Raw genomic sequence first — 144,179 nt, forward strand, 5'->3', positions numbered from 1 at the left:
AGTACAGGATTGATATGGGTTTTAGCACAGTATTGATATGGGTTTTAGTGCAGGATTAATACTGGTTTTAGTACAGGATTAATATGGGTTTTAGTACAGTATTGATATGGGTTTTAGTACAGGATTGATACTGGTTTTAGTACAGGATTGATACTGGTTTTAGTACAGGATTGATACGGGTTTTAGTACAGTATTGATATGGGTTTTAGTACAGGATTGATATGGGTTTTAGTACAGGATTGATATTGATTTTAGTACAGTATTGATATTGATTTTAAGTACAGTATTGATATGGGTTTTAGTACAGTATTGATACGGGTTTTAGTACAGGATTGATACTGGTTTTAGTACAGGATTGATACGGGTTTTAGCACAGTATTGATATGGGTTTTAGTACAGGATTGATATGGGTTTTAGTACAGTATTGATATTGATTTTAAGTACAGTATTGATATTGGATGATATTCGTTTTCGGGACCGGCCAGATGGAACATAAGAACATAAGAAATAGGAGCAGGAGTCGGCCATTTGGTCCCTCAAGCCTGCTCCGCCATTTAATAATATCATGGCTGATCTGATCATGGACTCAGCTCCACTTCCCTGCCCGCTTCCCATAACCCTTTATTCCCTTATTGCTCAAAAATCAGTCTAGCTCTGCCTTAAATATATTCAATGACCCAGCCTCCACAGCTCCCTGGGGCAGATAATTCCATAGGGGCATTACATTTGCGGTTTTCCAATCCACTGGGACTGCCCCAGAATTTTGGTAGATTACAACCAATGCATCCACTATTTCTGCTGCCACTTCTTTTAAGATCCTAGGATATAAGCCATCAGGTCCAGGGGACTTGTCCGCCTTTAGTCCCATTATTTTACCAAGTACTACTTCTTTAGTGTTAGTGAGTGTATTAAGTTCCTCCCTCCCAACAGCCCCTTGATTATCCACTATTGGGATGTTTTTAGTTTCTTCTACCGTCAGCGATATAAAATATTTGCTCAACGTCTCTGCTATTTCCCTGTTCTCCATTCTTAATTCCCCAGTCTTATACTGTAGGGGACTATAGAGACTTTTCCATTCCTGTTCTTGCCTGTATTCATCTTCAACATTGTGACTGAATTAACTTAAATAGCCATTTGTGGTAGTGTATTGTATATTTTAATAACCCTTTGTGTGTAAAATAACCTTCTAAAATGTCTTATTTTTGAGAGGCACTCAGAATGTTATTGTAGTGCTCACTCGAAGCTTGGTGCACTCCTTTGCTGCAAAGCACTTTACCGATGTAGCAATTCTAAGCAATTAAATTAAGAGGTAAAATGGGGAGATGGAGTTGAGCTGTTGCCAAGGTGGAATGGGATGAGATAAATGTTGTGAACAGGTTGCATCGCACTTTTTTCATTGCTCTGGAAATGCACTCAGGCAATTTTAACTCCGTCAGCCGGCTTGCTGCCCACAGCACTATTGCTACTCTGGGCCCCACAGGAAGCCAGTGTGTTCAGAACTCCTCAGGCCCCATTGTCGTCCCCTGGCCAGAAATCTACCACGGGAAACCCGCTCAGGCCACCAATTAAAATTGCCGTCAGACCTACGTTGGGCGGAGTCCTTGTCCCTGGCTCTGTGTAAGAGGTTAAAATTCAGAACGATAGCTTCTGCTAGCCTTCTGGCTGGTCAGTGACCGATTGAGGGGTGGGGGGAAGTGTATAACCTGGAAGGTGGGGGGATGTGATGCATATAACCCGTGGGGGGGGGGGGGTTAAACTTGGGGGGGCGGGGGAAAGGAGCATATAACTGGGGGATGGGGGGAAAGGTATAACTCGGGGAGTGGGGTGGGTGAGTGTATAACCCGGAGGGGTGGGGGTTTAAACTTGGGAGGCGGGGGGGAGAGAATGTGTAACTGGGGGAGGGGGGTGTTAAACTCGGAGGGGGGGAGGAAGAGAGTGTATATCCGGGGGTGGGGTGGGAGGGGTATGTATATAACCCGGGAGGGGAGGGGGTGGGGGCCAATCTATTGATGCTACTTTTAGAAGTGGGATCTGAGATGTACAGAGTCCCACCAAGAAATAACACCTCTGGTGACTTTGGAAAGGAGTAGATTCTAACTTTTAAAGGTGACATAAATGGATCCCGCCCCTCCGGTTATCCACTCTGGGGGAAGAATTCGTGCTGGCCATTAGCACCAGTAGGTGTGCTAATGTGGCGTTGAGAGCTGTAATGACAGCTCCTGTCGAATCTAGTGCTGCATGCCAAATCCGGATCCTCATAACGTTGCCAATAACAGCGATCGCCGGGGACTTCAATGCCATGGAGATCGTGATATCAGTGAATGTATAATGCTCACTGAACTCCCGATCTGCCAAATTGCTTCTCGCCACTTACCTCCCCGCCTGGAGTTAACAACGACTGGGAGAGCTGGCGTGCAGCACCAGGAAGCCGGCTCCAGTGACATTATTTAAAGGGATCATTAGTAATCACTCGTAGCTGACAGGTTAGTGAAGTTTCAGTGATCTGTGTTAGTTCCTGATACTGCAACAGTTTTATTTAGTGATTTGAAAGTTCTGTGGTATCAGGAGTGTTGGTGGCAAGTAGAAAAGTGCAAAATCTATTCTTGAAAAAGTCAGTCTACAGCACTTGCTAAAAGTCATGTGGGCTGTACTGGCAGTCCACCTCGGCCTCCAGGATCTACGGCGGAGAGAGCGGACGCAACCTGGAAGATGGGAACATGTGTGCAGAGGTAGGAGGAGGAAGGAGATTTGGAGGAAGAAGATGAGGAGGAAGAAGTTGAGGAGGAAGAAGACGAGGGACAGGAGGGAGGGAGGGAGCAGGCAGCCGGACAATCGGGTTTCCGGACGGGTGATCCGTGACTGGTTCATCAGACTCTGATTTGAATGAATGAAACCTCAGATCCTCGATGCTCACCACATGCCCATCATCACGTCCCTGTCACACGCCATGTCACTGTGATCTCCTGGGCACAAAGGTGAAATGAGAGAGACCACAAAATATTCCAAACTCTATTAATAAATTTATGCTTAAGCATATCACACATACCACGTGCATTCTAATAACTATTGACCTTTGTGCCTGCCATAGTTGAATACCTGTAATTTTGTGCAAGGTGTGAGTGTTGGTAGATTGAGATTGTTGATGGGTGAGTGCTGGGGATATGGTGCATTGAGCAGTGTGTGAAGCTTGTGTTACAGATGGTGGTATGTAGCATTTGCTGAAGCCTTTACTCACCCTGACCACCCATGTGAGCTTGTTAAAGTTATTCCTGCACTGGGTGTGGGTTCTGAGGACCACAGAGCTTCCCGTGACATGGTGTGCCACCTCCCTCCCCACAGAGCTGCCCGTGATGTGGTGTGCCACCTCCCTCCTCATAGTCCGGCAGACTTGTAGCGAGGGCTTCCTGCCAGTTGCCGGGTACAGGACCGCCCGCCTTCTCCCCACTGCTAAAACCAAGGCCTCCAAAGCTTCCTCGGAAAACCCTGGGTCGGTGATGTGCCGTCAGGATTTGTAAATAAGTGCTCCTTCTCCTTGACCTTCCTATGCTGTTGAGGCAGCTGCACAGCCAGCAATGCTCGGAATTAGGTGCTGCAGCATCAATCAACCTCTCCTTTAAGCAGTGAACAAAGCCTATAGCAATCATTACTTGGGTTTAGACTACACCTGATATTGGTCCACCTTTAGTGTAACGCCAGTGAGCTTGGGTTTTTGGACTAGATTTATGGCTCCAATGATTTAATGAAGAATGAGGACGAATTTTGCGTGCAGTCCAGACGATTTTCTCCTGCATTAATTCACCATTTTTAGTCTAACCACTGCCCATTCCTTGGCTATAACAAATGTCTAGCCCAGTGTTCCTTTGGATCAAATCTTTATTCTCAGGATAATTTGAACATTAAAATAGCTTTAAAGGATCACCCCCAGTAACCGGAAACTTTCTACTATGGGTCTTAGAGAAAATCACAGGTTGGAGTTGTGCAATTCCCTGATCTTCCCAACATGCATGACTGCACCAGCATCAACCAGCAGTGCAGGTAATCAAACATACCTGGTTACAGGCAGCACAGGTAATAAGAACATAAGAAATAGGAACAGGAGTAGGCGATACGGCCCCTCGAGCCTGCTCCGCCATTCAATAAGATCATGGCTGATCTGATCATGGACTCAGCTCCACTTCCCTGCCCACTCCCATAACCCGTTATCCCCTTATCATTTAAGAAACTGTCTATTTCTGTCTTAAATTTATTCAATGTCCCAGCTTCCACAGCTCTCTGAGGCAGCGAATACCACAGATTTACAACCTTCTGAGAGAAGAAATTTCTCCTCGTCTCCGTTTTAAATGGGCGGCCCCTTATTCTAAGATCATGCCCTCTAGTTCTAGTCTCCCCCATCAGTGGAAACATCCTCTCTGCATCCACCTTGTCAAGCCCCCTCATAATCTTATAAGTTTCCATAAGATCACCTCTCATTCTTCTGAATTCCAATGAGTAGAGGCCCAACCTACTCAACCTTTCCTCATAAGTCAATCCCCTCATCTCCAGAATCAACCGAGTGAACCTTCTCTGAACTGCCTCCAAAGCAAGTATATCCTTTCGTAAATATGGAAACCAAAACTGCACGCAGTATTCCAGGTGTGGCCTCACCAATACTTTATATAGCTGTAGCAAGACTTCTCTGCTTTTATACTCCATCCCCTTTGCAATAAAGGCCAAGATACCATTGGCCTTCCTGATCACTTGCTGTACCTGCATACTATCCTTTCGTGATTCATGCACAAGTACCCCCAGGTCCCGCTGTACTGCAGCACTTTGCAATCTTTCTCCATTTAAATAATAACTTGCTCTTTGATTTTTTCAAAAACACCTGGTTACAGGCAGCTCTCGCTCAGTGCAGAACTCCCCATTCTCTAACTCTCTGACAATTATCTGCTGGCATATTGTGTTATGTTTTGCCTGAATTAGTAAATTAATAAGACTGGTTCTAATATAAAATTAAGTTTAATCCTAGAAATTACAACACAGATGCAGCTCCTTAGGCCTATTGTAACTTGATAAAGTGCAACATCCCCACCAGCACCTGGGAATCCCTGGCCCAAGTCCGCCCTAAGTGGAGGAAGAGCATCCGGGAGGGCACTGAGCACCTCGAGTCTTGTCGCCGAGAGCATGCAGAAAACAAGCGCAGGCAGCGGAAGGAGCGTGCGGCAAACCAGACTCCCCACCCACCCCTTCCTTCAACCACTGTCTGTCCCACCTGTGACAGAGACTGTAACTCCTGTGTTGGACTGTTCAGTCACCTGAGAACTCACTTTTAGAGTGGAAGCAAGTCTTCCTCGATTTCGAGGGACTGCCTAAGATGATGATGATTGTAACTCTGTTCATGCTATCCCTACAACCAGCGCTCTCTAGTCTCTGATTCCATTCCTATCTATCTAGTCATAGCCAGAGAATCACCTGCAATGGCTTCTCTTCCTGCTCCCGCTCTGTTATCTCTGGACTCCCCCAAGGATCTATCCTTGGCCTCTCTTATTTTTCATCTACATGCTGCCCCTCGGCGACATCATCTGAAAACACAGCGTCAGGATTCACATGTATGCTGACAGCACCCAGCTCTACCTCATCACCACCTCCCTTGACCCCTCCAATGTTTCTTGTGCAACATCCAGTTCTGGATGAGAAGAAATGTCCACCTATTAAATATTGAGAAGAACAAAGCCATTTCTTTGGTCCCCGCCACAAACTCCATTCCCTCGCCACCAATTTCAACCCTTTCTGTGACGGCTGAGCAGGTGGTTTGCAACCTCGGCATCGACTTGACCTCGAGCTGAGCTTTCCATCCCATACCCTCTGCATCACCAAGGCCAACTACTTCCAGTTCCATAGAAGTGTTTGACTCCACCCCTTCCTCGGCTTATCTGCTGCTCATCCATGCCTTTGTTAGCTCTAGACTCGACTATTCTGATGCTCTTCTGGCCGGCCTCCCACCTTGCACCCTCTGTAAACTTGAGCTCAAGCAAAACTTGGCTGCCCGTATCCTAACTCGCATTAAGTGCTCGCTGACCTGGGTTGGCTCCCTGTCTGGCAATGCCTTGATTTAAAATTTTCTATTTTGTTTTCAAACCCCTCCATGGCCTCGCCCCCTCCCTCTCTCTGGAACCTCCTCCAGCCCCACAACCCTCTGAGATGTCTGTGCTCCTCCAATTCTGGCCTCTTGCACATCCCTGATTTCCATCACTCCACCATTGGCAGCCGTGCTTTCTGTGGCCGAGGCCCTAAGCTCTCGAATTCCCTCCCTAACCCTTTCCGCCCCTCTACCTCTCTCTCCTCCTTTAAGATGCTCCTTAAAGCCTACCCGGGTCACCTGTCCTAAATATTATATGACTCAGTGTCAAATTTTGATTGATAACTCTCCTGTGAAATGCCTTGGGAGGTTTTACTACATTAAAGGCGCTATATAAATGCAAGTTGTTGCAATTGTTGTGACCTAAGCAATATCTTGTACAAAATCACCATCATTTATTTGCCCCAGTGTATAAGATCGAGAATCCCATTTGCCTTTTTCGATTGCTCAAACTGCTAATATGCCTGTAATTTCAATAACTGTTTACGGAACATTTATTACTTTCTTAAAACAGGTGCCCAGTGATTCTTCCGAGCCACTGACTGTCAAACAGCCAGTTCAGTCCGTCCGAACTACACAGCGCACACAGACACCGCCCCAGACCAGCTGCCTGGGGAGAGGCAAAATGGCAAAATGTCTGACTCCAGATGAAATGACTTCGAAAGATTACTACTTTGATTCTTATGCTCATTTTGGCATCCATGAGGTAAAGACTCATCTCTTGCTGTAATGGTGAACATTTACGGTGCCTGGTTACGGTGACCATTGTGTGAAAGTTCACAAAGGTCATCCATGATTTCATTTCAAGCACATATTTTATGCCGTTTGCTTCATAATGTGTTGAGGTGAGAGCAATTATTTTTAATTTGGTGGAAAGCCAAATCTAATTTTCCACTCAGACATGTAATTGTTATCCATTATTAAACATAGTTTATAATCAGTGTTTAATCTCCAGTAAAGAATGCTAAAAGCACCAGGTGATAATGAAATTTCCCTCTCATTGATCAGCCCGGTGCCATTAACCAGCCCGGTGCTGCTAGCTAACCAGCCCTGTGTCATTAACCATCCCAGCGCCGCTAGCTAACCAGCCCTGTGTTACTAACCATCCCAGCGCCGCTAGCTAACCAGCCCTGCACCGCTAGCTAACTAGTCTTGTGTCACTAACTAGTCCTGTGTCACTAACCAGACCAGCGCCACTAGCTAACCAGTCCTGAGTCACTAACCAGTCCTGTTTCACTAACCAGCCCAGTGCTGCTAGCTAACCAGTCCTGTGTCACTATCAAGTTCAAAAATACAAGACCATATCTGCAGAAAGTACAGGGGAAATATGCATCTGATTGTCTGCTAATTGTACATTCACCTCAGACAATATTATTTTAACTCATCCCCCTATCAGTTGTAATGGTAGTGTTATATTGCCGTAACTGGTCACCTGGTAGAAGTTCTTTTGTTCAACGACATTAGTCATCAAGTTATTTTAAAAGCTTTCACCAATAAACAGGTAGGTTTTCCAGCTTTCAACAGCCTCTCACTTACAAGATTGTCTCAACATTGGAATAATTAGTTTCCGTGCAAACACCTATATCGGTCGGTAGGTCAATAGTTCATTGACAAGTTTGTCGGAGGTCGGTGTGATGAAGCAGGGCTTTCGTCAGAGTTAATCTAAATGTAACAATTGCAATTTTAAGCAGTGGATATTTTCCTGAGAGATCTTTCTGTCTTTAAAACAAATTTTCAGGGGTATAAAATGCACTTTATGTTAATATATAACTATTTATACGGTGAACACATTTTGGAAAAAGATGAGCATTGATCAGTTTTGATCGACGTGTTGTCTTCATTCCCATTGCAAACAAAAAATGAAAGCTTGATTCACCGAACCCTTAAAAACTGCTGTAAGTTTTGTTTTTGTGTAACGTTAGCTTTCTGTCTGTTTGCAATGTTGTTGAGTCTTGAATGAATTAAAAAAAATCTGAAGCCTTGTTGGATCCCTTTTAGCTCGGTGTACGGAACAGCCAGTTATCTGTTGCAGTGCAGATTGTGAATGTAGGGAGCTGTGTCCTGCTTAAGTCACACGGGCTGAAATTGCCCCGTTCTGGAAGACCCATGGCTGCCGCGCGGGTCGGTGCGGACTGGCCTCTCGAAGTGCCATCATTTTGAACATTGTTCTCCTTCAGTTTTTGTAGGTGACCAACTCGCCCGTTTTCCCGCCGCGTCGTGCACGCACAGACCCCTTCCTGAAATTGCCCCGCGGGAAATTGTCCCCGGGAGTGGCCCCGCCGCCGGTTGGTGCCACTGGCAGCATTTGCTGTCGGTACCCTTTCTGTGGCTGGGCGACCCGGCCACCATTAAAGGGGAGGTGCCGCTGCCGGTGACTCCATTTTAGTTTTTATTGTCGGCCAACTGCCAGGTCAGGCTGACAATTAGGCCCGCAGTCCTCCAGTCCTCCAGTATCACGCCTGTAGCCAGAGAGGACAGGAAAATGATGGTCAGAGCCTCTGCTATTTCCTCTCTTGTTCAATAGCCTGGGATACATTTCATCTGGGCCTGGGGATTTATCCACTTTCAAAGATGCTAAATCTCTTTATACTTCCCCTTTCACTATGTTTATTTCATCTAATATTTCACACTCCTCCCTGATTGCAATGTCTGCATCGCCCCGCTCTTTTGTGAAAACAGATGCAAAGTATTCATTAAGAACCATACCCATGTCTTCTGCCTCCACACACAGATTACCTTTGTGGTCTCTAAAAGGCCCTACCCTTTCTTTAGTTATCCTCTTGCTCTTAATGTATTTATAAAATATCTCTGGGTTTTCCTTGATTTTACTTGCCAATATTTTTTCATGCCCTCTCTTTGTTTCCTAATTTCCTTCCTAATTTCAGCCCTGCACTTTCTATACCCCTCTAAACTTTTTGCAATATTGTGCCCTTGGTATCTGTCATAAGCCTCCTTTTTTTTCTTTATCTTACCCTGTATGCCCCTTGACATCCATGGGGCTCTAGATTTGTTAGTCCCACCCTTTTTCTTTAAGGTAACATATTTGCTCTGAACCCTCACTATCTCCTTCGTGAATGCCTCCCATTGCTCCGATACGGATTTACCTTCAAGTAGCTTTTTCCTGTCCACTATGGCTAAATCACATCTCAGCTTAGTAAAATTGGCTTTTCCCCAATTGAGAATGTTTATTCCTGGTCTTTGTCCTTTTCCATAACTACTCTAAAACTAACTGGATTATGATCACGACCACCAAAATGCACTCCCATTGCTATATCTTCCAGCTGCCTAGCTTCATTCCATAAAACTAAGTCCAGAACCATCCCTTCTCTTGTTGGGCTTGCTACATACTGGCTGACAAAGTTTTCCTGAATGCACTTTAAGAATTCTGCACCCTCTATATATTTCACACTAATTTTGTCCCAGTTAATATTAGGGTAGTTGAAATCCCCTACTATTACTGCCCTATAGTTTGTGTACTTCTCAGAAATTGGCCTACATATTTGCTCTTCTATCTCCCTCTCACTGTTTGCGGATCTATAGTACACTTTTTTGTTCCTCCGTTCAACCCATATGGCCTCGTTTGATGACCCCTCTAACTCTTTTGAGTTTACCTGCAAAACATAAAACATTAAGACCATGCCACCCGACCTGGGTGACACAGCAGACATTTTCAAGGCCCCTTTTTTTTTAAATTTATTTTTTTTTGTTTTTTTTGGGGCGCTAAAATCAAATTTTTCCAGTGCCCCCTATAAAAGGGGAGGGGGACACTAAAAGCACCGGCAATGAAAACAAATTAAACTTTAAAACGTAAAATCAAATTAAAATTTGGTTGCCGGGCGTGATGATGCACTCCAGTCCCTCCGGTGCCCACCTCTCGCGGAAGGCCGCGAGCGTACCTGATGACCCCTCTAACATATCATCCCTCCTCACAGCTGTAATTGTTTTTTTTAATCAATATTGCAACCCCCCCCTCCTTTTTTACCCCCTTCTCTATCCCGTCTGAAAACCCTGTAACCAGGAACGTTGAGCTACCATACCTGCCCTTCTTTCAGCCATGTCTCAGTAATAGCTATAATATCGTACTCCCGAGTGTCTATCTGTGGTCTCAGCTCCTCTGCCTTATTCCCTAGACTCCTTGCATTGAAGTATATACCATTTAGCACAGCCAAACTGCCTTGTTGTCTATTTTCTAACCTTTGTTTCCTCTGTCTTCCAAATTCACTTACTAATTTTGTGCCTTCCATTTCCAGCTTTCAGAACATAAAAACATAAGAAATAAGTGCAGGAGTCGGTCATTTGGCCCCTCCAGACTGCTCCGCTATTCAATAAGATCATGAATGATCTGATCCTAGCCTCAACTCCACTTCCCTGCCTGCTCCCTATAACCCTTGACTCCCTTACCTTTCAAAAATCTGTCTATCTCCACTTTAAATATATTCAAAGACCCAGCCTCCAGAGCTATCTTTGGATAGATAATTCCAAAGATTCACGACCCTCTGAGAGAAGAAATTCCTCCTCATTTCTGATTTAAATGGGCGACCCCTTATTCTGAAACTATGCCCCCAAAGTGCTTTGCTTCTCTCCGTTCTGAATCTACTCGAAAGTTCCCATCCCTCTGCCAAGCTAAACTCTCCCCAACAGCACTAGCAACCCCTCCTGCGAGGATATTGGTCCCGGCTCTGTTGAGGTGCAACCTGTCCGGCTTGTACAGGTCTCACCTCCCCCAGAAACAGTCCCAATGCCTCAGGAATCTAAAGCCCTCCCTCCTGCACCATCTCTCCAGCCACGCATTTGTCTGTTCTATCCTCCTATTTCTGTATTCACTAGCACGTGGCACCGGGAGTAATCCAGAAATCACTACCTTTGAGGTCCTGCTTCTTAATTTCTCTCCTGGCTCACTAAACTCTGCCTGCAGGACCTCATCCCTCTTTCAACCTGTGTCATTGGTCCTGATATGGACCACGACCTCTGGCTGCTCACCCTGTCCCCTCAGAATATTCTGCAGCCGCTCGGTGACATCCTTAACCCTGGCACCAGGGAGGCAACATACCATCCTGGAGTCACGTCTGCGGCCGCAAAAACACCTGTCTGCTCCCCTAACTATCGAATCCCCTACCACTACTGCTCTTCAACTCTTCTCCCCCCACCCCCTATGTAGCTGAGCCACCTGTGGTGCCATAGGCTTGGCTCTGGCTGTACTCCCCAGGTGAATCATCGCCCCCACCAGTACTCAGAACTGAAAACCGGTTAGCGAGCGAGATGCACTCAGGGGATTCCTGCCCTGCCTGTCTGGTCCTCCCTGTGTCTGGCAGTCACCCATTCCCTCTCTGCCTGCACACTCTTTAGCTGCGGGATGACCACCTCCTGGAAGGGCCACTGTACAGCAAAATTCTAAAGGGTCAAAGTGTAATAAAAAGGCAAGCATGAAAGCTCGGTGCCTCAATGCGAGGAGTATTTGGAACCCAGGAGAGGGCTCTGAGCTAGTTAGAGTGGGTGAGAGCTCAGATGAACAGGACCCCAAGAAAGAATGCAAAAGGCAGGAGGCAACAGAGCAGAGTAGCACTGGGGTAAGTGTAAACCACAAGGTGATAGGAAGGGACAATATGTATGAATATAAAGGGGCTGCAGGAGGGGTCAAAACTAAAAATCATGGTTTAAAAACTAGTATTAAAACACTCTACCTAAACGCACGCAGCATTTGAAATAACGTAAATGAGTTGACGGCACAAATCATTACAAATGGGTATGATTTGGTGGCCATTACAGAAACGTGGTTGCAGGGTGGCCAAGACTGGGAATTAAACATACAGGGGTATCTGACAATTCGGAAAGATAGACAAGAAGGGAAAGGAGGTGGGGTAGCTCTGTTAATAAAGGATGATATCAGGGCACTTGTGAGAGATGATATTGGCTCTAATGAACAAAATGTTGAATCATTGTGGGTGGAGATTAGAGATAGTAAGGGGAAAAAGTCACTGGTGGGCATAGTTTATAGGCTCCCAAATAATAACTTCACGGTGGAGCGGACAATAATCAAGGGAATAATGGAGGCATGTGAAAAAGGAACAGCAGTAATCATGGGGGATTTTAACCTACATATTGATTGGTCAAATCAAATTGCACAGGGTAGCCTGGAGGAGGAATTCATAGAATGCATACGGGATTGTTTCTTAGAACAGTATGTTACAGAACCTACAAGGGAGCAAGCTATCTTAGATCTGGTCCTGTGTAATGAGACAGGAATAATAAACGATCTCCTTGTAAAAAATCCTCTCGGAATGAGTGATCACAGTATGGTTGAATTTGTAATACAGATTGAGGGTGAGGAAGTAGTGTCTCAAATGAGTGTACTATGCTTAAACAAAGGGGACTACAGTGGGATGAGGGCAGAGTTGGCTAAAGTAGACTGGAAACACAGACTAAATGGTGGCATAATTGAGGAACAGTGGAGGACTTTTAAGGAGCTCTTTCATAGAGCTCAACAAAAATATATTCCAGTGAAAAAGAAGGGCGGTGAGAAAAGGGATAACCAGCCATGGATAACCAAGGAAATAAAGGAGAATATCAAATTAAAAACCAATGCGTATAAGGTGGCCAAGGTTAGTGGGAAACTAGAAGATTGGGAAAATTTTAAACGACAGCAAAGAATGACTAAGAAAGCAATAAAGAAAGGAAAGATAGATTACGAAAGTAAACTTGCGCAAAACATAAAAACAGATAGCAAAAGCTTTTACCGATATATAAAAAGGAAAAGAGTGACTAAAGTTAATGTTGGTCCCTTAGAAGATGAGAAGGGGGATTTAATAATGGGAAATGTGGAAATGGCTGAGACCTTAAACAATTATTTTGCTTCGGTCTTCACAGTGGAAGACACAAAAACCATGCCAAAAATTGCTAGTCACGGGAATGTGGGAAGGGAGGACCTTGAGACAATCACTATCACTAGGGGGGTAGTGCTGGACAGGCTAATGGGACTCAAGGTAGACAAGTCCCCTGGTCCTGATGAAATGCATCCCAGGGTATTAATAGAGATGGCGGAAGTTATAGCAGATGCATTCGTTATAATCAACCAAAATTCTCTGGACTCTGGGGAGGTACCAGCGGATTGGAAAGCAGCTAATGTAACACCTCTGTTTAAAAAGGGGGGCAGACAAAAGGCAGGTAACTATAGGCTGGTTAGTTTAACATCTGTAGTGGGGAAAATGCTTGAAGCTATCATTAAGGAAGAAATAGCGGGACATCTAGCTAGGAATAGTGCAATCAAGCAGACGCAACATGGATTCATGAAGGGGAAATCATGTTTAACTAATTTACTGGAATTCTTTGAGGATATAATGAGCATGGTGGATAGAAGTGTACCGATGGATGTGGTGTATTTAGATTTCCAAAAGGCATTCGATAAGGTGCAACACAAAAGGTTACTGCAGAAGATAAAGGTACGCGGAGTCAGAGGAAATGTGTTAGCATGGATAGAGAATTGGCTGGCTAACAGAAAGCAGAGTATCGGGATAAATAGGTCCTTTTTGGGTTGGAAATCGGTGGTAAGTGGTGTGCCACAGGGATCGGTGCTGGGACCGCAACTGTTTACAATATACATAGATGACCTGGAAGAGGGGACAGAGTGTAGTGTAACAAAATTTGCAGATGACACAAAGATTAGTGGGAAAGTGGGTTGTGTAGAGGACACAGAGAGGCTGCAAAGAGATTTAGATAGGTTAAGCGAATGGGCTAAGGTTTGGCAGATGGAATACAATGTCGGAAAATGTGAGGTCATCCACCTTGGAAAATAAAACAGTAAAAGGGAATATTATTTGAATGGGGAGAAATTACAACATGCTGCGGTGCAGAGGGACCTGGGGATCCTTGTACATGAATTCCAAAGTTAGTTTGCAGGTGCAGCAGGTAATCAGGAAGGTGAATGGAATGTTGGCCTTCATTGCGAGAGGGATGGAGTACAAAAGCAGGGAGGTCCTGCTGCAACTGTACAGGGTATTGGTGAGGCCGCACCTGGAGTACTGCGTGCAGTTTTGGTCACCTTACTTAAGGAAGGATATATTAGCTTTGGAGGGGGTACAGAGACGATTCACTAGGCTGATTCCGGAGATGAGGGGGTTACCTTATGATGATAGATTGAGTAGACTATGTCTTTACTCGGAGTTCAGAAGGATGAGGGGTGATCGTATAGAAACATTTAAAATAATGAAAGGGATAGACAAGATAGAGGCAGAGAGGTTGTTTCCACTGGTCGGGGAGACTAGAACTAGGGGGCACAGCCTCAAAATACGGGGGAGCCAATTTAAAACTGAGTTGAGAAGGAATTTCTTCTCCCAGAGGGTTGTGAATCTGTGGAATTCTCTGCCCAAGGAAGCAGTTGAGGCTAGCTCATTGAATGTATTCAAATCACAGATAGATAGATTTTTAACCAATAAGGGAATTAAGAGTTATGGGGAGTGGGCGGGTAAGTGGAGCTGAGTCCACGTCCAGATCAGTCATGATCTTGTTGAATGGCGGAGCAGGCTCGAGGGGCTAGATGGCCTACTCCTGTTCCTAATTCTTATGTTCTTATGGAACGTACTATCCAGGAAGTTGTCAGCCTCGCGGATGCACCTCAGTGACTCCAGCCGCCGCTCAAGCTCCAAAACCCAGAGCTCAAGATGCTGTAGCTGGCGACACTTCCCGCACACATGGTCATCCAGGCCACAGGAAGCATCCAGGACTTCCCACATGGCACAGGATGTGCATTCCACAGGACTGACCTGCTCTGCCATGCCTCTGGTTATTTGATAATTAACTAAAGTTTTTAGTATACCCCTCTGCCCTAACTTCGAGAGAAGGAAAGACAACAGTGATACTCACCAACCAATCACCTACCACCTGTCCTGCGACGTCACTCCTTGATTATTTTTTTTGTTCTCTCTCCTCACACTCCCCACCCCCCCCCGCTCTCTCTCCCCGCTCCCCCCGCTCTCCCCACCCCCCCCGCTCTCTCTCCCCGCTCCCCCCACTCTCCCCACTCCCCCTGCTCCCCCCGCTCTCCCCGCTCCGCTCTCCCCGTTCCCCCCACTCACCCGCTACCCCCACTCCCCCCGCTCTCCCCGCTCACCCGCTCCCCCCGTTCCCCCCACTCACCTGCTCTCCCCACTGCCCCCGCTCTCTCTTCCCGCTCTCCCCACCCCCCCCCGCTCTCTCTCCCCACCCCCCCCGCTCTCTCTCCCCGCTCTCTCTCCCCACTCTCTCTCCCCGCTCTCCCCGCACGCTCCCCCCGCCCCCTGCTCTCCCCCCACTCCCCCCACACTCCCCCTGCTCTCCCCGCTCCCCCCCCGCGCTCCCCCCCCTTTCTCCCCGCTCCCCCCCGCTTACCCCGCTCCCCCCCGCTCTCCCCGTTCTTCCCACTCTCCCTGCTCCCCCCCCGCTCCCCCCCGCTCCACCCACTCCCACCCCGCTCACCCCCCGCTTCCCCCCACTCTCCCCACTGCCCCCGCTCTCCCCGCTCTCCCCGCTCTCCCCGTTCTCCCCACTCTCCCCGTTCTCCCCACTCTCCCCACTCTCCCCTCCCCCCCTCCCCACTCTCCCCTCCCCGTTCTCCCCACTTCCCCGCTCTCCCCACTCTCCCCACTCTCCCCTCCCCACTCTCCCCACTCTCCCTGCTCTCGCTGCTCTCCTTGGTCCCATATTTGACCCGAGGATGAGCTTCCAACCACACATCCTCTCCATTACAAGACCGACTACTTCATAATATCACCCTTCTCTGCCTGCCTCAGCTCAGCTGCTGCTGAAGCCCTCATCCATACCTTTGTTGCCTCTACACTTGACTATTTCAACGCACTCCTGGCCGGCCTCCCATCTACTACCCTCCATTAACTTAAGCTCATCCAAAACTCTGCTAACTTGCACCAAGTCCCGTTTGCCCATCACCCCTGTGCTTGCTGACCTACATTGGCTCCCAGTCCAGCAATCTTAAAATTCTCATCCTTGTTTGCAAACCCCTCCATGGCCTCGCCCCTCCCTATCTCTAATCTCCTCCAGCCCCACAACCCCTCGAGATATCTGTGCTCTTCCAATTCTGGCCTATTGAGCATCCCTGATAATTGCTCCACCATTGGCGGCCATGCCTTCAGCTGCCGAGGCTCTAAGCTCTGAAATTACCTCCCTAATCTCTCCATCTCTCTACCTCGCTCTTCTCCTTTAAGACGCTCGTTAAAACTTTCCTCTTTGACCAAGCTTTTGGTCGCCTGTGCTAATATCTCCTTATGTGATGCCCGCCAACACTCCTGTAATAAACACCCACTCCCACCCCCCCCACCGCCAACACTCTTCCCCCCCCCCCCAGTAATACTCCCCAATAAACACCTACCCCCCCCCGCCAACACTCCTCAATAAACACCCACTCCCCCGCACCAACACTCCCACACCCCACCAACACTCTCCAATAAACACCATTCCCCCCTCCAACACTCCCCCAATAAACACCCACTCCCCCCCCCAACACTCCCCAATAAACACCCACGGCCCCCCTCCTGCCCCCGCCAACACGCCCCAAATAAACACCCACTCCCCCCCGATTTCTCATCGAGTTCAGGGTTCATTTTAAGTTGACATTGTGGATCGGTGTGAGTTTGGAGCCATTTTGTTCACTAATGTATTTTACATGAATTGGAAATGTTCCATGAATTATTAATATTCACACTTGGATCCTGTGGCAATGGCCAGCTCTCAGTGTCTGCCTGCCTGTTCTCAACCTGCCCGCTAGATCGACAGTGAACCACTGCACTGCCCTATCCCCACTGTTTCATATTGTGAAATACAACTCTGCATGTGGCCCCAGACGGGAGAATGCCTCCCCGTATTCACGGACTCCATCATAACATAGAAACATAGGGCCCAAGTTTCCACACGATAAAAAACGAGTGCCCCTCCGAGCTGGGCGCCCGTTTATCGCGCTTAAAACGGCGCCGGAAAAAATACTCGCGATTCTGGAGCGCCCTGCAGCTCCTTGTCTGTTTAGCACGGCGCCCAGGGGGGCGGAGCCTACACTCGTGCCGATTTTGTAAGTGGGAGGGGGCGGGTACTATTTAAATTATTTTTTTTCCTGCCGGCAACGCTGCGCGTGCGCGTTGGAGCGTTCGCGCACGCGCAGTGTGAAGGAAACATTGGCACTCGGCCATTTTTGTAGTTCTTTGTAGCTGTTTAATTTTTGAACATTGCCATCTGCACATCAGCACTGAGAAGGCTGCAGGAAGCCTCAGAAAGTTGAGGCAGTCGTTTCCCGACCACCTCCCCCTTTTGCCGTCGGGAAATGGCTCCTCAATTTCTGAGGCTTCCTGCAGCCTTCTGTCTCCTTCCCTCCCTCCCGCCGTCTGGAACGGCTTCCCCCCCCTCCCCCCCCCATTGCGTTCGGTCGGTCAGGCCCGCACTCCCCCCCTCCCCCCGCCCGAACGGCTCCCTCCCCCCCCCCCCCCCCCCACTGCGTTCGGTCGGTCAGGCCCACACTCCCCCCCTCCCCCCGCCCGGAACGGCTCCCCCCCCACCCCCCTCCCCGCATTCGGCAACAGCTGCCTTGTTTTGTGAGGCTTGCTGCAGCATTCTCCCTGGCTGAAGCACTTTCACACAGGTAGGAAGATGGTTTATTTAATCTTTTCTTTGCTTATAAATGTTTATTCAGGTTGGATTTATTTGTATAATATTTGTATAAGTATAAATAAGGATTTATTGTAGAATTTAATGACTTCCCTTCCCCCCCCTCCCACCTCGTTCTGGACGCCTAATTTGTAACCTGCGCCTGATTTTTTAATGTGTAGAACAGGTTTTTTCAGTTCTACAAAAATCTTCACATGCTCCATTCTAAGTTAGTTTGGAGTACGTTTTCACTGTGGAAACTTTCAAATCAGGCGTCAGTGGCCGGACACGCCCCCTTTTGAAGAAAAAATTCTGTTCCAAAGTAGAACTGTTCTACCTGACTAGAACTGCAGAAAAAAAAATGTGGAGAATTGCGATTTCTAAGATAGTCCGTTCTCCACCAGTTGCTCCTAAAAATCAGGCGCAAATCATGTGGAAACTTGGGCCCATAGAAACATAGAAAATAGGTGCAGGAGCAGGCCATTCGGCCCTTCGAGCCTGCACCACCATTCAATATGATCATGGCTGATCATGCAACTTCAGTACCCCATTCCTGCCTTCTCTCCACATCCCTTGATCCCTTTAGCCGTAAGGGCCACATCTAACTCCCTTTTGAATATATCCAATGAACTGGACTCAACAACTTTCTATGGTAGAGAATTTCACAGGTTCACAATTCTCTGGGTGAAAAAGTTTCTCCCTCATCTCGATCCTATATGGCTTACCCCTTATCCTTAGACTGTGACCCCTGGTTCTGGCTTTCCCCAACATTGGGAACATTCTTCCTGCATCTAACCTGTCCAATCCCGCCAGAATTTTATATGTTTCTCTGAGATCCCCTCTCATTCTTCTAAATTCCAATGAATATAAGCCTAATCGATCCTGTCTTTCCTCATATGTCAGATCTGCCATCACTGGAATCAGTCTGGTGAACCTTCGCTGCACTCCCTCAATAGCAACAATAACGTGGCAGAAAAGCACAAGTAATGAATGGGCTGTTGATGTGTTTCGACCACAGGAGATGTTAAAAGATGAAATTCGAACCCTAACGTACAGGAGTTCCGTGTACCACAACAAACATGTGTTCAAGGACAAGACTGTGCTGGATGTGGGAAGTGGAACTGGGATTTTGGCGATGTTTGCAGCCAGAGCCGGAGCCAGGAAAGTGTTTGGGGTATGTCCCTCTGATTGTTCATGCATCTGTTGTCAAATTTCTTTAAAAATGTTTGTTGTGAATGAAACTGCAGTGTAAATGGCCTGCTTGGTACGGATCCGGACTTCTTTCTCTGGTTCCTGTCTATGCTGTTAGACAGAGGCAAGGCTGGGCTGGTGATTGTTATATATGCAGACTATAGATATACTCCCTGTGTAGTCACTGTAGAGTTGCATAAGATGGAGACTTGTTACCTGATGTACTATGAATAAGGTTTACACTGTGTATATACTATGCTGGCACCACTAGAGGGTGCAACTGGTGGAGACATGAGGGTCACCTGCATAGGTGTGCAGGGCCCAGTATAAAAGGCTGCTCACCATGCTTGTGCCTCACTCTGGAGTTATGAATAAAGGACCAAGGTCATTACAGTTTGAGTACAACACATTGCCTCGTGGAGTCATTCATAAGTGCATTACAGAATTAACAGTGATTGTAGAAATCAGCTGCTGGTTTCCACTCCTGGTTGCGATCCCACTTGCCTGGATGAGTGCAGCTCCAACAACATTCAAGAAGCTCGACACCATCCAGGACAAAGCGGCCCGCTTGATTGGCACCCCATCCACCGCCTTCAACATTCACTCCCTCCACCACCATCTGCAGGATGAACTGCAGCAACTCCCAAAGGCTTCTCCGGCAGCACCTCCCAAACCCGCGACCTATACCATCTAGAAGGACAAGGGCAGCAGGTGCATGGGAACACCACCACCTCCAAGTTCCCCTCCAAGTCATACACCATCCAGTGATGCCCACATCCCGGAACTAATAATTAACAAAAAAAGGACAGCATGTCACGCTTATTTTTGCATTTGTTTACACAAAGCCTGGCTCAAAATAGCCATTGACCATGATCGCAAGATCACACACGCCTGTTTATATCTGCTCTCCGAAAGAGCTGTCACCTTAGTCCCATTCCCAGTACTGTTTACATTATTTAAAAGCTTCCCCACTGTTCTTTGGGCATTTCATGTTTCTGAACTCCACCCTCCATCCTTTTAATGATCTTAAATTTATTCCCTCTACTTACCGATCCACTGACCTGTGGAAATAGTTTTTCCCAGTTAGCTTCATCAAAACCTTTTTGAATTGCAAACGCCGCAATCAGATCTATGTAATTAGAACATTTATGCGCAACGTTAATTCTAATACCTTGTGGAAATGTTAATGCATTAGAATAATTTGGCTGGAGTTGCAGAGGGTGTGGGTCTGTTTGGCATTTGAACATGGAATAGAATGGATTAAATCATTTTCCAAAGCAGCCTTCAAACAAAATCTGCTCATAGGCACGAAAATATTCTTTGACAATAAACAGAGAATTGTAAAAAAAAAATGGACTGTGCTAAATTAAAATGCAAAGGGATATTCCAGTGCTCAAAGCCCCTTACCTTCTGTGTTTTTAGATTGAATGTTCCAGTATCTCTGATTATTCAGAGAAGATCATCAAAGCAAACCACTTGGACAACAGTAAGTTTCACAAATGCAGTATGAAGTTGCAAATACTTACACGTTAATTAATTACCATGTTGTAATGACCAAAATAATTTCCAATTTTCTCACCTTGATCAGAAGATTAATTGGAGATTTTTATTCCCTTGCTAAATTAAATATTTCAAATATTGCATTCATTCATCAAATATTTTGCAAAGAGGAATAATGGTTTTTAAGTTTAAAAATAGAAAGAAGTTGAAAGATTTTTTGGCTCATCAAAGGAATAATTATGTAGTGATGAGCTGATTTATAATTTAGCTGTTGGTAACCATATTACTATCACCGTAAGGACTGGAGAAAATGCATTTTATATTTTGGCTAAATCCTACCTGTTTCCAATTAGTCAGAGATTTGCATGAACTATTTTACAGTAATCACAATATTTAATGGTAAAGTAGAGGAAGTTGAACTGCCCGTGGATAAAGTAGACATCATAATCAGTGAATGGATGGGCTACAGCTTGTTCTATGAATCAATGCTGAACACAGTAATCTTCGCACGGGATAAGTGGCTGGTAGGTGAACTGCTTCTTAAATTCCCCGCAAGGAAATGTTGCATTTTCATTCTATTCGATAAGTTGCTAAGCTTCTAAGTGAACAAGCTTCAATCCTCTTACTTTGTAAGTGCAAAAACAAAAGCAGAATATGAAAGCTTAACTGTTGAGTGTAATTCAGACTGGCAGCGTTATCAGATGTTATTGCTGTAGGATCTGTCGGGAATAAAACTTGATGTGACAGTTGAGCAGAGCAGTAAAAGTATGGACCGGATGCGTGTCGAATTCTGCTTTGTATGTGCTGTGCAAAATGTGATATTTTTATCATGTGAATAGATTACGAGACCCATTTCCCCCAACTTCACCAACAGAAACCTGGAGGGCTGATGTTCCCAGACCGAGCTACACTCTATATCGTAGCCATCGAGGATCGGCAGTACAAGGACTTCAAAATTCACTGTAAGATCATGTCTGAATGTTGCTTTCACATCTTCCTGTGTTTCATGATATGGTTTGAGGGCATGAACCTGGGCTTCCCTCAGTGCTGGCTAAGACAGCGAGCTGCTAATGTTCAGAGCTGGCTTGGCGATCCCTCCCCTTTCCATCTTAGTGGTGCTACCTGGCCCTGGGAGGCGTGGGGGAGTGGCCTAGGGTCACTTGCTTTTTCACCGGCCCTTTGGTTGGAACCTTTCCCAGTCGTACAGTTGAGATAGGGAACTCTGGAATGAGGGAGGTTTGAGCAAGAGAGCCTGCCATCCTACACAGGAACAAAGAACTTGCATTGATATTATGGCTTTCACCCCCTTTAACAATTCACACTGATGCCTCGGACCGATACTGACCCCCTCCCCCGACCGCTCCCCCCCCCACCCCCTGGTCCGACACTGACTGCACCGCCCCCCCCCCCCCCCCCGGTCCGACACTGACACTCCCCCCCCCGCCCCTGTCTGACACTGACCCCCCGGACTGATACTGACCCCCCCACCACCACCACCATGGGGCACTATCTCTGTATGTTGGTGTTTTCTCGCTTTACCTGCAACTTGTGTTAATTTTCTGCGTCTCCTTTTGTTTAGGGTGGGAAAACGTTTATGGTTTTGACATGACGTGTATCAGGAACGTTGCCATAAAGGAACCTCTAGTGGACATTGTGGATCCCAAACAAGTTGTGACCAATGCTTGTCTCATCAAGGTATGGGGGGCCGCTTTTATAATAATCAGTGTGGTTATGACAATGAGTGATTTGATGAAATGTAATACAGGGTAAGCAGTGTGATTATGACAATGAGTGATTTGATGAAATCTATTTGAGTGGTACCTATACTACATCAGGTCGGAATCAGGGAAACAAACTGGTGAAAGGTTTCCTGCCGCGCCTCAGCTGGAAAAGATCACCCGTTAACAACAGAGATAATAATCCAAGGGCCCAGAAATGCAGCCGTACAGCCCCCGGACTCTCGGTCCCCTCCGCTCCAATATGGCGGGCAGCAGGCCGCTTATTTCTGGCTGGATGTGCGCCACTGCCCATATTGGATCAGGTACTGACGGTAGGAGTGTGCAGAGGAGAGGTTAAATTATTCACATTAGGGTCTTGCGAATCTTGCAAGAGTTTTCAGTAAGAAGCACATGACCTACCCCTTCCACAGGCCGGGATTCTAACCCCACCCCGCCCCTCGCCCAGCGAGAATGGCATGTGGGAGGGGTTTAGCTGAGACCTGAGGTCACTCCCTTCCCGCCCGGCACGGTTTTACCTTCGCCGGGGCTCCCGCAACAGGCCAAGGTGGGAGGAGCCGGCTTGACCAGGAGAGGCCACGGTAAACTTTGTAAAATGCCTTTTGTCAGAACTCCTTGTGGGGCAGCAGGAGCAGGAGAGCACCCCCTCCTCCCCCCCATCCCCAGATCTCCTGCCCCCAGACCCTTCCAGACCCCCTGTCCCCGGATCTCCTGACCCCAGACCCTTCCAGACCCCCCAGACCCCTTGTCCTAGACCTCCTCCTCACCCCTTGTCCTCCCCTATTCCCCCATCCCCTTTCGACCCCCAATAATTTGGGGCCGACATGTCAATAAAGTGTTTGGTTTGATTTTGGAAGGAATGTAAGTGATATATGACATTGAGAAATAATTGAAAGGTTTGTCCATCCAGGAGGTGGATATCTACAATGTAAAGACTGAGGATCTGTCGTTTACTTCTACATTCTGTCTTCAAGTTCAGCGGAATGAATATATTCACGCTTTGGTCACATATTTTAACATCGAATTTACAAAGTGTCACAAGAAAACTGGATTTTCTACAGGTAATTTTTATCAACTATTATATTATACTTTCATCAAAGGACTTTGGAATCTAGAATACACCATTCAGGTAAACTATAACTTTTTTTTACATAGAATTATAGAATCTTACAGCATAGAAGGAAGCCATTCAGGCCCCGGTGCCTGTTCCAACTCTTTACACAGTATTACATGGGATATACGACACAGAAAGATGCCATTTGGTCCAACCAGTCCATGCCGTTGTTTATGCTTCACTTGAGCCTCCTCCCATCTTTCCTCATCTAACTCTATCAGTGTAACCCTCTATTTGTTTCTCCCTCATATGCTTGTCCAGCCTCCCCTTAAATGTATCGATACTATTCACTTCAGCCACTCCCTGTAGCAGCGAGTTCCACATTCTCACCACTCTCTGGGTAAAGAAGTTTCTTCTGAATTCCCTATTGGATTTCTTGGTGGCCTTATATTGATGGCCTCTGGTTTTGCTCTTCCCCACAAATGGAAACATTCTCTGCGTGTCTACTCTATCAAAAACTTTCATAATTTTAAAGACCTCTATTAGGTCACTCCTCAGCCTTCTCTTTTCAATAGAAAAGAGACCCAGCCTGTTCATCCTTTCCTGATATCCTCGCATTATTGGTATCATCCTTGTAAATCTTCTCTGCACCCTCTCTAGTGTCTTTATAACCTTTTTATGATTTTTTTTGTTTTATGTTCCTTGATAATTTAATTTCATAGCTCCTCTTTGTCTTCCTAATTGTTTTTTTGACTTAATCTCTTAATATTCTCCCTTATCATGCTCTCCCCTGCTGTCCATGTTCTTAATGTGTGCCTCGTTCCTTACCTTCAATTTTTCCAATATGTCTTTATTCATCCATGGAGTCTCATTAGTGTTTAGCTTGTTCTTGTTTTTTAGTGGAATGTATTTTTCCTGGACTATGTTGAATGCCGTTTTAAATGTTACCCATTGCTGTTCTCCATCATTGTTTGCCAATATCGTTATCCATTTTATTTTCCCAAGTTCTATTCTCAGCCCCATAAAATCGGATTTTCTCCAATCTATTACCCTGCTCTTCATCATACTTATGTCCTTCTCAATTATTATCGTAAAGCGTATTATAAGATGGTAATATTGTCCAGATGTTCCTCTACTTTTACTTCTCTTATCTGCACTGGTCCATAAGAACATAAGAAATAGGAGCAGGCGTCAGCCACTCGGCCCCTTGAGCCCGCTCCGCCATTCAATGAGATCATGGCTGATCTTCTACCTCAACTCCACTTTCCTGCACTATCCTCATATCCCTTGATTCCCCTATTATGCAAAAATCTATCGATCTCTGTCTTGAATATACTCAACCAATGAGCCTCCACAGCCCTCTGGGATAGAGAATTCCAGAAATTCACCACCTTCTGAGTGAAGAAGTTTCTCCTCACCTCAGTCCTAAATGGCCGACCCCTTATTCTGAGGCTGCGACCCCTGGTACTAGACTCCTCAGCCAGAGGAAACTTCCTCCCTGCATCTACCGTGTCAAGCACTGTAAGAATTTTGTACGACTGCCCCAGAGTCCAGTGAATTTTGGTAGATTACAACCAATGCATGCACTATCTCTGCAGCCATCTCTTTTAAGACCCCATGATGTGAGCCATCAAGTCCAGCGTACTTGTCCGCCTTTAGTCCCATTATTTTACTAGTACTACTTCAATAACGATTGTATTAAGTTCCTCCCTCCCTATAGCCCCTCGATTATCCACTATTGGGATGTTTTTAGTGTCTTCTACCTTGTTCAAAGTCTCTGCCATTTCCCTGTTCATTATTAATTCCCCAGTCTCATCCTCTAGGGGACCAACATTTACTTTAGTCATTATTTTCATTTTTATGTACCTGTTGAAACTCTTACTATCTGTTTTTATATTTTGTGCTAGTTTACTTTCATCATCTATCTTCCCCCTCTTTATCTCTTTATTATTTTTTTAGTCGTTCTCTGCTGGCTTTTAAAAGTTTCCCAATCCTAGAACATAAGAATATAAGAAATAGGAACAGGAGTAGGCCATACGGCCTCTCGAGCCTGCTCCGCCATTCAATAAGATCATGGCTGGTCTGATCATGGACTCAGCTCCACTTCCCTGCCCGCTCCCCATAACCTCTTATCCCCTTATCGTTTAAGAAACTGTCTATTTCTGTCTTAGATTTATTAAATGTCCCAGCTTCCACAGCTCTCTAAGGCAGCGAATTCCACAGATTTACACCCTCTGAGAGAAGAAATTTCTCCTCATCTAAGATCGTGCCTTTTAGTTCCAGTCTCCCCCATCAGTGGAAACATCCTCTCTGTATCCACCTTGTCAAGCCCCCTCATAATCTTATACGTTTCGATTAGATCACCTCTCATTCTTCTGAATTCCAATGAGTAGAGGTCCAACCTACTCAACCTTTCCTCATAAGTCAACCCCCTCATCCCCAGAATCAACCTAGTGAACCTTCTCTGAACTGCCCCCAAAGCAAGTATATCCTTTCGTAAATATGGAAACCAAAACTGCACGCAGTATTCCAGGTGTGGCCTCACCAATACCTTACTTAGCTGAAGGAAGACTTCCCTGCTTTTATACTCTATCCCCTTTGCAATAAAGGCCAAGACACCATTGGCCTTCCTGATCACTTGCTGTACCTGCACACTATCCTTTTGTGTTTCATGCACAAGTACCCCCAGGTCCCGCTGTACTGCGGCACTTTGCAATCTTTCTCCATTTAAATAATAACTTGCTCTTTGATTTTTCTGCCAAGCTGCATGACCTCACACTTTCCAACATTATACTCCATCTGCCAAATTTTTGCCCACTCACTTAGCCTATCTCCTTTTGTAGATTTTTCTGTCCTCACACATTGCTTTTCCTCCCATCTTTATATCATCAGCAAACTTGGCTACGTTATACTCAGTCCCTTCTTCCAATTCGTTAATATAGTTGATGTAAATAGTTGAGGTCCCATCACTGATCCCTGCAGCACCCCACTAGTTACTAGTTGTCAACCAGAGAATGAACCATTTATCCCGACTCTCTGTTCTCTGTTAGTTAGATTCCTCTGGCCTCCCACCAGTCTTGGTCACATTATATGCCCTTGTTTTCAATTTGATACCATCTCTTATTTCGCCACGGATGGTTATCCCTTCTCTTACAGTCTTCCTTTCTCATTGGAATATATTTTTGTTGTGAGTTATGAAATAGCTCCTTAAATTCCTGCCACTGCTAATCAACCGTCCCATACTTTCATCGATTTTCCCAGTCCACTTTAGCCAACTTTGCCTTCATACCTTTGTAGTCTCCATTATTTAAGCTTAGGACACTGGTTTAAGATCCAACTTTCTCACCCTCCAACTGAATTTGAAATTCAACCATGCTACGGTCACTCATTCCTAGAGGATCCTTTACTACGAGATAATTTATTAATCCTGTCTCATTACAATGTACCAGATCTAAGATAGCCTGCTCCCTGGTTCGTTCCGCAACGTACTGTTCAAGGAAACTATCCCGGATACACTTTATGAACTCTTCCTCAAGGCTACCCTGGCCAATTTGTTTTGTCCAATCAATATGAAGGTTAAAATCGCCCATGATTATTGCCATTCCTTTATTACAAGCTTCCATTATTTCTTGATTTATACTCCGTCCAACAGTGTAGCTCTAAGAACATTAGAAATAGGAGCAGAAGTAGACCATTTTGGCCCTCAAGCCTGCTCCACCATTTAATAAGATCATGGCTGATCTGATCAGAGACTCAGCTCCACTTCCCTGCCCGCTCCCATAACCCTTTATTCCCTTATCACTCAAAAATCTATCTATATCTGCCTTAAATATATTCAATGACCCAGCCTCCGCAGCTTTCTGGGGCAGAGAATTCCATAGATTTACAACCCTCTGAGAGAAGAAATTCCTTCTAATCTCAGTTTTATATGGGTTATAATTATACTGAGACTATGCCTCCTAGTTTTAGCTTCCCCTATGATTGGAAATACCCTCTCTGCATCCACCTTGTCGAGCCCCCTGATTATCCTATATGTTTCGATAAGATTACCTCTCATTCTTCTGAACTCCAATGAGTATAGGCTCAACCTATCTTCACAAGTCAACCCCCTCATCGCCAGAATCAACCTTCTCTGAACAGCCTCCAATGCAAGTATATCCTTCTTTAAATACGGAGACCAAAGCTGTACACAGTACTCAAGGTGTGGCCTCACCAATACCCTGTACAGTTGTAGCAGGATTTCTCTGTTTTTATATCCCATCCCCCTTGCAATAAATTTGCCTTCCTGATTACTTGCTGTAGCTGCATACTAATGTAAAGCTTGATAGTCACTCAAACCAACTTAGGATAAGATTGTGATTGTGATTGAAATCTTGCACTCAGTCACTGATCAACAGATGTTTTAAAAATAAGCATGTTAAAAGAAGGAAGAATGATTTGCATTTACATGTAGATTATTAGACTAATTTTTCCAAGACTGACCAATTAAAAAAATATAAACGCCGACTGCAATGGACAGGCAATTTCTTGATCAATGCTATCCCACTCATCAATAGAATGCCTTGGGAGTCGACATTTTACATTTTTGTTTCTGACCTGATTTGAGTAAATGTGCTGTAAGGATAGACTATGCATGTTTTCTCCGCGAATTATCCAAGGAGCTGAACCATAATAAAATATTTTGGAGACCGTTTGTAAGGTTGGTAATATCGTTGCTGACTGACATTCTTCTGCAGCTCCTGATGCTCCATACACACACTGGAAACAGACGGTGTTTTACTTAGAAGACTACCTGACAGTGAAACGGGGAGAAGAGATTTGTGGAACTATAGCAATGAATCCCAATGCAAAAAACAATGTAAGTCAAGTCCAACCACTTCGGTCCCAATGGGGAACTCGTCCCTTTTCAATGTGGTTGAACATGAATTTTAGTATTTAGTTCTGATGTTGAAGCAATGGTTAATCTCTTGGTTTATCTGCTTTTCATTATTATTCAGGAACTTGTCACCTCTGCCCAGGCTGGCCTGACTGGTGACTCCACTAAGTGATTCTCTATCCCATAAATAGGGCTGGCCAGTAAGTTGTCCTTGCGAAGGTGGTGGTGTGCCGCTGCAGTCTGTGCCATAATCCCAAATCCCGAGAACAATAAGGAAAAGTCTACCTAGTTACAAGTTTAAATTACATCGGATATATGGCACAGAAACAGGCCATTTGGTCCAAACAGTCCATACCAGCCATTATACTCCATTCGAGTCTCCTCCCGTCTTTCCTCATCTAAATCTATCAGCACAACCTTCTGTTTCCTTCTCCCTCATATGCTTGTCTAGCCTCCCCTTAAATGGATCGATACTATTTGCTTCAACCACTCCCTGTGGTAGTGAGTTCCACATTCTCACCACTCTCTGGGTAAAGAAGTTTCTTCTGAATTCCTTATTTGATTTCTTGGTGACTATCTTATATTGATCGCCTCTAGTTATGCTCTTCCCCACAAATGGAAACATTCTCTCTGTATCTACTTTATCAAAACCTTTCATAATTTTAAAGACCTCTATTAGGTCACCCCTCAGCTTTCTCTTTTTCAAGAGAAAAGAGACCCAGCCTGTTCATCCTTTCCTGATATGTACACTCTCGCATTTCTGGTGTCATCCTTGTAAATCTTCTCTGCCCCCTCTCCAGTGCTTCTATATCCTTTTTATAATATGGCGACCATAACTGTACGCAGTGCTCCAAGTGTGGTCTAACCAAGGTTTGATACAGGTTTAGCATAACTTCCCTACTTTTTAAATCTACCCCTCTAGAAATAAACCCTAGTGCTTGGTTTGCATTTTTAAATGGCCTTATTAACGTATGTCCAAATCTCCACTGTAGACTTGGCACTTGCCTTTTAATCTTTATTTGAATACAAAAACAAAGTGAAAACATTAAAAAATAAATTGTGCATTAACTCTCTTGCATCTAGCTCTGCCATCCCTGGATTTTGAGGCTGTCCCAGCGGATTGGAAAACCGCAAATGTAACACCCCTATTTAAAAAAGGAGGCAGACAGAAAGCAGGAAACTATAGACCAGTTAGCCTAACATCTGTCATTGGGAAAATGCTGAAGTCCATTAGCAGGATATTTTGAAAAGCATAATGCAGTCAAGCAGAGTCAGCATGGTTTTAAGAAAGGGAAATCATGTTTGGCAAATTTGCTGAAGTTCTTTGAGGATGTAATGAGCAGGGTGGATAAGGGAGAACCAGTGGATGTGGTGTATTTGGATTTCCAGAAGGCATTCGATAAGGTTCCACATAAAAGGTTACAAGATAAAAGCATAGTTAGCCAATCCTCTATCCAACAGAAAACAGAAATTCGGGATGAATGGGTAATTTTCCAGTTGGCAACCAGTGACTAGTGGGGTGTCACAGGGATCGGTGCTGGGGTCTCAACTATTTACAATCTATATTAATGACTTGGATGACGGGACTGAGTGTAATGTAGCCAAGTTTGCTGATGATACAAAGATGGGTGGGAAAGCATGTTGCGAGGAGGACACAAAAGAATCTGTAAAGAGATATAGACAGACTAAGTGAGTGGGCAAACATTTGGCAGATGGAGTATGATATGGGAAAGTGTGAGGTTATTAATTTGGCAGGAAAAATAAAAAAGCAAATGATTATTTAAATGGAGATTACAAAATGCTGCAGTACAGAGGGACCTGGGGGTCCTTGTGCATGAAACACAAAAAGTTAGTATGCAGGTACAGGAAGTAATCAGGAAGGCAAATGGAATGTTGGCCTTTATTGCAAAGGGATGGAGTATAAAAGCAGGGAAGTCCTGCTACAACTGTACAGGGTATTAGTGAGGCCACACCTGGAGTACTGCATACAGTTTTGGTATTTAAGGAGGGATATACTTGCATTGGAGGCAATTCAGAGAAGGTTCACGAGGTTGATTCCTGAGATGAGGGGGTTGACTTATGAAGAAAGATTGAGTAGGTTGGGTCTATACTCATTGGAGTTTAGAAGAAAGAGAAGTGATCTTATTGAAACATAAGATTCTGATGGGGCTCGACAAGGTAGATGCAGAGACGATGTTTCCACTCGTGGGGGAATCTAGAACTAGGGGGTGTGGTTAAGAATAAGGGATCACCCATTTAGAACTGAGATGAGGAGAAATTTCTTCGCTGAGAGTCATAAATCTGTGGAATTCTCTGCCTCAGAGAGCTGTGGAGGCTGGGTCATTGAATATATTTAAGGTGGAGATAGATTTTTGAAAGATATGGGAGTGAAGTGTTAGGGGAGCGGGCAGGGAAGTGGAGCTGAGCCCAAGATCAGTTCAGCCATGATCTTACTGGATGGTGGAGTAGGCTCGAGGGGCCAAATAGCCTTTCCTGCACCTATTTCCGGCGTTCCTGTGTCAGTGCCTTTGTCCTGACTATGTCCACTCTCTGCCGGCTATCGCCGTCTGTCCCAGGAGCCCTGCTCATCATCCTGTCCCAATCATTTCCTTTCCAAATGCTCCCTCTGTCTTTGCCAAAATCTCTTTGTCTTTCTTCACAACCTTGCAGCTATTTTTCTCATGGGCTTTGATGCTTCTCTTCTTTCTGACGCTGTTACTGTCTTTCCAAAGCCTCCCTTCCTAAACTCTGGAGAGGCCAAGTTTCAACTGCTGACATAATTCAGTCCTGAAGGATTACGGACTGGTGTAAATCTAGGCGGAACGGGAATGTAACAAGAGCACTCAATTCCTGGAGTCAAGTCGTTTTGAAAGCTATTCACAGCCCTGAGTGCAGTGACTTGGCCTTGTTTTGGGACCAGAAGGTTATGTGTGGGGGAACTTTACAGAGGTGCAGATAATTGAAGGAAGGTGCAGAATAGGGGATAAAAAATCTTTGCAACTTTTGGAAAGGCTAAAAGGAAACCTCAACCAATTGGCAGCCTTTGCAAGGCTGAAGAGGGAGAGAGCAATTGACAGTCAGAAATGAAGGAAATGGAAACTTAATATGGAGACAAGTGATGGAGCAGCCCACGCTGAGATTTTAACCCTCTGTTGACCATTCCGCTCACTGGGTGTTGGCTGCGGAAGCTCTCTACTTCTGGCTGTCTACTGTGAAGACAGGTCCTGGCCAGGTAGGCGTAATAACTGCAGCAGAAATAGTTGGTAACATCATCTCGATGGGTGTAGCATGGGTATTGGTCCCCTTGACAAGCCTTTCGTTAGCAGTCTAACTAAATCTGACGTCCTGTGACTGGGTGCTATTGAAGATCCTTCTGACATTACACTTAGCCGGGTATTGCAATACTGTACCTGTGGAAGTCTGTCACAACGTTGCCTGAGAACAGGAGCGTCTGTCACTGATCATGTGCCAAAGTGAGGTCTGTGCACCCCTGTCTGCAACTGACCCGCCTAATATCCCTACTCTGGTCCTGCTCTGCTTCTCAGAGCAAGGCGAGATGGGGATTCTCACTGGGGAAACTGACGGTGCATGTGGGGGAAATAAAGCAAGAGCTGGACAATGGGTCGTGGAAATGGCAACAGATTAAAAAAAACAGTTCAGGTGTGGCCTGAACTGACTTGCCTTTACTTTGTGGCCCCGTTTAAATTAACTTTCCAGTTCCAACAACCTAGGACACCTAATTCAGATGCACATCGCTAACACCATCGCCAAGTGCGCTGCATGAGCGAATGTTGGGATCCTCACTGCCATATTTCAGTATTGAATTGAAGTTTCCCCTACTTTAACCGAGTGCACCATGTGTCATGCAATGTGCGCTCTTTGCACCAGCCTACGACCATTTATGAAGCATAATGGTGATGCAGAGCTGGGTATCGAGTCCTGGCCAGTGTATAACCTTTCCCCGCACTCCCGCTGTGGTTGGTGGGACTGCACCTATAGGGCAACAGATCTTTGGTCTCACCAAGCTCCACCTCCCATTTCCAGAGAAATATTTTTCAGTAATGAAACATCACATCAGACAATTTTATGTCACATTTTCACACTTGTGTGAACTGCCGCTTTTAATACACCTGAGCTCGGGAGAGAGAACAAATCCCTGCAAATGGTGCCTTCCTGAATACATTTTGTACCTGTGCACTAGCTTTTAGTGATTTGTGTACCAAATCCATTTGCCCTTCCCTAGTCCCGAGTCTCTCACCATTAAGAAAAGATTCCAATTGTCTTTATCGGCTCACAGATGACCTATTTACGTAAAAATGAAAAATTTGCAGGACTATGGGGCAAGAGCAGGGGAGTGGGACTAATTGGGATAGCTCCTTCAAAGTGCCAACGCAAACACGATGAGCCGAATGGCCTCCTCCTGTGTTGTAACATTCTACGCTGTGGGCCTCCTTCTGTGCTGTATGAATCTCCCTGCTGTCGGCCACTGGAAAAGTCATCGCAAGAATCCTCCTCAATCATCATCTCCTTGTGACTGAAGAGCTCCTCCCAGAGTTGCAATGCAGATTCAGTCCACTAAGGGGAACAACGGACATAATCTTCACTGCGCAACAGCTACAAGAGAAATGCAGGGAACAGCACCAACCCTTGTACATAGCCTTCTTTGGCCTCATAAAGGCCTTTGACACTGTCAACCGTGAGGGACTATGGAGCGTCCTCCTCCGTTTTGGCTGCCTCCAAAAATTTATCACCATCCTCCGCCTGCTCCACGATGACATGCAAGCCGTGATCCTGACCAACGGATCCACCGCAGATCCAATCCACGTCCGGACCAGGGTCAAGCAGGGCTGCGTCATCGCACCAATACTCTTCTCGATCTTCCTCACTGCAATGCTTCATCTCCTTCTCAACAAGCTCCCTGCTGGAGTGGAACTAAACTATAGAACAAATGAGAACCTGTTCAACCTTCGTCGCCTCCAGGCTAGATCCAAGGTCGTCCCATTCTCTGTCGTCGAGCTACAGTACACGGACAACATTTGCGTCTGCGCTCACTGAGGCCAAACCCCAAGCCACTGTCAACACCTTCACTGAGGCATATGAAAGCATAGTCTTTACACTAAACATCCGTAAGACAAAGGTCCTCCACCAACCTGACCTCGCCTCACAGCACTGCCCCTCGCTCATCAAAATCCACGGCATGGCCTTGGACAACGTGAACCATTATCCATACCTCGAGAGTCTACTATCAGCAAGGGCGGATATCGACAACGAGGTCCAACACCGCCTCCAGTGCGCCAGCACAGCCTTCGGTCGCCTGAGGAAGAGAGTGTTTGAAGACCAGGACCTCAAATCTGGCACCAAGCTTATGGTCTACAGGGCAGTGGTGATACCCGTCCTCTTATATGGCTCAGAAATGTGGACCATATACAGTAGACACCTCAAAGCATTGGAGAAATAACACCAGCGCTGCCTCCACAAGATCCTGCAAATCCACTGGGAGGATAGACGCACCAATGTCACTCAGGCCAACATCCCCAGCATTGAAACACTGACCAAGCTTGACCTGCTCTGTTGGGCGGGCCACATTGTCCGCATGCCTGACATGAGACTCTCTAAGCAAGCGCTCTATTCGGAGCTCCAACACGGCAAGTGAGCCTGAGGTGGGTAGAGGAAACATTTCAAGGACAGCCTCAAAGCCTCCTTGATAAAGTGCAACATCCCCACTGGCACCTGAGAATCCCTGGCCCAAGACCACACAAAGTGGAGGAAGAGCATCCGGGAGGGCGCTGAGCACCTCGAGTCTCGTCGTCGAGAGAATGCAGAAGGCAAGCGCAGGCAGCAGAAGGAGTGTGCGGCAAACCAGACTCCCCACCCACCCTTTCCTTCAATCACTGTCTGCCCCACCTGTGACAGAGACTGTAATTCCTCCAATTTCGGGGGTCTGCCTATGATGATGATTCTGTGACCTCACACTTCCCCACATTGAACTGCATCTGCCAGTTTTGCCCACTCACTGAATCTGTCCATGTCCTTTGTAACTTTCTCTTCCCAGCTACACTACTTACTGCACCTCCTAAATTAGTGTCATCTGCAAACTTGGATATACAACTCTCTATTCCTTCATCCATATCAGTGTAAAGCTGAGGCCCCAGTACAGATCCCTGGGAACACCACTAGTCAAATCCCACCAATCAGAGCACATTCCCTCTAGCACTACTCTCTGTCTCCTAACTTCTAACCAATTTCTAACATATGTCACAAGGTTACCTTCAATTTTGTGCACTCTCATTTTTGCCAATAAGCTCTCGTGAGGAACCTTATCAAATGCCCTTTGAAAGTCCATATGGACAACACCTATAGACACTCCCTTATCCATCATGTTAGTGACCTCAAAAAATTCAGCTAGATTGGTCAGACATGGCCTCCCCATCCCAAACTCATGCTCTCTTTGTCCAAGTGCTCACTCACTCTGTCCCTGATGCCTGATGTTAAACTGAGGTCTGTACTTACCTGTTTTATCTCTCCCTCCCTTCTTAAATAATAGTGATGTTTGTAATTTTCCAATCTAAAAGCACAATTACTGAATCTAGAGAGCGTTGGAAAATTATGACTAACATCTGCAATTCCCTCATTGACTTCTTTCAATATCCTGGGTTGAAACTGTCAGCTTGTGGAGATTTGTCCCTCTTAAGTCCCATTATTTTCCCCATTGCCATTATTAAATCCTCCCCTCGATTTAATTTTTGGTTCTCTTGTACCACTGATACTTTTTCCTCTTCCTCTACTGTGAAGATGGATAAAAGTATTAATTTAACAAGTTTGCCATTTCTTTATTATCGATTACGGTATCACATGTGCCCGTCTTCAGCGGCCCACATTTCCTTTACCATTCGCTGTCCCTTAATATATTTATATAAACTTTTATTAATAGCCTGAATATTCCTTGCAAGTTTTCCGTCTTCCTTTTTGCAGCTCTTTGTCAAAAAAGAAAATAAAAAGCGAGGAAGTATTGAACCTTCGCTAAGCTGCTGTGATCAAGCAGCGAGTGGCAGTGACCCAGTAATAAATGTCCTGATTACTGGGAAGGAGTGAGAATCTGACATTGCTGAAAGTAAAACCATTAAAAGTAAACTTTTCGTAATTTTTTTTGTTGATTTCTTGCTGTTTATTAATAAGCACCAATTTTGAAATATTTTGCTATGGGGTTAATTAGATTGCAGCTGAAAATTTTACAAGCTGAGATAAACCTGGGCCTGGCTCAGGCTCCATGTGAGTTATGTGTGGTGCAGCAGGTAGCCTCGGCATATGGTGGGGGTGCAGAAATTAACTTGCTCAAATACGACCTTGAATTTTTGAATTGGGCCCAAGTTGCTGCTGGGATGCTCGTCCGCAACGGGAACACCTTGAGCCACAAATACAAGATAATATTGTGGCGATGACACAAAATGGCAAATCTAAACTCGGAGCATAAATGCTGGAAATACACAACAGATCTGTTGACATCTGGAGGGTGATACCCAACAGCGACTGCGCTCTTCGAGGTCAGCCACATACCGGCATCTAGTACCTGTAGTAGTTTCATTTCAGTTGGAGGGAATGAATTCAGTTTGTAATTCTGTAATAATGTAATTTCCATTATTGAAGATAAAGAATGTAAATTTGCTTTTATTGCAGCGGGATCTGGACTTTAGGCTGGATCTGGATTTCAGAGGCCAGTTGTGTGAAGCATCTCTATCTTATGAATACAAAATGCGTTAACTTACTCCATTGGAACAATTGCTTCTCAGACCTTCCCATCACAGCGAAGTGATTCTAAGATTATGAATATTAAGATATGAAATGTTACCGCTAACAGCAACCCTCCAACACAAGAATAAAACAATATTTCTGCCACTGGTTGGATACCAGTGCTCTCCATTGAACTGCTATTATTCACGGTCACTGGCACAAAGTGCTCCAGTAACTAGAAATGGAAGCTGTAACATTAGAATGAAAGATGTTATTTGTTTAAAAAACCCATTATTTGAAGCAGAAAGGTTCTCAGAATGAACGCGAGGATAAACCTGTTGGATATTAATGGCTGTTTCCCTCCTGCTTGTAAGAAGTGCTGAAATTATTTTTGCTAAAAATCTGTCAAGATAGCAATAGACTCTGTGTCCCGTGCAATATGAGAATTAAAATTCCATAATAGGGGAATTTTCACTAATTGCATTTCATGTGACAACAAATCTGCTGGAGAAGTGTGTGATTTGGAACAGTTCACTAACCAGCAACAACCTGGTTACAGGGCAGTCCATTTCCTCCATCAGTTGTTGCATTAAGTTGGTGATTAGAATCTAATTATTTTAAACTCTCAATGCCAGCTTACTTTACATTTTAAAGGGCAAAATGTTTATCTTAAGCATTTACTGAAACATTCTTCAGATTCTTATGTATAATTCATACAAATAATTTAAATTATTCAGTAACTGATTATTTGCAAGTTGTAAAAGTAGAATTTAATTTACTTTCAATGATCACAGTTGTGTAAATGAACACGGTGAAGGTACTTGTTGTTGATACTGGTAATACAAACAGTAAGGAATGGCAGCTCGTGTTGCTCTGTGACCCAGTATTGAATTCGGGATGAAAGTATTGTGTGTGTTCTCCTCTAGTATGGACGGCATGAAATAAAATATTTGCCAAACAGTTGGTGGGAATCTTTCTCATTAATGTTTGTTCTTTTACCACAGCATTAATCAAAGCATTTGTCATTTAATTTTTATTCAAAATGTTAAAAATTTACTTATGTGCTTTATAAAAATGCAATAAATTCATTTATTCATCAATTATACTGCAAATGCTCTTAACATTTTTCTTTATTGACATTGTATCTGACTATTGTACAAGTTCCCCTTAATTTCATCACCATCATCATAGGCAGTCACTCGGAATCGAGGAAGACTTGCATCCACTCTAAAAGTGAGTTCTCAGGTGACTGAATTACAGTCTCTGTCACAGGTGGGACAGTCGTTGGAGGAAAGGGTGGGTGGGGAGTCTGGTTTGCCGCACGCTCCTTCCGTTGCCTGCGCTTGTTTTCTGCACGCTCGCGGCGATGAGACTCGGTGCTCAGCGCCTTCCCGGATGCACTTCCTCCACTTAGGGCAATCTTTGGCCATGGACTCCCAGATGTCAGTGGGGATGTTGCACTTTATCAAGGAGGCTTTGAGGGTGTCCTTGAAACGTTTCCTCTGCCCATCTGGGTCTCCCCTGCCTTGTAGGAGTTCTGGATAGAACGCTTGCTTTGGGAGTCTCATGTGGGGCATGCGGACAATGTGGCCCATGTGTGGGATTTTGCTGTGCACAGATTGGCTGCTGCATTACAATAGTGACTACACTTCAAAAATAGTATTCAATGGCTGTAAAGCATTTTGGGAAGTACTGAGGCGATGAAAAGCGCTGTAGAAATGCAAGTCTTTCTTTATAAATATAAATGTCTGCATACATGCACATACGAACACCTATATAAACCTATGCTCACCTCCACAGACACACACAGCCCGCAGTGCACAGACACCCTGCAGAGACATACATCCTACACTGCACGGACAGCCCGCAGTGCACAGACAGCCCGCAGTGCACAGACAGCCCGCAGTGCACAGACAGCCCGCAGTGCACAGACAGCCCGCAGTGCACAGACAGCCCGCAGTGCACAGACACACACCCCATACACTCGTCTCCAGTGCTAAATTCTGAATGTGCTGGCTTTGGGCTGAAGCTGTAATCCAAGGCCTCACTTCGCTGCTCAGGTGGATGTAAAATATCTGCCGGCTGTATTTGAGGATGAGCAGGGAATTCTCCTGGTGCTCCAGCCAATATTCCTTCCTCAACTAATATTTGATTAATAATCTCATTTGCCATATGTGGGATCTTGCTGTGTTGGTGCTGCACTCCTGATTGTTTGTTTGATTTGATGCCGCTCAGGAATGCTGGTATAATCTGCATTGGCACAGGTTCCACTTGCTGGGGGGAGACCAGCTCTCTCTGTCCTAGTGACCAGGGAGTGAGGAATGATGCAGGGACCCCAAGACTACAACCAGAAAAATAATTGCCTTTCTATAGTACCTTTCACCATCTCACACTGTCCCAAAGCACTTCACAGCCAATGAAGTACTTATTAAAAAAGATGTGGTCACCACTTTTTTAAAAAATTCATTCATGGGATGTGGGCATCACCGGCAAGGCCAGCACTTAGTGCCTGTCCATAATTAGGGAGTCAGGAGGTGAGACACTGGCTGTGGAATACCCAGCTTCTGACCCGTTCTTGTAGCCATAGTATGTGTGTGGCTGGTCCAGTTAAGATCCTGGTCAATAGTGACTCCCAGGGTGTAGATGGTGAGGATTTGGCGATGGTAATGCCATTGAATGTCAAGGGACGGTGGTTAGACTCTCGCTTGTTCGAGATGGTCATTGCCTGGCACTTGTGTGGCGCAAATGTTACAAATGTAGGAAATGCTATTCGTTCCTCGACCGCTAATCCCCACTCTTTGCCCCGTCACCACAAACTCGAATAGCATCGATGAGACAAGCTGCAAAATCAAGCTGACCCTTTCCCACAGAGCTGTTTGACAACAGGGCCATTTATATTGAGCTGGAGATTGCATCTTCTGTGGAAACTGCATGTCCAGCTGACAACTCATCAAACACAGTACAAGAAGCTAACTTAGTAATGGGGTCAGTTTTAACAGCTCTTTAAAACTGTGCCCTTCTTGATAAATTCACTACAGAAATGAAGATAAAATATACAGAGCAGTTTAATTTTATTTTGGCGTACCGTGGTGAAAATCAAGCGATACAAATCCTAGCACAGAACGGTGTTGGAGGATTTTAAACAATGTGGGTGAGTCGATCAAACCTTGATGTTGCTGATAGACCAGTGATCCTTCATCTGCTGCACTCACTGATCCCAAACAAGGCCCTGTATTCGAACACCAAAGCAGGATTTGAACTAGAATGCAGTGCCAAAGGTGTGTTACTGAATGATCTAACACTAAGGTCACCAGGTCCTATTGAAGGACTTTTCACCGTCACTTTCTTCAATGCTCTCGGTCCCCTTTTCCTGCAGATTGCATCATTCCCACATCACTGCAACTTTACAAATCATTTTCTTGTCATTTACTTGTACAATGATTTTTTTAAAATTCGCCTCTCCCAAACTCCCGGTTATTTGCTTTGAAGCACAAGCTACAAGGCCGAAAGTGATTACTGAAACATTGAGAATTTACTATTATCAGTCACTTACACCAACACACTTTGTAAATATGGATACAAGAAGTTTGAAGAATAGAAGGCTCTCTCTCTCCCCCTCACAAAACAAAAATAAATAATGCTTCAGCGGCATGGAACTTACTAAACCGCTAAAGTTCTATTCTGCAGATAACGGAGATGTGTCAGAAATCCATCGTTAGACTGAAGACAACATCCTGAGCACCATGGTGGTAAAAGGCTATTTTAATGTTGGCACAAAGCAGAGATTTGCTGTAAAAGGGGTACAAAGGCCCAGTGACCACGATTTAAACATTATTTTAAAAATATGAAACACTGCACATGGCAGTAAATCACCCCATATTCTGACGTGATAACGTGCCAAGAAAAATGGTTTGAAAAGTGTCACCGACTGTGCTAAATGAATATAAACTCCTCTCGGTCAGGAGCTGCAAGTCCTCACTAACACGAGGGCCTGTACAAGCCAGATGGAGAAATCCGAGCAAAGCAGATTGATGCTGTAAACATATCAATCCCTTTAACATCACCCACAAAAAACAACCAAAATCCTCATTGTAAAAGTGTCAACGTTTGTTAAAAGTAAATAATCCAGTTAATTCTGCCATTAATAAGAATTCTAACCAGTCTATAAATAATTTTTGGTGTTGATTCTAACCTGTACAAAATCTGAGAATCTTTAAATAAGCTGAATTTCCTTAATCACGTCAAAAGCTCCTTTGGAAAAATCTTAAAGCTCGAGTGTATCATTTAAAGGTTTATTTGCAAAAGTCTGTCTTCCTCTTGGCTCGCTGATCATACCCCCTGCCATTGTGTTTTTTGTTCCATATTCACACAAAGAACACCAGGTTTATCATCTTTAAAAGCTGCACAACGTTTAAAAAAATAAAATTTGCAAGATCTTTTTGGCTGCGACAGAGATATACAGGATCCAGAAATGAACCCAGCAAAAGAGGAATGATTCAAAGTTTAACAGCTTGCTTCATGTGTGCAATAAATCGGCCGATGTGAAAGCTCCCTCTGTGCCCAGTCTGTAGCTGGCTGGTTAAACAGTCCCATAGAACTTTCTGCATAATCTGATAAAGAATTTAAAATGCAGAGAACCTCCAATCTTTTCAATTGCCTCACATTGCCTGAAGAATTCAACGGTAAAATGCCCAGCTGGTAACTTGGACTGAAGCTCCCTTTGTGTTTTTCATTCATACCGTCTCGAGCGCAGTAAACACAGACGAATGCTCAAAACTGCGCAGTGTGCTTCACTCAGTGACATCGAGACGCCTCTGGTGACCAGAAGTACATGCTCCTTATCTTACACAGCAAGTTTTCTGTTGGGGACAATGTTCCCCCAGCTCAACTGTCTTTTCCTTTTCCTCATCTTCCAGTTCCTTTAGAAGTCTAAACAAGCACATTAAATAAATGTTTAGTCACAATAAAAAGTGAGCTGAAAGTTACAAAAATGTCCCCACCCCCTTTTATAAATTTGGAAAATACAAGCAAGGAATTTTATATTCGAGCATTGTCCCATCAAGCCTTGTGCTTCACAAAGACAGCCATGAACGGCAACATAGAAAATGCTGCAAACACAAAGTAACTGGACAGGGAGCAGAGATGGTTAATGGATAACATCATTATCACAGGCGGACCCTCGAATGAGGATGACTTGCTTCCACAAGAGTTCACAGGTGTTTCAATGAAAGATCTGATGTTCCAGTCCTGAACTCCAATTGAGGGGGTGGAAGATGCCTGTGCGTGGATTGTTTTAATGTGTGGTGGCCATTGCACATCAGCGGGCTTGACAGAGCGAGGTCTTGGTCCAGTGGCAAAGATTAACCAGGACGACCGGAGACTTGCTCTGCTGCACGGACCTAATGCGCAGACATATCGCAGTGTGGGCTGGCCCGTGCTGCCCCTGGGCCCTCGGCTCTTCTGGGCCCCCGTACCTTCACCCACGATGTATCAGGGCCCGGTGCTCCAGCTCTATAGCCCCGACCTGCAGTGGTGTTCTCACAGAGGTCAGGATGGCCCACAATATTCCAGGGCCCGGCGATTAATATGGACATCAGGTTCATGGTGGGCTTTAATACCCTCTGTTAAGTAGCTCGTAACATTCACTATCTAATCTCACACATCAAGTATGATTGCGATACCAAAGGGTTGGCAGAGAGGAAGGAAAAATGAGAGAAAAATAATGATATACATTTAAATAACATGTCGATTAATTATCCAACATTTTTTTCTGTTATCAGTCTGTAAAGATCTGGGATGACTATCATTGCTGCTATTCATGTCCTGAGACAGATAGTTATCTAATATTTGTGCATTACAATTGATTTGGATGTTATTGCGATATATTCTTACATCACTAACAAACACACTCTGCAAGATGGCTCGTACACAGAAAACTGTCATCATGTGACTTTGCCACATGACCCTTTTATTATTTACATCAGTAGTTGCATTACCACAGTAGTTCACTAGCTGGAGCAGTGGTCCACTCGGGGAGCTCTATTACAATAATAATGATAATAATAATAGTAATAATAATGGATAACACAGCACAGAGGGAAGCCATTTGGCCCATTGAGTCTGCGCTGGTTAGTGTAAACCTTTATCTGAAACGGGAAGGCAAGAATGCTTCGTACTGGGATCAACTAAAGGGTGATTATTTGAAAAGCTTGCAACTTTGAGCATATAAAATATCATCTGTGATCCCCAGAAACAACAATAACAGAACAGAGAAAGTCTGTGACTCCTCGGTCACTGGCCCCTCAGTCCTCGGTCCCTGGTCCCTCACCCCTCTGTCCCTGGGCCCCTCGCCCATCAGTCCTTCGCCCATTGGTCGCTCGCCCCACCTCGCCCCTCGGAAAGGCAGTGTGGAGTCTCGTGTGGGCCCCTTGCTTAAGGGACGGAAGTAGTGGGTCACATGACTGGCACAGGGGTTTAAAGCAAAGCAAATGTCCTGTGAGATGTGAGCACTTGAACTGGACAGTGGTCAATCAGACATGGGGAGCCCGACTTCACGTGACGTTTATAACATTATTACAGATCCACGGGTGGCATTTTCTCCACAATAGGCTTTTGTTGTCAAACTAATGAAAATCTTTGCATTTTCCCTTTGCAGATAAATACACTCACTATATATCTATGTTCCTATCTATGCAATTGACTTTACACAGAGTGCCTGCCATTCTATCAGTGTTTTCTTTAAGGCAGTATACAGAGTTCTCACTATCCGTGCCTCATTTCCATCACTGGCAGCACTGACTATGGAAGGGGAGATCAGGCACGAGGTTGGTACCAAAGTTAATCTGTTCCTCCTCCCTAAACACCTGACTACCCTGTCTGATGCTTGCAATAGGATGAACATCGCTGACACTGGGAATGTCCCATGTTGTCTGCTCTATGCTAGGTGAATATTTCCAACACTATTTAATGTTAGCATTTTAATTAAGAGGGGGAAAATAGAGTACGAGAGGAAGCTTGCAGGGACCATAAAAACTGACTGCAAAAGCTTCCATATTTATGCAAAGAGAAAACGATTAGTGAAAACAAACATAGGTCCCTTGCAGTCGGATTCAGGTGAATTTAACATGGGGAACAAAGAACTGGCAGACCAATTGAAGAAATACTTCGGTTATGTCTTCATGAGGGAAGACACAAATAACCTTCCGAGTGTACTAGGGGACACTGGGTCTAGTGACAAGGAGGAACTAAAGGATATCCTTATTAGGTGGGAAATTGTGTTAGGGAAATTGATGGGATTGAAGGCCAATAAATCCCCGGGGCCTGATAGTCTGCATCCCAGAGTACTTAAGGAAGTGGCCCTAGAAATAGTGGATGCATTGGTGATCATTTTCCAACAGTCAATCGACTCGGGATCAGTTCCTATGGACTGGAGGGTAGCTAATGTAACACCACTTTTTAAAAAAGGAGGGAGAGAGAAAACGGGTAATTACAAACTGGTTGGCAGACAGGAAGCAGAGAGTTGGGATAAACGGGTCCTTTTCAGGTTAGCCTGACATCAGTAGTGGGGAAAATGTTGGAATCAATCATTATGAAATAGCAGCGCATTTGGAGAGCAGTGACAGGATCGGTCCAAGTCAGCATGGATTTATGAAAGGGAAATCATGCTTGACAAATCTTCTGGAATTTTTTTGAGGATGTAACTAGTAGAGTAGACAAGGGAGAACCAGTGGATGTGGTGTATTTGGACTTTCAAAAGGCTTTTAACAAGGTCCCACACAAGAGATTGGTGTGCAAAATCAAAGTGCATGGTATTGGGGGGTAATGTACTGACATGGATAGAGAACTGGTTGGCAGACAGGAAGCAGAGAGTTGGGATAAACGGGTCCTTTTCAGAATGGCAGGCAGTGACTCGTTGAGTGCCGCAGGGCTCAGTGCTGGGACCCCAGCTCTTCACAATATACATTAACGATTTAGATGAAGGAATTGAGTGTAATATCTCCAAGTTTGCAGATGACACTAAACTGGGTGGCGGTGTGAGCTGTGAGGAGGACGTTAAGAGGTTGCAGGGTGACTTGGACAGGTTAGGTGAGTGGGAAAAGGTGAGGTGCAACGAGACCTGGGTGTCATGGCTCATTAGTCATTGAAAGTTGGCATGCAGGTACAGCAGGCGGTGAAGGCGGCAAATGGTATGTTGGCCTTCATAGCTAGGGGATTTGAGTATAGGAGCAGGGAGATCTTACTGCAGTTGTGCAGGGCCTTGGTGAGGCCTCACCTGGAATATTGTGTTCAGTTTTGTTCTCCTAATCAGAGGAAGGACATTCTTGCTATTGAGGGAATGCAGCAAAGGTTCACCAGACTGATTCCAGGGATGGCTGGACTGTCATATGAGGAGAGACTGGATCAACTGGGCCTTTATTCACTGGAGTTTAGAAGGATGAGAGGGGATCTCATAGAAACGGATAAGATTCTGATGGGACTGGACAGGTTTGATGCGGGAAGAATGTTCCTGATGTTGGGGAAGTCCAGAACCAGGGGACACAGTCTTAGGATAAGGGGTAGGCCATTTAGAACTGAGATGAAGAGAAACTTCTTCACTCAGAGAGTTGTCAACCTGTGGAATTCCCTGTCGCGGAGAGTTGTTGATGCCAGTTCATTGGATATATTCAAGAGGGAGTTAGATATGGCTATTATGGCTAAGGGGATCAAGGGGTATGGAGAGAAAGCAGGAAAGGGGTACTGAGGGAATGATTAGCCATGATCTTATTGAATGTCGGTGCAGGCTCGAAGGGCTGAATGGCCTACTCCTGCATCTATTTTCTATGTTTCTATGTAAACACCAACAAGTGCATGAATAAGGTAGAGATCGGGGATCACCTGAATAAAAATATATATTTTTTTACTTTAAAATGTTTGGAGAGTTCAGGAGGGCCTGTGACATACGATAAATCTTCTCCCCCAAGTCACACGTACTTCCTGACTTGGAAGTATATTGGCATTTCTTCATCATTGCTGGGTCAAAATCCTGGAACTCCCTCCTTAACAGCACTGTGGGAGCATTTTCGCCACACGGACTGCAGCAGTTCACCAAAGTGGCTCACCACCACCTTCTCAAGGGCAATTAGGGACGGGCAATAAATGCCGGCCTTGCCAGCGACGCTCACATCCCAAGAACAAATTTTTAAAAGTCTTTAAAAATCATTGGCTTCTAACCCTACACTTTCTGATCAGTGAGATTCACAGGAATAATCCTTGGCCACAAAAGCCAATTGGAAAATCTAGACCATAATATTTTTAAACAATTCCAAGCTGGAATTACCTAAGTTTTTAAAAAACACACAGCATCAACACTAATGTGAGACGATAATATTGCATAAGATTAGGAGCAGGAGTGGGCCATTCAGCCCCTTGAGCCTGCTCTGCCATTCAATTCTTCACCATCAACTCCACTTCCCCCCCGCCTCCACCTGGCCGATCTCCATATCCCTCGATATTGGGACAGTATCTAATGTCCATGAAGTTTGTTATCAGCTCAGTCTGTGTTACTCTGCATTCGGACTGAGGTGGGAACAGAGTGTTAGTTCAGAACCAAAGTTTTGTTTTATGTTCTCAGCAGACAATATCACTGCATTGTGATAAAAACATCAAAAATGTTGTGAAATCATTAAAATATACAATCAATGACTTCAAATTACTCTTTCAGACTCCTGTTATCTTCTGATTCAATAATGCTACCTTACCTGGCCAAATGCAGCATGGGTTCAGTTATATTGACACCTGAGGAAGCACTGCATTCATAGAAAATCAAATTACATTCCTGTAAAAAGGGCAAAAGTATAATGAATCCACGTTAGATTTTTGTATCGTTAACTAAATGTGTACAGAATTCGTTATTCATGAAGGCAAGTGGTCCAAAGATAACGAAAGGTAATTAACATGAGGATTAGATTACAGAGACCAGAGGGAAAGCATTTAATAGACAGATGCAAAGGAACTTTCTATCTGAGTAAGAAGCGGACAAAAAGGCAAAGTCCAGACAGCCCTTTAAGCACAACACGAGTGGAAATATTTTGGGTGGAATCAGGAAACGGCAGAGGAGTTAAACAAATTCTTCACACAACATTGCTACACTGATCCCAGGTCGAGTCATTCTGTTCCGATACACAAACCGCTGACATTGTCGGAATCAGTAAAGCATAGTCAAAGAATTGTCAATGGCAGCACATTCGGGTCCAGATTTGGAACAGGATCCTCAAGAGAATGAGCAAAGGTGAGTGTCTGGTAAATATGCATCTGAAGGCAAGATCTGTAGGATAATGTATGCTATCCTGACAGAATTCTAAGAGCAGTTAACTTAATCTTTGGTGGGCAGTGCAGCAATGCCAGCAATTATCTGCTGAAAACACAAGCCAGAAGGAGCTGTCAAATCAACGCTTCACACTGCATCAATACACTGGGATTAAGAACATAAGAAACAGGTGCAGGAAGTTATGCTAAACCTGTATCGAGACTCGTTTAGACCACACTTGGAGTACTGTGTACAGTTCTGGTCGCCATAATATAAAAAGGATATAGAGGCACTGGAGAGGGTATAGAGAAGATTTGCGAGGGGATACCAGAAATGCGAGGGTATACATATCAGGAAAGGATGAACAGGCTGGGTCCCTTTTCTCTTGAAAAGAGAAGGCTGAGGGGGGACCTAATAGAGGTCTTTAAAATTATGAAAGGTTTTGATAGAATGGGTACAAAGAGAGTGTTTCCACTTGTGGGGAAGAGCATAACTAGAGGCCATCAATATAAGATCGTCACCGAGAAATCCAATAGGGAATTCAGGAGAAAATTCTTTACCCAAAGAGTGGTGAAAATGTGGCACTTGCTATGGAAATAAGATGTATTTAAGGGGAGGCTAGACAAGCATATGGGGGAGAAGGGAATAGAGGGTTATGCTGATAGATTTAGCTGAGGAAAGACGGGAGGAGGTTCGAGGGGAGCACAAATGCCCGCATGGACTGGTTGGGCCGAATGGCCTGTTTCTGGGCCGTATATCCTATGTAATCCGAGGAGTAGGCCATTCAGCCTCTTAAGCCTGCTCCGCCATTCAATAAGATCATGGCTGATCTTCGACCTCAACTCCACTTTCCCGCCCAATCCCCATATTCCTTAGTTTCCCCCTTGTTGTTCAAAAATCGATCGCTCTCTGTCTTGAATATACTCAACGACTGAGCATAGACAGCCATCTGGGGTAGAGAACTCCAAAGATTCACAAGCCTTTGAGTGAAGACATTTGCAGTCTCTTTGCATCCTCCTCACAACTTACTTTCCCACCTAGCTTTGTATCGTTAACAAACTTGGATATATTATATTTGGTCCCCTCATCCAAATCATTGACATAGACTGTGAATAGCTGAGACCTAAGCACCGATCCTTGCAGTACCCCACTAGTAAGCCTGCCAAACTGAAAATGACCAGTTTATTGATACTCCCTGCTTTCTGTCCATTAACCAATCCTCAATCCATGCTAATATATTACTCCAAATCCCATGAGCCCTAACTTTGTGTAATAACTTCGTGTGGCACCTTAGTGAAGCTTTTTGAAAATCCAAATGCACTACATCGACTGGTACCCCTTTAACTACCCTGCTAGTGACAACCTCAAAAATCTCTATCGATTTGTCAAACATGATTTCCCTTTCATAAATCAGTGTTGACTCCACCCAATCATATGATTTTCTAAGTGCCCTGTTACAATGTCGCTAATAATAGATTCTAGCATTTTCCCTACTCCCGATGTCAGGCTAACTGATCTATAGTTCTCTGTTTTTTATCTCCCTCCTTTCTTGAATAGCGGGCTTACATTTCCTGCCCTCCAGTCTGCGGGGACTGTTCTAGATGTATGGAATTCTGGAAAATCAAAACCCTGCATCTCTAATTTTCTGATTTATTCCCTGCTCAACATTACTGTTTGGGGGCCTATAAACAACTCCCACCAATGTTTTCTGCCACTTGTTGTTTCTTAGCTCCATCCAAACTGATTCCACTTCATTTTCCGAGCAAAGATCTTTTCTCTCTACTGTCTTTATCCCATCCTTTATTATCAGGGCTACCCCTATACAGCAGCCACTATCTCTGTAGCCACCTCCTTTAAAACCTAGGACGTAGACCATCAGGTCCAGGGGATTTGTCGGCTTTTAGTGCCATTAATTTCTCAAGTACTATTTCTGTACTGATACTAATTTCTTCCTCATTCTCACTGAACCCTTGGTTCCCCACTATTTCCAGAATATTTTTTGTGTCTTCTTCTTGAAGACCAATACAAAGTACTTGTTTAATGTCTCTGCCATTTCTTTATTAACCATTATATGTTCTCCTGTCTCTGCCTGTAAGGGATCCACATATACTTTCGTTAATCTCTTCCTTTTTACATACCTATAGAAGCTTTTTCAATCTATTTTTATGTATCTTGCTAGTTTACACATATTCTATTTTCTCTATCAATTTCTTGGTCCTCCTTTGCTGAATTCTAAAATCCTCAGGCTTGCTGCTCTTTTTGGCAACATTACAAGCCTCTTCCGTTAATCTAATACTATCCTTAACTTCTCGTTAGCCACGGTTGGACCACATTTTCCATGTTGTTCTTATTCTTTAAGGGAATATATATTCATTGCAGATTATCTCTTTAAATGCTAGCCATTGCCCATCTTCCATCACATCTTTTAATCTAGTTTCCCAACCAACCTTATCCAACTCGTCTCATATATACGTAGTCTGCTTTGTTCAGATTTAAGACTACTTTCAGGCTTAACTAAATCACTCTCAAGTTCAACATAACATTCTATCATATTATGATCACTGAGGGGCTCCTTTACTACAAGGTTATTAATTAATCCTGTCTCATTGCACAATATTAGATCTAAAATAGCCTGTTCCCTAGTTAGTTCTTTGACATACTGATCTAGAAAACTATCTTCTATGCATTACATGCACTCGTTCTCTGCACTATTACTGCAAATTTGGTTTGCCCAGTCTATATGTAGACTAAAGCCCCCGTGATTACTGTATTACCCTTGTTACATGTGCCTCTAATTTCCTGATTTATACTGTACCCTACATTACAGCTACTGTTTGGGGGCCTATAAACAACTCCCACCAGTGTTTTCTGCCCCTTACCATTTCTTAGTTCCACCCAAACTGATTCTACCTCTTGATTTTCCGAGCTAAGATCCTTTCCCTCTACTGTCTTTGTCCCATCCTCTATTATTAGGGATACCCGCTTCCCTTTCCATTTTGCCTATCTCTTCTAAAAGTCAAGTATTCTGGAATATTTTGTTCCCAACTTTGGTTACTCTGCTACCCATAATGGCTGTTAGATCAAACCCATTAATTTCTATCTGTGTTATTAATTCATCTATTTTGTTGCGAATGCATTCACGCATTCAGAAAAACTGCCTTCAGCTTGAACTTTTTTCTAACTTTCCCTGATGTCACCTTAAGTCACTGATGCCCTTTGATACTCTCTCTGTCCCTTCCTGACCACTCTGCTTATATTTACCCAGATCACTACTCTGCTCTACAGCCTTGACATTTCCCTGCCTGCTTTTGAATTTACTTTTTCCTGAATCCTCCCACCTAATGCCCTCCCTTTTATTAGTTTAAAGCCCTGTCTACTGCCCTAGTTATTCGATTCGCCAGGACACTGGTCCCAGTCTGGTTTAAGTGGAGCCTGTCCCAACAGAATAGCTCCCTCTTTCCCCATTACTGCCAGTGCCCCATGAAGCAAGACCCTGCCTCCCACACCACTCTTTGAGCCACGCATTTAACCTTTTAATCTGTTTGCCTCTATGCTAATTTGTCAATTAATTTTGGATTAGTAGAGGATGTAATAGATTAGTAGAGGAGGCCTTTCAGTGGATATAGATTTACTGGAATTTTCAGACGGAATTTGATAACTGCATTGGATGTTTTAAAGAAAGATAAAGTTGTTTGGGATTAAAATGGCTTTATTGGAGGAAGGAGCAACTGATCAATAGGAACCTGATCTGGGTTTTCATATGCTTTCTGACATTCCCCTTCATGTGACCGCAGTAATGTCAGGACGATGAGTGATGTGATTTGACATACTAGCTTCAGCTGCAGGATAACTATGCGGTAACGTGTCACATCAACCGTGTGTTTTCTGCACTTTGCTGGGGAAGGGGAGGAGTGCAAATGTTTTGCCTTCAGAGAATTACTGTCTCATTCCTTTCAAACACAATATTCAGAAAACAGATCTCGCTTTCTCAGAAAACGGCACAGAATGGGAAGCTGCAGATTCTTCACAAACCATCACACAGAAACTGTCCCGTCTGTTTTCAGTGGTGTCTTTGAAGGAAATTTATCAGGTGCTATTGTTAATGTTGTTTAAAAAAAAAATGGACCCAGAAGATCAGGAGCACATGACAAGCGAGAATGAGCAGAGAAACAGGCAGCTCCTGCTGTTCAAACAGCTGTCTGATAACGCAAAGCACCTTGGGACGGCTTTCTACGTTAAAAACGCTACATCAATGCAATTTGCTGTTGTAAGCCGTTGCCCAATCACACGGATCTGAGCAGGGTTTAAAAGCCAGGGCATGGAGTGAATTCCTGCGATTAAATTTTCACCTATCTGGAGATTGGATGTTAGAAACTTTCAGTTGGATATTGAGGGTGTACAGCAGCCACTCTGGAAATGGAAGACTTTTAGTGGATTGAGGAGGGAGCTGCCAAGGGGAGGAAGAACAGACGTTGGATTGAACACAACCAACATGCCTTGGGATTAATACCTTTGATTTTTAACATGTATTTGTAGTAAATGTTGCAATTTTAAAATGTGTTATTGTTAAGTTAAAAATGAGTGAGATTAACATGACTTGCTGTGAGAGTTGTGAAACAGTACCAGGAGCTGCCTGTGGGCTACGCAGAGTTTCACCGCTCTCCATTACATTGGAGACAGTTTTTGTGTTACATAGAAACATAGAAAATAGGTATAGGAGTAGGCCATTCGGCCCTTCGAGCCTGCACCGCCATTCAATGAGTTCATGGCTGAACATGCAACTTCAGTATCCCATTCCTGCTTTCTTGCCATACCCCTTGATTCCCCCGAGTAGTAAGGACTACATCTAACTCCTTTTTGAATATATTTAGTGAATTGGCCTCAACAACTTTCTATGGTAGAGAATTCCACAGGTTCACCACTCTCTGGGTGAAGAAGTTTCTCCTCATCTCGGTCCTAAGTGGCTTACCCCTTAATCCTTAGACTGTGACGCCTGGTTCTGGACTTCCCCAACATTGGGAACATTCTTCCTGCATCTAACCTGTCTAAACCCGTCAGAATTTTAAACGTTTCTATGAGATCCCCTCTCATTCTTCTGAACTCCAGTGAATACAAGCAAAGTTGATCCATTCTTTCTTGATATGTCAGTCCTGCCATCCTGGGAATCAGTCTGGTGAACCTTCGCTGCACTCCCTCAATAGCAAGAATGTCCTTCCTCAAGTTAGGAGACCAAAACTGTACACAATACTCCAGGTGTGACCTCACCAAGGCCCTGCACAACTGTAGTAACACCTCCCTGCCCCTGTACTCAAATCCCCTCACTATGAAGGCCAACATGCCATTTGCTTTCTTAACCACCTGCTGTACCTGCATGCCAACCTTCAAAGACTGATGTACCATGACACCCAGGTCTCGTTGCACCTCCCCTTTTCCTAATCTGTCACCATTCAAATAATAATTGGTCAGTTCCTGCACGATCGGCACTCCCAGACTTACTGTAAATGCCTGGGATCTTCCCATTCTTCACGCAGCTCTTTTGTTTTTGGCAAAAACATTTTGAAATTTTTAAATTATAGATGCTTTAAAGTGTTAAAGACCTCAAACAGTAGTAGTGATGTTGGGGAGGGCATCAAACAGGAAATTAAGGGTGCATGCAATAAAGGTGCAGCAGTTATCATGGGTGACTTTAATATGCATATAGATTGGGCTAACCAAACTGGAAACAATACGGTGGAGGAGGATTTCCTGGAGTGCATAAGGGATGGTTTTCTAGACCAATATGTCGAGGAACCAACTAGGGGGGAGGTCATCTTAGACTGGGTGTTGTGTAATGAGAGAGGATTAATTAGCAATCTCATTGTGCGAGGTCCCTTGGGGACCATAATATGGTGGAATTCTACATTAGGATGGAGAATGAAACAGTTAATTCAGAGACTATGGTCCAAAACTTAAAGAAGGGTAACTTTGAAGGTATGAGGTGTGAATTAGCTAGGATAGATTGGCGAAAGATACTTAAGGGGTTGACAGTGGATGGGAAATGGCAAACATTTAGAGACCGCATGGATGAACTACAACAATTGTACATTCCTATCTGGCGTAAAAATAAAAAAGGGAAGATGGCTCAACCGTGGCTATCAAGGGAAATCAGGTATAGTATTAAAGCCAAGGAAGTGGCATACAAATTGGCCAGAAATAGCAGCAAACCCGGGGATTGGGAGAATTTAGAACTCAGCAGAGGAGGACAAAGGGTTTATTAGGGCAGGGAAAATAGAGTACGAGAGGAAGCTTGCAGGGAACATTAAGACGGACTGCAAAAGCTTCTCTAGAGATATAAAGAGAAAAAGGTTAGTAAAGACAAACGTAGGTCCCCTGCAGTCAGAATCAGGGGAAGTCATAACGGGGAACAAAGAAATGGCAGACCAATTCAACAAGTACTTTGGTTCGGTATTCACCAAGGAGGACACAAACTACCTTCCGGATATAAAAGGGGTCAGAGGGTCTAGTAAGAAGGAGGAACTGAGGGAAATCCTAATTAGTCGGGAAATTGTGTTGGGGAAATTGATGGGATCAAAGGCCGATAAATCCCCAGGGCCTGATGGACTGCATCCCAGAGTACTTAAGGAGGTGGCCTTGGAACTAGCGGATGCATTGACAGTCATTTTCCAACATTCCATAGACTCTGGATCAGTTCCTATGTAACCCCACTTTTTTAAAAAAGGAGGGAGAGAAAAAAGGGAATTATAGACCTATCAGCCTGACATCGGTAGTGGGTAAAATGATGGAATCAATTATTAACGATGTCATAGCAGTGCATTTGGAAAGAGGTGACATGATAGGTCCAAGTCAGCATGGATTTGTGAAAGGGAAATCATGCTTGACAAATCTTCTGGAATTTTTTGAGGATGTTTCCAGTAGAGTGGACAAGGGAGAACCAGTTGATGTGGTGTATTTGGACTTTCAGAAGGCTTTCGACAAGGTCCCACACAAGAGATTAATGTGCAAAGTTAAAGCACATGGGATTGGGGGTAGTGTGCTGACGTGGATTGAGAACTGGTTGGCAGAAAGGAAGCAAAGAGTAGGAGTAAATGGGTACTTTTCAGAATGGCAGGCAGTGAATGGTGGGGTACCGCAAGGTTCTGTGCTGGGGCCCCAGCTGTTTACATTGTACATTAATGATTTAGACGAGGGGATTAAATGTAGTACCTCCAAATTTGCGGATGACACTAAGTTGGGTGGCAGTGTGAGCTGCGAGGAGGATACTATGCGGCTGCAGAGTGACTTGGATAGGTTAGGTGAGTAGTTAAATGCATCGCAGATGAAGTATAATGTGGATAAATGTGAGGTTTTCCACTTTGGTGGTAAAAACAGAGAGACAGACTATTATCTGAATGGTGACAGATTAGGAAAAGGGGAGGTGCAACGAGACCTGGATGTCATGGTACATCAGTCATTGAAGGTTGGCATGCAGGTACAGCAGGCGGTTAAGAAAGCAAATGGCATGTTGGCCTTCATAGTGAGGGGATTTGAGTACAGGGGCAGGGAGGTGTTACTACAGTTGTACAGGGCCTTGGTGGGGCCACCCCTGGAGTAGTGTGCACAGTTTTGGTCTCCTAACTTGAGGAAGGACATTCTTGCTATTGAGGGAGTGTAGCGAAGGTTTACCAGACTGATTCCCGGGATGGCGGGACTGACATATCAAGAAAGACTGGATCAACTGGGCTTGTATTCACTGGAGTTCAGAAGAATGAGAGGGGACCTCATAGAAACGTTTAAAATTCTGACGGGGTTAGACAGGTTAGATGCAGGAAGAATGTTCCCAATGTTGGGGAAGTCCAGAACCAGGGGACACAGTCTAAGGATAAGGGGTAAGCCATTTAGGACCGAGATGAGGAGAAACTTCTTCACCCAGAGAGTGGTGAACCTGTGGAATTCTCTACCACAGAAAGTTGTCGAGGCCAATTCATTAAATATATTCAAAAAGGAGTTAGATGCAGTCCTTACTACTAGGGGGATCAAGGGGTATGGCGAGAAAGCAGGAATGGGGTACTGAAGTTGCATGTTCAGCCATGAACTCATTGAATGGCGGTGCAGGCTCGAAGGGCCGAATGGCCTACTCCTGCACCGATTTTCTATGTTTCTCTGTCAGTAATATAGATCTTGGGATACAAACCTTAGCCAATCGCTGCCCCTCTTCACAAGCAACCTGACGCTCACTTTCCAGATCAGTTTTATTGCCCAGGAGCAGGATTAAAACCCCAGGACTGGCTTCCTCCTATAAACACAACAATATCACATCATAATCAGTTCCACACATCTCCCAGCACCCTGCCTCAGACACTGAATATTGCTGAATGGATAAACACCAGATAGCTCTGTGCCCAAACCAGTGACCTTCGGCCCATCTATCCCTCCTATCCAGTGGCCCCTTCGGCCCATTAGCCCTTGTGGGGTTGTGTGCAGTTCCCACATTGCACCGTGCAATTTGGTGCCACGATGTCAATAACTATTTCACGAGTAACATTCAAACCGATGGCGACAGTAACAAGCACCATAAACTGAATCATAATAATATTACTGGCATAAACATGCTGGATCACACGTAAGTATGAGGGAGGCCTTGTACTTTGTTAACAATATTTGAAATTAACGACTCCACTTGAGGAATAGAATGCTGGAGGTAACTGGGAGTGACAGCACATTGAACAGTGAGATCACGGAGCGGCAACTATTCCACAATTTGGGCTAAACACAGTGTTGGTGGGGCCGGTGACACAATCCTGAGCATGGTGTGGTCTGGAAGAAGCTGTCACAGGTACAGATCTCCAAGGAAGGACACCAGCCTTTGTGATTCACACAACACTTTATCTTCAAACCAAAGAGTTTGTTTGCCTCAGTAACAGTGACTTTGCTGAGATAACAAGTTGCTAATAGACAAAGCAGCGCTAAAGAGGGATGAATAAATGACAAAATTGAGCTAAATTTGGCACCATAATCTAGATCTATTTGCAGAATCTGTGTTGTCACAAAGTACGAGAGAATCTGGTCAGGGAACCTGCACGCTCTCCAGCCATTGGTGCACGGCGCTAAAGCTCATCGCAGCTGTGATATCGTAGATCAGAACAACTCCATCGGCCTTACGGAAGAACTGCTTGGTAACACTGCGAAACCTGCAACATTAAACAAGTCATCGCACTGAAACTTTTAATAAACATTCACAATTTGAAAAGTTTATTTTAAAAAATTATCTTCATAAACATCAAATTTTCTGTTTAGCCATTTTTAAAATTCACAAAATATATTTAAAAATTAAAGCAAAATACATTCCCATGTGTCACATGCTATTCTGATAGATCGCCAAACACGCACTTCATTCCCTGTTGCCAAGCAGTTAGTGTCATGAAGCTCAGTAAGTCCCAGACTCATATCTACAAGAACAACTTGCATTTATAAAGCATCCTTAATATCGTAAAATGTCCCGAGGCTCTTCACAGGAGCGGTTAACAACATGTGACACTGAGCCACATAAGGGTCAAAGACGTAGGATTTAAGAAGCATTTTAAAAGGAGGAAAGAGAAGTAGAGAAGTCGGGAGGTTTAGGGAGAGAATTCCAGAGTTTGGGGCCCAGGTAGCTGAAGGCACGGCCACCAATGGTGGAGTGCTGAAAATCAGGGATGCTCAAAAGTCCAAAATTGGAACAGTGCCGAGATCTCGGAAAGTTGTAGGAGTGGAGGAGGTTACAGATATAGGGAGGGGCGAGTCCATAGGAGGGATTTGAAAACAGGGATCAGAATTTTAAAATTGAGGCGTTGCTGGACCTGGAGCCAATGTGGATCAGCGAGCACAGCAGAATGAGCGGCACTAGTTACGAGGTAGGATACGGGGCAGCAGAGTTTTCGATGAGTTGAAGTTGATGTAGAGTAGAACGTGGGAGGTCAGCCAGGAGAACATTGAAACATAAGAAATAGGAGCAGGAGTCGGTCATTTACCCCTCGAGCCTGCTCCGCCATTCAATGAGAGCATGGCTGATCTGATAATGGACTCAGCTCCACTTCCCTGCCCACTCCCCATAACCCTTCACTGCCTTATCGTTTAAAAATCTGTGTATCTCCACATTAAATATATTCAATGACTCAGCCTCCACAGCTCTCTGGGACAGAGAATTCTACAGATTTACAATCCTCTGAGAAGAAATTCCTCCTCATCTCAGTTCTAAATGGGCGACCTCTTATTCTTAAAACTATGCCCCCTAGTTCTAGATTCCCCCACGAGTGGAAACATCCTCTCAGCATCTACCTTGTCGAGCCCTCTCTGTATCTTATGTGTTTCAATAAGATCACCGCTCATTCTTCTAAACTCCAATGAGTATAGATCCACCTACTCAACCTTTCTTCATAAGTCAACTTCTTCATCTCAGGAATCAACCGAGTGAACCTTCTCTGAACTGCCTCCAATGCAAGTATATCCTTCCTTAAATAAGGAGGCCAAAACAGAGTATTGGTGAGTGGTCTCGCCTATACCCTGTATATTTATAGTTGGACTTCTCTGCTTTTATACTCCATCCCCCTTGTAATGAAGGCCAACATTCCATTTGCCATCCTGATTACTTGCTGTAAGCTGCGTACTAACTTTTTGTGTTTCATGCACAAGGACCCACAGGTCCGTCTGTACTGCAGCATTTTGTAATCTCTCTCCATTTAAATAATAATTTGCTTTTTTATTTTTCCTGCCAAAGTGGATAACCTCACACATTCCCACATTATACTCCCTCTGCCAAATGTTTGCCCACTCACTTAGCCTGTCTATATCCCTTTGCAGATTTTTTGTGTCCACCTCACAACTTGCTTTCCCGCCCATCTCTGTATGATCACCAAATGTGGCTACATTACACTCAGTCCCTTTATCCAAATCACTAATATAGATTGTAAATAGTTGAGGTCCCAGCACCAATCCCTGTGGCACCCCACTAGTTACCGTTTACCAACTGGAAAATGACCCATTTATCCCGACTCCCTTTTTTCTGTTAGCCAATCCTGTATCCATGCTAATATATCACCCCCAACTCTGTGAACTCTTATCTTGTGCGGTAACCTTTTATGTGGCACCTTATCGAATGCCTTCTGGAAATCCAAATACACCACATCCACTGGTTCCCCCTTCTCCACCCTGCTCATTACATCCTCAAAGAACTCCAGCAAATTTGTCAAACATGATTTCCCTTTCATAAAACCATGCTGACTCTGCTTGACTGTTTTATGCTTTTCCAAGTGTCCTGCTACTATTTCCTTAATAATGGACTCCAGCATTTTCCCAATGACAAATGTGAGGCTAACTGGTCTATAGTTTCTTGCTTTCTGTCTCCCTCCTTTTTTCAAATAGGGGAGTTACGTTTTCCAGTCCGCTGGGACCTCTCCAGAATCCAGGGAATTTTGGTAGATTGCAAGCAATGCATTCAGTATCTCTGCAGCCACTTCTCTTATGACCCTAGGATGCAGGCCATCAGGTCCAGGGGACATGTCCACCTTTAGTCTCATTATTTTAATAATACTTTTTCTTTAGTGATAGTGATTGTTTTAAGTTCCTCCCCCCCTATAGCCCCTTGATTATGTATTATTGGGATATTTTTAGTGTCTTCTACCGTGAAGACCGATACAAAATATTTGTTCAAAGTCTCTGCCATTTCACTGTTCCCCATTATTGAACCTTTATAAAACAACTGGAGTATTGTGTCCAATTTTGGGCACCGCACTTTAGGAAGGATGTGAAGGCCTTAGAGAGGGTGCAGAAAATAGTTACAAGAATGGTTCCAGGGATGAGGAACTTCAGTTACCTGGGGTTGTTCTCCTTGGAGCAGAGAAGGTTGAGAAGAGATTTGATAGGTGTATTCAAAATCATGAGGGGTCTTGTCAGGGTAGATAGAGAGGGAAACTGTTCCCATTGGCGGAAGGGTCGAGAACCGGAGGACACAGATTTAAGGTGATAGGCAGAAGAACCAAAGGTGACATGAGGAAAAACTGTTTTACGCAGCGAGTGGTTAGGATCTGGAATGCACGGCCTGAGAGGGTGGTGGAGGCAGACTCAATCACAGCTTTCAAAAGGGAGTTGGATAAGTATCTGAAAGGAAAGAAATGTGCAGGGCTACGGGGGAAGGGCGAGGGAGTGGGACTGGCTGACGTGATTTTGCAGAGAGCCGGCACGGGTTTGATGGACCGAATGGCTTCCTTCTGTGCTGTAACCATTCTATGATTCTAGTCGGTTCTGGAGGTAAAAAAGGCATGGATGAGGGATTCAGTAGATGAGCAGAGGCAGGGACAGAGACGGGTGATGTTACGGAGGTGGAAGTCGGCAGTACTCAGATGGGTCTAGATGTTTTTCTACACGTCCCAGACGCATATCTACAAAGTCCAGAATTGTTCTGTCCTCACACCAAGAGGGAAGCAAGAACTAATTTAAGGATTCACCTGTGTAGGCAATTTGTGGATATTGGATTAATGGAGTTTCTGATGGTCTGTTTCTGTGCCGAGGCATAAATTACGGAAAGGTGATGGTTACAGCACTGGCCTATCACAGCTACCCCAGCACTGAAGCACTGACCACACTTCATCAGCTTCGCTGAGCGGGTCACATCGTTCGCATGCCAGACACGAGGCTCCCAAAAACAAGCGCGCTACTCGGAACTCCTTCACGGCAAGCGAGCCAAAGGTGGGCAGAGGACATGTTACAAGGACACCCTCAAAGCCTCCCTGATAAAGTGCAACATCCCCACTGACACCTGGGAGTCCCTGGCCAAAGACCGCCCTAAGCGGAGGAAGTGCATCCGGGAGAGTGCTGAGCGGAAAGAGTATGCGGCAAACCAGTTCCACCCACCCTTTCCCTCAACAACTATCTGTCCCACCTGTGACAGGGACAGTGGTTCTTGTATTGGACTGTTCATCCACCTAAGGACTCATTTTTAGAGTGGAAGCAAGTCTTCCTCGATTCCGAGGGACTGCCTATGATGATGATCACAGCTAGTTGCACAAGTCAATTCAATAAATCTGGTAATTGGCGGCCAACATGACAAAAATGACCATTTACGCCCAACTAGTTGCTCATTGGAGAAGGAAGCCTGCCGACCTTACCCAGGCTGCCCTGCCCTAAATCCTGCTCTCTGTGAAGTGACCTCACCAGTTGCTGAGCGGCTATGGAATGCATCTCATCATCTTCTCAAAGCACCTAGAGATGGACAATAAAGTCTGATAGAAAGATAACTTTAAAAATATTCTATGTAGTGAAAGCATTATTCTAGCCTATACGTATGCAGACCACACCTCCTTTCTACAGTGCCCACAATATGAACTTGCCAGCAGCTCACCGTTCCTGTCCTGCAGTGTCCCAGAGCTGAAGAGCCACCCGACTGTGAGCAACATTTACAGTTTTCACATGATAATCGATACCTGGAAATAAAAACAATGTTTACATAGAAGCATTGATAAATGATGTATAATACAGGTGTTTGCACATGGAATATAATTTATATAATTTGTTAAAATGAATTTACTATTTAGAAGCACTTTCCTTGCTACAAACATCAGCCTGACCTTTGCCCTCAATCTCATCTACAAGGATTGGGGTCAAGGTAGGAACCACCTCTGGTCCAGCCTACACGTGACTCCCGTCCCACCTGTGGTCGGGCCTACATGTGACGCCCGTCCCATCTGTGGTCGGACCCACGAGACTCCCGTCCCACAATATGTGGTTGATCTTAATGCCCTGAAAAGTGACGCAATCTTCATAGAATACGAAGAATAAGCAAGAGAAATATCCGATCAGCAACAAGGGAGGTCATGGATCTAAACAATCACGGCTAAGCGACCCTGCAAAAACCAGCCACGAATACCTGGGGTCTTGTGTCTAGGCTGGAACGATACCCCACAGATCAGATATTGTCACAGTCCCATCAGCTGATATTCATCACCATCCCTAGATATTAGAGAAGTTTGTGAAGCTTGAAACAGGAGTGGGTGCAGGGCGACCTAGTACTGGTTCAAGCTCTGCCTCCACTGGCCCTGCCCAGCTACAGCACCACCCCATCCGTCCCAAGCCCCGCCCACCACAAGCCCCGCCCCCTCTCCTCCTCCACCCCTTTCCCTCCTAGATTCACAGAATCCTAGAATGGTTACAGCACAGACTGAGGCCATTTGGCCCGTCGAGCCCGTGCCGGCTCTCTGCAAGATCACTTCAGCTGGTCCCATTCCCCCGCCTTTTCCCCATAACTCTGCAAACTTTTTCCATCAGTTACTTATCCAATTTCCTTTTGAAAGCCATGATCGAGTCTGCCTCCACCATCCTTTCAGGCAGTGCATTCCAGATCCTAACCACTCGCTGCATAAAAAAGTGTTTCCTCATGTGGCCTTTGGTTCTTCTGCCAATCACCTTAAATCTATGCCCTCTGGTTCTCGACCCAGCTTCCACAGCTCTCTGGGGCAGAGAATTCCACAGATTTACAACCCACAGAAGAAATTCCTCCTCATCTCAGTTTTAAATGGGCGGCCCCTTATTCTGAGACTATGTCCCCTAGTTTTTGTTTCCCCTATGAGTGGAAATATCCTCTCTGCATCCACCTTGTCGAGCCCCCTCAGTATCTTATATGTTTCGTTAAGATCACCTCTCATTCTTTTGAACTCCAATGAGTAGAGGCCCTCATCTCCGGAATCAACATAGTGAAACTTCTCTGAATAGCCTCCAATGCAAGTATATCCTTCCTTAAATACGGAGGCCAAAACTGTATGCAGTACTCCAGGTGTGACCTCATCAATACCCTGTACAGTTGTAGCAGGACTTCTCTGCTTTTATACTCCATCCCCCTTGCAATAAAGGCCAACATTCCCCTTTGCCTTCCTGATTACTTGCTGTACCTGCATACTAACTTTTGTGTTTCATGCACAAGGACCCCCAGATCCCTCTGTACTGCAGCACTTTTGAAAGTCCATGTACACCACATCAACCACATTACCCTCATCAACCCTTTTTTCACCTCATCAAAAAACACAATCAAGTTAGTTAAACACGATTACAAAAGCAAAATACCGCGGATGCTGGAATCTGAAATAAAAACAGAAAATGCTGGAAATCTCAGCAGGTCAGGCAGCATTGGTGGAGAGAAAACCAGAGTTAACGTTTGGGGTCAACAACCCTTCGTCAGAACTGGCCAATGTTTGAAAATAATAAATCTTAAGAAGCACTAAAGGGGGTGGGGGGGGGGGGGGAGTGGTGGAGAACACAAGGGAACATCACTGTTCCCTAAACTGTTCCCCAACTGACACTTGCTCTACTTGACCTATCTCATTCCCCAGAACCAGATCCACCAATGCCTCCTCCCTCGTTGGGCAGGAAGCGTACTGATCAAGTAAGTACTCCTGAACACACGTAAGAAATTCTTCCCCCTCTTTGCCCTTGACACTATTACGATCCCAGTCTTTATTCGGATATTTGAAGTCCCCTGTTATCACTACTCTTATAGTTCTTGCATCTCTTTGCAATTTCCCTGAAAATTTTCACCTCTATATCCACCCACTAGCTGGCAACCTATAGAATAGACCAAGTAGTGTAATGCCACCTCTCCTGTTTCTCAACTTTAACCAAATAGATTCTGTTCTTGATACCACCAGGACATCCTCTCTCTCCAGCACGTAATATTCGCCTTAATCAATGCTGTCATACCATCTCCTTTCTTTCCTTCACTATCTTTCCTGAACAACTTAAATCCAGGAATATTTAGAACCCAATTCTGCCCTTTTTTGAGCCAGGCCTCCGTTATCGCCACAACGTTGTATTCCCAGGCGGCTAATTGCGCCTGCAGCTCGCCAACATTATTTACCACGCCATGTGCATTTACACACATGCATTGTAAACCTCTCTTAGACCTTCTTGTATTCTCTCAAAGTCTGAGCCCTCCTAATACCGTACTATTTGTTACTCTAGTGCTATCCGTCTTTCCCAATCTTTTGTGCATCTTGTTTTTCCTTTCTAATGTTGCATCCTGGTGCCCATCCCGCTGCCTAATTTGCTTAAACCCTCCCCAACAGCACTAGCAACCCCCTACCCCCCCCACCTGTGAGGACATTGGTCCCAGCTCTGTTGAGGTGCAACCCATCCGGCCTGTGCAGGTCCCACCTCCCTCCCTGCCCCACCAGATGAGTGTTTCTGCCATGTGATCAGTCCATTAATATCTTTCTGCAGTCTACAGCTTTCTTCATCATCAACCCCACAGACAATTTTTGTATCATCTGCAAACTTCTTAATCATGCCCCCTGCATTGAAGTTGAATCATTGATGTATAAAAAGCAAGGGATCAAGTACTGAGCCCTGCGGAATCCCACTGGAAATAGCCTTCCAGTCACAAAGAAATCCATCGACCATTACTCTTTGCTTCCTGCCTCTGAGCCAATTTTGAATCCAACTTGCCACTTTGCCCTGACCAGTCTGCCATGTGTGACCTTGTCAAAAGCCTTGCTAAGATCTATATACACTACATCAAAAGCACTGCCCTTATCGACCCTCCTTGATACCGCCTCAAAATATTCAATCGTTAGTCAGACACGACCTTCCCTTAAATCCACGCTGACTGTTCTTGATTGCATTTTTAAGAATTCTGCATCCTCTATATCTTTTATACTGATTCTATCTCAGTTAATGTAAGGGTACTTGAAATTTCCGACTATTAATGCCCTGTTGTTGTTGCATTTCAGAAATGTGCCTCCTTCAATCTAATTTCACCGCAGGAACCTGTCTTCTCCGACCCCATTTCACCACTTGCTCCCGAGACCCTTTCGTATTTTACTTCCATGTTGATCTAATTTCCTCCAACATGTGGTATTGAATTGGCTTTAATAGATTCTTTTTGTAATATATTCCACATTTTAGTTCCTGTGTGTGTGAAAAAAATCCCTGCTACCCATCTAAAGTTTCACCAGGAATCCCAGTTTATGTTCCCTTGTTACCGATTCACCAACCCCTGCCAAGTTATTTAGCTTTTTACCTTCGCAAATGCTTCATAACTTTGAATATTTCAGTTAGATCCTCCCGTAACTTTATGGAGAATTTTATATTCAATTGAAAATGTCATTAAAATCAGCCTTTGCTAGACATCTGATATTAGCAACAAACGGTTCACATGGATTCCACCATTTTAATAAAGCTTTGGGGTTTATGAGCACATAGCAGAATGACGAGCTCGAACTGCTAATACCTGAATTGCACAATGCAACGTTTCTATTCCAGCACATTTACAACTCTCACCACTGTTTGGGAATTGAACTAAATGTTCAAAGAAGAAGAATATTCCCATGTGGAACAGATATTAGCTTCACAACGTTAGCTATAGTAAAATAAATCCATGTCACATGACGAGAGCTGACCACCTCACGTACCAACAGTGGCGCACATTCCAGGGCAAAAACTAGCGCCACAAAATCGTCTCAGAACAGAGCTTTTCCCCACACTGGAATTACCGACAAAAATGATTTTGAATAAACGGTCAGGGCTGGAGCACGGTTCTCTGTCCTGTAAAGAAAGGATCATTCGTTTTATTTAAAATACTTTGAAAAATGAATCAATTCCACTCCTCAAAAATCTGTGATAATCTTGTCTATTAAACAAAAACACTGGTCAGGCCGCATTATAGAAAAAAGACATTAAAGCCACAGAGAGCAGTTGGTGTAGCTTCACCAGGATGAGGAACTTTGGTTCATGAAGCGAGACTGGAGATACTGGGACTGTTCCCACCGGAGCAGAGAAGGTTAAGAGGAGATTTAATAGAGCTTTTAAAATTATGAAGGGTTTTGATGGAGTGAATAGGGAGACTATTTCCTCTGGTTGGGGAATCTGTGACGAGGAGCCTCAGTTTAAAATGATCCCTAAAGATGGGGAGCGTGGTTCGGAGGTAGTTCTTTACACAGAGAGTTGTTAGAGTTTGGGATGCTTGGTCACAGGAGGTGTTAATTTGATCATTTTTCAACAGAAAGGATTTATAAATAAAGATTACTTTTAATATTTTTTTCAAGCAAAGCATAACAACGGCACCAAAATAAAAATTTATTTTGCTAAATAAAAGTTTATTTCGCCAGAACAGAAACAAAAACCTTGTCTCGATAATGGAACAACATTGACACCCACTCTGTGGAGAGCAGTGATCGCTGCCTGCGTGTGAGGATAGAAATAAAGATTTACCTTTTGAAACTGGAAGAAAAGAAAGACTTGCATTTCTATAGCGCCTTTCACACACTCAGAACGTCCCAAAGTGCTTCACAGCCAATGGACTGGATCGCAATCAGGCTTTGTTAAAGAGAAAGCCTCAAGCTCCTTCACTCCGATAAAGGGTTAGAATCATTGGATGACAGTTGGAGGATATGTTGTTTCAGTCATGTACGATGACCCATTGATGTGAGGCAGTGTGGCGAGACCTTTATTCTGTATCATTACACGTTACACCGATTGAAATAAGTAAATCTGATCATAATTATTGCTCTGAAATGGTTCATCTGAAGCACTGTCCAACCAAGTGTTGGCTAGTATATCGGAGTGTGAAAGACGTGACCACGTGCTGCAGGTCACAAGTGGATACTACACCCTCGTCACGCTGACACAAAAGTGGGGATATTCGCTGACGATTGCAGTGTTCAGTTACATTCACAACACCTCAGATAATGGAGCAATCCATGCCCGCATGCAGCATGACCTGGACAACTTTCAGGCTTGGGCTGATAAGTGGCATGTAACATTTGCACCACCCAAGTGCCAGGTAATGACCATCTCCAATGAGAATCTAACTATCTCCTCTTGACATTCAATGCCATTACCATCACCGAATCCCTCACCATCAACATCCTGGGGGTCACCATTGACCAGAAACTTAACTGGACCAGCCACATAAATACTGTGGCAACAAGAGCAGGTCAGAGGCTGGGTATTCTGGGGTGAGTGTCTCACCTCCTGACTCCCCAAAGCCTTTCCACCATCTACAAGGCACAAGTCAGGAGTCTGATGGAATACTCTCCACTTGCCTGGATGAGTGCAGCTCCAACAACACTCGAGAAACTCGACACCATCTAGGACAAAGCAGCCTGCTTGATCGGCACCCCATCCGCCACCTTAAACATTCACTCCCTCCACCACCGGCGCACCGTGGCTGCAGTGTGCACCATCTACAAGATGCGCTGCAGAAACTCCCAAACCCGCGACCTCTACCACCGAGAAGGACAGGGCAGCAGGCGCATGGGAACATCATCAAGTTCTCTGCAAGTTCCCCTCTAAGTCACACCATCCCTCATCGTCATTGGGTTAAAATCCTGAACTCACTCGCTAACAGCGCTGTGGGAGTACCTTCACCACATGGACTGCAACGGCTCACCACCACCTTCTCAAGGGCAGTTAGGGATGGGCAATAAATGCTAGCCTTGCCAGCGACGCCCACACATACACATTTTTTTTTTATAAAGTAGATGCAGGCAATGTAAATCAACTCTCTTTAAGAGTAAAATGCTCAGACGGTTTATAGGAATGGCCAGCACCATAGAACCCACGAAGGGATTCACAGTAAACCCAATCTGGAAGGTTCATTGGGACTGTCAGAGACCATTTCAATTTATAAAGCTAAAATACAATAAATATTTGAAGCAGAGGACAGTTGGATTAGTTTGGATTGCTGTAGCTAAGAGCCGGTACAGACATGATGGGCCAAATGGCAGACTCCTGTGCTGTAAACTTGTTTGGTTTATGTCCAGTTTTAGTGCAGTAACAGGCCTCACCCATTAAACCCCTTAAATCACCTGCGACAAAGCAGTGCCAGGGAGACAACTCTGCTCTGCAATTGGTCGATGATGTTTCATTCAACTGCAGGTGCAAGTGACATAATCGAGATTACTGGCTACACTAAACAGAGGCAGAGGGTCAGACTGAGGGGTGAGCAATCGCTGAAGGTGTGAGCAGGGCAGAGGGACGGAGCAAGGCCAGAGGGATTTTTGAGAGAATGATAGGATGACAGAGATGTTGAGCCTTCTTGAACCATTGCAGTTCTTGTGGTGAAGATTCTCCCACAATGGTGTTTGAATTGCTGTTTCTAAGATTTGGATGCGGTGACAATGAAGGAATGGCGATAGATGCCCAAGTCAGGATAGTGCACAGGATAGTGGAGGAGAATTGGTAAGTGATGGTCGAGGGTACAAGGCTGGAGGTTGCTGTCAGAGTAAGCTTCCTGTACTGGTCCTCTGCACAGTGCTCACGATGGGAAAGCTATCCTAAAGATTAGTTTGTTATTACAGACTCTAGGAGCACTCAATATTCCATCACTTGCAGTGCTGGAAATAACTAAAATGCATTTTGCAGCAGTGTTGGAGCATGTTATAACAAACTCTATCATTACTGAGTTTCAGTGACAGGCCTATATTCAGGGTGATGAATATTCAGGGTAATGGATCACATAATCGGCACAATGTGTAGTTTGTGTCAGCTATTGCTCAATTATAAAATGTCAGCAGTTGTGGGGCAGCTTTTACCAATATTTAGTTTGGCATTTCTGTAAAACTGATCTGGACGTGTCAAAACAGTGAAATCTGAAATAACCAACATGTGAAAAGCTCTCTGTCACAGTTAAAGAAAATGATCCAACACCAAGGAACGCAATGAGTATTTCAGCTCAGTAACTTTGTGCAATTCAAATTCTTCACAAAGCTCACTTAACATAAGAAATAGGAACAGGAGTCGGCCATATGTCCCCTCGAGCCTGCTCTGCCATTCAATATCATGGCTGATCTGATCATGGACTCAGCTCCACTTCTCTGCCCATTCCCCATAACCCCTTATCAATTAAGAAACTGAATAAATTTAAGACAGAAATAGACAATGTCCCAGCTTCCACAGCTCTCTGAGGCAGCGAATTTTACAGATTCACAACCCTCACAGAGAAGAAATTTCTCCTCATCTCAGTGTTAAATGGGTGGCCCCTTATTCTAAGATCATGTCTCCTCCATCATTGGAAACATCCTCTCTGCATCCACCTTGTCAAGCCCCCTCATAATCGTATACGTTTCAATAAGATCACCTCTCATTCTTCTGAATTCCAATGAGTAGAGGCCCAACCCACTCAACCTTTCCTCATAAGTCAACCCCCTCACCTCCGGAATCAACCTAGTGAACCTTCTCTGAACTGCCTCCAAAGCAAATATATCCTCTCGTAAATATGGAAACCAAAACTGCACGCAGTATTCCAGGTAGTCCACTTGCCTCTTACTGCCCCTCACTGTGGACAGGGCCCATTGCCCCTCACTGTGAATAGGGCCCACTGCCCCTCCTTGTGAATAGGACCAATTGCCCCTCCTGCCGCTGATGTAATGCAGCATGGATCTGTGTGCAGTACGAGCCACGATTTGCCCAAACATGGCCCCATGTGATGCAGCGATGTGTGCACAGACCCAGTGCAGTGGGGGCCCAGGGTTCAGGAGCTGATCTTTGGTACGATGTCAGTAAATTGGAACTTGTTCGATTCGTCTACCCGACAGCAGTGGCCGAGGCCTTTGTACAAACTGATTTCCACCTCGATATTGTGATTGTTACAGGATACGGAGCAGGATATCGATAAAAAGTCCACAAAACAGCGTGGGTAACGCAGAGAGTTTGAGAAAAAGCAACAGAAAATCCAAGGGCACTAAAGTCAGGGCGTGGACCAGGCAATTAGAATCAAGGATGACAGCACTGAGAATTCTGATGTCGATTCTGTGTCAGGAAATATTGGATTGTGAAAATTCTCCTATAAGGTCTTAATCTGGAACAGATTTTTATTTTTAAATCACTAAAACATGAGAAGTTCATGAACATGCAGTTAAATAGAAACATAGAAAATAGGTGCAGGAGCAGGCCATTCAGCCCTTCGAGCCTGCACCGCCATTCAATGAGTTCATGGCTGAACATGAAACTTCAGTACCCCCTTCCTGCTTTCACGCCATACCCCTTGATCCCCCGAGTAGTAAGGACTTCATCTAACTCCCTTTTGAATATATTTAGTGAATTGGCCTCAACTACTTTCTGTGGTAGAGAATTCCACAGGTTCACCACTCTCTGGGTGAAGAAGTTTCTCCTCATCTCGGTCCTAAATGGCTTACCCCTTATCCTTAGACTGTGACCCCTGGTTCTGGACTTCCCCAACATTGGGAACATTCTTCCTGCATCCAACCTGTCCAAACCCGTCAGTATTTTAAACGTTTGTATGAGGTCCCCTCTCACTCTTCTGAACTCCAGTGAATACAAGCCCAGTTGATCCAGTCTTTCTTGATAGGTCAGTCCCACCATCCCGGGAATCAGTCTGGCGAATCTTCGCTGCACTCCCTCAATAGCAAGAATGTCCTTCCTCAAGTTAGGAGACCAAAACTGTACACAATACTCCAGGTGTGGCCTCACCAAGGCCCTGTACAACTGTAGCAACACCTCCCTGCCCCTGTACTCAAATCCCCTCGCTATGAAGGCCAACATGCCATTTGCTTTCTTAACCGCCTGCTGTACCTGCATGCCAACCTTCAATGACTGATGTACCATGACACCCAGGTCTCGTTGCACCTTCCCTTTTCCTAATCTGTCACCATTCAGATAATAGTCTGTCTTTCTGTTTTTACCACCAAAATGGATAACCTCACATTTATCCACATTATACTCCATCTGCCACGCATTTGCCCACTCACCTAATCTATCCAAGTCACTCTGCAGCCTCATAGCATCCTCCTCGCAGCTCACACTGCCACCCAACTTAGTGTCATCCGCAAATTTGGAGATACTACATTTAATCCCCTCGTCTAAATCATTAATGTACAATGTAAACAGCTGGGGCCCCAGCACAGAACCCTGCGGTACCCCACTAGTCACTGCCTGCCATTCCGAAAAGTACCCATTTACTCCTACTCTTTGCTTCCTGTCTGCCAACCAGTTCTCAATCCACGTCAGCACACTACCCCCAATCCCATGTGCTTTAACTTTGCACATTAATCTCCTGTGTGGGACCTTGTCGAAAGCTTTCTGAAAGTCCAAATATACCACATCAACTGGTACTCCTTTGTCCACTTTATTGGAAACATCCTCAAAAAATTCCAGAAGATTTGTCAAGCATGATCTCCCTTTCACAAATCCATGCTGACTTGGACCTATCATGTCACCATTTTCCAAATGCGCTGCTATGACATCCTTAATAATTGATTCCATCATTTTACCCACTACTGAGGTCAGGCTGACCGGTCTATAATTCCCTGCTTTCTCTCTCCCTCCTTTTTTAAAAAGTGGGGTTACATTGGCTACCCTCCACTCGATAGGAACTGATCCAGAGTCAATGGAATGTTGGAAAATGACTGTCAATGCATCCGCTATTTCCAAGGCCACCTCCTTAAGTACTCTGGGATGCAGTCCATCAGGCCCTGGGGATTTATCGGCCTTCAATCCCATCAATTTCCCCAACACAATTTCCTGACTAATAAAGATTTCCCTCAGTTCCTCCTCCTTACTAGACCCTCTGACCACTTTTATATCCGGAAGGTTGTTTGTGTCCTCCTTAGTGAATACTGAACCAAAGTACTTGTTCAATTGGTCTGCCATTTCTTTGCTCCCCGTTATGACTTCCCCTGATTCTGACTGCAGGGGACCTACGTTTGTCTTTACTAACCTTTTTCTCTTTACATACCTATAGAAACTTTTGCAATCCGCCTTAATGTTCCCTGCAAGCTTCTTCTCGTACTCCATTTTCCCTGCCCTAATCAAACCCTTTGTCCTCCTCTGCTGAGTTCTAAATTTCTCCCAGTCCCCAAGTTCGCTGCTATTTCTGGCCCATTTGTATGCCATTTCCTTGGCTTTAATACTATCCCTGATTTCCCTAGATAGCCACGGTTGAGCCACCTTCCCTTTTTTATTTTTACGCCAGACAAGAATGTACAATTGTTGTAATTCATCCATGCGGTCTCTAAATGTCTGCCATTGCCCATCCACAGTCAACCCCTTAAGTATCATTAGCCAATCTATCTTAGCCAATTCATGCCTCATACCTTCAAAGTTACCCTTCTTTAAGTTCTGGACCATGGTCTCTGAATTAACTGTTTCATTCTCCATCCTAATGCAGAATTCCACCATATTATGGTCACTCTTCCCCAAGGGGCCTCGCACAATGAGATTGCTAATTAATCCTCTCTCATTACACAATACCCAGTCTAAGATGGCCTCCCCCCTAGTTGGTTCCTCGACATATTGGTCTAGAAAACCATCCCTTATGCACTCCAGGAAATCCTCCTCCACCGTATTGCTTCAGTTTGGCTAGCCCAATCTATGTGCATATTAAAGTCACCCATTATAACTGCTGCACCTTTATTGCATGCACTCCTAATTTCCTGTTTGATGCCCTCCCCAACATCACTACAACTGTTTGGAGGTCTGTACACAACTCCCACTAACGATTTTTGCCCTTTAGTGTTCTGCAGCTCTACCCATATAGATTCCACATCATCCAAGCTAATGTTTTTCCTAATTATTGCATTAATCTCCTCTTTAACCAGCAATGCTACCCCACCTCCTTTTCCTTTTATTCTATCCTTCCTGAATGTTGAATACCCCTGGATGTTGAGTTCCCAGCCCTGATCATCCTGGAGCCACGTCTCCGTAATCCCAATCACATCATATTTGTTAACATCTATTTGCACAGTTAATTCATCCACCTTATTGCGGATACTCCTTGCATTAAGACACAAATCCTTCAGGCTTGCTTTTTTAACACCCTTTGTCCTTCTAGAATTTTGCTGTACAGTGGCCCTTTTTGTTCTTTGCCTTGGGTTTCTCTGCCCTCCACTTTTCCTCATCTCCTTTCTGTCTTTTGCTTTTGCCTCCTTTTTGTCTCCCTCTGTCTCCCTGCATAGGTTCCCATCCCCCTGCAATATTAGTTTAACTCCTCCCCAACAGCAGTAGCAAACACTCCCCCTAGGACATTGGTTCCGGTCCTGCCCAGGTGCAGACCGTCCGGTTTGTACTGGTCCCACCTCCCCCAGAACCGGTTCCAATGTCCCAAGAATTTGAATCCCTCCCTGCTGCACCACTGCTCAAGCCATGTATTCATCTGCGCTATCCTGCGATTCCTACTCTGACTATCACGTGGCACTGGTAGCAATCCCGAGATTACTACTTTTGAGGTCCTACTTTTTAATTTAGCTCCTAGCTCCTTAAATTCTTTTCGTAGGACCTCATCCCTTTTTTTACCTATGTCGTTGGTACCAATGTGCACCACGACAACTGGCTGTTCTCCCTCCCATTTCAGAATGTCCTGCACCCGCTCCGAGACATCCTTGACCCTTGCACCAGGGAGGCAACATACCATCCTGGAGTCTCGGTTGCGTCCGCAGAAACGCCTATCTATTCCCCTCACCATCGAATCCCCTATCACTATCGCGCTCCCAATCTTTTTCCTGCCCTCCTTTGCAGCAGAGCCACCTACGGTGCCATGAACTTGGCTGCTGCTGCCCTCCCCTGATGAGTCATCCTCCCCAACAGTACTCAAAGCAGTGTATCTGTTTTGCAGGGGGATGACCACAGGGGACCCCTGCACTATCTTTCTTGCACTGCTCTTCCTGCTGGTCTTCCATTCCCTATCTGGCTGTGGACCCTTCTGCGGTAAGACCAACTCACTTCACGTGATACTCACGTCATTCTCAGCATCGTGGATGCTCCAGAGTGAATCCACCCTCAGCTCCAATTCCGCAACGCGGACCGTCAAGAGCTCGAGGCGGATACACTTCCCACACACGTAGCGCCCAGGGACACCGGAAGTGTCCCCGAGTTCCCACATGGTACAGGAGGAGCATATCACGTGACCGAGCTCTCCTGCCATGTCTTAACCTTAGATACCCTTAAATTGGTAATAACAATGTTACAGTTCACTTACTGATATAAAAAATAAAAGAAAAGCTACTCACCAATCACCAGCCAATCACTTACCCCATTGGCTGTGACGTCACTTTTTGATTACTTTCTACTTCTATTTTGCTTTCTCTCCCGCTGTAGCTGCAGCGGTCGCCTTTATAGGCCGCTCCGCCACTGCTCCCGCCTCTCACCAACTGCCGCTGACTCTCGATCTCCCGCTGGGCCTTTATAGGCCGCTCCGTCGCTGCTCCCGCCTCTCACCAACTGCCGCTGGCTCTCGATCTCCCGCTGGGCCTTTATAGGCCGCTCCGTCGCTGCTCCCGCCTCTCACCAACTGCCGCTGGCTCTCGATCTCCCGCTGGGCTTTTATAGGCTGCTCCCCTCTCACCAACTGCCGCTGGCTCTCGATCTCCCGCTGGGCCTTTATAGGTCGCTCCCCTCTCACCAACTGCCGCTGGCTCTCGATCTCCCGCTGGGCCTTTTATAGGCTGCTCCCCTCTCACCAACTGCTGCTGGCTCTCGATCTCCCGCTGGGCCTTTATAGGTCGCTCCCCTCTCACCAACTACCGCTGGCTCTCGATCTCCCGCTGGGCCTTTTATAGGCTGCTCCCCTCTCACCAACTGCTGCTGGCTCTTGATCTCCCGCTGGGCCTTTAAAGGTCGCTCCGACACTGCTCCCGCTGGCTCTCGATCTCCCACTGGGCCTTTTATAGGCTGCTCCCCTCTCACCAACTGCTGCTGGCTCTCGATCTCCCGCTGGGCCTTTATAGGTCGCTCCCCTCTCACCAACTGCCGCTGGCTCTCGATCTCCCGCTGGGCCTTTATAGGTCGTTCCCACCTCTCACCAACTGCTGCTGGCTCTCGATCTCCCACTGGGCTTTTGATAGGTCGCTCCCCTCTCACCAACTGCTGCTGGCTCTCGATCTCCCGCTGGGCCTTTATAGGTCGCTCCGACACTGCTCCCGCTGGCTCTCGATCTCCCGCTGGGCCTTTTATAGGTCGCTCCCCTCTCACCAACTGCCGCTGGCTCTCGATCTCCCGCTGGGCCTTTTATAGGTCGCTCCCCTCTCACCAACTGCCGCTGGCTCTCGATCTCCCGCTGGGCCTTTTATAGGTCGCTCCCCTCTCACCAACTGCTGCTGGCTCTCGATCTCCCACTGGGCCTTTTATAGGTCGCTCCCCTCTCACCAACTGCCGCTGGCTCTCGATCTCCCGCTGGGCTTTTATAGGTCGTTCCCACCTCTCACCAACTGCTGCATTATATCTGCATTGATACAGCACACTTTTGTCTAATTAGTTTAGAATCATTTTCAAAAGAAGGAACTGCCATATTTTTCTAGTGTTGGTCTACTCACTGCTCTGGAACCTCAGTATTAATCACGTGACCATCGCCATCGGGGCAGTGAGCACGGGGTGATGGGTGAGTGGGACTGGGTGTGAGTTAGGACACGGGGCAGTGAGCACAGGGGGTGATGGGTGAGTGGGACTGGGTGTGAGTTAGGACACGGGGCAGTGAGCACAGGGGGTGATGGGTGAGTGGGGCTGGGTGTGAGTTAGGACACGGGGCAGTGAGCACAGGGGGTGATGGATGAGTGGGACTGGGTGTGAGTTAGGACACGGGGCAGTGAGCACAGGGGGTGATGGGTGAGTGGGACTGGGTGTGAGTTAGGACACGGGGCACAGGGGGTGATGGGTGAGTGGAACTGGGTGTGAGTTAGGACACGGGGACAGTGAGCACAGGGGGTGATGGGTGAGTGGGACTGGGTGTGAGTTAGGACACGGGGCAGTGAGCACAGGGGGTGATGGGTGAGTGGGACTGGGTGTGAGTTAGGACACAGGGCAGTGAGCACAGGGGGTGATGGGTGAGTGGGACTTGGTGTGAGTTAGGACACGGGGTCACCCACCATCCTATCTCCTTCCCCCTCCCCCACCCACCATCCTATCTCCTTCCCCCTCCCCCACCCACCATCCTATCTCCTTCCCCCTCCCCCACCCACCATCCTATCTCCTTCCCCCTCCCCCACCCACCATCCTATCTCCTTCCCCCTCCCCCACCCACCATCCTATCTCCTTCCCCCTCCCCCACCCACCATCCTATCTCCTCCCCCCCCCCACCATCCTCTCTCCTTTCCCCGCCCCCACCATCCTCTCTCCTTCCCCCTCCCCCCGCTATATTTTCCCGCCATTCTCTGAGTTCGAGACTATCGCTCAATGTACCGAGTATGTGATTTGTCTGTACGTGGGCACAGTACGGACGTGTGCATGCAGGTTACGCCTGTACGTAAGCATGTCCTTGAATTTCCTGCGTGGGTGCATCCCAAAAATTAAACCCAAAATTGATCCCATTCTCCCGATTGTGTTAGTCTGGAATTTCCTGCCAATACTGTTAGAATAGACAGAATGTGAAAAAGGCGTAAATCAGTATAAACCATCAGAGGCCAAAGTCAATGCCAAACTCGCACCAGCTCCAAGTATGAAATTTTGAGTTTTAACTCATTTAAACGTCATTGACGTATATCAGGGCTGTGCCTTTAACCTGCAATTGGAGAACTGTTTCAATTTTTAACGTGACTTATCCTTTGTTATAAAAATACATTGAGAAACAGAAAGTATCGAGCCGATCTCAGTGAGGTCACAATTTTTAAAAACCCACAAAAAATGCAAGAAAGCTCCCGTTTCCCACTGAGCCCAAGTCTGGAGAGTCGCTGAACAAGCTCAATTATAGGAAACTCATGCACGGCTTTGTAACTTGGGATGATCTTCCCAGAATCTCCTACATCCCAGAACGGAGTAAACTTAAGGTGATCCAAAGTCCTGCTGCCCATGTCCTAACTCGCACCCAGTCCCGCTCATCACTTGCTGACCTACATTGGCTCCCGGTTAAGCAACGCCTTGATTTTAAAATACTTATCCTTATTTTCAAATCCCTCCATGTCCTCGCCCTTCCCGAGCTCTGCAATCTACTCCAGCCCCACACAGCCCCCCACGATCTCTGCAAATTCTGGCCCTCTGAACATCCCCGATTTTAATCGCTTAATCATTGGTGGCCGTGCCTTCTGTTGCCTGTGCCCCAAGCTCTGGAATTCCCTGCCTAAACCTCTCCGCCTCTCTACCCTCCTTTAAAGTCACTCATTAAAACTGACCTCTTTGACCAAGCATTCGGTCACCTGCCCTAATTTCACCTTATGTGGCTCGGTGTCAAATTTTGTTTGATAATCGCTCCAGTGAAGCACCCTGGGACGTTTCACTACGTTAAAGGTGCTATATAAATGCAAGTTGCTGTTGAGTTTGCCATGTTAAGTTTATAAATATTTGAAACAGAATATGGGAAAGGTTCCGGGGAGGGGGGGGGGTTGGGCCGAAGTGAATGACATTTTCACGGTCACCATGGGTGCGATGGGCCAAATGGCCTTTTGCAATGCCCTAAAAGCATGATTTTATATTCTGGCTTTGAGCAAAGTCTTAAACCCACTAATTACCACCTTCCAGTTTGTTCAACCGGCAATCTGAGACAGGAGATTTTCCACTCACTTGTGTCGAAGCTGCTTCACTGACAGGCTGTCTCCTTGGAGACGAAGGATTCTTTTCTGCTCCTTGTCTTCTCTTTTCTTGCACCAGCTCTTCCTCCACCATCTCTTCCTCCTCTTCCACCGCCATCCAATTATTTAAGTGAATTGCAGAATGCAATTCAAGGAACTGTGGTAATGGATCCTCTTCAATGGAAATGATTCTCTGCAAATACTGTCTTGGTCTTACTTTGCCTACAGATTCCTTCTCTGTCCTGTTTCTGATGTGACAATGGCCGTTTGCTTGTTCCAAATTCTTTGCGACTGACTTTGAATCGCTGAGCTCCTCACTGTCACCACCTTTACTGAAAAAGTTAAAAACAAAATAATGAGCCAGAGTATAAAACATGAACCAATTTCCCTCCTGTTCCCAATTAGTAAGCAGCACGGGTTTGTGGGTTGTGTCCTCCAGCGCTGAGGCGGGGGTGCAGGTGAGGTTAGAGCCACTCACGTCTCCACCCACTTCCCTCTCCAAAGGCCCCGACGTGCTGTTGTCTCCCAAATCCCTGCCCATGGGGTGCCGCAGGGATCAGTGCTGGGACCCCAACTATTTACAATCTATATTTACAACTTGGAGGAAGGGACTGAGTGTAACGTAGCCAAGTTTGCCATCAATACAAAGATGGGAGGAAAAGCAATGTGTGAGGAGGACACACAAAATCTGCAAAAGGACGTAAGACAGACTAAGTGAGTGGACAAACATCTGGCAGATGGAGTATAATGTTGGAAAGTGTGAGGTCATGCACTTTGGCATAAAAAAATCAAAGAGCAAGTTATTATTTAAATGGAGAAAGATTGCAAAGTGCTGCAGTACAGCGGGACCTGGGGGTACTTGTGCATGAAACACAAAAGGTTAGTATGCAGGTACAGCAGGTGATCAGGAAAGCCAATGGAAACTTGGCCTTTATTGCAAAGGGGGTGGAATTTAAAAGCAGGGAAGTCTTGCTACAGTTATACAGGGTATTGGTGAGGTCACACCTGGAATACTGTGTGCAGTTTTGGTTTCCATATTTACGAAAGGATATACTTTCTTTGGAGGCAGTTCAGAGAGGGTTCACTAGGTTGATTCCAGGGATGAGGGGGTTGACTTATGAGCAAAGGTAGAGTAGGTTGGGCCTCTACTCATTGGAGTTCAGAAGAATGAGGTGTGATCTTATCGAAATGTATTAAGCTTATGAGGGGGCTTGAAAAGGTGGATAGAGAGAGGATGTTTCCACTGATGGGGAGACTAGAACTAGAGGGCATAATCTTAGAATAAGGGGCCGCCCATTTAAAACTGAGATGAGGAGAATCTTCTTCTCTGAGGGTTGTAAATCTGTGGAATTTGCTGCCTCAGAGAGTTGTGGAAGCTGGGACATTTAATAAATCTAAGACAGAAATAGGCAGTTTCTTGAACGATAAGGGGATAAGGGGTTATGGGGAGTGGGCGGGGAAGTGGAGCCGAGTCCATGATCAGATCAGCCATGATCTTATTAAATGGCAGAGCAGGCTCGAGGGGCTGTATGTCCTTCTCCTGCTCCTATGTCTTATGTTCTTATGTTAACTCCCTCCGATCTAGTTTCCACCCCGGCTACAGTACTGAAACGACGCTAAATAAAGTCATAAACGACATCCGAAGTGACTGTGACCACCTTCCTCTCTTACAAAAACCTGAGCTCATCCAACTCCACTGTCTGTCTCCTAACTGGCACCAAGTCCCATTCCCCCTTTATCCCTGTGTCACTGACCTTCTTGGCTCACGGTCCAGCAATACTACCAATATAAATTTCTCATTTTCATGTTCAAGTCTCGCCCTCCCCACCTACAACCTTCCCCCCACCCCATCTCTCCATTCCTCTGACTGACCTCTTGCGCATCACCACCGGCGGACATGCCTTCAGCGATCCAGGTCCCACACTCTGATTTCACTCTATAACCCTCTCCACCGCCCTCTTCTCCTTTACGCTGCTCCTTAAAATCTACCTCTTTGATCGTGCTTTTGCTCACCTGTCCCTATATCTGCTCTTTGTCTCAGCATCCATTTCTGTCTGTGCATTGGGACATCTTTTTCCATTAAATCTGTTACTTATACTCTGTTTCCTGGATAATTTCAGAGAAACATATTGCCAGATCGTGCAACGTTAATGATATTCGACAAGTCCGTACAGAGGATCCTCTCACCAGACAAGAACAGCAGACTGTTGGACGGGTATACTTGTATGTAACCAATAACTGATAAAAAAGCACAGGGACTCCTCTTTATTTTATTGTTTAAAGATGGTGCCTGGCGCCAACGGTGGCTCAGTGGGAAACACTCTCGCCTCGGAGTGAGAGATTCCAGATCCACTCCAGAAACGCAAGCACAAGTAGGCCGACAATCCAGTGCAGCATTGAGGGAGCGCCGCACTGTCAGAGGGGCAGCCCTGAGGGAGCGCCGCACTGTCGGAGGGGCAGTCCTGAGGGAGCGCCGCACTGTCGGGAGAGGCAGCCCTGAGGGAGCGCCGCACTGTCGGAGGGGCAGCCCTGAGGGAGCGCCGCACTGTCGGAGGGGCAGTCCTGAGGGAGCGCCGCACTGTCGGAGGGGCAGTCCTGAGGGAGAGCTGCACTGTCGGAGGGGCAGTCCTGAGGGAGCGCCGCACTGTTGGAGGGGCAGCCCTGAGGGAGCACCGCACTGCTGGAGACTTTCAGATGAGATGTTAAACTGAGGCCCCGTCTGCTCTCTCAGGTGGATGTAAAAGATTCCACGGCACTATTTCGAAGAAGAGCAGGGGAGTTATCCCCGGTGTCCTGGGCCAATATTTATCCCTCAATCAACATCACCAAAACAGATTATCTGGTCATTATCACATTGCTGTTTGTGGGAGTTTGCTGTGCACAAATTGGCTGCCGCTTTTCCCACATTACAACGGTGTCTACACTTCAAAAGTACTTCATCGGCTGTAAAGAGCTTTGGAACATGCGGTGGTCATGAAAGGTGCTATATAAATGCAAGTCTTTCTTCCTTTTCAATGTTGTTGCTGTTGTTTGGAATTTTTCCCATTTGCGGCCTCAAGTACCGGAATCAATTGCTCGGGTAATGGTGGAAGCTCCAGCCCTGCCACAACATCATGCTCAGCCCCACACCGAGACAGGCAGGTCCTGCACCCGTCACACACCAAGCACCCTGTGTCTGAATCACCGTGACTGGGATCGAGGGATCTACCCTGGCTGGGATCGAGGGATCCAACCTGGCCGAGATCCACCTTGCCCGGGATCGAGAGATCCACCCTGCCCGGGCACTTTACAGAGAGAATATCGGGGAACGGTGGGGTTGGGAAAAGAGGGTTGGGGGAGCGGGGTCGCGGGTGGCAGGGGCCGAGGGTCGTGGGTGTCGCGGGGTCAGGGGGTCGAGGGGGTCGAGGGTTGCGGGGTCAGGGAGGCAGTCCTGTGTCTCTTGGCTCCACATGGATGCTTTTAAAAATGTTAATTAATAAACCCGAGCATCAGTGGACGGCAAGGCACAACACCTGCTCCACTCATCTTGCTCAATACCTGTGAGGGGCTGAAAGCCCCTCGTTTACATATGCGAGCCAGTTTTAGGCCGCTGCCAATTTTGGGCCGGATGTTTTTCAGGCTTCCTTTGGCCTCAGATGGTTGGTCCCTGAAACTGTGAAAGTGCTTCGATGAGATCCAGTTCCTGTCTCCTAGTGTCTAAAGCTCCCTGATAAACCTTTTTTCATTAAAGATCTACCCCGTATCTTTAAACATGCAGAATGTAACTTTCAGGTTGGTTGGTTATTAAGAATTTTTAATGAATAATTCCATCACACTTCAGTACATCACCGCCAGTTAAAATGACGAACAGGACAGTGAGAGTCTATTGCATATCACGGACCCTGGAACTGACCTGGCACATGACAGCCTTCTCTCTGTATACTGATCAGCAACAGACACAGTTCTTTGCCTCCGTGATGTGGAAGTTCCAGGGAAGGAAGGTTTCTGTGAAATAATGTAAATAATTTTATAGTTTCCTTTTCAAAAATGCACGTGTGATCTCCATGAAATCTTTTCAGTCACAGAACAGTCTCTATTTTAAAGACAATTACAGCAACAATGCAGCAATGTATTTGTAAAGACAAACACAATGTTTGTTCTGTGTATAAGATCATGACATAAAGAGAGAGAGAGAGAGGAGAACGCACCTGAAAACCAGACAGGGACAGATCCTGGTTATCTCGAAGATGTTTGTTCATTTCTCTGCAGTATATTCAAATGTAATTCAATAAATAAAATGCTACTCAAAACTACCAACATCAATGAAGCTAAAAATCTTCATTTTCACTGTGCAGAATGCAACACTCATCTGAATAATTATTCATCAATACACACCGTGCTTCCAAATCATTCTCCGCAACAGAACCCGGCTAAAGTGACATTTTCTACAATTCTCAAATCTGTTCATTGCCTAAATTACACAAATTGACCAAAAGTTTACTCGATTCTAGCGAACGTTTACTCGATTCTAGTGAAAGGTTACACGATTCTAGCAAACGTTTACTCGATTCTAGTGAAAGTTTACTCGATTCGACTGATTCCATATTTGAACATTTCTAAATCCCCGGAGGTGACCAGTTGTTGACGCCTCTTTCTCGGTATATTGCCCGATTACAAATGGTTCAAACAACCCCTTTGAGGTAGCGTTTTCTCTTTTGAAATTGACAGTATTACCATCACTGTAATGAGTTGTTTTAATGATTTAACTCTCCGGTTCCATTAATGTGAAGTTGCCAGCTATTATTTTATTATTTTAATTTTTTTTGGTGGTATTTTAGTCACTTCAAGATCAGAAATATTCAATAGCTTGAAGTGAGGATGCGTCCTGTTCTTCAATCCTGCCCTGGCCAAATAAATAAAATAAGTTTCTGCCCCACCCTCAATATACAGACTCCCATCCAAGTGAGATGGCGATTCCAGCAACGTCTGAGATCAGAACATAATTTAAAGAGCAAGAAATATCCCGTTTTGCTCAAGTCTTAAATATTTTGTGGCCAAATCACGAGTAGTTCAGCATGTTGCCCTTGATTCTCATTCTTCACCCTGGGCTCTCAAGACTTTATAAACCACAAGTGGTGACCACTGACTATCAGGATCACGGTCGAACCAGGACCGATTTCACATCCTTACCTGAGTAGATCCAGCTGTTTACGGAGGCTCACATTCTCTCTCTCCATGCCCTCAGTGACTCGATAGAGCTCCCTGAGGGAAATACATCATTCAAATATATAATTGTCAAGATTCAAAAATTAACTTACTTCAGTTTTCTCTTCTTAAATTAAAAATTTCAGCTATATAAATTTAATTGAATAATTTTGTTAATCCTGATACGAAAGGGCATTGTATCACAAACAAGCATTTCTGGTTTCCAATAAGCTTCCTGCTTATAGCCAGTTATGTAAACTTCAAGCACTACACAAGCAGAAATACAACAAAAGAACATAAGGATTTAAGAAAAAAAGAGCAGGTGTAGGCTATTCGGCCTCTTGAGCCTGCTCCACTATTCAATAAGATTATGGCTGATCTTCTACCTCAACTCCATGGGGATGGCATCAAAAGGAAATTAGGGATGCGTGCAATAAAGGTACAGCAGTTATCATGGGTGACTTTAATCTACATATAGATTGAGCTAACCAAACTGGTAGCAATACGGTGGAGGAGGTTTTCCTGGAGTGTATAAGGGATGGTTTTCTAGACCAATATGTTGAGGAACCAACTAGAGAGAGCTGGCCATCCTAGACTAGGTGTTGTGTAATGAGAGGGGATTAATTAGCAATCTTGTTGTGCGAGGCACCTTGGAGAAAAATGACCATAATACGGTAGAGTTCTTCATTAAGATGGACACAGTTAATTCAGAGACTAGTGTCCTGAACTTAAAGAAAGATAACTTTGATGGTATGAGATGTGAATTGGCTAGGATAGACTGGTGAATGATACTTAAAGGGTTGACGGTGGATAGACAATGGCAGACATTTAAAAATCACATGGATGAACTTCAACAATTGTACATCCCTGGCGTAAAAATAAAATGGGGAAGGTGGCTCAACTGTGGCTAACAAGGGAAATTAGGGATCGTGTTAAATACAAGGAAGAGGCATATAAATTGGCCAGAAAAAGCAGCAAACCTGAGGACTGGGAGAAATTTAGAATTCAGCAGAGGAGGACAAAGGGTTTAATTATGACGGTGAAAATAGAGTATGAGAGTAAGCTTGCAGGGAACATAAAAACTGACTGCAAAAGCTTCTATAAATAAGCGAAGAGAAAAAGATTAGTGAAGACAAATGTAGGTCCCTTGCAGTCAGAATCAGGTTAATTTATAATGGGGAACAAAGAAATGGCAGACCAGTTAAACACATACTTTGGTTCTGTCTTCACTAAGGAAGTACTAGGGGACCGAGGGTCTAGCGAGAAGGAGGAATGGAAGGAAATCCTTATTAGTCAGGAAATGGTGTTAGGGAAATTGAGGGGATTGAAGGCCGATAAATCCCCAGGGCCTGATAGTCTGCATCCCAGAGTATTTAAGGAAGTGGCGCTAGAAATAGTGGATGCATTGGTGGTCATTTTCCAACATTCTATAGACTCTGAATCAGTTCCTATAGATTGGAGGATAGTTAATCTAACCCCACTTTTTAAAAGAGGGAGGGAGAAAACAGGGAATTATAGACTTGTTAGCCTGACATCGGTAGTGGGGAAAATGTTGGAATCAATTATTAAAGATGCAATAGCAGCGCATTTGGAAAGCAGTGACAGGATCAGCCCAAGTCAGCATGGATTTATGAAAGGGAAATCATACTCGACAAATCTAGAATTTTTTGAGGATGTAACTGGTAGAGTGGACAAGGGAGAACCAGTGGATATGGTGTATTTGGACTTTCAAAAGGCTTTTGACAAGGTCCCATACAAGAGATTAGTGTGCAAAATTAAAGCACATGGTATTGGGGGTAATGTACTGATGAGGATAGAGAACCGGTGGCAGACAGGAAGCAAAGAGTAGGAATAAACGGGTCCTTTTCAGAATGACAGGCAGTGACTAGTGGGGTACCACAAGGTTCAGTGCTGGGACCCCAGCTATTTACAATATACATTAATGATTTAGACGAAGGAATTGAGAGTAATATCTCCAAGTTTGCAGATGACACTAAGCTGGGTGGCAGTGTGAGCTGTGAGGAGGATGCTAAGAGGCTGCAGGTGACTTGGACATGTTAGGTGAGTGGGCAAATGCATGGCAGATGCAGTATAATGTGGATAAATGTGAGGTTATCCACTTTGGTGACAAAAACAGGAAGGCAGATTATTATCTGAATGGTGACAGATTAGGAAAAGGAGAGGTGCAACGAGACCTGGGTGTCATGGTACATAAGTCATTGAAAGTTGGCATACAGGTACAGCAGGCGGTGAAGAAGGCAAATGGCATGTTGGCCTTCATAGCGAGAGGATTTGAGTATCGGAGCAGGGAGGTCTTACTGCAGATGTATAGGGCCTTGGTGAGGCCACAATTTGAATAGTGTGTACAGTTTTGGTCTCCTAATCTGAGGAAGGACATTCTTGCTATTGAGGGAGTGTAGCGAAGGTTCACCAGACTGATTCCCAGGATGGCAGGACTGACATATGAAGAAAGACTGGATCGACTTGGCTTATATTCGCTGGAATTTAGAAGAATGAGAGGGGATCTCATAGAAACATATAAAATTCTGACGGCATTGGACAGGTTAGATGCAGGAAGAATGTTCCCGATGTCGGAGAAGTGCAGAACCAGGGGTCACAGTCTAAGGATAAAGGGTAAGCCATTTGGGACTGAGATGAGGAGAAACTTCTTCACTCAGAGAGTGGTGAACCTGTGGAATTCTCTACCACAGAAAGTTGTTGAGGCCAGTTCATTAGATATATTCAAAACAGAGTTAGATGTGGCCCTTACGGCTAAAGGGATCAAGGGGTATGGAGAGAAAGCAGGAATGGGGTACTGAAGTTGAATGATCAGCTATGATCATATTGAATGGTGATGCAGGCTCGAAGGGCCGAATGGCCTACTCCTGCACCTATTTTCTATGTTTCTAGGTTACCGTTCAGGTAAAACCTGCCTCCATGTGGCGGTCTCTTTTGCTGCTGGAGCAGAGGACTGCCCGGACCAATCTGGGGAGGGAGCGGGCGAGAGGACTTTTGTCAGCATTGCACACCGGCGTTCCCCAGCGGTCTGCTCTCCCCGCCGGTGTGAGGACCTGACCAAACTCGCTCGGAGGGGAGAGCGCCCAGAAAACACTGAGACCGCCGAAAAAGCTCGACGTCAGCTGACGGTAAGTCGACCAAACTCGGGCACTTTATCAATCAGTATTAACCATTTTCACAACTTCTGCACTTTTTGCCTGGCTGGGCAGCTGAGGCAGATTGAATTAAATTTAGGACTGAAGGTATATGAACTGAATCGGAGAGTGACAGCGTGCAAAAAAACTTGCCCAATTACCTCAATTGCCTCTTTACTTCCTGTGGGTTTAAACAGCTTTTTTGGATCTTTGACCCTATCATACCATTGAAGTAGATTCTTGTTTTAAAAGATAATATTGGTTGCTGCATGAGAACCTCCTGGAACTTAAAAGGTATCAGATCAACACAGTTTTAAATAATTAGGAATACACAAAATGAAAAATGTTATTTACTACAAACCAAAAAATGATCTAGAAAGCAAATGACAATAGGATTTCAATATTAGGAGTTCTAATTATACATCGCATAGCAACATAGAAATTTACAGCGCAGAAGGAGGCCATTTTGGCCCATCATGTCCGCATGGCCCTTGGTCGGCAGCCCTGAAGGTTACATATAAACCTATGAACAATGAACAATGGCGGAAAGGTAAAGAGCACCTGGCCCAACCAGTCTGCCCCATACAACTGCGAGACCCCTTGCACCGAAACATTCTACACTCCACCCCAACTAGAGCCATGCGATCTCCTGTGAGAGGCAAAAAAAGATAAAAACCCAGGCCAATTGGGGGAAAAAAAATCTGGGGAAAATTCCTCTCCGACCCATCCAGGCGATCGAAACTAGTCAAGGAAATCACCCTGGTTAGCTTCATTATGTATTTTCTAATACATTTCGAGGTTCAAAGCCCATTTCATGTTATCAAAGACCTATTGTCAGGGGGACTCACATTTCTCTTTCCTCCTGCACGCGGGATGTTTCCTCCTGCAGATCCTGTACTTGATGCTGAGCACCCAGCAGGTCAGCACTCGCATGCTGGAGATCTTTCTCCAACTCCTCGTTGATCTCGTTTAGCCTCTGATTCTCCATCTTGGACACTTGCTTCTCACTGAGGAGCTCCGCACACTGTCTCACCAACTGGCGTGGGTCCACAAGAGAGACAATGAAATTGGGCCGGCATTTTCTCTGGACTCTGGGGCACTAACCCAGTGTTAACATTACACAGCTTTGCTTTAGAATGGACGATAAATGGAGCTTCACTAACATCACCCGCATCCGAGAACAAAATAAAACTTTGTTTACAGAACATGTCAAGTCAACTCATAATTAATTTGACGAACACAGATAGTTCAACTTGGAATGAATGAACAAGCTTTAAAAGTACAAACATTGCTAGAAATCAAGGGACACTGGCACTTGTTTGGAATGTACAAATGTCACAGCCTCTTACTTATCCTGTTCACTCACATTGGACCTTACATCCTTAAACGAATACACTCTACACTGCAGCAGAATAATGGGTGGGTTTTACACGGTTACAGTGGTGTGTGACATGACAAGGCGTGGTGAGGCTTAATATACTTTGAGGTAAATTAATTTTTCTTTCCCTCTCTCACACAAACTTTTTCTTTGAGAAACAAGCAATAAAAATGTATCTGGGATAAACAACGGAGAACAAATCACCAGAATCTATGGATAACTATCCCTTCAGCACAAATGTCAGCAACTGAGAAAAAGGTTTTCAGGTGAAACATTTTGAAAGTTTTGAGGGAAAAGGCACAAATAGGTCAGATTGTGCAATTACAGAGCGGCAGGTTTAAATAGGCAAAATACATTACTAATGTGGCAACTATATCATGGTATAAAGTTGACACAAAAGAGGGACAACAGGAAGTCATGTTTTGCAGATAGGAAGTGCATTCAGAGGCAAGATTTTTAATATCATGCCGTGGGATTACACACAGGACATCGAGACATGGTGTAATCGTCAGGGGAAGTGAGGCACACATCGATTACAATACAGAACATTTGTGGTGCTACGTGACATAGTGTGCAAATAAATCTTCATCTTAATGTCGTATATTCTGTCCTTACTTTTCTTTATTTCCATTATAAATTTCGATATCCAGATTTATGTGACATTGTAATTACAGCTTCCCACCAGTGGTGCTGCTGTCGAGCCGCCACTGGGAGCACTATCATTGAAATGAATGCACACAGATACAAGATTAATATATTACAAATCTTATATCTCTGCTTACTTCCCATCGACAAACTCACATCATGTGCTTTGCCCACACTTTGTCGCGTTTTCCATTCAGTTTTCCTGTCAACTGGATTCTGTAGCATTTAATTAAATTAAAGACATGTATTTCACAGTAACATTGCCCTGTTTAAAAAAACCTGGTAACTACAGGCCAATTAAATCTCACTTGGAGAATCATGGGTTAATAAGGGACAGCCAGCACGGATTTGTTAAAGGTAACTTGTGTCTGTCTAATCTGATTGGTGAGTTCTTTGATGAAGTAACAGAGAGGGTTGATTAAGGTAATGCAGTAGATAGAATCATAGAATGTTTATAGCACAGGAGGCCATTCGGCCCGCCGAGTTCATGCTGGCTCTCATTTCAGCTAGTCACATTCCCATGCCCTTGCCCTGTAGCCCTGCAAAAAAATGTTCCTTAAGGTACTGATCCAATTCCCTTTTTAAAGTCACGATTGATGTTGTTATATATGGACTTCAAAAGCATCTGATAAAATATCGCATAACAGACTTATTTGGAAAATAGAAGCACATGGTATTACAGGTACGATGGTAACTTGGGTACATAATTGGCTAAGGGATAGGAGGCAGAGAGTAATGGTGAACACATTTTTTTATGACTGGAGAGAAGTGGGGTCCCCTAGGGGTTGGTATTAGGACCATTGCTTTTCTTGTTATATATGAATGAGCTGGACTTGGGAACAGGGAGTACAATTTCAAAGTTTCGGATGATACAAACTTTGGCAGTGTAGTGAATAGTGAGTAGAATAGTCGCAGCCTTCATGAGGACACAGGCGGACTGGTGAAATGGGCAGGCAGATGGCAGATGCAATTTAATCCTGCAGAGAAGTGTGGAGAAACAACATGGAGAGGCAGGATAATCTAAATGGTACTATTTCGAGAGGGTGCAGGAGCAGAGGAATCTGGGGCACATATTCACAAATCTTTGAAGGTGGCAAGGCAAGTGGTTAAGAAAGCATGTGGGATACTTGGCTTTGTAAATAGAGGCACTGAATACAAAAACAAGGAAGTCATGCTAAACCTTCATAAATCTCTGGAGTATTGCGGACAATTATGGGCATCCCATTTTAGGAAGACTGTACAAAGGAGGTTTACCACGATGGTACCAGGGATGGGGAACTTCAGTTATGTGGAGGGACTGGAGAAGCTGGAATCAAAGAGTTAAACACGTGGCTCAAAGGCTGGTGTGGGAGAAATGGGTTTTGGTTCGTGGGACACTGGCACCAGTATCGGGGAAAGAGGGAGCTGTTCCGTTCGGACTGCTCCACTTAGACCGTGCTGGGACTAGAGTCCTGGAAAATCAAATAAATAGGGCTGTAGAGAGGGCTTTAAACTAATTAGTGGGGGAGGGGGGTAGGATTCAGGTGAGCAAACATTTAAAAAGTCAAAGAATAAGGAGAAGTCAATAGAGCAGGGTAGCACTGGGGGAAATAAAAACCAGAGCGTGCCAGAAAGGGATCGAATGTATAAACATAAAGGTGAATCAGGAAGTGGGATCGAAGCAGGAAAAAAAATAGTAAAAAAACAAATTTAAAAGCTCTTTATCTGAATGCACGTAGCATTCGTAACAAAATATATACAAATGGGTATGATCTGATAGCCATTACAGACCCATGGTTGCAAGGTGACCAGGACTGGGAACTAAATATTCAGGGGTATTTGACAATGCGGAAGGACAGACAGAAAGGAAAGGGAGGCGGGGTAGCTCTGTTAATAAAGGATGGGATCAGTGCATTAGTGAGAAACAATATTGGCTCAGAGGATCAAGATGTTGAATCAGTTTGGGTGGAGAGAAGGAATAATAAGGGGAAAAAGTCGCTGGTGGGCGTAGTCTATAGGCCCCCTAACAGTAGCTACACTGTTGGACGGAATATAAATCAAGAAATAATGGAAGCTTGTAATAAAGGAACGGCAATAATCATGGGCGATTTTAACCTTCATATTGATTGGACAAAGCAAATTAGCCAGGGTAGCCTTGAGGAAGAGTTCATAGAGTGTATCCGGGACAGTTTCCTTGAACAGTACGTTACGGAACCAAACAGGCAGGCTACCTTGGATCTGGTGCTGTATAATGAGACAGGATTAATAAATGATCGCGTAGCAAAGGATCCTCTAGGGATGAGTGAACATAGCATGGTTGAATTTCAAATTCAGTTGGGGGGTGAAAAAGTTGGATCTCAAACCAGTGTCCTAAGCCTAAATAAAGGAGACGAGAAACATAGTAAATAGGTGCAGGAGTAGGCCATTCTGCCCTTTGATCCTGCACCATCGTTCAATAAGATCATGGCTGATCGTTCCCTCAGTACCCCTTGTCTGCTTTCTCTCCATACTCCTTGATCCCTTTAGCCATAAGGTCTGTATCTAACTCCCTCTTGAATATATCCAATGAACTGGCATCAACAACTCTCTACGGTAGGGAATTCCACAGGCTAACAGCTCTGAGTGAAGAAGTTTCTCCTCATTTCAGTCCTAAATGGCCTACCCCTTATCGTAAGACTGTGTCCCCTGGTTCTGGACTTCCCCATCATCGGGAACATTCTTCCCGCATCTAACCTGTCCAGTCCCGTCAGAATCTTGTAAGTTTCTATAAGATCCCCTCTCATCCTTCTAAACTCCAGTGTATAAAGGCCCAGTTGATCCAGTCTCTCCTCATATGTCAGTCCTGTCATCCCAGGAATCAGTCTGATGAACATTCGCTGCACACCCTCAATAGCAAGAACATCCTTCCTCAGATTAGGAGACCAAAACTGAACACAATATTCCAGGTGAGGCCTCACCAAGCCCCTGTACAACTGCAGTAAGACCTCCCTGCTCCTATACTCAAATCCCCTAGCTATGAAGGCCAACATACCATTTGCCTTTTTCACTGCCTGCTGTACCTGCGTGCCAACTTTCAATGACTGATGTACCATGACACCCAGGTCTCGTTGCACCTCCCCCTTTCCTAATCTGCCGCCATTCAGATAATATTCTGCCTTCGTGTTTTTGCCCCCAAAGTGGATGACCTCACATTTATCCACATTATACTGCATCTGCCATGCATTTGCCCACTCACCTAACCTGTCCAGTCACCCTGCAGTCTCTTAGCATCCTCCTCACAGCTCACACCGCCAGTTTAGTGTCATCTGCAAACTTGGAGATATTACATTCAATTCCTTCATCTAAATCATTAATGTATATTGTAAATAGTTGGGGTCCCAGCACTGAGCCCTGCGGCACTCCACCAGTCACTGCCTGCCATTCTGAAAAGGACCCATTTATCCCGACTCTCTGCTTCCTGTCTGCCAACCAGTTCTCTATCCACATCTGTACATTACCCCCAATTAAATGTGCTTTGATTTTGCACACCAATCCCTTGTGTGGGACCTTGTCAAAGCCTTTTGAAAGTTCAAATACACCACATCCACTGGTTCTCCCTTGTCCACTCTACTAGTTACATCTTCAAAAAATTCCAGAAGATTTGTCAAGCATGATTTCCCTTTCATAAATCCATGCTGACTTGGACCGATCCTGTCACTGCTTTCCAAATGCGCTGCTATTTCATCTTTAATAATTGATTCCAACATTTTCCCCACTACTGATGTCAGGCAAACCAGTCTATAAATACCCGTTTTCTGTCTCCTTCCTTTTTTAAACAGTGGTGTTACATTAGCTACCCTCCAGTCCATAGGAATTGATCCAGAGTCGATAGACTGTTGGAAAATGATCGCCAACGCATCCACTATTTCAATGGCCACTTCCTTAAGTACTCTGGGATGCAGACTATCAGGCCCCAGGGATTTATCGGCCTTCAATCCCATCAATTTCCCTAACACAATTTCCCACCTCATAAGGATATCCTTCAGTTCCTCCTTGTCACTAGACCCTCGGTCCCCTAGTATTTCCGGCAGATTATTTGTGTCTTACTTTGTGAAGACAGAACCAAAGTATTTGTTTAACTGATCCACCATTTCTTTGTTCCCCGTTATAAATTCATCTGAATCGGACTGCAAGGGACCTACGTTTGTTTTCACTAATCTTTTTCTCTTCACATATCTATGGAAGCTTTTGCAATCAGCTGTTATGTTCTCAGCAAGCTTCCTCTCATATTCTATTTTCCCCCTCCTAATTAAACCCTTTGTCCTCCTCTGGTGTATTACAAAATTCTCCCAGTCCTCAGGTTTGCTGCTTTTTCTGGCCAATTTATGTGCCTCTTCCTTAGATTTAACACTATTCTTAATTTCCCTTGTTTGCCACAGTTGAGCCACCTTCCCAGTTTTATTTTTACTCCAGAGAGGGACATACAATTGTTGAAGTTCATCCATGTGATCTTTAAATGTTTGCCATTGTCTATCCACTGTCAACCCTTTAAGTATCACTCGCCAATCTATTCTAGCCAATTCACATCTCATTTCATCGAAGTTACCTTTCCCCAAGTTCAGGACCCTAGTCTCTGAATTAACTGTGTCACTCTCCATCTTAATAAAGAATTATACCACATTATGGTCACTCTTCCCCAAGGGGCCTTGCACAACAAGATTGTTAATTAGTCCTTTCTCATTACACATCACCCAGTTCTAGGATGGCCAGCCCTCTAGTTGGTTCCTTGACATATTGGTCGAGAAAACCATCCCTAATACACTCCAGGAAATCCTCCTCCACCGCATTGCTACCAGTTTGGTTAGGCTAGTCAATATGTAGATTAAAGTCGCCCATGATAACTGCTGTACCTTTATTGCACGCATCCCTAATTTCTTGTTTGATGCTGTCCCCATCCTCATTACTACTGTTTGATGGTCTGTACACAATTCCCACTAGCGTTTTCTGCCCTTTGGTATTCCGTAGCTCCACCCATACAGATTCCACATCATCCAAGCTAATGTCCTTCCTTACTATTGCATTAATTTCCTCTTTAACCAGCAACGCCACCCCACTTCCTTTTCCTTTCTGTCTATCTTTCCTAAATGTTGAATACCCCTGGATGGTGAGTTCCTAGCCTTGGTCACCCTGGAGCCATGTCTCCGTGATGCCAATTACATCATATCCGTTAATTGCTATCTGCGCAGTTAATTCGTCCACCTTATTCCGAATACTCCTCGCATTGAGGTACAGAGCCTTTGGGCTTGTCTTTTTAACACCCATTGCCCTTTAGGATTTTGCTGTAATGTGGCCTTTTTTGCCTTGGGTTTCTCTACCCTCCACTTTTACTTTTCTTCTTTCTATCTTTTGCTTTTTCCCCCATTCTTCTTCCCTCTGTCTCCCTGCAAAGGTTCCCACCCTCCTGCCTTACAAAGGTATGAGGGCTGAATTGGCTAACGTGGACTGGGAAAATAGATTAAAGTATGGGACAGTTGATGAGCAGTGGCAGACATATAAAGGAGATATTTTCTAACTCACAACAAAAATATATCCCAATGAGAAGGAAAGACTGTAAGAGAAGGGATAACCATCCGTGGCTAACTAAGGAAATAAGGGATGGTATCAAATTGAAAACAAGGGCATACAATGTGGCCAAGATGAGTGGGAGGCAAGAGGATTGGGAAACTTTTAAAAGCCAGCAAAGAACGACTAAAAAATGATAGAGAGGGAAGATAGATTATGAAAGTAAACTAGCACGAAATATAACAGATATTAAGAGTTTCTACAGGTACATAAAAAGGAAAAGAGTGACTAAAGTAAACTTTGATCCTGAGAGGTTGAGACTGGGGAATAAATAATGAAGAATAGGGAAATGGTAGAGATGTTGAACAAATAATTTCTATCGGTCTTCACGGTAGAAGACACTAAAAACATCCCAATAGTGGACTTCAGGGGGCTATAGGGAGGGAGGAACTTAATACAATCACTATCACTAATGAAGTAGTACTCAGTAAAATAATGGGACTAAATTAGGCGGACAAGTCCCCTGGACCTGATGGCTTACATCCTTGGGTCTTAAAAGGAGGTGGCTGCAGAGATAGTGGATGCATTGGTTGTAATCGACCAAAGTTCCCTGGATTCTGGGGCAATCCCAACAGATTGATAAACCACAAATGTAACACTCCTATTTAAAAAAGGAGGCATACAAAAAGCAGGAAACTATAGATAGATCTGTTAGCCTAACATCTGTTATTGGGAAAATGCTGGAGTCTATTATTAAGGAAGCAGGAGCAGGACATTTGGAAAAGCATAATTCAATCAAGCAGAGTCAGCATGGTTTTATGAAATGCAAATCATGTTTGACAAATTTGCTGAAGCTCTTTGAGGATGTAACGATTGGGTGGATAAAGGGGAACCAGCGGATGTGGTATATTTGGATTTCCAGAAGGCACTCGTTAAGGTACCACATAAAAGGTTACTGCACAAGATAAAAGTTTGCGGGTTTAGGGGTAATATATTAGCATGGATAGAGGATTGGCTAACTAACAGAAAACAGAATCGGGATAAATGGGTCATTTTCCGGTTGGCAAACAGTAAATAGTGGGATGCCGCAGGGATCGGTGCTGGGGCCTCAAATATTTACAACCTATATTAATGAATTGGATGAAGGGACCGAGTGTAATGTAGCCAAGTTTATTGATGATACAAAGATGGGTGGGAAAGCAAATTGTGAGGAGGACACAAAATATCTGTAAAGGGATATAGACAGGCTAAGTGAGTGGGCAAAAATCTGGCAGATGGAGTATATTGTGGGAAGATTTGAGGTTATCCACTTTGGCAGAAAAAATAGAAAAGCAAATTACAATTTAAATAGAGAAAAATTGCAACGTGTTGCAGTACAGAGGGACCTGGGGGTCCTTGTGCATGAAACACAAAAAGTTAGTATGCAGGTACAGCAAGTAATCAGGAAGGCAAATGGAATGTTGGCCTTTATTGCAAGGGGGATAGAGTATAAAAGCAGAGAAGTCCTGCTACAACTGTACAGGGTATTGGTGAGGCCACACCTAGAGTACTGCATACGGTTTTGGTCTCCGTATTTAAGGAAGGATATACTTGCATTGGAGGCTGTTAAGAGAAGGTTTACTAGGTTGATTCCGGAAATGAGGGGCTTGACTTATGAAGATAGGTTGGGCCTATTCACATTGGAGTTCAGAAGAATGAGAGGTGATCTTATTGAAACATATAAGATAATGAGGGGGCTCAACAAGGTGGATGCAGAGAGGATATTTCCACTCATAGGGAAAAATAAAACTAGGAGGCATAGTCTCAGAATAAGGACCCGCCCATTTAAAACTGAGATGAGGAATAATTTCTTCTCTCAGAGGGTTGTAAATCTGTGGAATTCTCTGTCCCAGAGAGCTGTGGAGGCTGGGTCATTAAGGGGGCGATAGACAGATTTTTGAGCGATAAGGGAGTAAAGGCTTATGGGGAGCGGACAAGGAAGTGGAGCTGAGTCCATGATCAGATCAGCCATGATCTTATTGAATGGAGGAGTAGGCTTGAGGGGCCAGGTGGCCGACTCCTGCTCCTATTTCTTACATTCTTATGGAACATTGGGGACAGAGTGACTGAGCAGCTGAACAAATATGAGCTGATCAGAGAACCAGTGTGGATTGGTCAAGGGAAAATCATGCGTGACTAATTTTTTGAGGATGTCACTGTGGCAAATGAAGTTGAATGTGGGAACATGTACACTTTGGACCCAAGAACAATCGCTCAGAGTATTTTCTAAAGGATGAGAAGCTAGGAACTGTGGAGGAGCAGAGAGATTCATGGGTCCATATACAGAAATCACCAAAAGCTCGTGGACAGGCATCAAAAAATAAATTAAAAAGCCAATGGAATGTGGGCCTTTATCTTGGGGCTGGAATACAAAAGGGATGGAAGTTATGCTGCAGTTATATACAGCTCTGATCAGACCCCGTCTGGAGCACTGCGTTCAGCTCTGGGCACCGCCCCTCAGGAAGGGTCTATTGGTCTCGGAGGGGGAGCAGTGCAGATTCACCAGACTGATACCGGGGCTCAAAGGGTGACATTATGAGGACAGGTTGCACTGACTGGGCTTGTGTTCCCTCGAGTTTAGGAGATTAAGGGATGATCTGATCAAGGTGCTTAAAATGATAATGGATTTGATAGGACGGATATACAAAAACTATTTCCTTTGGGTGGGCGAGTTCAGGACAAGGGGCAGAACCTGAAAATGAAAGCCAGGCCGATCAGGGGCGAGGTCAGTAATTGTAGCCAGTTTACCTGTTTGTGTTTCTGAGTAAGTTGCTCCTGTTCTTGCTCTTTAACTCTCAGCTTACGTTCCAGCTCTTGGCAGCGTGACTTCGAGTCGGAATCCTGCCCAATAGACAACGTGTATAAAATCTATTAGAGTTGAGTGTCTATTTTGGAAATTAATACAAATCTGTAATGCAAAACACATGACATTTCACCACACCTGTGTGTTTTTAATTAAAGTCCTTACTTTGTTAAACATTCTGTCCTTTTCACTTGTGATCTGTTGCTCCATTTCCTCGTACAGATGCTTTATTTCTTCGCCATACTCTGCTGCCTTTCTGCAAACAACCAGCAGATTTACTGATTTCGACATTCCCAATTTAGTTTCAAATCAATCAAATGCAACGCAACTCAGTGAGTTGTTACCTTGAACTCCCAGAGAGATAAATACAAGAATCAGAGAAATTAAAGAGCTGGTCCAAAACATACAAACATTCTCCCTTTTCAAATAGTTGCCAACTTTCCCATTTAAATTTTCTTAACTCAGACAGCCAGTTATGGCCTTGAACTCTCACCGTGATTGGCTATTACCTCTTCCTGCATGGTGCTGAATACCAGAGTGGAGCGTGTATCCTCGCAATGTTGTGGCTTAAAGAAAGATTATGACTTTGTTGTAGCTAATGAATTGCAAAGTCTGGCTGTGAATAGTAAGTGGTAGACACAGAGAGAGAAGGCGATAGCCGATTATCAGGAGTGCAGATTGACAGAAAGGGGAGGAACAGCAACATTCTGCAAGTTATAGTTCTAATTACAATGAACGAGAAATCTGATTGCACCCAGAGTCACACAGGGGCGGGCCCAAGCACGCCGGAGGCGGGGCTTCATGCATAGTTTAGAGGGTGGGCTGGAGATGGGGTCTTCATGTGATGAATCATCGGGCACAAGAGTTGAGGAGCTGTGGCGGGGCGTGAATGCCACAGGGGCCAGCTTGCCGAAGGTGATGTTGTGTACAAGCCCTGCTGCACAGGAGGACGATGCTGACTATCCCCCACAGTCACTGACCATCACGGCATCCACTTCACCACAATGCAAAAATAAAAGCCAGCTCAAAATAAACACTCCAAACCAAATTTTTAAATCAAAGCTTGCCATATTGCACACAAATGTAATGTAATCTCCCTTGTGCATTCCCTCAGTGCCTGTCTTCCCTGAGTCTTTGCCTGTCCCAGTGCTCCTACGCTGTGTCACCCCAGTGGCTACCGCACGGCTGGTGGAAGGTTGTTGACATTGAGTGAGGGAGTCTGCAGATGGCCTTGGTGGACAACCTCGATCAGCTCTGGGCTGAGAAGGCCCGGCTGTGGCCCTCAACATCTCAGTATGGGCAGCAGCAGCAGCAGCCTGGGCTGGCTAACTGGCTGGCAGCAGCAAGGGCACTGGTGGAGAGGCAGTAGCGGGAGGACTGAATGAGGGGCAGCAGGTTTGTGCTCCATGAAGCCACTGCCACTCCCCCGGGTGCGTACTGCAAAGCTCCTCCCACGTGGCCCCGGCAGGGGAAGCATTGCTCAAGCTCACAGACTGTCTTGTCTGCTTGGTGACGTTTCTGGCAGTAGCCTGGCTCTCGTAGGCCAGCTTTGCAGCCCTGGTTTCCCAGCAGCCAATCTGTGACTCGACAATCTGGTTGGAACAAAGGGGGCGTAGAGAACTGGTGCAGGATGAAAGAGTCACTAACATGCACTACCTGTGATTGCAAATAAGCTGGATGGTGACAGAATGGAATCCCTTTCTATTCAGAAAGATACCCGGCACGCTTGGCCCCGCCTCTACCTTGCTCCCTGGGGAAGCATGCCATGCGGCCAAAGCTGTCCAGCTTTGCTCCATCTATGGGGAATGAACTGTAGGCGTTCCTCCTGCTGTAGAGTGCCTTGGGGACCTCCCTGGTTCAGCAGTGGACTGTGAACTGGGAGGTGTTGCAGAGGTCACCTGCTGAAGCCTGAAATTAGCCTGTGGCATAAAAGTTAAGGGCTTTAGTGATCTGCACTGCCACAGGCAGTGTTGTCCGTGCCCTGGTATAAGGCTCGAGTTGTGACCGCAGTAGCTGACATTGCCCGGCGACAGAGCCCAATGAAGCAAAGGCTCTTTGTACATCGCTACTCAACAAAGTTCATGTCGAAGTTTTCCCTGAAGACCCACTACAGGTACGACCTCCTGCTCAGTGTCCTCCTCCTCCCTCTTGTCCCAGATGTTCCTGCTTGCTATTGTCTTCCTTACTGCTCCCCCTCCCCTCCAGCCCCCCCATCTCCCCCCTCTCCTCCCCCTCCAGTCCCATCCTTACTGCCCCCCTCCCCCTCCAGTCCCATCCTCGCTGCTCCTCCTCCTCCTCCAGTCCCATCCTTACTCACCCCCCTCCCCTCCAGTCCCTTCCTTGCAGCTCCTCCTCCAGCCCCTTCCTTACTTGTCTCCTCCAGCCCCATCCTCACTGCTCTCCCTCCTCCTCCTCCCCCTCCTCGCTGCTCTCCCTCCTCCTCCAGCCCCATCCTCGCTGTTCTCCCTCCTCCTCCAGCCCCATCCTCGCTGCTCTCCCTCCTCCTCCAGCCCCATCCTCACTGCTCCCCCTCCCCGTCCTCCTCCAGCCCCAAAGGCAGTCTTGCTGGAGCATCCATTGTTCAAGAGGTGTATAATGCCCTTTACACAAATTGATAAAACACGCCAAGAAACACCCAGAGGTTAACCAGCAGCAACTAACGTGCACGTTGTGGATAATGCCTTTAACTAGCGCCTGTGCGGGGACTTCCTGCCCGTGAGTGTCATGATATGTCCAATGAGTTCAGCTCACGGTGAATGAAGGGCTGGAGCGTTCGAGAATGGATAACCAGGACTCTAAGTTGAGTAAATTATTCCCCCATTTAAACACTTCCGGCGAAGTGATCCTGATACCAGTTCAATGCCCTTACCCAATGTGAACACACTTTCTATCTGCCAGATAGGGGGCTCAGGCACTCGGTGAAAACAGGCTGTGCGCGGATTTCTAGGCCAAGGTACTTTGATAGATTTCAAACCAGACACTTCAACCTGGAATCTAATGTTGCCGAGAGACATCTTTGAGGAATTGAGATTTGTACCATGCATCATGCACTCCAGGCCAATCAGCTCCTGTGCTGCTAGTCAGTACATTTGATTGGACCACTACATTTCCCTCAGCAAAATATCAATGTATAAACTACTATAATCGTGACATTTATTGCTGGGGTCAGTTGAATTGGTGATATGGAAGAAAAATTCAGATACTGCATGAACAGATAGGATATTCTCATCCTGGTTAAACACATACTTTAAGTAACCTCCTGAAAGGAGATATTTTAAAATTCAAACAAACCTTTTTAGAGCAACCTCCATTATTTCCTTTTCCTCGTTGGCCTCTTGAATCTGGTTGGAAATTTTTGCCAGGAACGCTTCAAAATGAGTAAGTAAATGTGGCTCATCTTTTCTGAGTTGTGTCCAAAGGCTTCGGATTTCCCTTTGGCTGAAAAATACACAATTTTATTCGATATACACACACTAACACTGACCTCCTGTGGCAGTGCACAAGGACAGTCTGGATCAAGGACAGTCTGGATCAAGGCCGGTTAGAGGGCAGGGGATAACAAGGTGCACAGACCAAATTCAGTCCCACATCTGCAGGTATTACATTTTGTCCTTATTTTATACAACACACTTACTAAAGTTAAATAGGAAAACTTACACCAAGTTGTGAATCAGAACATGTTGGAGTCTCGAGGTTTCTGCCGACTGTGAGCAGTTGCAGCACCACCACTGGCAATAGGGGGTAATTACAGCAGGACATGTTTAATAAATGGGGTAGGGGAGCAGAGGGGTCTGGGGCACAGACACTAAATGTAGCGACGCAGGTTAATAAGGCCATAATAAAAGCAAACCAGGCACTGGGGTTCATTTGTAGAGGGATAGAATTGAAAAACTGGGGTGGTTTGCGAATCTTGATTAGACCTCACTTGGGAGCACTGTGAAAAGTTCTGGTCTCCATATTATAAAAAGGATACAGAGGCACTGGAGCAAGATAGATTCACAAGGATGATACCAGAATTGAGAAGAGGTATTTACTTATCAGGAAAGGCTGAACAGGCTGTGGTTCTTTATTCTAGAGAAGAAAAGACCGAAGGTCGACCCAATAGATGTCTTTAAGATAATGAAAGGGCTCGACAGGGTTGACGTAGACAAGATGTTTCCGCTTGTGAGGGAGTCCAGAACGTGAGGTCATGAATGAGAACATTAAAAAGAATTACAAACAGGAGTAGGCTATTCGGCCCCACGAGCCGCTCCATTATTCAGTAAGATCATGGCTGACCTTCTACCTCAACGCCACCTTCCCGCACTAATCCCATATCTCTTGATTCCCTTAGTATCCTTAAATCTATCGATCTCAGTCTTGAATATAATCAATGATTGAGCCTCCACAGCCCTCTGGGGTAGAGAATTCCGAAGATTCACAACCCTCTGAGTGAAGAAATTCCTCCTCATCTCAGTCCTAAATGGCCGACCCCTTATGCTGAGACTGTGACCCCTGATGTTAGACTCCTCAGCCAGAGGAAACATCCTCCCTGCATCTACCCTGTCAAGCCCCTTAAGAATTTAAAGTTTCAATGAGATCACCTCTCATTCTTCTAAACTCTAGAGAATATAGGCCTAGTCTACTCAATCTCTCCTCATAGGACAATCCCCCCATCCCAGGAATCAGTCTAGTAAACCTAGGTTGTATTCTCTCTAAGGCAAGGAGACCAAAAATGTACACAGTACTCAAAGTGTGGCCTCATCAATGCCCTGTGTAATTGTAGTGAAACTTCCCTACTCTTATAGAATCATAGAAAATAGGTGCAGGAGTAGGCCATTCGGCCCTTCGAGCCTGCACCACCATTCAATATGATCATGGCTGATCATGCAACTTCAGTACCCCGTTCCTGCTTTCTTTCCATACCACTTGAGCCCTTTAGCCGTAAGGGCAACATCTAACTCTCTTTTGAATATATCTAACGAACTGGCCTCAACAACTTCTGTGGTAGAGAATTCCACATGCTCACAACTCTCTGAGTGAAAAAGTTTCTCCTCATCTCGGCCCTAAATGGCTTACCCCTTATCGGGAACATTCTTCCTGTATCTAACCTGTCCAATCCCGTCAGAATTTTATATGTTTCTATGAGATCCCCTCTCATCCTTCTAAATTCCAGTGAATAAAAGCCTAGTCGATCCAGTCTTTCTTCATATGTCAGTCCTGCCATCCCAGGAATCAGTCTGGTGAATCTTCGCTGCACTCCCTCAATAGCAAGAATGTCCTTCCTCAGATTAGGAGACCAAAACTGTACACAATATTCAAGGTGTGGCCTCACCAAGGCCCTGTACAACTGCAGTAAGACCTCCCTGCTCCTATACTCAAATCCTCTCGCTATGAAGGCCAACATGCCATTTGCCTTCTTCACCGCCTGCTGTATCTGCATGCCAAACTTTCAACGACTGATGTACCATGACACCCAGGTCTCGTTGCACCTCCCCTTTTCCTAATGTCACCATTCAGATAATATTCTGCCTCTGTATTTTTGCCACCAAAGTGGATAACCTCACATTTATCTACATTATACTGCATCTGCCATGAATTTACCCACTCACCTAATCTGTCCAAGTCACCCTGCAACCTCTTCGCATCCTCCTCACAGCTCACACTGCCACCCAGCTTAGTGTCATCTGCAAACTTGGAGATATTACACTCAATTCCTTCATCTAAATCATTAATGTATATTGTAAATAGCTGGGTTCCCAGCACTGAACCTTGTGGTACCCCACTAATCACTGCCTGCCATTCTGAAAAGGACCCGTTTATTCCTACTCTTTGTTTCCTGTCTGCCAACCAGTTCTCTATCCACATCAATACATTACCCCCAATACCATGTGCTTTAATTTTGCACACTAATCTCTTGTGTGGGACCTTGTCAAAAGCCTTTTGAAAGTCCAAATACACCACATCCACTGGTTTTCCCTTGTCCAATCTATTAGTTACATCCTCAAAAAATTCTAGAAGATTTGTCAAGCATGATTTCGCTTTCATAAATCCACGCTGACTTGGACCGATCCTGTCACTGCTTTCCAAATGTGCTGCTATTACATCGTTAATCATTGATTCCAACATTTTCCCCAACCACCGGTGTCAGGCTAACCGATCTATAATTCCCTGTTTTCTCTCTCCCTCTTTTTTTAAAAAAAAGTGGGGTTACATTAGCTACCCTCCAATCCATACTCTAATCCCTTTGTAATAAAGGCCAACATATCATTTGCTTTCCTAATTGGCGTTTGATAAAGTGCTACATAAGTAAAGTTGAAGCCCATGGAATAAAAGGGACAGGCAGCATGGATGCGAAGTATTGTGAACAATGAGAAGGATAGTGATCGACTTCAAGGAGGACAGACAGGTTGGTGCAATGGGTGGACACATGGCAGATGAAATTTAACGGCGAAAAGTGTGAAGTGATGCATTTTGGTAGGAAGAACGAGGAGAGGCAACATAGACTAAAGGGTACAATCCTAAAGGGGGTGCATGTGCACAAATCGCTGAAGGTGGCAGGGGCAGGTTGAGAAAGCGGTTAACAAAGCATGTGGGATCCTGGGCTTCATAAATAGAGGCATAGAGTACAAAAGCGTGGAAGTTATGATGAACCTTTATAAAACACTGGTTCGGCCTCAACTGGAGTATTGTGTCCAATCTGGGCATCGCACTTTAGGAAGGATGTGAAGGCCCTAGAGAGGGTGCAGAAAAGATTTACGAGAATGGTTCCTGAGATGAGGGACTTCAGTTCCATGGATAAACTGGAGAAGCTAGGGTTGTTCGCCTTGGAGCAGAGCGGGTTGAGAGGAGATTTGATAGAGATGTTCAAAATCACGAGGGGTCTGGACAGAGTAGATAGAGAGAAACTGTTCCCATTGGCGGAAGGGTTGAGAACCAGGGGACATAGATTTAAGGTGATTGGTAAAAGAACCAAAGGCGACATGAGGGGAAACGTTTTTACGCAGCGAGTGGTTAGGATCTGGAATGCACGGCCTGAAAGGGTGGTGGAGGCAGGCTCAATCGTGGCTTTCAAAAGGGAATTGGATAAGTACCTGAAGGGAAATAATTTGCAGGGGTACAGGGAAAGGGCGGGGGAGTGGGACTAGCTGAGGTGTTCTTTCAGAGAGCCAGCACGGGCTCGATGGGCTAATGACCTCCTTCTGTGCTGTAACCATTCTATGATTCTAATCGCTTACTGTATGTAAGTGTGTCAGCTGTGACTCAGTGGGTAGCACTCGCCTCTGAGTCAGAAGGTTGTGGGTTCAAGTCCCACTCCAGGGACTTAAGCACAAAAATCTAGGCTGACACTCCAGTGCAGTACTGAGCGAGTGCTGCACTGTCGGAGATGCTGTCTTTCGGATGAGACATTAAACCGAGGCCCCATCTGCTCTCTCAAGTGGACATAACAAATGCCATGGCATTATTTCGAAGAAGAGCAGGGGAGTTATTGCCGGTATCACTCAATCAACATAACAAAAAGAGATGATATGGTCATTATCACATTGCTATTTGTGGGAGCTTTCGTGTGGCTGCTGCGTTTCCCTCGATACTGACTACACTCCAAAAGTACTTAATTAGCTGTAAAGCACTTTGAGACGTCCGGTGGTTGTGAACGGCGCTGTATAAATGCAAGTCTTTGTTTCTTTTACCTGCATGTTAACTTTCTGTAATTAGTGTACACGGACACCCAGGTCCCTCTGACTACCAACATTTCCCAGTCTCTCACCATTTAAAAATATTCTGCTTTTCCAATTATCCTGTGCTTTCCCACATAACCTTATGTCAGCAGCAAACCTGGATAATAAATCCAATAGCGAAATCAGGAGAAACTTCTTTACCCAGAGAGTGGTGAGAATGTGGAACTCGCTGCCACAGGGAGTGGTTGAAGCGAATAATATCGATGCATATAACAGGAAGCTAGATAAACACAGGAGGGAGAAAGGAATAGGATATGCTGATAGAGTGAGATGAAGAGGGGTGGGAGAAGGCCCATGTGGAGCATAAACACCGGCACGGACCAGTTGGACTGAATGGCCTGTTTCTGTGCTGTACACTCGATGTAACTCTAAATAATAAGAATGGTCATCACGAGCACATACCCAACAGAGGGCAAAAATAGTTTAAAAGCCATAATCTCCATTTGCATGAGAAATAGTAGGATATCAATTAAAGACAGCTTTAGTTCTGTTTACTGGTCACTTGATCTCACATGGACGCTGCGGTTTGCTTCAGTAAATTATCAGACAAAACATTAAGCAAAAGATTACTGGTCAGTATTTTGCATAATCTGAGAGTTTTTTTTTTTAAAAAAGGTATTGTAATATTTCAAGACACTGGCTCAACATTGTGCCAAACCTCTTGTCGCCACTATTTATTTATTTATAAAATTAAGAAAACAGAAAAAATTTGCACAGCAGCAGATATAAGGGCCAATACACACAATGGAAAAACCTGCCACAATCTCTGGTCTCCTGCAATAATTTGAATGAGCTCCCTGCATGCAGTGCAGACTGAAAAACTCAATCGGTCTGCTGCACTTAAAAGATGTTTAATTTTGAGAGTCCTGCTCTCTCCTCTTAGCCCTGTATCAATCCCAAAGTAATCCCACCACCCCGCACTCTCTCCATAGCCCTGTATCAATCCCAAACAAATACCGCCGCCCTGCTCTCCCCCCATAGCCCTGTATCAATCCCAAAGTAATCCCACCACCCCGCTCTCTCCCCATAGCCCTGTATCAATCCCAAACTAATCGTACTGCCCCGCTCTCTCCGCACAGCCCTGTATCAATCCCAAACTAATCCCACTCTCTCCCCATAGCCCTGTATCAATCCCAAACTAATCCCACTGTCCCCCTCTCTCCCCATTGCCCTATCTCAATCCCAAACTAATCCCACTGCCCCACTCTCTCCCCATAGCCCTGTATCAATCCCAAACTAATCCCACTGTCACCCTCTCTCCCCATAGCCCTATCTCAATCCCAAACTAATCCCACCAGCCCGCACTCTCTCCATAGCCCTGTATCAATCCCAAACAAATACCGCCGCCCTGCTCTCCCCCCATAGCCCTGTATCAATCCCAAACTAATCCCACTGTCCCCACCCCCCCCCCTCTCTCTCCATAGCCCCATCTCAATCCCAAACTAATCCCACTGTCCCGCTCTCTCCCCATAGCCCTGTATCAATCCCAAGCTAATCCCACTTGAGCACTGACCCCTGGGTTCCATCACGACATGCCTCCTCCGGTGCAAGCAACATCCATTTATCCCAATTCTCTAGTTCCTGTCTATCAGACAGCTTTCCATATGTGCTGCTCCATTTCCTCTTCTATCAAACACCTGCAGTGTTGCCAACTCTCGCAACTCCATTGCGAGTGACTTGATTTCGGAGTGAAACAAAGCTTCACTGGCGATCTTGTGATGGAATCTACATGATTTGTGCCTGCACTTTGGGCTGGTCTACAACATTGTGGGCCGCCCCGACCTGTGTGAGGTCGGGGCTATAAATAGAGCTGGAGCGCCGGGCCCTGGAACATCATGGCGGAGGTGCGGTGAATGAGGGTACGGGGCCCAGAAGAGCTGAGGACCCAGGGGCAGCATGGACCAGCCCAACCTGCGATACATGTGTGCGGACTAGGTCCGTGCAGCAGAGCAGGTCTCCAGTCGTCCTGGTTAATCCTTGCCACTGGATAAAGGCCTAGCTCTGTCAAGCCCGTGTGGTGGCTGGTGTGAAACAGTCACCACACGTTTAAAAAAAAATAATCCACGCACAGGCATCTTCCACCCCCTCAACTGGAGTTCAGGACTGGAACATCGGGTGCTTCATTGAAACATCTGTGAACTTTTGCGGAAGCAAGTCATCCTCGTTCGAGGGACCGCCTATGAGGATGAGACCCTGTTAAAAACGGTACATTCGAATTACTCAGTCGATCAGTGCAACTGGGAAAGAAGGTGTGGGCCTGGCTTATTAATTCATCATAAGTCAGTTAAACTCCTCGACTGCACCGCGATGTTCCAGTAACGGTCAGCAATGGGACAAAGTTGCATTAAGCTGCTTTACTATTGGTAGCCACTGCTGCCCCCCAGTTTCTGCAGCTTGCTCTCCAGAAAGTTTGCCGAAACTTTGGGCTGGATTTTGTAGTTTCCCAGCCGCCCAGAGCAGGGCCGGGGGCAGGAACCGGCAGACCACACGCTGTTTTAACTCCACAGCATCTGCGCGACGTAATGGGCAGGTTTCCCGCCTGGAAGCCGGCCTGGTTGACCGGGTTTGGCCAAGGGTGCCACAGGACCAGGCAGGGTTCCAAGCCCATGGGGGCAGGGGTTTGCAGGGGGGGGGGGCGCTGAAAATCAATCCCGAGGCAGGGCAGGTGGCTAAGATCATGCGTAACTGACCTGACAGGGGAGTAACCATGACCAGAAAGTGGTTCTCCCTGGATCAGGAAGGTGGTTCTCCTATGCTTTTTGGAAATAGGAGGTGGGTGGGGGGCTTGCCCCATCCACCTCCATGGAGATGGGTGGGGGACACCCCATCCAACTCCATGCACGAACCTGGTATTGCAGTACTTCCAGGAACGGTGCAGCCTTGGCTCTAGGCCTTTTGGCTAAGAGCAAAATCATTGGCGCAGAGTGATCTTTGTTTGGGCGCAAGGTGACCTTTAGCGTTTATGATCTGACAAAGAATTGGAAAGATTGGCAACGAATAAAAAAAAAAATTTTTTTAAATCCCGAGGCAGGGCAGTTCACGACCGCAGAACTGAGTTCAATCTCGGGAATACTGGTTTCGATCCTCTCGAGTCACTTAAATCGTCTACATTTGAAAATAGCAACAGAAAATCAATGCTGAATTCCCAACTCAAATAAATATAAAAACATTTACGTTTTTAACATTGCCCGTTAAGACTAACCTGATGAGTCCTGGGAATATTATTGTGTGGCTCGGAACAAGGGCACATCTGGATGTCCACTGATCATATTTGTTGCAACGAACAGCATAAACACTGGCATGGACCTGTTGGGTCAAATGGCCTGTTTCTGTGCTGTAAATATTTTGTTATATTACAAAATATGGGACTACGCCATAAATCATCTGAGGTAACACATCAAAATGATGTGTAACTCTTTTTTAAAAATTCCTACCCAGTTACGGGTGTGTGCGTCATGAAATACTTTCTGCTTTATGAACATAAGAACATACGAACAATGACGGACAGGTAAAGACCATCTGGCCCATTGAGCCGGTTCTTAACTTTACACAGTGACAGCACATCAAAAAGTACTTCACTGGCTGTAAAGCACTTTCAAACGGCCAGTGGTTGTGGAAGATGTGATATAAATGCAAGTCTTTCTTTCCACGAACATGAATATGGAAATAATGTAACATGCTTATTGCTAACTTGAATATAATAAATTTCTTTTTTTTTTACATAATTCCAATGTCTAAATAGATACGCATTATGGTAAGAATTATTTCTCTGCTGTGTGAAATCCTGACTGATGATAATCGATTGATCAGAACAGAGGATTTGGGGAATTTCAGACATTTTGGCACAGAAATACAATATTCATCAGCTCCTTTTTAAAGATGTGATGCCACGGATAAATTTGTCACTGATTAGTGGGTCACCAACTGTTCCCCATGAGAGAGAAACATCAGGGTTCAGAAAATCACAAATCTTGTTGACAACTGGAATTCTTCAAACGTGATATATTTAGGGTTCAAGTAGCCTTTGATCTCATGCCGTAGAAGTTATTAATCCAGAACATAGGAAGATGGGAGACAGGATGGACTGAAAATTGGCAAAGGGTACTGAGAATGGAATGCATTGACATGTCAAGGAGTCATTAGCAGCTGACACAGAGAACAGCTTTATAAGCACATGAACATCATACACAAGATCAATAGAAGTTTGTTAGCTTAAGGCTGAGGTCCATCAAAAAACTCGGTACCTAAAGTACAGGTGGTGGATGGAGAAAGCACAGGAGTTACAGCAGCTGGCCGACAGCCATGATGCGCGAGGATTCTTCATCGCAGTCAAGGCCACCTACAGTCCAAACTCCCAAGGCCCCACCCCACTGCTGGCCAAGAACGGGGAAACACTCATCAAGGACACCAAGGCAGTCAGGGCCTGCTGGAAGGAGAACTTTGACGATCTCCTCAACCAAGACTCTGTCTTTGACTCGAGTGTCCTCGACTCCATTCTGCAGCATGCTACCCGCCACCACCTCAGTAAAACCCCAGCACCGCACGAGGTAGAAAAAGCCATAAGACAGCTTAAGAACAACAAGGCTACGGGAGTGGATGGAATCCTCACTGAGGCACTGAAGTATGGCGGAGAGGCACTGATGGTGCGAATACATGACCTCATCTCTCTCATCTGGAGGGTGAAGAACATGCCGGGAGATCTCAGAGATGCAGTGATCGTGACCATCTTTAAAAAAGGGGACAAGTCCGACTGCGGCAACTACAGAGGAATCTCCCTGTTATCAGCCACTGGGAAAGTCGTCGCTAGAGTCCTCCTCAACCATCTTCTCCCTGTGGCTAAGGAGCTCCTCCCGGAGTCAGAGTGTGGATTTTGTCCCCTACGGGGCACAATGGACATGATTTTTACAACACGACAACTGCAGGAAAAATGCAGAGAACAGCACCAGCCCTTATACATGGCCGCCTTCGACCTTACAAAGACCTTTGATACTGTTAACCGCGAGGGTCTATGGAGCGTCCTCCTCCGTTTCGGATGCCCCCAAAAGTGCGTCGCCATCCTTCGCCTGCTCCACGACGACATGCAGGCCGTGACCTTACCAACGGATCCATTACAGACCCAATCCATATCCGGACCGGGGTCAAACAGGGCTGCGTCATCGCCCCAACTCTCTTCTCAATCTTCCTCACTGCCATGCTCCACCTCACAATCAACAAGCTCCCCGCTGGAGTGGAACTAAACTAAAGAACCAGTGGGAACCGGTTCAACCATCGTCGTCTCCAGGCCAGGTCGAAGACCACCCCAACCTCGGTCATCGAACTACAGTATGCGGACGACGCCTGCGTCTGTGCGCATAGAGAGACTGAACTCCAAGTCATAGTCAACGTATTTACTGAGGCTTACGAAAGCATAGGCCTTACGCTAAACATCCGTAAGACAAAGGTCCTCCATCAACCTGTCCTTGCCGCACAGCACTGCCTCCCAGTTATCAAGATCCATGGCGCGGCCCTGGACAACGTGGACCATTTCCCAAACCTCGGGAGCCTCTCATCAACAAAAGCACACACTGACGACGAGATCCAACACTGCCTCCAGTGAGCCAGTGCAGCCTTTGGCCGCCTGAGGAAAAGAGTGTTCGAAGACCCAGCCCTCAAATCTGCCGCTAAACTCATGGTCTACAGGGCTGCAGTAATAGCCGCCCTCCTGTATGGCTCAGAGACATGAACCATGTACAGTAGACACCTCACGTCGCTGGAGAAATACCATCAACGATGTCTCCGCAAGATCCTGCAAATCCCCTGGGAGGACAGATGCACCAATGTTAGCGTCCTCGACCAGGCCAACATCCCCAGCATTGAAGCACTGACTACACTTGATCAGCTGGGCAGACCACATTGTTCGCATGCCAGACAAGAGACTCCCAAAGCAAGCACTCTACTCGGAGCTCCTTCACGGCAAACGAGCCAAAGGTGGGCAAAGGAAACATTACAAGGACACCCTCAAAGCCTCCCTGGTAAAGTGCAACATCCCCACCGACACCTGGGAGTCCCTGGCCAAAGACCGCCTTAAGTGGAGAACATCCGGGAGGGCGCTGAGCAACTCGAGTCTCGTCGCCGAGAGCGTGCAGAAATCAAGCCCAGACAGCGGATGGAGCGTGCGACAAACCAGTCCCACCCACCCTTTCCCTCAACGACTATCTGTCCCACCTATGACAGGGACTGTGGTTCTCGTATTGGACTGTTCAGTCACCTAAGGACTCATTTTTTTAGAGTGGAAGCAAGTCTTCCTCGATTCTGAGGGACTGCCTATGATGATGGATGATGATGAAGGGTATCAAGGAATATGAGCAAAGGTGAGTAAATGGAGTTGAAGTACAGACCAGGCATGATCTAACTGAATGAAGGTTCGAGGGGCTGAATGGCCTCCTCCTGTTCCCATTTTACTATACCACATCAAATAGTGCTACAATTAACTGTCCTAATCCTCTGCCAAATTCTCATTGGAACTACATTGGGCAAGGCAGAAAATGAGTTGGGGTCAAACGTTGCCTGGTCTGAGCCCATTTTTACATCCTTTGATTTCCCACAGGCAGAGGCAGCTGATGTAGAATACTTGCACGCGTTACTGGGCGAGGTATTGCAAGTATACATAAACTACCCAATCCCATCGCGCAACCGATTCTCCATCATTGTCACAGCACGAGAATGTTGGTGAGAAGCTCCCATCATTCCCTGGGCTCTGTCAGTAATAGACGCAAAGAGGACATTTCAAATTTCAATTATCCATGAAATCGATCACAGAGTAATCCATTGTATTGGCGATTTTAATTGCTCCACCATTGGTGGCCGTGTCGACAGCTGCCTTGGCCCTCTCTGGAATTCCCTCCTTAAACCTCTCCACCTCTCTTTCCTCCTTTAAGATGCTCTTTGGCCCTCATCTTCCCCAATATCTCACGTGGCTCCGTGAAACACCTTGGGACATTTTACTACTTTAAAGACGTTATATAAATATAAGTTGTTGCTGTTTTTAGGAGGGAATTTTTTAAACAGTGTTTAACAGACAGCTCAAAGGCTAGACAGGAGCCACTGTCTCCAGCCAGTAACTAACCCAAAGAGCAATGAACAACTAGTGACTGGCTCAAAAAATCCTTCTTTAAAAATATATTCAGCCATACAAATAAGGAAAGGTTATATTTTGTTGAATTGTGCATTTGGAGAGCAGATGCAGTGACAAATCGTTGAATATACTGAATTGAGCTGAAGTATCTGATTATGTCGCTGCGATGTCACTTACTCTTCAAAGAGGTTCCTCGCTCCCAGGTTGTCCATCAGCGTATAGAAGTGGTGTTCCTCAGTGTCACCTGTTGCCGACTGTTGGTCCCAATGATTCGAATACAGGGCTTCACTCTGATGCTGGCCTTTCGTTACCTGGTGTCCAATGATCTTTTCCCCAACCAGGAACTGATCTGATGCCAAAAAGATCCAGGATTTCTGAATCAGTAAACATATCTGATGAAAGGTCATCGAGCTGAAACGTTAACTCTGTTTCTCTCTCCATTTTCTGTTTTGGTAACACATTAGAAACATTTACGTCCCAGTTTGGTCGAGTATAGAATTCAAATGACAGCTGGGTTTTAATTGGCTGAGCACACGGCGTTATTTCAGTGTAACCCCACACCACGTTCCGATCGCGATGGAATGTAAAATTCAGCGGTTCCCAGCACAGCCCGTGTTTTTTTATAAACCTCTTGTGCTTTTACATTGTCTTTAATCTTCAGCCAGCTGAAAATGGTCAATAAGTGTTTGCACTTTTGAGCACAGTCGACAATTCGGCCACAAATTGTGCTCGTTTTCGCTCAATCTCATTTGGATATTGCCCCGAACCAGCTCAATCGAGCAATGGTTTAGTACTTTATTTTGCATTAAAAATATTTCTTGATGTATTTAAGAGCTGGGACCTGGTGCAGTTTTATTAATACAGCTGAAGGTGGGTTTATCACAAAAAATGAGCATCTTAATCAATGTCCAGTCCACCAGCTGTGAGCAACCTGATTTTAAATCACTGAAAATTACTTTAAAAGAAACTATAGAGAACCCTTTGCTAGTTTCATTGGTGTATGGTAGTCAGTTTTTTAGTAAATAATTTTTCAAAAAATATTTATAAAGCTTTTACAATGTGCCGATTAGAGTCGGTGCACTGAAAAGCAGCTTTATTTTCAGGGCCTCCTCGAAGGCCCAATTCGCAGAAAGTCGCTATGGTGACTAATTCGATCGGAGGGTGTGGCCATTCTAGTGGGCGGGGCCAGCCTCCAGTGCGATGTTTTTTTTTAAACTAAACGCAACAGATTGCAGAAACTCGATTTGCTCTTAACATAATTTGCACTTCAGATTCCTCGATGTTTTGCTCTGGTTTGCCTGATTTCGGGCAAAGTATGCTGAAATAAAATAGCAAAACCTCGCGGAAACTCCAGGTGGTTATGTTTAAAAATCCATTCTTGTGTTTGCTCTTACCTCGGAATAGTCACAGTACAATTGTATCATAAATTCAAGTTCCAGTTATGTGTGTGAACTCACTAAATCCAACGGTAAATTCCTCCAAGGTCAGATAGCCATTCCCATCCATATCCAGAGCATCGAACACATTCTGCAGCTCGTCCACATCGAGAGAAAGCTCAGTCTGAAGGTGCTGAAAAAACAACCTCGCTCAGAAACATACTGCAGCCAATTCTTTGTTGCAATAATAACTTCATTGCTCTGGTTACCACAACAAACAGATTCACACCAGATATTAGGGGGCTTTGCAGTCAGCCCGACAATGGCGGCTGGTTTGGCCGGGCCCCCCTCTCTTGGTGCCGGCCCGCTGGCCCAGCCGAAACCCTCCCTACACCCCCCCCTCGGTGCCTGGCCTCTAGCCCAGCCGAAACCCTCCCTGCCCCCACCCCTCGGTGCCCGGCCTCTGGTCCAGCCGAAACCCTCCCTGCCCCCACCCCTCGGTGCCGGGCCTCTGGCCCAGCCGAAACCCTCCCTGTCCCCACCCCTCGGTGCGGGGCCTCTGGCCCAGCCGAAACCCTCCCTGCCCCCACCCTTCGGTGCCCGGCTTCTGGCCCAGCCGAAACCCTCCCTGCCCCCACCCCTCGGTGCCCGGCCTCTGGCCCAGCCAAAACCCTCCCTGCCCTCACCCCCTCGGTGCCCGGCCTCTGGCCCAGCCGAAACCCTCACTGCCCCCACCCCTCGGTGCCCGGCCTCTGGCCCAGCCGAAACCCTCCCTGCCCCCACCCCTCGGTGCCCAGCCTCTGGCCCAGCCGAAACCCTCCCTTGCCCCTGCCCCCACCCCTCGGTGCCCGGCCTCTGGCCCAGCCAAAACCCTCCCTGCCCCCCCCTCTCGGTGCCCGGCCTCTGGCCCAGCTAAAACCCACCCCGATGGCCCAGTGGGTACCAGGAAAGCAGCTTGAGACTTCACAGCGGCCGTCCCCTTTAACAGAAGGGGAAGGATGTTGTGACGCGTCAGCGCAGCGCTGAGTGACATCACCAGGCTTCCGCCCCTCTCTCGCTCCGCTACCACTACAAGGAGGCCATTGAGCGCTCCAACAACGCAGCTCTCCCATTTGGGAAACAAAGTGCTGAATTTGCAAACTTCTTCCCACCCATCTCGGCTGGCGCTAAGTTTTCACTAAATTCGAATTATGCCCCAATTCCAGCACGGGCCAATTTAGCTTCTTTTACTCTAGAGTGCTCCCTGGCCTTTTCCATAGCTAATCTAAACCTTTATGATACTATGATCACTGTTCCCTAAATGTTCCCCGACCGACACTTGCTCCACTTGACCTACCTCATTCCCCAGAACCAGATCCAGCAATGCCTCCTCCCTCGTCGGGCCAGAAACATAATGATCAAGAAAGTTCTCCTGAACACACTTCAGAATATCTTCCCCCTCTCTGCCCCTTACACTATTATGATCCCAGTCTATATTAGGATAGTTGAAGTCCCCCATTATTATCTCAGTCTTGAAAGCTTGAATTGACCGCCAGCACCCACAGCCTTTTGGGAAAGGGATTCATATTTCCACTACCTTTAGTGTGGAAAAAAGTGTTCCCTCATTTCGATCCGGAATATTCTTGGGGCCCGAAATTGAGCACTGCTGGAAAGCTGGTGTTCCCCCCTACCTTTTTGTGACCATTAGCGCCGAAATTTTTGAGTGGCTGGGCCACCCCATATTCAGTTCCAAAAATGAACTAATGGGTTCCAGCGCTAATGAACCCTTCCAAAGTGGATTTTTCAGCGGTGTGGCTGTCTTAATTTGAGCGTTATCACCACTGAGAAATTCAGCATGCAGGTAAGGGTTTCAAATGAGCCAGCTGCTCCCTGGCATTTTTAAAGGCCTCGGTTTGCAGCAAGACCCTGAGGGGGGGGGTGGGGGGGAGGGAGGGGGGGGGGGTGGGGAGGAAGGAGGTTGGAAGGATGACTGGTGTCAGAGGTGCAAGGAGAGCCAACAAGTTCACTGATAGGGAGCTGGAGACACTGATGGACAGTGTAGAGGATAGAAGAATACTGTGTCCTGACGTGGGGAGACCTGGCAGACCGCCAGTACATAATGCACGGAGGGAGATTGCAGGGGAGGTGTCAGGCACCTCCATATATGTGAGGACACACCCTCCCAGGAGGGTGCTGGCCAGTCTGCACCCGGCCCTTCCAGGGTGGCGATGGGTCCACGCCTCTGGGGCAACGGGGATCCTCCTACTCTGCGCCTCCTCCTCGGGTGGTACTGTTGGCCCGACCTCCAGCGGCTGTCCCCTCATGACGGCAAGGTTGCGCAGCATGCAGCAGACCAGGACGATGATGGAGACCCATTGAGGAGAGTACTGCAAGGTGCCACCAGAGCAGTCCAGGCACCGGAACCTCTGCTTAAGGATGTCTATGCACTGCTCGATGATGCACCTGGTGGCACAATGAGCATCACTGTATGCATGCTCTGGCGTTGTCCTGGGGTTCCACAGAGGAGTGAGCAGCCAAGTGGACAGGGGATATCCCTTGGCTATCCTGATTCGGGCCGATCAAGACGGCGGGCGCCCTGCTCTGGTGCAGAATGAACGAATCATGGCCGCTGCCTCCCTTGCCCGCTGCCTGTCTGCACGGTGCTGACAGCGACACCTTCTCCTGCGTGCCGCCCGGCTTCTGACCAGGTGTACCAGGTGTTGCCCTCCCAACACTCCACCCATCCTCAGGGTGAACCCTGCCAAGCAAGTGTCTGCAGCCCACAGGCCTCCAACTAAAGAGTCAGACCTGAAAGTTGTACAAGAGTATGTGCAAACCCCTGAGCAGCACTCAGCAGGTTGAATGGAGCCAAAACAATTAATAAAAACTATTAAAAGATAAATACAGTGGATACTGTAATCTTAAATAAAATCACTAATAATGAATAAAACGATTTCCCTACCAAAGGGCCCCGATCGCGGCAGCACTCCAGCGGTGTCCCGTTCGAGCACCGACTCGAATACCTCGCGGGGGCACTGCTGGGAAAAGTCTTACCTTTTTGCAGCTGAAAATCCCGGTCCTTGTGGCTTTCCAGCGGCCCGCACACCGCAGAGCTCGCCACTGGAATGTCTCCTTTACAGCGGCTTCATCACACCGTTTCCGGCGGAAGTGCACACCGCTCAAATCCCCCAAGCTGAATATGGCTCGGAGAGGGAAAATCATCCGACTGCGGCAGCCCATCGATTTTATTGATCATCCGCCCAAACTCCGCGGTAGATGTCCCACAGACCAGTCAAGCAGCAGCCCGACATACAAAAGAACATAAGAAATAGGAGCAGGAGTAGGCCATTTGGCCCCGTGAGCCTGCTCTGCCATTTAATAAGATCATGGATGATCTGATATGACCGTCACACTATCAGAATCATAGCTTTGAGCTAAGGTGGCAGACTCCTCCAGCACCATCCCTGGGTACGTCCTGTCCCACTGGCAGGATAGGGTAGATAGAGAAAAACTATTTCCTCAGGCAGGGGGGTGGGGGGAAAGAGGGCAGTCCAGACAAGGGGAAAAACCTGGAGAGCCAGGCCGTTGAGGGGTGAAGTCGGGGGCACTCCTTCACACAAAGGGCGGTGGGAATCGTCCTTAAAAAGATGTTGAGTCAATTGAAAATGTCAAAACTGGGATTGGTAGATTTTTGTTAAGGGTAGATGGAATTAAGATACAGATTAATTATGATCGAGGGGCTGAATGTCCTCCCGTTTCGATGTCAAGTATTATATTGTCAAAGATTGTGAATTATGGAATGAGGCTGAAATGTAAATTGAAAATGCAAAAACCGCTGTCAACATCTGTAAACAGCCAGTGATGGCCGTTGACCGGCACAGCCTGACTGCCAGCCTGGTGAAGCCCAGCCCAGGGCAAACAGTGGTAAGGGCCGTTTGTGTTGCTTCTCTCGGGATTGCGATTCCGGACAGAGAAAGACTCCACTCAAGCGACATTAATGAGCAGCAGAAATGCTTAAATCTCTGATTTGAATCTTTTTTAATTTTTAAAGCTGGCTGAAGAATCAGTTATTAACTTTCAGAAGCAATGATTAAAAAACACTTCCCAGCCTCGTGTGTAAATCCTCACTCTCAAATCTCACCTGCAAATCTCTTCGGTCAATAAAGCCCTTCTTTTCTCGGTCGCAGATCTGGAAGAATTCCTGAGCGTTCTCCATCATAGCCAGTTCTCCATTACTATGGATCTCGGCCTTCTTCCAGTCAACAATCTCTAAATCCGGCAGTGCTGATAAATCATCAGCACCTTCACTTTGGCTTGGACTTGTTGTATCTGCCAAGGGCTCTTTTTTGAAAGCTGCCATGAATCTGCTGCAAAAGCTGAAGGCTACATCTGTTTTTTGCTGTTGTTCTTCGCTCCTTGAAGTGGCAGTCTCGATAATTCACCTCTGCTACCTGCAAAAGGCAAAACCTTGTGAGAAAGCGTTGCTTTATTTTCATTAATAAATTGGACTTTTGGACAAGCTGAAACAGAAAATTAAACGTTGAATTAGTGCAGAAACTGAATGAGTTGAAGAATTCCATTACTAAACATCGAGAAGCAGAAGATTTAGCTCCACAATGCAACGTTGATAGATATATGTTAAAGTTCAATAATTGTTTTGGGAATATTTGCTCATCTTATTGATCAGTTTCATTTTCTAACTCTTTAAAAGGGAATTAAGCAAGAAAAACATTTTATTGTAATATACTCAAGCATGACAAAAGAATGGTACACCAATCAACCCAATAAGCCCAAACATTCTGATTAAATCCGATGGGAATGTGTCTGTAGTTTGGAATCCTGGCCTGTAGCAGGAGGCTCATCTGTAAAAGCAAAATGCTATCCTCAAAGAAAATAAGCACCAATGAATATTGAGATCAGTGACTTGTTATGTAACTGCCATCAGCCGTGGCTCAGTGGGTTGCTCTCCCGCATCGGGGTCAGAAGGTCGAGGGTTCAAGCCTCACCTCCAGAGACTTGAGCAAAAGATCTTGGCGGACACGGAGGGACTGCTGCTGAGGTCCGTATTTTGTCTGCCGTCTTAGGTAGATGAAAAAGATCTCATGGCACTATTCAAAGAAGAGCAGGGGAGTTTAACCATTTATCCAGATTATCTGGTCACTATCACATTGCTGTGTGTGGGAGCTTGCTGTGCGCAAATTGGCTGCCGCATTTCCTACGTCACAATAGTGACCACACTTCAAAAGTAATTAATTATCTGTAAAGTGCTTTGCGATGTCCAGCACATCTGTCTTTCCTTTTGTATGTCACTGGATACAATTTTAAAAATTCAATGTTGGAATCTGGTATCGCTATCAAAGCCAGAATTTATTGCCCATCCCTAATCGCCCTGGAGAAGGTGGTGGTGAACCGCTGCAGTCCGTGTGGTGAAAGTGCTCCCACAGTGCTGTTAGGGAGGGGGTTCCAGGACTTTGACCCAGCGATGACGAAGGAACAGCCGATATATTTCCAAGTCAGGATGGTGTGTGTGTTGCCCTTGTCCTTCTAGGTGGTAGAGGGGCCTTCTAGGAGGCACTGAAGTATGGCGGAGAGGCACTGCTGGTGTGAATACATGACCTCATCTCTCTCATCTGGAGGGAGGAGAGCATGCCGGGAGATCTCAGAGATGCAGTGATCGTGACCATCATTAAAAAAGGGGACAAGTCCGACTGCGGAAACTACAAGGCAATCTCCCTGCTATCAGCCACTGGAAAAGTCATCGCTAGAGTCCTCCTCAACAGTCTTCTTCCCGTGGCCGAGGAGCTCCTCCCAGAGTCACAGTGCGGATTTCGTACCCTAGGGGCACAACGGACATGATTTTTGCAGTGCAACAGCTACAGGAAAAATCTAGGGAACAGCGCCAGCCCTTATACATGGCCTTCTTTGACCTTACAAAGGCCTTTGACGCCGTCAATCGCAAGGGTCAATGGAGCGTCCTCCTCCATTTCGGATGCCCCCAAAAGTTCGGCACCATCCTCTGCCTGCTTCCCAACGACATGCAGGCCATGATCCTTATCAACCGATCCATCACAGACCCAATCCACGTCCAGACCGGGGTCAAACAAGGCTGCGTCTTCGCCCCAACCCTCTTCTCAATCTTTCTCGCCGCCATGCTCCATCTCACAGTCAACTAAACTACAGAAGTGGAGTGGAGTGGAACTAAACTACAGAACCAGTGGGAACCTGTTCAACCTTCGCTGTCTCCAGGCCAGGTCCAAGACCACCCAAACCTCGGTCATCGAACTACAGTACACGGACGACGCCTGCATCTGCGCACATACAGAGGCTGAACTCCAGGATATAAGAACATAAGAACAAGGAGCAGAAGGCCATACGGCCCCTTGAGCTTGCTCCGCCATTTAATAAGATCATGGCTGATCTGATCATGGACTCAGCTCCACTTCCCCGCCCGCTCCCCATAACCCCTTATCGTTTAAGAAACTGTCTATTTCTGTCTTAAATTTATTCAATGTCCCAGCTTCCACAGCTCTCTGAGGCAGCGAATTCCACAGATTTACAAGCCTCAGAAAAAATTTCTCCTCGTCTCTGTTTTAAATGGGCGGCCTTTTATTCTAAGATCATGCCCTCTAGTTCTAGTCTTCCCGATCAGTGGAAACATTCTCTCTGCATGTACCTTGTCAAGCCCCCTCATAATCTTATACGTTTCGATAAGATCACCTCTCATTCTTATGAATTCCAATGAGTAGAGGCCCAACCTACTCAACCTTTCCTCATAAGTCAAACCGCTCATCTCCGGAATCAACCTAGTGAACCTTCTCTGAACTGCCTCCAAAGCAAGTATATGCTTTCGTAAATATGGAAACCAAAACTGCACGCAGTATTCCAGGTGTGGCCTCACCAAGACCTTATATAGCTGTAGCAAGACTTCCCTGCTTTTATACTCCATCCCCTTTGCAATAAAGGCCAAGATACCATTGGCCTTCCTGATCACTTGCTTACCTGCATACTATCCTTTTGTGTTTCATGCACAAGTACCCCCAGGTCCCACTGTACTGCGGCACTTTGCAATCTTTCTCCATTTAAATAATAACTTGCTCTTTGATTTTTTTTTCTGCCAAAGTGCATGACCTCATACTTTCCAACATTATACTCCAGCTGCCAAATTTTTGCCCACTCACTTAACCTGTCTATGTCCTTTTGCAGATTTTGTGTGTCCTCCTCACACATTGCTTTTCCTCCCATCTTTGTATCATCAGCAAACTTGGCTATGTTACACTCGGTCCCTTCTTCCAAGTCGTTTATACAGATTGTAAATAGTTGGGGTCCCAGCACTGATCCCTGTGGCACCCCACCAGAGAATGAACCATTTATCCTGACACTCTGTTTTCTGTTAGTTAGCCAATCCTCTATGCATGCTAATATATTATCCCCAACACCGTGAACTTTTATCTTGCGCAGTAACCTTTTATGTGGCACCTTGTCAAATGCCTTTTCGAAGTCCAAATACACCACATCCACTGGTTCCCCTTTATCCACCCTGTTCGTTACATCCTCAAAGAATTCCAGCAAATTTGTCAAACATGACTTTCCCTTCATAAATCCATGCTGACTCTGCCTGACCGAATTTTGCTTTTCCAAATGTCCTGTTACTGCTTCCTTAATAATGGACTCCAACATTTTACCAACCATAGATGTTAGGCTAACTGGTCTATAGTTTCCTGCTTTTTGTCTGCCACCTTTTTTAAATAGAGGTGTTACATTTGCAGTTTTCCAATCTACTGGGACCTCCCCAGAATCCAGGGAATTTTGGTAAATTACAACCAATGCATCCACAATCCCTGCCACTACTTCTCTTAAGACCCTATGCTGCAAGCCATCAGGTCCAGGGAATTTATCTGCCTTTAGTCCCATTATCTTACTGAGTACCACCTACTTAGTGATTGTGATTGTGTTAAGTTCCTCCCCCCCTATAGTCCCGAGACTATCCACTGTCGGAATATTGTTAGTGTCCTCTACCGTAAAGACTGATACAAAATAGTCGACGTGTTTACTAAGGCGTACGAAAGCATGGGCCTTACGCTAAACATCCATAAGACAAAGGTCTCCACCAGCCTGTCCTCACCGCACAGCACTGCCCCCCAGTCATCAAGATCCACGGCGCAGCCCTGGACACCGTAGACCACTTCCCCTATCTCGGGAGCCTCCTATCAACAAGAGCCTGTATCGACGATGAGATCCAACATCGTCTCCAGCCTCCTGAGGAAAAGAGTGTTTGAAGACCAGGCCCTCAAAACTACCACCAAGCTCATGGTCTACAGGGCTGTAGTAATACCTGCCCTCCTTCAGAGACATGGACCATGTACAGCAGACACCTCAAGTTGCTGGAGAAATATCACCAACTATGTCTCTGCAAGATCCTACAAATCCCCTGGGAGGACAGGCGAACCAACATCAGCGTCCTCATCCAGGCTAACATCCCCAGCATTGAAGCACTGACCACACTTGATCAGCTCTTCTGGGCAGGCCACATAGTTCACATGCCAGACACGAGACTCCCAAAGCAAGTGCTCTACTCGGAACTCCTTCGTGGCAAATGAGCCAAATGAGAGGAAAAGCTACAAGGACACCCGCAAAGTCTCCCTGATAAAGTTCGACATCCCCACTGACACCTGGGAGTCCCTGGCCCAAGACCGCCCTAAGTGGAGGAAGTGTATCCGAGAGGGCGCTGAGCACCTCGAGTCTAAACGCTGAGAGTATGCAGAAGTCAAGCGCAGGCAGCGGAAAGAGCATGCAGCAAACCAATCTCACCCACCCCTTCCCTCAACGACTATCTGTCCCACCTGTGACAGAGTCTGTGGCTCTCGTATTGGACTGTTCAGCCACCAAAGAATTCACTTCAGGAGTGGAAGCCAGTCTTCCTCGATTCCGAGGGACGCCTATGATGATGATGATGAGGTGGTAGAGATCGTGGGTTTGTGAATTGCTGCTGAAGAAGCCTTGGCGAGTTGCTGCAGTGCATTGCGTAGATGGTACACACTGCAGCCACGGTGCGCCGGTGGTGGTGGGAGTGAATGTTTAAGGTGGTGGATGGGGTGCCAATCAAGCGGCCTGCTTTGTCCTGGATGGTGTCGAGCTTCTTGAGTGTTGTTGGGGCTGCACTCATCCAGGCAAGTGGAGAATATTCCATCGCACTCCTGACTTGTGCCTTGTAGATAGAGGAAAGGCTTTGGGGAGTGAGGAGGTGAGACACTCGCCACAGAATACCCAGCCTCTGACCTGTTCTTACTGCCACATTATTTATGTGGCTGATCCAGTTAAGTTTCTGGTCAATGGCGACCCCCAGGATGTTGATCGGGGATTCGGCGATGGTAATTCCATTGAACGTGAAGGGGAGATGGTTAGACTCTTTCGGTGGAGATGCTCATTGCCTGGCACTTGTGTGGCGCGAATGTTACTCGTCATTTATCAGCCGAAACCTGGATGTTGTCCAGGTCTTGCTGCATGCAGACATGGACTGCTTCATTATCTGAGCTGCTGCAAATGGAACTGATCACTGTGCAGTCACCTGCGAACATCCCCACTTCTGACCTTAACTGAGAAAATTAAGGAATAGGTATATAGAGAAATTACAAAACAGAAACAGGCCATTCCATGTCGGTGTTTATCTGCCACGTAATACAGGTTCGACCTCCAAAATCTGGAGTTCCGGAATCCAGAATGTTCCAGAATCCAGACACCGGGCCGATTCGTGGCGGGGTCGGCCAGAAACCGGAAAATGTTCAGCTATCCGGATATCCCCCGCCTCGGCGAACCGACTTCGCCCCGGCCCCCCTCCCTCCCCTTTACCCAGCCTACCTCGGGCCAGACAAGGAACTCCTCCACGGCGGTGGGGCCCTGCCTGAACATTTCCTCGGAGACGGGGCCCCACCCGATCAGGACCTCGGCGGCGGAGCCCCGCCCAATTACCTCATCGACGGGGCTAGCGACCCAAACAGCTCCTGGGTGAGCAGCACCCCCCCCCCCCCCCCCCCACCCCCGCCCCTCCCACTTTAACGTTCTGAAATCCGGAAACACCCGAACCTGGGCTCAGGTGTTTCTGGATTCATGGCATCAGAAAGACATTCTGAAGTCCGGAAAAACACGAAAACTGGCTCGGCCTCGGTCCCGAGGTTGCCAGATTCGGGAGGTCGACCTGTACTAAATTAACACATTGTCTTGGTTGTTACAGAAGAGCATGGGAGTGGGAATGAAAGGTTAGACGAGGGGGAGATGGAGCAATAGATTGGGCAACTATAGAGAAGGGCAACAATAGATAAGGAAACAGTGCTGGGACTCGATGTGGAAAGGGCACTGTATCCTGATCGTGCATCAGAGAAACAATGGCCAAGTTTGGCACATGGCACAAAATAGGAAGCATTAGGTGACTGTGAAGAGGGTTGAGAGAGAGTTCAGGTTGGTCGGTTGGCAGATAGATGGCAGATGAAATGTAATGCAGAAAGCCCAAGGAGAGAACACAGACACTAAATGGTGAAAGTTTTAAAACGAGTAGAGGAGCAGAGACTTTGAGAGTCGAGCACTCAAACCCATAAAATTGGGCAGATAATTTGATAGAGTTGTAAAAACAAAGTATACGGGATCCTAAGTTTTAGAAATAGAGGAACAGAGTACAAAAGCAACCAAGTAATAGTAAAGCTGTACAGATCATTGGTTCGGCACCAGTTACATTACTGCAATCTGCTTTGGCTGCCCTACTTTAGGAAGGACATCAAGGCCTTGGAGAGGGTGCAGAAGAGATTCACTGAGATGATACCAAAGATCAGAGAGAGGGTTTTGTTATAAAAGTGTTTAGAGGAACTGAGGATCTTCATTAGAACAAAAAAAATTAAGAGGAGATCTGATAGAAATGTTCAACATTCGGAGGTGTTTTGAGGAGGTAAATCGAGAGAAAACGGTTCTACTGGTTGGTGAGTTGGTAACTAGAGATGTACATTAACCATCATCACAAGAAAAGGAAGCAATTAGGGAAAATTAGAGGGTTGTTAGGGCATGGAATTCCTTGCAATGGAGGGAGTAGAATCTATAATAGTTTCTAAAAGGGAAGAGGGTAAATATTTGATGAAAAAACTTTAAATGGCTTAGGAATGGGAGCAATGGGTTTGCTGTTTCTGATACCTGGCACAGGTATGATGGGCCGAAGGGTCTCGTGTGTTGTAACATTCCATGAGTCTATGGATATAGGATACACGTTATATACACGCACTATGCTTATGTAATCCAAGACACAGTGCTATACACCCTTAAAGGAAACAGAAAAGACCACTAGTTTTAGACAAATATGGTGCCCTTTTCGTACACACAAGATTTGAAATACGAATCAGATATTGATTCCAGTTACAAGTGTCAGTTTTCAAATTAATTACATCCTAACCCCTTGTGGTGAAAGATCAGTTCTCTATTCCATTATTGCTCTCTTTGGTCTGACATTTAGCAAATCCCATGAGCGATAAACTCTATTCTGTTTGTTCTTTCTATATTATGGCTGTTGAAATAATATTCTTCTGATGGTTTATTCATGAACTTCTTATAATCACGCCCGATTCTTACTAATACAATAAACATTTGCACAATGCAAATAGTGTACAATTGGATTAGCGCAAAGAGCACACAGTCACCAAGGCAATACATGTTCCTGTCTTCTTAACCTGACCCAACTCTTGTAGAGTTTCCAACAGGTGGTCTGGACTGCCGCCTAAACAAACCGAGACCTGCCCATTGTTGCGATACCACAAACTTACTAAACCAATAAATAAACCACTAAAGAAGAATATTATGGATCTTAGTAAAACTGAAAGAAAAATGTCTGAGATAGTATTGGTATGTACCATCTGCTTCCCCAAATCCTCATTCAGTTATTAACATAATAAAATATTGTTGTATTTTTACTCCCTCCCACAGTAAATTGAAACATGGTTTAACACCTTACAATTATCTGGCTCCTTTAACAGAGAATGACAAGGGGGTCGAGGAAAAATGATGGAGTCAAAGGTGGTGAGACTAAGAATGGTTGTTGAAAAGGTGGTTTTTAAAGATGACACGTAGAGGAAGTTAAAGTTGATCCACGACTGGATGTTGAACAAGCAGACAGCATGGAGGCAGCAGAGGGAAAAAGAGGTGGTGGAGAGATCAAGCTGGACATTATCGGCATATGTGTAAAAGCTGACTCCATATTACCAAGGGGGTCAAAGATTGATCCTTGCCGTTAATTGTATTCAAGTGGTGGATATTAATTGAGGGTTCTCTTGTGCACATATATGGATGGCAGCAGGCTGGGGATGGGTTGAAACCTGATCTTGGGGGTGCACGGTATGTAATGTATGTCTCTATACATAAAGGCTTGTCAGCAACTAAAGACTAGACTCGAGTACTGTACCCGATCCTTCACCACCTGGATATCCGGCTTTTAGATGGTCGCAGTGGATGGTCGCCTAAAGCTGGAAACTAGTATTTTGGGGGACATAAAACTTGAAAGCCTTGTGGCCATTGTGGAAAATGGCAGAAAGCAACTATAAATCGTCAAGGTAAGACTACCCTCCGATGTTCTCGGAGTTTGAACCGTATAACCAGTGGAAGAGAGAGGTTGATATGTGGACATGGTTGACTGTTCTACTAAAGAGAAAACAAGGCATGGTCTTGGCGTTGTTCCTTCCAGAACAAAGTAAAATCAGAAGTTGGGTATTTTCTGAGATGGATGCAGACCAGTTGGATAACATTGAAGGTTTTCACTCTCTAATAGAATTCCTGGATAAAATCTACAAGAAAGATGACCTGCTAAATACCTATGGTCAGAATTTGATAGATTTGATAAAATGGATTCTCATTCAATTCAATCAGCAGGCCGGGGCCATTGGAGGGAGCAGCGTGCGGTGACCCGGCCCGGAAATTGCAGTCCCAGCCTGCAAGACCATCAGCAGGCCGGGGCCATTGGAGGGAGCAATGTGCAGCGGCATACCACTGCAGGGAGCAGCGCGTGCTGCTGCAGGAGGACGACGGCTGACTGCAGTGCGGGCAGGTGCAGCAGGAGCAGCGAGGTCGGGGTGAAGGAGCGGCAAGAGGTTCGTAGAGGGATGTGATTTGGGCCCAGGAGAGGAGAGAGTTTGGGGCCCCAGAGGCAGCACGGGCCAGCCCACACTACGATATGCCTGTGCAGCAGAGCTGGTCTCCAGTCGTCTTGGTTAATCCTTGGCACTGGACGAAGACCTAGCTTTGTCAAGCCCGTGTGGTGGCTGGGGTACAACAGCCACTACGTTAAAAAAAATCCACGGACAGGCATCTTCCACCCTTCAGGATGTAGTTCGGGATCCAGAATATTAGTTCTTCATTGAGACACCTGTGAACTCATCTCTTTTCGGCGTGGAAGCAAGTCATCCTCATTTCGAGGGACTGCCTATGATGATGATATAGACTTTAACAAATTGTACAAAAGGTTGCCAAAGTTTAATTTGGGAATCCCTAGATCAGAACTAGCATTTAAATTACTGGACTGTGCTAAGGTGTCTCGCATGGACAGGCGACTGGTCCTAACTGGCGTCCAGTTCTCAGAAAAGGAGGCTCTGTTGGATCAGTTGTCTTCTGCCTTAGAAAATTCCTGGGGAAAGAGTCATTCCCTTCAGCCTTCATGGAACAAGTACGGCATTCCGCTGTGGCACAAAGAATAGAAGATTCGATGGTTACCTGGTTTTGAAATATTCCAGATAGACGATGCAGGCGTCAATGTAACAGAAAGATGATGAAATGGAAGGATTAGACACAGACAGAATGGTGATGAAGGCAGGTACAGAAAATCCAGTTATAACAGAAGACGAAATTGGGACAGTAATAATGTACGAATGAATTTCAGGAATGTACAAGGAAAAGCTTTAGATGTTACTCCAAGTATCATTATGTGGCAAATTGCGCAGAGTGAAGGTCTTTGAAATGACGCAGGTAGTTGTGAGGAAGAGGACGAAGATAATGATGAGAATGAACAGATTAAACTGGTCACACGGTGTTTTAACCTGGTGTTCAACGTATTCGTTGCAGACTCCTTCAATTGTGCAGCATTAGATAGCGCACATCCTTCACTGGTATGCGGGGCAGACTGGCTCAAATGTTATCTTGATTCAGTAAGTAATGATGACCGAATATTAAAGTACTAGATGCTTTAGATTTGGAGGTGACAACACCATGTAAATAGCTGGAATAATTCGATGGTTACCTGGTTTTGAAATATTCCAGATAGACGATACAGGCGTCAATGCAACAGAAAGATGATGAAATGGAAGGATTAGACACAGACAGAATGGTGATGAAGGCAGGTACAGAAAATCCAGTTATATCAACAGGAGACGAAATTGGGACAGTAATAATGTACGAATGAATTTCAGGAATGTACAAGGAAAAGCTTTAGATGTTACTCCAAGTATCATTATGTCAGTACAGATGTAGTCTCCAGTGAGATATCTACGCTTTTGAGTGAACTTTCCATGAAAAACGTGATGTGGAACACGTTAAGACAATAATTTGGGGGAAAATCGGTTGATCTGCAGTTTATCCAGTCAGGACACTACTGTATCACAGTGCTGTATTACAGGACATTACTGTATCACAGTGCTGTATTACAGGACATTACTCTATCACAGTACTGTATTACAGGACATTACTATGTCACAGGGCTGTATTACAGGACATTACTGTATCACAGTGCTGTATTACAGGACATTACTGTATCACAGTACTGTATTACAGGACATTACTGTATCACAGTACTGTATTACAGGACATTACTGTATCACAGAGCTGTATTATAGGACATATTAACAAAACCTGATGTTTCTCGGAGGGTTGGACAAGTATTAATGGCCTCAGGTGATAAAGATGCGAGAGAAAAAAAACAAAACTGTCTTAAAGTTAGACAATTTGCCCATCCCACTTGTCAACGTTTAAAAGTCCTGCTGAAAGATTCAGGTGTAGTTGATGAGGAGTATACAATGCTAATGGAAGCGATTAGTGAGAATCCAGAAGGCATTTGACAAGGTTCCACCGAAGGGACGGTTAGGAAAAATGCCAGCGTGTGGAATTGGAGGCAAGCTATTGACATGGGTAGGGAATTGCTTGGAAGGCAGGGCGCTGGGGTAATGGGTGCATACCCCATTGGCCAACGTGACTTGCCGTGACCCCCAGGAATCTGTACCAAGGCCGCAGCTTTTCACTAGATTTATAAATGATTCAAATGAAGAAATTTAACGACCTCACTCGGGTGGCCAGGGTGAATGAATGCTTCAACAAGTAAGGGACTGGCAATGAATGCTGGCCTTGCCAGCAATGCCCACATCCTAAAACAAATTTTAAAAAACATAACTTCATCTATACCACAATTTTCACACAATCTGCCCAACGTACCACACCCCACCACTCACCCAACAGTCTCTAGCTACCAACACTCACATCTCTCACACAATGACAGCTATTCAAGTGTTGCAGCCACAATACCCAAACACATTGCTGCACACTCACTCACACGCTTTCCTTTCACTTAGAAGCCAAGGTGGCCCACAACAGGAGTGAGTGGGAGCGCACAGGCGGGCGACAAGCCGACACCAACCACTGTCGGAGCTGGAGAATCGAAGCAAGTCATTGGGCGACAGGCGGTGGGTGCCGTGGCCACCAGCGATGTGACCCCCTTGGGGACAACAGAATGTTCGTCCCTACACCCTCTTCTCACATCCCACTTCCCCCTCATTTCTCAAGCATATGGCATTTTCCAACTAATCCTGCTGCATGCAAGCATTTCTCCCTTCCTGCCCCCTCCCCTCACCTGAACCCCACTCTTGTGTTTTTCTGCTTTCAGATAACCAGGAAGCACCTGAGCAGCCGGTTTCTGAGGGCTCTGAGAGAGCGAGGCGGGGGAAGGAGGAGGAGAACACACTGTCACTGCATTTCTCACCCACAGGCACCAGCTCAGATACGGGCACTACGCGGTCTTTAGAGGCTCGGAAAGTAACGGGATCTGCACGGGGTGAGGCACCGGGGACGAGTGGGGTGTAACATGGCCGGGGGGGAAAGGGTAGCGCGGGGGGGTAGCTCCCCGAAGGGCAAGTTCGGGTACAAGTCCTGCTGCACAGGACTCAGATAAGGTCCTCGATGGGGAGGTGTTTCGAAAAAGGATGATAGGTGCAATGGCAAGGGTGCCCGAGAGCCTCTTGGCAATGGGACGGAGCATGGAGGAGTCCGCCTCTAACATTACACAGAGCTCTGCGCACATCATGGAGCCCATCATTTGCCAGTCTGCAGACGATGGTGGACTCCCAGAGAAACTGTGGCGACCCAGACCTGATGCCACGCATCATGGGCAATGTGGCAGCTTCCATTGTGGCACAGACGGAGGCGACGCAATGTCTCAGTGCTGCAATGCAGACAATGGTTGATGGCATCGAGTCTCCCCGACTGCCCTCATGCGCCTCAGCTGGATGCCACGCAAGCTCTGATGGCTGCTATCGTGGCTGGGTCTACCACCATCGACCAGGGCTTTCACGGTGTCACAGCAGGCCAGCAATCTGTGCTCCAACAGATTACTAGGGATGCTAAGATGCTGACCCCAGGGTAATGGCAATGGGCCAGTGGAGCAGGAACCTGTTGTTCTCTCTCAGGATGACAGCATTCCTGCTCCCACCATTGCCACTGCGCCATTGCCCTAGTCACTGCCCATCATCCAGCCAGCCCAGACTGCTGCCGCAGAGATGGTGCAGTCTACAGCCGGGCCTTCCAGGACAAGAGCTGGTCGAGGGCATTCTGCAAGGCCATCTGAAGTCTCCCATATGGACACTTAGCAACCTCCACCAGCCCTGTTCATCAAGAACCCCCGATTATCAAGATTCATGCTGAGGCCTGAGACAATGTGGACCATTTTCCATACCTTGGGAGCCTAACGTCAACAAGGGCAGACAGAGATGACAAGGGCCAACATCACCTTCAGTGTGCCAGCGCAGCCATTGGTCACCTGAGGAAGAGTGTGTTCGAAAACCAGGATCTCAAACCAGGAACCAAGCTCATGGTCTACAGAGCAGCAGTGATACCCGCCTTCCTATATGGCTCAGAGACATGGACTATGTACAGCAGACACCTCAACGCACTGGAGAAGTACCACCAACGCTGCCTCCGCAAGATCCTGCAAATCCATTGGCAGGATAGGCGCACCAACGTCTGCGTTCTCGCTCAGGCCAACATCCCCAGCATCGAAGCACTGTCCACGCTCGATCAGCTCCGATGATCACATTGTCCGCATGCCTGATACAAGACTCCTGAAGCAAGCACTCTACTCAGAGCTCAGTCACGGCAAGTGAATCCCAGGAGGGCAGAAAAAGCACTTCAGGGACACCCTCAAATCCTCCTTGAAAAAGTGCAACATCCCCACCAACATTGGGAATCCCTGGCCCAAGACTGCTCAAAGTGGAGGAGAAGCATCCGGGAAGGCGGCGAACACTTTTGAGTCTCTTCGTCGGAAGCAAGCGGAAGCCAAACATAAACAGCGGAAGGAGCGCATGACAAATCAAGCAACCCACCTACCCATCCCTTCAACCACTGTCTGCCCCAGCTGTGAGAGAGACTGTAGATCCCGCATTGGTCTCATCAGTCACCTAAGAACTCATTAGTGTGGAAGGAAGTCATCCCTCGATGGCCCGAGAAGAAGAGAAGCCCAGCCACAGAGCCAACACTTCACAGGAGCACTTAGAGCAAGCGAAGGCACAGTAAGGAGAGGTACTGAGGGATTGCACATGGGTAAATAGATAATATTTTTGGTGTAAATAGGTGTTCACTGATTTTTGATCAATTTATTAATTTAGTTTGAATTCAGATGGGACCGAGGGTCCAGTGAGAAGGAGGAACTGAAGGATATCCTTATAAAGTGGGAAATTGTGTTCGGGAAATTGATGGGATTGAAGGCCGATAAATTCCCAGGGCCTGATAGTCTGCATCCCAGAGTACTTAGGAAGTGGCCATAGAAATAGTGGATGCATTGGTGATCATTTTCCAACAGTCTATCGACTCTGGATCAGTTCCTATGGACTGGAGGGTAGCTAATGTAACACCACTGTTTAAAAAGGGAGGGAGAGAGAAAACGGGTAATTATAGACCGGTTAGCCGTACATCAGTAGTGGGGAAAATGTTGGAATCAATTATTAAAGATGAAATAGCAGTGCATTTGGAAAGCAGTGACAGGATCGGTCCAAGTCACCATGAAAGGGAAATCATGCTTGACAAATCTTCTGGAATTTTTTGAGGATGTAACTAGTAGAGTGGACAAGGGAGAACCAGTGGATGTGGTGCATTTGGACTTTCAAAAGGCTTTTGACAAGGTCCCACACAAGAGATTGGTGTGCAAAATCAAAGCACATGGTATTGGGGGTAATGTACTAACGTGGATAGAGAACTGGTTGGCAGACAGGAAGCAGAGAGTCAGGATAAACGGGTCCTTTTCAGAATGGCAGGCAGTGACTAGTGGAGTGCCGCAGGGCTCAGTGCTGGGATCCCAGCTATTTACAATATACATGAATGATTTAGATGAAGGAATTGAGTGTAATATCTCCAAGTTTGCAGATGACACTAAACTGGGTAGCGGTGTGAGCTGTGAGCTAAAAGGCTGCAGGATGACTTGGACAGGTTAGGTGAGTGGGCAAATGCATGGCAGATGCAGTATAATGTGGATAAATGTGAGGTTATCCACTTTAGTGGCAAAAACACGGAGGCAGAATATTATCTGAATGGCGGCAGATAGGAAAAGGGGAGGTGCAACGAGACCTGGGTGTCATGGTACATCAGTCATTGAAAGTTGGCATGCAGGTACAGCAGGCGGTGAGGAAGGCAAATGGTATGTTGGCCTTCATAGCTAGGGGATTTGAGTATAGGAACAGGGAGGTCTTACTGCTGTTGTACAGGGCCTTGGTGAGGCCTCACCTGGGACATTGTGTTCAGTTTTGTCTCCTAATCTGAGGAAGGACGTTCTTGTTATTGAGGGAGTGCAGCGAAGGTTCACCAGACTGATTCCCGGGATGGCGGGGTTGACAGATGAGGAGAGACTGCATCAACTGGGCCTTTATACACTGGAGTTTAGAAGGATGAGAGGGGATCTGATAGAAACATATAAAATTCTGACGGGACTGGACAGTTTAGATGCAGGACGAATGTTGCCGATGTTGGGGAAGTTCAGAACCAGGGGACACAGTCTAAGGATAAGGGGTAAGCCATTTAGGACTGAGATGAGGAGAAACTTCTTCACTCAGAGTTGTTAACCTGTGCAATTTCCTACCACAGAAAGTTGTTGATGCCAGTTCATTGGATATATTCAAGAGGGAGTTAGATATGGCCTTTACGGCTAAAGGGATCAAGGAGTATGTGGAGAAAGCAGGAAAGGGATACTGAGGTGAATGATCAGCCATGATCATATTGAATAGAAACATAGAAAATAGGTGCCGGAGTAGGCCATTCGGCCCTTCTAGCCTGCACCACCATTCAATGAGTTCATGGCTGAACATGCAACTTCAGTACCCCATTCCTGCTTTCTCACCATACCCCTTGATCCCCCTAGTAGTAAGGACTACATCTAACTCTTTTTTGAATATATTTAGTGAATTGGCCTCAACAACTTTCTGTGGTAGAGAATTCTACAGGTTCACCACTCTCTGGGTGAAGAAGTTCCTCCTCATCTCGGTCCTAAATGGCTTACCCCTGATCCTTAGACTGTGACCCCTGGTTCTGGACTTCCCCAACATTGGGAACATTCTTCCTGCATCTAACCTGTCTAAACCTGTCAGAATTTTAAACGTTTCTATGAGGTCCCCTCTCATTGTTCTGAACTCCAGTGAATACAAGCCCACTTGATCCAGTCTTTCTTGATAGGTCAGTCCCGCCATCCCGGGAATCAGTCTGGTGAACCTTCGCTGCACTCCCTCAATAGCAAGAATGTCCTTCCTCAGACTAGGAGACCAAAACTGTACACAATACTCCAGGTGTGGCCTCACCAAGGCCCTGTACAACTGTAGCAACACCTCCCTGCCCCTGTACTCAAATCCCCTTGCTATGAAGGCCAACATGCCATTTTCTTTCTTAACCGCCTGCTGTACCTGCATGCCAACCCTCAATGATTGATGTACCATGACACCCAGGTCTCGTTGCACCTCCCCTTTTCCTAATCTGTCACCATTCAGATAATAGTCTGTCTCTCTGTTTTTACCACCAAAGTGGATAAACTCACATTTATCCACATTATACTTCATCTGCCATGCATTTGCCCACTCACCTAACCTATCCAAGTCGCTCTGCAGCCTCATAGCATCCTCTCGCAGCTCACACTGCCACCTAACTTAGTGTCATCCGCAAATTTGGAGATACTACATTTAATCCCCTCGTCTAAATCATTAATGTACAGTGTAAACAGCTGGGGCCCCAGCACAGAACCTTGCGGTACCCCACTAGTCACCGCCTGCCATTCTGAAAAGTACCCATTTACTCCTACTCTTTGCTTCCTGTCTGACAACCAGTTCTCAATCCATGTCAGCACACTACCCCCAATCCCATGTGCTTTAACTTTGCAGATTAATCTCTTGTGTGGGACCTTGTCGAAAGCCTTCTGAAAGTCCAAATATACCACATCAACTGGTTCTCCCTTGTCCACTCTACTGGAACCATCCTCAAAAAATTCCAGAAGATTTGTCAAGCATGATTTCCCTTTCACAAATCCATGCTGACATGGATCTATCATGTCACCTCTTTCCAAATGCGCTGCTATGACATCCTTAATAATTGATTCCATCATCTTACTCACTACCGATGTCAGGCTGACCGGTCTATAATTCCCTGTTTTCTCTCTCCCTCCTTTTTTAAAAGGTGGTGTTACATTGGCTACCCTCCACTCGATAGGAACTGATCCAGAGTCAATGGAATGTTGGAAAATGACTGTCAATGTATCCGCTATTTCCAAGGCCACCTCCTTAAGTACTCTGGGATGCAGTCCATCAGGCCCTGGGGATTTATCGGCCTTTAATCCCATTAATTTCCCCAACACAATTTCCCGACTAATAAGGATTTCCTTCAGTTCCTCCTCCTTACTAGACCCTTTGACCCCTCTTGTATCCGGAAGGTTGTTAGTGTCCTCCTTAGTGAATACCGAACCAAAGTACTTGTTCAATTGGTCTGCCATTTCTTTGTTCCCCGTTGTGACTTCCCCTGATTCTGACTGCAGGGGACCTACGTTTGTCTTTACTAACCTTTTTCTCTTTACATATCTATAGAAACTTTTGCAATCCGTCTTAATGTTCCCTGCAAGCTTCTTCTCGTACTCCATTTTCCCTGCCCTAAATCAAACCCTTTGTCCTCCTCTGCTGAGTTCTAAATTTCTCCCAGTCCCCAGGTTCGCTGCTATTTCTGGCCAATTTGTATGCCACTTCCTTGGCTTTAATACTATCCCTGATTTCCCTTGATAGCCACGGTTGATCCACCTTCCCTTTTTTATTTTTACGACAGACAGGAATGTACAATTGTTGTAGTTCATCCATGCGGTCTCTAAATGTCTGCCATTGCCCATCCACAGTCAACCCCTTAAGTATCATTCGCCAATCAATCCAAGCTAAATCACGCCTCATACCTTCAAAGTTACCCTTCTTTAAGTTCTGGACCATGGTCTCTGAATTAACTGTTTCATTCTCCATCCTAATGCAGAATTCCACCATATTATGGTCACTCTTCCCAAGGGGCCTCGCACAACGGTATTGCTAATTAATCCTCTCTCATTACACAACACCCAGTCTAAGATGGCCTCCCCCCTAGTTGGTTCCTCGACATATTGGTCTAGAAAACCATCCCTTATGCACTCCAGGAAATCCTCCTCCACCGTATTGCTTCCAGTTTGGTTAGCCCAATCTATATGCATATTAAAGTCACCCATTATAACTGCTGCACCCTTATTGCATGCACCCTTAATTTCCTGTTTGATGCCCTCCCCAACATTACTACTACCGTTCGGAGGTCTGTACACAATTCCCACTAACGTTTTTTGCCCTTTGGTGTTCTGCAGTTCTACCCATATAGATTCCACATCATCCAAGCTAATGTCCATTCTAACTATTGCATTAATCTCTTCTTTAACCAGCAATGCTACCCCACCTCCTTTTCCTTTTATTCTATCCTTCCTGAATGTTGAATACCCCTGGATGTTGAGTTCCCAGCCCTCATCATCCTGGAGCCACGTCGCCGCAATCCCAATCACATCATATTTGTTAACATCTATTTGCACAGTTAATTCATCCAACTTATTATGGATACTCCTTGCATTAGGACACAAAGCATTCAGGCTTGTTTTTTTAACACCCTTTTTCCTTTTAGAATTTTGCTGTACAGTGGCCCTTTTTGTTTTTTGTCTTGGGTTTCTCTGCCCTCCACTTTTCCTCATCTCCTTTCTGTCTTTTGCTTTTGTCTTCTTTTTGTTTCCCTCTGTCTCCCTGCATTGATTCCCATCCCCCTGCCATATTAGTTTAACTCCTCCCCAACAGCACTAGCAAACACTCCCCCTAGGACACTGGTTCTGGTCCTGCCCAGGTGCAGACCGTCCACTTTGTACTGGTCCCACCTCCCCCAGAACCGGTTCCAATGCCCCAGGAATTTGAATCCCTCCCTGCTGCACCACTGCTCAAACTATGTATTCATCTGTGCTATCCTGCGATTCCTACTCTGACTATCACGTGGCACTGGTAGCAATCCCGAGATTACTACTTTTGAGGTCCTACTTTTTAATTTAGCTCCTAAAATTCATTTCGTAGGACCTCATTCCTTTTTTTAAACCTATGTCATTGGTACCAATGTGCACCACGACAACTGGCTGTTCTCCGCTCCGAGACATCCTTGACCCTTGCACCAGGGAGGCAACATACCATCCTGGAGTCTCGGTTGCGGCCACAGAAACGCCTATCTATTCCCCTTACAATTGAATCCCCTATCATTATCGCTCTCCCACTCTTTTTCCTCCCCTCCTGTTCAACAGAGCCAGCCACGGTGCCATGAACTTGGTGGTGCAGGCTCGAAGGGCCAAATGGCCTACTCCTGCACCTATTTTCTATGTTTCTAGAAGGTAGGCGCAAAATTTATTTGCAGATTGGAGGCAGTTCCCCCTGGGAAGCCTCATTACGTTGGGTGCACAGTAGGTACTTTGGGCCCCAAGTTTCCGGCCACGTCCGAAAACGGCGCAGCCCCGAGCTGCACGCCTGTTCTTCGCGCCTAAAAGTGTGCATGAGAAAAACTGCGACATTCTCCGGCTCCTCGGAGCTTGATCGCTGCTTGGCGCGGCGCGCTCTTCGCAGCGGGGGGCGGAGCCAAACACTCGCGCCGATTCTGTCAGCAGTGGTGGGCGGGTCTAATTTAAATGAGCCAACGTCGTGCCGGCAACCCTGTGCGTGCGCGTTGGAGCGTGCGCGCACGCGCAATGCCAAACAAACATTGGCACTCGGCCATTTTTAAAGGGACTGGAGAAAAAGTGAAGATTTGTCTCTTGGACCCCTGGAAAGACTTGTAATTTAATTTTTGTGATATTTGTGTGTGTGAGGGAGTGCTTTTAGCAGCACTGTTGAATAAATCACCTGCTGAAATCAGTGAGTTCAGCTTTTCACTGTTAAACTTGCAGAACCGGTGCTGCATTGGTGCATGCAAATTAAGGACTGTGTGTTTTGAGAAATATGAGTACCAATTCAACTTTACAATGGATCAATGTCCACCAAGAACAAAGAATTTCTTGCATGAGGAAGTAGAGATATTAGTCAACGTAATTGAGCAGAGGTGGCAGGAGCTCGATACCAGCAACAGAGGTCACATAAAAGTGCCACCAAAAGAAATGAAGAAACGGTGGAACCAAGTTGCAGAAAATTACTGCGCAGTGGTGCATACCATGAGATCTGGAAGCCAGTGTAAAAAGAAATGGCACGACTTTGGTCAAGTAGTTAGTGTAAGTAATATTTCCCATTTTTAATTTAATCGTAATTGTAACCTGGCTATCTGTATGTCCCACCTTGCAGACTGACACTCTGTAAAAAGTTATATTTTACTCTTTGCAGAAGAAAGTGGCCCACAACAAAAAGGAGGCAACTCGGACAGGAGGAGGCATGCCCAATCTGCATCCACTGACACCCTTGGAACAAAGGGTAGCTGCTATGATGAGTCGTACATGGAGAAAAGCAATCGGTACAGCACAAGCTGGGCCCGCACGCGAGGAAGAGGGCAAGTCCTGAAAATGCATCGTGGCCCTTCAAATCAACCTACTGCCTGGCCTGCTATGTGTGAGAGTACTCATGCCACCCATCCTGCCCCCTCCCTTGCTGTTAAACATTTGACTGTTCTGATGTATTTTGCAGAACATGATGATGATGATGATGACGATGATGATGATGATGATGACGATGACGATGCTGCTGCTGCCAACCCTGAGGATCCTGAGGGTACAGAACAAGAACCAATACAACCAGCTGTGGACGATCCAGACTGGATGATGGCAGCGATGACTGAAATGTCTGCAGGGGAGAGCTTCCAAATGAATGTTTATGAGCCCCCGTCAAGGGGCATCAGAGTTTCAACCCCTAGCATAGTCCTTGGTTCCACCTTCCATGCTTTCGCTTCCGATGTTGCGGGTCCCAGTGGTGCTGCTGGTATAATGCAGCATTCTACAGTCAGTGCACTACCGTCCCAGCCTGCGCCTCCCTCTCGCATAGGTTCTGGTTCCACCGACTATGGTTTTGATTCCGACGCTGCGGGTCCCAGTGCTGCTGCTGGTATCATGGAGCAGTTTACACCCATTCGTCCAACATCCCAGCCCACGGCTCGCACTCGAGTGCTGCCGTCTGGAACACCGAGCGTCCCACCGTCCCAGCCCGAGCCTCTCTCTCTAGTACTGTCGTCTGGAACACCAAGCATCCCACCGTCCCAGCCCGCACCTCTCTCTCTCTAGTACTGCCGTCTGCAACACAGAGCGTCCCACAGTCCCAGCCTGCGCCTCTCAGTGTAGTGGTGTCACAAGGCAGACCCAGGCAGAGGAGAAGGAGATTGGAGACACGCTCTCCTGAGATGCAGCATGCAACAGATGTGGCTCAGGTTGTGGCATTGGGTATGGAGACCAATGAGCTTACCCGATCACTCATCGGTAGCGTCAGTGCAGTGGGTGACGAGGTGACGGTCCTGACGGGAGAAATAGCAGTAATGACACGGAAACTTAGGGAGGGAATGTCCGAGGGAGTGCAATCGACAGCACAGGCCGTCAGGGAGGGCATGCAAGTGACGGCACAGGCCGTCAGGGAGGTAGCTGCTGCAATAAGGGCACACAGCCCCACCAATCAAATGACACCCCCATGAGGAAGTGAACATTCATTGAGATGTGGATGAGACATGGTTGCAGCCTTTCTTTGCTGCTTTTGTTCTTGTACTTGATGTAGCTGTGGTAGCGTTTTTCAAATTGAAATTGTTTTGTAAGTTTTGTAACTTTACAACATAAAAGTGATCTCAGGGTTTTCAAGTGATCTTAGTGTAAATGCTCTCACATTCTGTAACTTATTTAATTTTGCATCTAAAAAGTGATCTTGAAGTGTAAGTGATCTTAGAGTGTAACATTTTTCACATGGAAATTGTTTTGTAACTTTACAAGTTTTTAAGTGATCTTCAAGAGTCATATTAAAAAGTATAGTTTGATACAACAAATATTTTATTACAGTAACAACTTTTCAATAAAATATTTTTTCATTAAAACTGTTTCATGTTCCATTAACACAACACAACGTAGGAACAACTGCAAAGAATAAACATGTCCATGCGCAACAGTGGTCGCAGAGCCCTCAGGCATCAGTAGTTGAAGCGTTCACCGATGAGCTGCTGGTGCAAGGCTCGAGCAATCGTTAACGGGGCACGATGGACGGCCCTCCTCCGACCTCGTGCTCCGGCATCAGGCACTTGCATGCTTTCCTGATCGTCGTCATCATCCACATCCTGCTGTTCCGTAATACTATCATGCACTGGACCCTCACGTAGGTCTTCTGGTTCCACTACCAGCTCCTGCTGCCTCATGATGGCTAAGTTATGGAGCATGCAGCACACAACAGTGAAATGGCCGACAATCTGAGAGTATAGCAACTGTCCTCCGGAATGGTCCAGGCATCGGAAACGCTGTTTCAATATGCCAATGGTCCTTTCAATAATGCTGTGTGTCGCAATGTGCGCCATGTTGTATTGACGGTCAGCTTCTGTCCGTGTCACGCGTAGGGGCGTCATGAGCCAGGTGGTCAGGCCTTTGTCTCCCAGTAGCCAGTTCTGCCCTTCTGGCTGCTGCTGAAACATGTCAGATATAACGCTGTCGCGTAGGATGAACGCATCGTGGGTGCTGCCAGGGTATCTCGCATTGACTGACATGATGCGCTGTTTGTCGTCACACACGAACTGCACATTGATAGAGTGGAAACCTTTCCTATTCCGGTACTGCTCAGAATCCTCCACAGGTGCTCGTAAGGCTATGTGGGTACAATCAATGCAGCCCTGTACCTTTGGGCAGCCAGCAATCCTGAAAAAGCCCACAGCCCTCTCATGGATCGCTTGTGCGGTCATTTGGAAATTGATGAAGTCATTCCTTCGCGCATACAGTGCAGCCGTGACCTGGTAAACGCAGGCATGTATTGCACGTTGAGAGATGGCACACACATCTCCAGTTGTAGCCTGAAACGATCCCGAGGCATAGAAAGAAAGTGCAGCTGTTACCTTCACTGCAACAGACAGGGCCAGTTGGCGTTCTGCTTCTGGGCTGCAAATCTGCTCTCACCATATCACAGATCTCAGTGACAATTTCTCTGCGAAAACGCAACCTTTTCACACAATCAGCCTCGCTCATGTCCAAGTACGAGCGCCTGGTTCGATATTGTCGACGTGGGTAAGGTCTCCTGCCCATCAACCTACGGGCTACGACGTTCCTGGTGCGGTGAGCTCTAATCAATTCTCTCCTATGCAGTGAATTGATGGCCAACCATTGCATAATACGTGGTGTTGACAATGCAGCACCCATTCTGCAAATTTAAGTATAAAACTGTCGATGTGGCTGCCTCTCCCTGTCCAAATGGCCTCAGTCCCCCTCACAGCTCGAAGGCTGCAGCTGTATCTTCGGCTGCCGTCGAGCCACTGATGCCGCCCCTAAAGCGTGGCCGGATGGCCTCAAGCACCTTAAAGAGCTGCATGTGTCAGGTGTTGATTCTTCAGCTGCCGGCCAGCCACTGACGCCGCTGATATCCCATGGCCGAATGGCCTCACGTCCGTTGATTCTTCGCGGCCAGCCACTAAGAGAATGAAGGCCTGCCTGAAGCACCACAGCTCAGCTCGAAGGCTGCTTGCTGCCGCTGTTGGGGCTGCTGTCGAGACACTGACGCCACCCCCCTGCCTGTCTCCAACATGAAAGGCCTGCCTGAAGCACAGCAGCTCGAAGGCTGCTGCTGTTTCACACAGGTCGGAACATTAATCTTTTCTTTGCTTATAAATTTTTATTCAGTTTGGATTTATTTGTATAATATTTGTATAAGTATAACTAAGGATTAATTGTAGAATTTAATGACTTCCCTTCACCCCCCCCCCCCGCCCCCTCCCATTCCCTATGCCTAATTTGTAACCGAGGCCTGATTTTCTAAAGTGTAGACAAGGTTTTATCGAACGTACAAAAATCTTCACTTACTCCATTCTAAGTTAGTTTGGAGTAAGTTTTTACTGCCTAAACTTTGAAAACAGGCGTAAGTGGCCGGACACTTTTGAAAAAAAAATTCTGTTCCAAAGTGAAACTGTTCTAACTGACTAGAACTGGAGCAAACTAAATGCCGAGAATTCAAATTTCTAAGATACTCTCTGTTCTAAACCAGTTGCTCCAAAAAAACAGGAGTAACTCAGGCCGAAACTTGACCCCATAGAAGGGAGCAGAAAGTTGTAAAGAAAGATTGATATATTAAATGATGCGGCAAAAGCTGTGGCAGATGGAGTTCAATTTGGGGTTAAGTGTCCACTTTCGACCCAAGAAAGCTCGATCAGAGCATTCCCTGAATGGTGAGGATAGGAACTGTGGAAGAGCCGAGAGATTTAGGGATCCCAGTACAGAAATCACGAGTGGACAGGTACAAAAAGTAACTTTAAAGGCAGGCCATTATCTCGGGGACTGTAATACAAAGCGGTGGCAGTTATGTTACAACTGTACAGAGCCTCGGTCAGACCCCGTCTGGAGTAACTGTATTCCGTTCTGGGCCTCGCCCCTCAGGGAGGATAGGTCGGCCTCAGAGGGGGAGCAGCGCAGACTCACCAGAATGACACCGGGGACAAAAGGGTTGAATTATGAGGAAAGATTGCAGAGACTAAGATCGTATTCTCTTGAGAATAGAAGATTAAAGGGTGCCAGGAAGATATCTCCACACAAAGGGGAGTGGAAAACTCAAACTCTCTCCCTCAAAAAGCTGTTGAGGCCAAGGGTCAATTGGAAATTCCAAAACTGAGATTGGTAGATTTTTGTTGGGTGAGGGTATCAAGGGTTATGGAACCAAGGCATTAAAGTACAGATCACTTGTGATCTAACTGAATGGCGGAACAGGCTCGAGGGGCTGAATCGCCTCCTCCTGTTCCTATGATTCTCTGAATCACACGTTTTCCAAAGTCATAGAAATAGAATCATAGTTTACAGCACGGAAGGAGGCCATTTCGGCCCATCATGTCTCTGCCGGCCAACAAGAGGCTATCCAACCCAATCCCACTTTCCAGTTCTTGGTCTATAGCCCTGCAGGTTACGGCACATCCAAGTACTTTTTAAACGTGGTGAGGGTTTCTGCCTCTACCACCCTTTCAGGCAGTGAGTTCCAGACCCCCCACAACCCTCTGTGTGAAGAAATTTCCCCTCGGATCCCCTCTAAACCATCTACCACTTTAAATTTATGCCACCTGGTTGTTGGCCCCTCATAATTTTATACACCTCAATGAGGTCTCCCCTCAGCTTCCTCTGTTCCAAGGAAAACAAACCCAGCCTATCCAATCTGTCCTCATAGCTAAGATTCTCCACTCCTGGCAACATCCTCGTAAATCTCCTCTGCACCCTCTCCAGTGCAATCACATCCTTCCTGTAATGTGGTGACCAGAACTGCACGCAGTACTCCAGTTGTGGCCTAGCCAGTGTTTTATACAGTTGAAGCATAACACCCCTGCTCTTATATTCTACATGTAATGTTTAATGAGCTGGGGTTAATTAATGATCTCCTAGTAAAGGATCCTCTAGGGAAAAGTGATCATAGCATGTTAGAATTTCAAATTCAGTTTGAGGGCGAAAAACTTGGGTCTCAAACTAATGTCCTGAACTTAAATAAAGGCAATTACAAAAGTATGAAGACAGAGTTGGCTGAAGTGGACTGTGAAAATAGATTAAAGGGCAAGACGGTAGATAAGCAGTGGCAGACATTTAAGGAGATATTTCATAACTCTCAGCAAAGATATATTCCAGTGAAAAAGACTAAGAGAAGGACAAACCATCTGTGGCTAACTAAGGAAGTTAAGGATGGTATCAAATTGAAAACAAAAGCCAACAATGTTGCAAAGATTAGTGGTAGGCCAGAAAATTGGGAAGTTTTTAGAAACCAGCAGAGGGCGACTAATAAAATGAGAGAAAAGATAGATTATGAGAGTAAACTAGCAAGAAATATAAAAACAGAGAGCAAGAGCTTCCACAGGTATATAAAAAGAGAGTAGCTAAAGTAAAAGTTGGTCGTTTAGAGGATGAGACTGGGGAATGAGCAATGGGAAACCGGGAAATGGCAAGAGACTCTGAACAAACATTCTATCAGTCCTCACGGTAGATGACACCAAAAGCATCCCAATAATAGATAATCAAGGGGCTATAAGGAGGGGGGGGGAAACTTAAAACAATTATCACTAGAGAAAAAGTACTGGGCAAACCAATGGGACTAAAGGTGGACAAGTCCCGTGGATCCGATGGCCCGCATCCCAAGGTCCCAAAGTGGCTGCAGAGATAGTGGACACACCGGCTGCAATCCACCAAGTCCTTTTTGTTGTGTATGTAACCCTTGGCAACCTGTATCATACCACCACCAGAGGGCCTACCTGCTGGAGTCCCAAGACATCCCAACATCTTTTAATTACTGATACTGAACTAGTCAACATAGGATCACAAGCTAAAGGCAGAATTTCTTCGGGTTAAAGATTCACTCTTTGACATTGATTCAAACAGATATCGGAATTAAAATAGGTTTTCTCCATTTTATCAACTCACGGATCAACAATGTTCAGTTAACAAACCTGGTGATGATTTTGAGTTGTAAATCTCTCTGCTACAAGCAACCAACCATTGCACAGCCATAAATTTTATCAATAATTAAAATTAGGAACTGCAGCCCAGCATCATTCCCATGTCCATATAAAAGCAGCAATGAGCTCTCAGCACGAGCACAAAAATCACCTTCTTCAGTTCACGGATAGTGGCCATTAATAAACAACCCCGGTAACATCAATATATCCCACATTGCTCCAAAACAACATGCATGTGTGATGGAATGAATCGTAACAGCCTCAAGCTATCGCACAGAGGCAATGTACTAATGGTGCAATTATTCTCCCAATACCCCAAACCGCCCATTTTCTGTGACAAACAGTGCAGCAGGACACAAGCTGAGCTGGTTTTACCGGTTCGATTGCCGTTATACTCAGTCACCGCAAGATCCAACAAATCCCCTGGGAGGACAGGCGCACCAACATCAGCGTCCTCGTCCAGGCTAGCATCCCCAGTATTGAAGTACTGACCATACTCGATCAGCTCCACTGGGCAGGCCATATAGTTCACATGCCAGACACGAGACTCCCAAAGCAAGTGCTCTACTCGGAACTCCTTCACGGCAAATGAGCCAAAGGTGGGCAGCGGAAACGCTACAAGGACACCCTCAAAGCCTCCCTGATAAAGTGAGACATCCCCACCGACACCTGGGAGCCCCTGGCCCAAGACTGTCCTAAGTGGAGGAAGTGCATCCGGGAGGGCGCTGAATACCTCGAGTCTCAACACCGAGAGCATGCAGAAATCAAGTGCAGGCAGCGGAAAGAGCGTGCGGCAAACTAGCCCCACCCACCCTTTCCCTCAACGACTATCTGTCCCACCTGTGACAGAGTCTGTGGCTCTCGTGTTGGACTGTTCAGCCACCAAAGAACTCACTTCAGGAGTGGAAGCAAGTCTTCCTCGATTCCGAGGGACTGCCTATGATGACTCAGTCACGACATTATCTCAGCCATGAACAAAGATTTAAACTTCCAGATGTTTTACTGTCATCACACTGATCACATAAAAAGACTTGCATTTATATAGCGCCTTTCACGACCACCGGACGTTCCAAAGCGCTTTACAGCCAATGAAGTACTTTTGAAGTGTAGTCACTGTTGTAGTGTCGGAAAGGCAGCAGCCAATTTACACACAGCAAGCTCCTACAAACAGCAATGTGATAATGACCAGATAATTTGTTTAGTGATGTTGATTGAGGGATAAACATTGGCTCCAGGACACCGGAGATTACTCCTCTAGTCTTCTAAATAGTGCCATTGGACCTTTTATGTCCACCTGAGAGAGCAGACGAGACCTCGGGTTAAACATCTGAAAAATAGCACCTGTGACAGTGCGGCGCTCCCTCAGTACCGCCCCTCCGACAGTGCGGCGCTCCCTCAGTACCGCCCCTCCAACAGTGCGGCGCTCCCTCAGTACCGCCCCTCTGACAGTGCGGCGCTCCCTCAGTACTGCCCCTCCGACAGTGCGGTGCTCCCTCAGTACCGCCCCTCCGACAGTGCGGCGCTCCCTCAGTACTGCCCCTTCGACAGTGCAGCACTCCCTCAGCGCTGCACTGGGAGAGTCAGCCTACATTCTTATGCTCAAATCTTTGGAGTGAGAATTGAACCCGCAACCTTCTGACTTGAGGCGAGAGAGTGCTACCCACTGATCCACGGCTGACAGATACAAGTACCTACAGTCAAGAAATGTAGCAATCTTCAAACATTATAAGATACGCACACCCCAAGTAAAAAATATATATTTTGGGGAAAAAATGCACCAATGGTCCCAGTACTTCCAATCTTCTCCCCTCTTTCCTCATTGCTGGTACCACATACGTTTGGTACCTTCCAGAACATCGTTTAATTGCACATCATTCATGTGCGATCCTTAGCAATGAATGTCAGGCTATAGAGACATCACAATTGTGCTGAATGCTATCCTTACCCACATGCACTCCGAGCATTGGTCGCTGTACAGTGATCAGAGGAAGTCTGGATCATTTCCCCCACCCCCATAAGCTCAAGGGTGTAAAGGCCAATTGCATCCTAACCCTAACCCCAATCCTCCCACTGCACCAGCCAAGATCAGCTAATCCTAAACCTAACCTTCATACAGCAAAATCTGTGAATGAACCCGAGAGTTTCTCACCTGGATAGATTTCGCTGCTCATTACATAAATATAGAAACATAGAAAATAGGTGCAGGAGTAGGCCATTTGGCCCTTCGAACCTCCACCACCATTCAATAAGATCTTGGCTGATCATTCACCTCAGTACCCCTTTCCTGCTTTCTCTCCATATCCCTTGATCCCTTTAGCCGTAAGGGCCATATCTAACTCCCTCTTGAATATATCCAATGAGCTGGCATCAACAACTCTCTGCGTCAGGGAATTCCACAGGTTAACAACATCGGAAACATTCTTTCTGCATCTAACCTGTCCAGTCCCGTCAGAATTTTATATGTTTCTATCAGATCCCCTCTCATCCTTCTAAACTCCAGTGAATACAGGCCCAGTCGATCCAGTCTCTCCTCATATGTCAGTCCTGCCATCCCGGGAATCAGTCTGGTGAACCTTCGCTGCACTCCCTCAATAGCAAGAACGTCCTTCCTCAGATTAGGAGACCAAAACTGTACACAATATTCCAGGTGAGGCCTCACCAAGGCCCTGTAAAACTGCAGTAAGACCTCCCTGCTCCTATACTCAAATCCCCTAGCTATGAAGGCCAGCATACCATTTGCCTTCCTCACCGCCTGCTGTACCTGTATGCCAACTTTCAATGACTGATGAACCATGACACCCAGGTCTCGTTGCACCTCCCCTTTTCCTAATCTGCCTCCATTCAGATAATATTCTGCCTTTGTGTTTTTACCACCAAAGTGGATATCCTCACATTTATCCACATTATACTGCATCTGCCATGCATTTGCCCACTCACCTAACCTGTCCAAGTCACCATGCAGCCTCTTAGCGTCCTCCTCACAGCTCACATCGCCACCCAGTTCAGTGTCATCTGCAAACTTGGAGATATTACACTCAATTCCTTCATCTAAATCATTAATGTATATTGTAAATAGCTGGGGTCCCAGCACTGAGCCCTGCGGCACCCTACTAGTCACTGCCTGTCATTCAGACAGGAAGCAGAGAGTCGTTTATCCCGATTCTCTGCTCCCTATCTGCCAACCAGTTCTCTATCCACGTCAGTACATTACCCTCAATACCATGTGCTTTAATTTTGCACACTAATCTCTTGTGTGGGACCTTGTCAAAAGCCTTTTGAAAGTCCAAATACACCACATCCACTGGTTCTCCCTTGTCCACTCTACTAGTTACATCCTCA

The 144,179-nt window shown here is 45.8% G+C and overlaps 2 protein-coding genes across 2 annotated transcripts; one reads left to right on the forward strand and one right to left on the reverse strand.

Moving 5' to 3' along the window:
• The first annotated feature begins 6,743 nt into the window (after nt 1-6,743).
• Nucleotides 6,744-35,849, forward strand: prmt8b (protein arginine methyltransferase 8b). Its single transcript, XM_070901566.1, has 9 exons — nt 6,744-6,824; nt 18,753-18,908; nt 20,348-20,411; nt 20,807-20,949; nt 21,300-21,387; nt 22,005-22,120; nt 23,072-23,222; nt 27,952-28,073; nt 35,766-35,849. The coding sequence occupies exons 1-9, from the start codon at nt 6,744-6,746 to the stop codon at nt 35,847-35,849; spliced, it is 1,005 nt and encodes a 334-aa protein (XP_070757667.1).
• A 2,989-nt stretch (nt 35,850-38,838) lies between these two features.
• Nucleotides 38,839-114,819, reverse strand: cracr2aa (calcium release activated channel regulator 2Aa). The gene is made up of 17 exons (XM_070901567.1): nt 114,601-114,819; nt 110,562-110,673; nt 109,282-109,453; nt 97,564-97,710; nt 94,438-94,528; nt 94,218-94,310; nt 84,736-84,923; nt 80,721-80,792; nt 79,739-79,793; nt 79,444-79,535; nt 75,544-75,883; nt 63,513-63,645; nt 59,456-59,537; nt 55,157-55,271; nt 54,275-54,376; nt 45,557-45,633; nt 38,839-40,748 (listed from the first exon to the last, which is right to left on the reverse strand). Exons 1-17 carry the CDS (start codon nt 114,817-114,819, stop codon nt 40,658-40,660), a joined length of 2,181 nt encoding a protein of 726 aa, XP_070757668.1. The 3' UTR covers nt 38,839-40,657.
• Nucleotides 114,820-144,179: the final 29,360 nt, after the last annotated feature.

Source organism: Pristiophorus japonicus, chromosome 15 (genome assembly GCF_044704955.1).
Source record: "Pristiophorus japonicus isolate sPriJap1 chromosome 15, sPriJap1.hap1, whole genome shotgun sequence".
Classification (NCBI taxonomy): Eukaryota; Metazoa; Chordata; class Chondrichthyes; family Pristiophoridae; genus Pristiophorus; species Pristiophorus japonicus.

What these genes read in the sequence shown, in the direction of transcription:
- prmt8b (XM_070901566.1), top strand. Translation starts at nt 6,744, where the DNA reads ATGGCAAAATGTCTGACTCCAGATGAAATGACTTCGAAAGATTACTAC. An exon ending in CCAATGCTTGTCTCATCAAG is followed by an intron (nt 22,121 to 23,071) that starts GTATGGGGGGCC and finishes TTGTCCATCCAG; the next exon opens with GAGGTGGATATCTACAATGT. An exon ending in GAAAACTGGATTTTCTACAG is followed by an intron (nt 23,223 to 27,951) that starts GTAATTTTTATC and finishes ATTCTTCTGCAG; the next exon opens with CTCCTGATGCTCCATACACA.
- cracr2aa (XM_070901567.1), bottom strand. Translation starts at nt 114,819, where the DNA reads ATGGCAGCTTTCAAAAAAGAGCCCTTGGCAGATACAACAAGTCCAAGC. An exon ending in GTGCAGGAGGAAAGAGAAAT is followed by an intron (nt 80,793 to 84,735) that starts GTGAGTCCCCCT and finishes TATTTCCCTCAG; the next exon opens with GGAGCTCTATCGAGTCACTG. An exon ending in AGGGGCAGCGATTGGCTAAG is followed by an intron (nt 45,634 to 54,274) that starts GTTTGTATCCCA and finishes CCCTTTTTACAG; the next exon opens with GAATGTAATTTGATTTTCTA.